This window comes from Benincasa hispida, chromosome 12 (assembly GCF_027475165.1).
Source record: "Benincasa hispida cultivar pf3 chromosome 12, pf3_genome.v1.1, whole genome shotgun sequence".
Taxonomy (NCBI): domain Eukaryota; kingdom Viridiplantae; phylum Streptophyta; class Magnoliopsida; order Cucurbitales; family Cucurbitaceae; genus Benincasa; species Benincasa hispida.
Genome location: NC_143489.1, coordinates 29,867,553 through 30,011,731, shown reverse-complemented (window position 1 = coordinate 30,011,731; position 144,179 = coordinate 29,867,553). Strand labels below are relative to the sequence as shown.

Sequence of the window (144,179 nt, the reverse complement as noted above, 5' to 3'; positions counted from 1 at the left end):
GATGGTGGATAATGTGATTAAAGAGTTTAATCAGTTATTCACGTACCATTGAAGCTTTAAGCTACAGGTCCATAAGGTCCCCTTGGTAGCTCAATGGATTTAAGTTGAGAATCAATTTTTGGGTTAATCTGAAATGTTCAAATTAATAAGAGGGAATTTGAATATATATGATATAATTAAATTAATTAAATTATATATGATATAATTGATATAATGTATTTTATACATTATTGTTTGATTGGAATAACTAATATTTGAATATGATTCAAATATATTTTCTATGAATAATATTCATAGTTATTAAATTTAATATAAATATGATTTATATTAAATGCCATAAATAAAGAAAAATAACTATGATTTATATATTGTATATGATGCAATATTAAAACTATAGGTTATAAATATAATATGATAAGTTAGTTATCATATTTATTTATATTTATTAGTTATTTGATAATTAAATTTCTTTTTCTCCATAATGGGTAGTTATACGGTTTTATGGCAAAAGTGGGATAAATGAAATGGTTTTAACTATTCCACTTGAAAAGTGAACGACTGGCATTTTTTAGCAATCGGGTAAGAGAGTCTTACTATACGATCAGTTGAGAGCCTACACGGTCAAGTATATTGTCTATGCGATAGACTTCATCTTTTACACGACCATGTTTTTTCTTTACTCGATCATCTTCCTCCTAAACTCTAAACCTTCCCTCAAATCGAAATAAGCCAGAGCCCACCACTCCTTGATTCTCACACCGAGAATACCAATGCAATCTAGTGGTAGTGTCCAGTTTGTTCAAGGATTGAGTTGCTACTTGTTCGAGGAAGATCGAGTTGTTCATTGCGTTCGCGAGCAAGTTTGATCGAGGGATATACTTGAAGAATGGTTCTTCAAAGGTATAGTCTCTTAATCCTTTGTTTTTATTTCAAAACATGCTGTAATTTATGATTTAATACATAATCTATTTTGTATGACTGTAAATTTATGCGTCATTCACAATGGGTTTGGACGATCCACTTCTGCTCAAAGGTTCTCTATAATTAGAGTTCCTTCACAAAGATCTGTTTAAAAAATGTACATAACATGGATATCCTAGTTGGTTGCAAACTCAACTCTTCTATGATAGATTGAATGGCAACACTAAGGCAATCTTGGATGCTACTTCTAGGGGGTCTATTTTTTCGAAGATTGCTATAGAGGCCTATGCTATTCTAGAGGACATGGCCACTATAAGCTGTAATTGGCCAAGTGAGAGAGCCTCAACCAATAAAATAGCAAGACTATGTGAAGTTAATGAGGTAAGTGCTATCAAGGCTCAATTTTGACCACAATTACTAATTCTTTGAATAAATTGAATGCATGTGGTCAAGTACATAATTCATTATCCATGGCCTCTCTAGCAGCTAAAGCAGCTGAAACTCAAGAACTTTGGGACTCACAAGATATTAAGACTACTAAATATGTGGATAGAGGACAATATAAAGGCCAATAACAAATTCCAATACATTATCACCCAAGTTTGAGAAATCATGAAATTTTTTCTTATGTAAATAACAAGAATGTTATGGCTTCTCCAGGTTTTTCCCAAGATGAAAAAAAACCATTCTTAAAGAAGTTAACGATGGTTACCAAGGTAAACAAGGAGAAAACATTTACTTTGGAGAGCTCAGTCCATACCGTATTGGGCACCATACAAAGCCATGACAAGTCCATTCAAAACTTGGAGATGCAAACGAGTTAAGTGGCCTCTACGGTGCATACTATACAAAAAGGTACATCTCCTAGTTGCCCTAAGAAAAATCCTAGAGAAGAATGCAAAGAAATCACACTTAGGAGCGACAAGGAGTTGAACAAGCCTCTAGTGATTAATGGGGATGAGCTAACACAAGAGCAAATAGAATATATCATGAATTATGAACTTGAAAAGGAGAAGCTTGCATCTCAAGAAAAGGTGGAAAATCCGAGATAAAAACAGGGAGTACTTCTAACTCTTTACCTTTTGTCCTTAAGACTTTGCCTTTTCCTCAAAGATTTCAGAAAAAGAAGGTAGATGCTCAAGTTTCTAAATTTTTAAAGATATTAAAAAAGTTGCATAGTAACATACCTTTTGCAGAGACATTAGAGCAAATGCCAACGTATGTTAAATTCATGAAAGATATCCAATCTAGGAAGATAAAGTTGTTAGTTAACAGAAACATGCACGGGAAGAAAACAGGATCATTAAGCATTTTAATGCCTCAATTTTGACATCAAATTAAGCATTTTTATGGGGTATCAAAAGGGTTTCATTACATACCTTTGAAGATCATCTTCTTCGACAAAATACAGCTGCAATCTTCTTCAATTCAGGTCGTGAACCACCACTAAAGCTTCCATACTATTCTATAGGAACCTTAGATTAAGGTGTGGAACTCAAAACAAGCTTGAACTTAGGAAAATTGGAGGAGAGGTTTTCTGATTTTTCAGCTTGTTGAAGAATAACTTCTTCAACTTTCAAAAACTCAGCAATTCAACAAATTGCATGTCTTTTTTAACTGAATCCCTTTTATATTTTAAACTATCAACCCATGCTTTGAAGTCTTTATCCCATGAAGACACTACCTAGTTGGTGGAACTAGTAGATTATGGTGATTAAGGTGATTTGAAATTGAGTGGAAAAATCCCACTTTGTGGGTTTTTCCAAATTTCCAATTTTTTCCATTTTGAATTTTTAATTTCAATTTCAAAATATAAATCAATTTTTAATTTTTAATTTTAATTCTTTAATTAAAATTAAAATTTTATTAATTTTACAAAAATTAATTCAATAATGAATTTTTCTAATAAAATTAATAATTAATAATTAATTAAACAGTTTAATTAATTCTATTAATTTAATATTAAATATTAAATTAATTTGTCACCAAATCCACCACCATGAACTCCTGTTCATGGAATTAATATTTAAATTATATCAATTCTCCAATTACGTTTAATTCCAAAATTAAAAGTGTAATTATATCACATATAATTACTAATTCCTTTAATTCGAATTTGAACGTATCAAATCAATGTATCACGCTATTCTAAGGCTAATCCGTTTATGAGCTAGTAGGGGGACCTAATAGACCTATAAATCATAGGCTCTAACGATCCGAGACTAATTGGCTAAATTCTTTACACCAAATTAACCCCCATTCGTTAACTACCGGGTCATTCCACTAAAGCCCAGTAGTTGCATTCCCCTCACTGTAGATATATTGTGTCCACTCGATACAACCATAATTAGTAAGTTATCCCTTCAGGGGTTGTTCGTAATAACGGCTGGGTCAAAAGGCTATTTTACCCCCAAGATTACCTCTTATTTCTTATGTCCCACTGATCCTCTAATGAACAATTGGTTTATGATCCGATCATCTAGCCGAGTCCCTCTCGAACCAATGAGAGGGTGGGGGTCCCTTGTTCAAGACCCGGAATGAGCAGTTAGGGGAACAACTCTCTACTATCCCTAAAAGTGGGTAGGAGTGAATTCCGTCTTGCACCCTATTTCCCTAGCTATCTACCCAGTCATACCCCTGAAATGGGAGGCTTATTAAGCCAGTGCTATTAAGCCAACCCTCACTCATTTAAATCTAAGGATAATCCCGAATAAACAGGAGTTCATAGTTAGCTTAGATTACGGTCAAGTTATCTAGGTCATTGTTTTGAAATAGTCAATTTTAAACAGTAAATAGCATTATAAAGTAAAAATGACTTATTTCTTGGTCCAATCTTATGCAAACTCATTGCATAGGACGCCCTCACTCCTCATGTCACCACATGAACGAATCAGGATCACTTTGTTTGTAGCACTTTACAACTTCCTGTAACAACTACAGAGTGGACCACATCCAATAGTGTTACTAGAATAAGGCACCCAATCTTATTCATATACTATAGATCATTTTGACTATTTACTCGAACTTGATCCACTCTTATGTCTCCATATAAAGTTCAAGTACTCATATAATACCCATAGATCTTTTAGTTTATTAGATATATTTCTAAAACGAAATAAGTAATCCATCTATTCAATAACAACTTCATCGATTTATAGAATAAGTTTATTATTTACAAACCACGAGTTGTAGGACATAAAACCAAACAAACTCTCACTTGGACTAAAACTCCAGTGGATTTTTACATATATATACAAATATATATACACAATGTTAAGTAATGAGAGAATAAATACAATAAACTAAGGCATCAGATACCCAGTACTTCTCCCACTTCTTAATTCTATCTATTTCGCAGTCCTAGTCCCACTAGGTAACCTCGAACACTTTAGCCGAGAGGCTCTTTGTAAATGGATTAGTCAAGTTGTCTTCAGAGGCAATTTGCGTAACAATCACATCTTCTCGGTGTACATACTCAGCTTCTATGGTGGAGTCCACAATACAACTTTGCTTAATACTCCTCCACACTATAGCTCCTCCGTTCAGAGTGAATACTGACCTTGAAGTAGACTTCCTAGAATCTAAATTGGTCTGAAAGTCAGAGCAGTGTATCTAGTAAGGATCAGGTTCTTAGTACCATACATGAGCATATAGTCCCTCGTCCTCCAAAGATACTTGAGGATGTTTTTAACGGCAGATTAATGATCATATCCAGGATTGGACTGATATTTGTTGGCGATTCCAACTGTATAACATATGTTAGGACGAGTACACAACATGACATACATTAAACTCTTTATTGCTGATGCATGTGGAATTCGTTTCATAACTTCAACATCTTGAGGTGTCTTAGGACATTGTTCCTTAGACAGATGAATTCCATGCCTGAAAGGCAACTTACCTTTCTTGGAATCTTGCATTTTATATCAAGACAACATCTTGTCTATATAAGAGGTCTGAGACAAGGCTATCATTCTGTTCTTACGGTTTCGAATGATTCAGATCCCAAGAAAATACTCTACTTCTCCCAAATCCTTCATTTGGAATTGTGTGGCTATCCATGTCTTAATGTCATCAAGAAATTCTACTTCATTCCTAATTAGTAGAATATCATCTAGAACCAGAATTTCTACTTTAGCCACCTCACTCATTGCTTGTTTAAAAGTCAATGAATTCTCTAAGCCATCATCAGGTATGACGGCCTGAGTTTTAGTTAAACCATGTGTCGGTCAGGCTATTGCACAACCCTCCCACTACATTGAGGCATTCTCAACTTTTGAGAAGGATGTGAAGTACCAGTTCCATCAACAACTCTTGTTGAAGGACCTCCTCGATCAATAACTCTTGTTGATCTATCTGTAGTTTCTCTGCAAGGTTGGTGATTTTTAATGTGGTATTCCTCTGGGAATATTGCATTTGTCGACACAACTACTTTATCTTCCTAAGGATCTTAAAAGAAACTACCTTTTGTCTCTGTGGGATAGCCTACAAATAGGCATACCTTTGAATGGCATTCCAACTTCTTTGGTTTTTGCACCAACACATAAGCTGGGCATCCCAAATCCTAAACTGATGTTAAACTACCTTTACGTCCCCTCCATAACTCGTAGAGTGTTTCTGAAACACCTTTTAGGGAACCATGTTCAATATATATACCGTAGTCCGTACTACGTGACCCCAGAGCAAAACTCATCATTGAACGAACCATGACCAACGGGGTTCCATTTCTCCTTTCCGCAACACTATTTTGTTGAGGTGTGTCAGGTGCTATGAGTTGTGACTGAATTTCGTGTTCTATCAAATAATTCTGGATTTTAAGTTCATGTATTCACCACCTCGATCTGATCGAAGTGTTTTTAATCTTTTTACTTAATTGGTTCTCAACCTCTACCTTAAATTCCTTGAAATTTTCAAGTGTATCGAACTTTTCAAGTGTATCGAACTTATGATGTATTAGGTAAATGTAGTCATACCTTGAATCATCATCGATGAAGCTGATGAAATATTCATACCCTCCTCTCGCTTTAACATTCATCGGATCACAAAGGTCTGAATGTACCAGCTCTAAGGGTTCTTTGGCTTTAAGACCTTTCTAGTAAAAGATCTTTTGGTCATCTTACTCTCAAGACAAGATTCACATGGCGGTAAAGAGTTAACTAGTTTAGAAGTCCACTCTTAGCCAATTTTCTAGTCCTATTGAGATTAATGTGACCTAGTCTTAGGTGCCAAAGATAGGCATTTAGAGAAATTTTCCTTTTCTTATGATGAGTTTCAACTGTTTTAAACATTTCTATATTTAAAACGGCTTTTACACAGTTGGTTTTAACACGTATAAGTTATTCTCTAGATTTTCAGAACATACTTTATTACCTTTTGAGATAATAAACATTTCATTATATTCAAAAGAAACTTGGTAATTTTGTTCTAGTAAACATGAGATATAAATTAAATTTCTTTTCATAGAAGGAATGTAATAAACATTTTCAACTAAAATGTGTCTATCTCCAATAAATAACTTTATATCACCCACTGCTTTAGCTAAAACAACCTCTCTGATCCCTACCTTAAAGGTTGCTTCGTCTTCTGTAAGTTGTCTCCAGGAACTAGTTTCCTAAGCAAAAGTACAGATGATTAGTGGCTCCTGAATCTATTATCCAGGTTAACTTATCATTTTTCACCAAGCACGTATCAATGAGAAGTAAGTCATATTTACTTTATTGTGCTTTCTGATGAGTAGCAGAATTGGGAGATAGAGGACATTCATATATTATAACATAGTCTAAATCATTAACTGCTAGTATATTCGATTTCCATGTTGATTTACCGTTAAAAAGTGTCGGACGCGCGTAAATTTGAAGAATTCAACATGCTAAAATTATAAACAAATTCTAATTAGTGAATTACTTAAACCCAATCAAATTTTAGTAAAGTAATAATGTATCCAAATTTCATTATTTTATTTGCAACGACACTATAGTGAGTTAGAATAAGTGTTACCAAGGGGCAGTCAAATACTCCTTCACTAAAGCAAGACATTCTTGATTAAATACTATCTCCAAAATAACTCCTATTTCGATAGTCATTTAGCTATCATTTTCGGTCAAGAACTTATTAACACTTAGTAATTCTGTAAGTGTAATCCTCCATTTTTAGATCTCAGAGATTAACGGCCCCCACGATGCTACCGAATTGGAGAGTCAAAGTTGGGAACGACCTAAGAAATCCTATCCATTTCTGGAGTTTAAGTTATTCCGAATCCTATGTTACAACGCTTTGAGGGGATAGCTGTGGTTAGTGACTAGCTAATGTCGCCTTAAAGACGACAATCAGGCATAACATAGGAATCTCACGATCCAAACCAACGAAAGAGACCGTAGGACACGTTGACACACATCCTTCACCCACTTACTATGAATTACTTCATTTATTCACCATTCTATTGTCCCATGCAAACACTTTCCAAAATGAAGGTCACTCTAGGGTGATACGAAGCATTGCATGGATCTCACGGTGTGAACTCTTAGGGATGCGAAAGCTCAGAACAACATATCTCATATGTTATTAATCTCCTAGTGAAGTGTTCTATTTTGTTTTTGGGTAAATCTTTACTTATGAATGTTTTGGCTAATTAAATAACTTAAGTCTATTTGGTTTATCCAAGTATAATGATTATAATTGGATTTAACCTACAATGTCTAGGTGATAAACCAGTTTTAAAAACTCACACTGCTCACGTATTGCTCATAAAACTGGTTAACAACACTCAATTATTCGGCCATAATCCCAGGTAGGAGGTGTTCCGTAGATCGTCAATTTAAGTATCCCCAACCTTAGACAAGATTATATACCGGTTGAGTTTGTAACCGTATTTTACAAGATGTCAACCTATTTTAACTGTTAATGTAGATGGTTAACCTACGTGAGCATGCAACTTGTCTTTGTTATGGATTTTAATGTCTCATCCAATTTTATAACAACTTATAAAACTTTAGACATAGTGTACACCCATAACATACATCAGATATCTCATGATTTAATATAACACTTATATTAAAACATCTGAAACCCTAAACATGCATACTATATATTATAACACCTTATAACATACTTTCAATGCATGTAACATGCTTCCTATGGTGAGATTTTAAATCTACAAATGGCATACTATATGCACATACAAGATTTATTTAATTATAACATACATCACATGCATAAATAATTAAACACAAACTAATATAGTTTAGTTTTGGCATTCTCAAGCAAACAAAGGTCTAATTATTACAATAATAACCATAATTGGCTCCAAAACACTTCTGGACTGCTTGAACTGCCTTAAACTGGACCCAAACCTCTCGAACTGGACCTTCAGTGTAAAAAAAAAAAGAATCGGGCAAAAAGCTAATGAGTACCATCGAGTATTCTATATTTTTTTAATGCCATCGAGCATCGAGTGATTGAGTAAATGCAGTCAAGTACCAAGTAGGCCATCGAGTATTGAATATGCCATCGAGCAAGAGCATTAAGTATGGCATCTAGCATCGAGTATGGCATCGAGCATCGAGTTTGCCATTGAGCATGAGCATAAAGTATGCCATCGAGTATCGAGTATGGCATCGAGCATCAAGTATGCCATAGAACATCAAGTATGAGGAACAGGGCAGTGGCTGAAAAACCAGTTTCTATTGCTCGACCTTCTTCACTTCTTTCTTGATTTACAACCTAATTTCAACTCTAATGGCTCCAATTGAATTACAGACACTTAATCACACATTAAGGCCCATCAATCAAAACTAATTACAAGAATTACAACATAATTGAAGAGAATTCAATGCCAAAACTCAGAAAAACCATATCACCATTTTCATACAACTTATGAAAAACACCCACCAAGCCAAAATTAACTCGAATTGAATACTTAAATGATGCTATGATACCAATTGTTAGTTTACAGAAATATGCAATGAAAGAAAACAAGATCATTAAGCTTTCTAATTCCTCAATTTTTACATCAAATTAAGTATGTTCATAGGTATCAAGAGGGTTTCATTATACACCTTTGAAGATTCTCTTCTTCAACGAAATACAACTGCAATCTTCTCTAATTCAGGCCGTGGACCACCACTAGAGCTTCCCTAATATTCTCTAAGAGCCTTAGATTGAGTTGTGAGACTCAAAACAAGCTTGAACTTAGGGAAATTGAATGAGAGGTTATTGAAGAACAACTTCTGAAAAACTCAGCAATTCAGCAAATTGCATGTTCTTTTCAATTGAGTCCCTTTTGTATTTTAAACCATCAACCCATGCTTTGAATTATTCATCCCATGAAGACACCGCCTACTTGGTGAAATTAGTGGATTATGGTGATTAAGGTGCTTTGAAGTTGAGTGGAAAAATACCACTTTGTGGGTTTTTCCAAATTTCCAATTTTTTTTCCATTTTGAATTTTGAATTTTAATTTCAAAATAAAAATCAATTTCCAATTTTAATTCTTTAATTAAAATTAAAATTTTATTAATTTTACAAAAATCAATTCGATAATTAATTTTCTAATAAAATTAATAATTAATAATTAATTAAACAATTTAATTAATTCTAGTAATTTAATATTAAATATTAAATTAATTTGTCACCAAATCCATCACCATGTATCTCTATTCATGAAATTAATATTTAAATCATATCAATTCTCCAATTACGTTTAATTCCAAAATTAAGCATGTAATTATATCTCATGTAATTACTAATTCCTTTAATTCGAATTTGAACGTTTCAAATCAACTTATCACACTATTCTAAGGCTAATCCGTTTATGAGCTAGTAGGGAGATCTAATGGAGCTATAGATCATAGGCTCCAACGATCCGAGATTAATTGGCTAAACTCTTTACACCAAATTAAACCCCATTCGTTAATTACGGGTCACTCTACTAAAGCCTAGTAGTTGCACTCCCCTCACTGTAGATATATTGTGTCCACTCAATGTAACGATAATTAGTAAGCTATCCCTTCACAAGTTGTTCGTAATAATGGTTGGGCCAAAAGACTGTTTTACCCTTGAGATTTCCTCTTGTTCCTTAAGTCCCATCGATCCTCTAATGAACAATTGGTTTGTGATCTGATCAACAAACTGAGTTCCTCTCAGGCCAATGAGAGGGTGGGGCACCTTGTTCAAGACCCAAAATCAGTAGTTAAGGGAATAACCTTTCTATTATCCCTAAAACTGGGTAGGAGTGAATTACGTCTTGCACCCTATGTCCCTAGCTATCTACCCGGTCTTATCTCTGAAATGGGAGGCTTATTAAGCCAATTCTATTGAGCCAACCTTCACCCATTTAAATCTATGGATAATCCCGAATAAACAGGAGTTCATAGTTAGCTCAGGATTACAGTCAAGTTACCTAGGTCATTGTTTTGAAATAGTCAGTCTTAAACAATAAATAACGTTATAAAGTAAAAGTGACTTATTTCTTGGACTGACCTTATGCAAACTCAATGTACTGGACATCCTCACTCCTCATGTCACCACATGAATGAATCAGGATCACTTCGTTTGTAGCACTTTACAACTTCTTGTAACAACTATAGAGTGAGCCACATCCAATAGTGTTACTAGAATAAGGCACCCAATATTATTCGTATACTATAGATCATTTTGACTATTTACTCGAACTTGATCCACTCTTATGTCTCCACATAAAGTTTAAGTACTCATGTAATAGTCATGGATCTTTTAGTTTATTGGATTTATTTCTAAAACAAAGTAAGCAATTCATATATTCAATAACAACTTTATCGATTTACAGAATAAGTTTATTGTTTACAACCCATGAGTTTTAGGACATAAAACCCAATAAAAGTTTGGTGACTATGAGACAGTGGCTTTGGCGGAAGAACATAGTGTAGGGGTACAAAATAAATTGTGTCCAAAATTAAAAGATCCAGGGAGTTTTTCTATTCTTGTCAATTAGGCAATATTGCAATTACTAGAGCACTATTTGATCTTGGAACTTCAATTAATCTAATGATTTTTTCTATTTTTAGGAAGATCAACATTGGAAAGATACAACTAACAACAATATCCTTGCAATTAGATGATTGATCTTTTGCTCATCCTTATGTATTGTAGAGGATGTATTGGTTAAGGTAGACAAGTTCATATTTTCGATGGACTTTGTGTTGCTTGACATGGAAGAAGATGCCAACATTCCAATAATTCTTAGGAGACCATTCATGGTCACTGGTAAGGCTCTCATTGATGTACAATATGCTAAGCTAACCTTCAGACTCAATGATGAAGAGGTAAAATTTGATTTATAAAAAGCCCTTAAGATGAGGTAAGTTATGAACACCATGAGGCAAGTAAGTTGGCTAGTACTTTCCCTTCCTCTAGTAAATGTTCCTTAAATGTGGATTCTTCTTATAAGGTGATTGAGAAAAGTGATAGAATGGATAATCAATGTAATGCTAAAATAGGAGGTGGAAGATTGGGAGAGCATCATGATAAGAAACCTGTTTCTGCTTGTGTTAATATTCCTAATGATTGTATGCCTATAAAACCTAGTTCTAAGATGGAGTATGAAAAGTTAATGGAAAAGCATGCCAAACAAGATATGGTTAGTCCTGTGAGATCTTCTAAAGATTATACATTAAATTTTCTTGAATATGTTCATAAAGAAGATTTTAAGATGCATGATATATTTACTGACAATGTTAAATTAAATGACGATTGTTATTGTGAATGCCAGTGTGGGTGAAAACTTTTGATTCCAGGAAATTCAAGGAATGAAATGATAAAAGCACCCTGGGATCCAACATGATTGATAAGTCCCGTATAGCTAAAGGCTTTAAACCAAGCACTTCTTGGGAGGTAACCCAAGTTTTTAATTGCTTTCTTTATATTTTTCGTCTTTAGTTTAGTTCTTTATTTTTCTTCAAAATAATGGAGTCACTCATAACTTTCATAGTTTTTTTTCAGGATCATTGTCTAACACAAAAAGTACTCTTTTCACTAGCTTATTCTGTGGGTTCATGCACACTCATAGGCTTGTATATCTATTCTTCTCATGCATTAAGGGCAATGCATATTTTCAAGTTTGGGGTGGGGTGTCCGAAGTGTTGGGGTTGATGCCCTAAATCTCATAGGGTTCTGTAGTTTGTAAACACCTGTATGAACAAATGCTTGTGATGTAATAATATGAGATATTTTCCTCAATATTGTCTATGAAATATGAGATATTTTAGTTGCATTTACCACAAACCAATCAACTAAGATCCCTGGTTGCCATTGTAACTTAAGCATGTATGTAGAGACATAAAAGTGGATCATGCCTCAAGTGATAACTTAGATGGTCTGTAGCATATGGATAAAGGAGGGAAACCTATCCTGGTGACACTAGGATACGACATGTTTTGTAGATGTTTCAAGTGTTGTAAAGTGCTACAGATGGTCTGATCCTAATCATTCATATGGAGACATGTGAGCGGAGGTGTCCTATACAAAGGAATTTGTATAAGATCAGACCATGAAGTGTTTAGTCTCACTATATAATGCCGTTTATGACAGAGACTTTCATTTCACTAGAATGACCATAGGTAACATGACCTTAATCCTGAGTGAGTTGGGAACTCCTACCTACGAGGGTGATCCTTTGATTTGCATGGGTGCGAGTGACCAGATTGCTGACTTTACCACTTTGGGGATTCGTCTGATTGAGGAGTTGGGAACTCAGCTACACAAGATGGAATTCACTCCTTCCCCGAAGCAGAGGTAAGTAGATAGATTGCTCCTTTAAAGGCTGATTCCGGGGCTTGAACAATGTGGCGCCACAATCTTTCTTATATCCGAGAGGTATTGACTCATAGTAGGACTATGATGTATTGTTCATTAGAGGAATCAGTGGTACTTAAGGAGTTAGATGTAACTATAGAGGCAAAACGGTAAATTGGCTTAGCTGTACTTACGAGCGATCTGTGAAAGGTTATCGTACTGTTGACTAGTTATATCCAATAGACACAGAAATATATTTGTAATGAGAAGAATGCAACTGTTTGTCTTTAAATGATTGCCCGGCAGTTAGTGGAGGGTGGATCTCGTGATTAAAGAGTTTAATCGGCTATTCACGTACCGTTGGAGCTTCAAGCTACAAGTCCATAAGGTCCCCTTGGTAGCTCAATGGATTCAAGTTGAGAATCAGTTTTTGAGTTAATTTGAAGTGTTCAAATTAACAAGAAAAAGTTTGATTATATATGATATAATAACTAGTTCAATTATATGTGATATAATTGATATGATATAAATATGATTTATATTAAGTAAAGGAGAAAAGGACTATGGTTTAAATGTTACATATGATGTAATATTAAAACTATAAGTTATAAATATAATATGATAAATTAGTTATTATATTTATTTATAATTAAAAAAAATTATATGATAATTGTGGGTGGTTTCTCCTTTAACCGTGCGTTAAAGTGGGAGGTTATGTTCAGTTTTCATAACTAAAGGATAAAATGAAAAATATTTTCATTTTGAAATAAATCGCTTCATTAAGTGCTTTTACTAATCGTTTAACTGACGAGAGACTACACGATAGCCTTTTAAGTGACAGCCTAAACGATCGTGTAAACGCCTTTCTCTAAACGACCATGTAAAGTGATTTACTAAATGATCGCGTGCTAAAAGAGATTTACTAATTGATCGTGTCTACGATCAAGTGTGTTTTTCTAAAAAATCGTGTACCTAGCAAGATTTACTAAAGGATCAAGTATCTCAGTCTATACGATAAACAGTACATTCTCCCACTTGCTTGATCGTATAATTCGATCGTTGCCTTCCTCCATCCCTCTACTAAATTCAACAAAGCCCACACCTCATGGATTCTCACTCTGAGAATACCAAGGTTACTAAATTGTGGTATCTAAGGGGTTGCTTGTTCGTGGAGAAGATTGTTCATGATCTAAGCGACAACGAAAGATTGGCTAAACAATTGAAGCGATAGCAAGAGGTTGTTGTTCCAATTCTTCATGAAAGCGAGAGATCTTTAAAAGAAACGTTCTTTAAAGGTAAGTCTCTCACTTCTTTGTATTTAATTACGAAAACATGTTATAATTTGTTAGAAGATGCATAACTATTCTATATGTTTGTAAATGCCTTTAATTCTGTCACAATGGCTTGGAAATATCTTGCTTCTGCTCATGGGTTCTTTTGAATAAGAGTTCCTTTTCTATATGTTTGTAAATGCCTTTAATTCTGTCACAATGGCTTGGAAATATCTTGCTTTTGCTTATGGGTTCTCTTGAATAAGAGTTTCTTTTCTATATGTTTGTAAATGCCTTTAATTCTGTCACAATGGCTTGGAAATATCTTGCTTCTGCTCATGGGTTCTCTTGAATAAGAGTTCCTTCACGAAGGAGCTCGTTTTATAGAGAACCTTTGAGTGGAAGTGGATCGTCCAAATCCCATTTCGATTGAAACAAACATTTACAGTAAACAAACAGATTATGCATCAAAACATAAATTACAACATGCTTTCTAAATAAGAAACAAGGTTTAACAGATTATACGTTTGAAGAACTCTTCTTCAAGTAAATCACTCGAACTAATTCGAACGCCACAAACAGTAACGAACTCTCCTCGAATAGCAACAAACAGCAATGCAACTCTCGAACCAAATGGTATTCTCGGTATGAGAACCTAAGAGTGGTGGACTTTAGCTATTTTGGTTAGAGGATGTTTAGGAGTTGGAGGAGGAAGACGATCAAGGAAGAACTTCTTTATCGCATAGAGTTTTCTCAATCGTGTAGGTGAAGTGTCTATCGCATAGACTCTCTAAAGTGATCGTATAGTCTCTCAATCGTGTAACACTGATCTCTAGAATGATGAATAATAAAAATCATATTTTTATTTATCCCATTTTTCCATAAAACTAAATAACTTTCCCTTAAGGTGGTTAGAGAGAAAAAAGGAATTAATTATGAAATAATTAATAATATAAATGAGTATGATAACCAACTTATCATATTATATTTATAACCTATAGTTTTAATATTGCATCATATACAATATATAAATCATAGTTCTTTTTCTCTATTTTATGGCATTTAATATAAATCATATTTATATTAAATTTAACAACTACGAATCTTATTCATAGAAAATATATTTGAATCATATTCAAATATTTGTTCCTCCAATTCAACTATAATGTCTCAAATACATCATGTCAATTATATCATATATAATTGAATCAAATATAATTAAATTCCCTCTTATTAATTTGAACATTTCAAATTAACCCAAGAACTGATTCTCAACTAAATTCTTTGAGCTACCAAGGCGACCTTATGGACCTATAGTTTGAAGCTCCAACGGTACGTGAATAAATAATTAAACTATTTAATTACTTTATCCACCATCCGTTAACTGTCGGGCACTCCACTAAAGACCGACAGCTACACTCTTCGCACTACAAATATATTTTTGTGTCCATTGGATATAACCAATCAACAATACAATGAGCCTTCAAAAATCGCTCGCAAGTACAGTTGGGCCAAATTACCGTTTGCCCCTATAGTTACATATAACTCCTTCAGTACCACTGATCCCTCTAATGAACAATAAATCATAGTCTCACTCTTACTAAACCTCACTCTGTCCAAGAGAGGGTGTGGTGCCACATTGTTCAAGACCAGAAGTAGCCCTTAAGGGAGCAATTTATCTACTTACCCCTGCTTCGGAGAATGAGTGAATTCCATCTTGTGTAGCTGAGTTCCCAGCTCTTCAATCAGACGAATCCCCAAAATTGTAGGCTTGTTGAGTTGGTGATTCAACCACTCTCACCCATACAAATAAAAAAAACCCCCTCATAGGTAAGAGTTCACAGCTCACTCAGGATTAAGGTAATATTACCTATGGTCATCCTAGTGAAACGAAAGTCTCTATGAACGATGTTATATAACGAGACTAAACATTTCATGGTCCGGTCTTATACGAACTCCTTTGTATAAAATATCCCCGCTCGCATGTAATACATAAATGATTAGGATCAGATCATTTGTAATACTTTACAACATTTGTAACATCTACAAAGTGGACCATACTCGTAGTGTCACCAGGATAAGGTACCCAGTCTTATCTATATATTACAGACCATTTAGGTTATAACTTAAACATGATCCACCTGTATGTCTCTACATACATGTTTAAGCTACAAAGATAACAATGGATGTTAGTTTATTGGTTTGTGGTTAATGCAACTAAAATATCATATATTTCATCGACAGAGTGAATAAAGTATCAAATATTATTAATCGCAGAAATGTTTGTTCATACAAGGTTTACAAACTATAAGACCCTACGAGATTTAGGGAATCAACCCCAACAATCTCCCACTTGTTCTAAAGCTAGTGGGGTGTACAAGATAATCAAATTACAAGTACACAAAACAATAAACTAAGGCACAACACGCCCAGTACAAGATCTCCCATTTTCCTTAGTCCAACCGTGGTCAGTTCCATAGACCCATACTCTGCAGGTGACCCTCGAACATTATAGCCGTGAGGGCCTTCGTAAACGGATGAGATGGTATTTTTTCTCTGAAGCTATCTTCGTGACAATCACGTCCCCTCGATGCACAATCTCTCAGATGAAATGGTATTTTCGCTCAATGTATTTGCCGCGCTTATGACTTCTAAGCTCACAGGAATTCACCACAACACCACTATTATAACAATAAAGTGTGAGAGGCTTTGACATGTCTGAACAAATTCTAGATCAGTCAGGAATTTCCTGAGCCAAAAGACCTCCTTAGCAGCTTCACAAGCCACTACATACTCTGCCTCCATAGCGGAGTCCACAATGCACCGCTGCTTGGTGCTTCGCCATACTACAGCACCTTTGTTAAGAGTGAATGATCCTGAAGTGGATTTCCAAGAATCCCTATCAGTCTGAAAATCAGAGTTCGTATATCTTTTAAGTAACAAATCCTTAGAACCATACACAAACATGTAGTTCCTCGTTCTTCGTAGATACTTGAGAATGTTCCTGACTGTTGTCTAGTGATCATATCCTGGATTAGATTGATATCTACTGACTATTCCCATTGCGTAGCATGTAGTCCCTCGTTCTCTGTAGCAGATGTCAGGTATAGTACATAACATCGCATACATCAAATTGCCCACGACAAATGCATAGGGGACACGTCTTATTTCCTTAACCTTTTGAGGTGTCTTAGGACACTGTTCCTTAAACAATGTAACTTCGTGCCTGAAAGACAATAGGCCCCTCTTAGAGTTCTGGATCGAATATTTGATCAATATCTTGTCAATATACGATGCCTGAGATAGTGCTAGCATTTTATTCTTTCGATCCCAAAAGATTTGAATTCCAAGAACAAACTGAGTCTCTCCCAAATCTTTCATTTGGAATTGGCTCACTAGCCAGTTCTTAACTGTAGTCAGTAAGCCTACATCATTCCCAATGAGTAGGATATCATCTACATATAACACTAGGAAAACTACATCATAGTCATAATATGAGGTAATGGATAGAAGGATTTAGATAGACTTTAGCATGGCAACAGACGAGAAAGTCTCCTCATAGTCGACTCCTTTTACCTGGGTATAACCCTTTTTCACCAGTCTAGCCTTGAAGATTTGTACCATCCCATCAGCACCTTATTTCCTCTCTAGATCCATTTGCAACCTATAGGTTTAACCCCATAAGGTTGGTCTATAAGATCCCAAACTGAACTGAAGTACATTGATTCCATTTCCAGATCCATGGCTTTGATCCATTCATCTCTGTCAACATCCTCTATTACCTTCTTATAAGACAATGAATCCTCAACCTCGCCATCAGCTACCATAGCCAGGATTTCAGTCAAACCCATATAGCGAATAGGTAGGTTCGCAACCCTCCCACTACGTCGAGGTTCCCTCAACACTTGAGGTGGATTTGACCTACTAGATAAACCTACTTCAACAACTCTTGTTGAGGTAAAAGGCTCTTCAACAACTCTTATTGAAGACTCAGTAGTTTCTTTGGAAAGTTCATTCAACACGATTTTGCTTCTAGGTCTGTGCTCCCTTATATGATCCTTCTCAAGGAAATTAACATTTGCCGATACAAACACTTTGTTTTCTTTATGATCATAAAAATAACCTCCCCTCGTTCCCTTGAGGTAGCCTACAAATAGGCATAACCTCGAATGTGGTTCCAATTTCTTAGGATTAACCTCAAATATATGTGCTGGGTAACCCCAGATACGGAAATGACGTAAACTAGCTTTACGATCATTTTTAACTCCAAAGGTGTTATGGAAAAACTCTTGGAGGGAATACAGTTTAGGATATAAACTGCAATCTCTACTACATAACCCCAAAAAGAGTCAGGCAAGGAAGCGTAACTCATCATAGACCAAACCATGTCCAATAGGGTTCGATTTCTCCTCTCTGATACACCATTCTGCTGAGGTGTACCAGGTGCTGAGAGTTGGGAAACTATTCCATGTTCTATCATATAGTTCTGGAAAGATGAATCCAAAACCTCTCCACCTCGATCAAATTGAAGTGTTTTAATCATTCCATTTAATGCGTTTTACACTTCAACCTTAAACTCTTTAAAATTTTCAAATGACTCAGACTTATGTTGCATTGAATAAATATACTCATACCTTAGATAATCATCATAAAAGTGATGAAGTATTCATAACTTCCCTTGGCTCGTATGTTCATCGGACCACAAAGGTCGGAATGCACTAGCTCTAGAGGCACTTTGACCCTATGACCTTTTCTAGTAAAAGGTCTTTTAGTCATTTTGCCTTCAAGGCATGACCCACACATAGGTAAAGAATTTTCTTCTAGCTCGCTTAGAAGTTCATTCTTCACCAACCTCTCAATTCTATTGAGATTAATGTGCCCTAATCTTAGGTGCAAAAGTTGGCCGTTTTCTTTAGGAGAAATTTTAAGCCTTTTATTTTGAGTTACGACAGTTTTAAACATTTCTATGTTATAGAGGGCATTTCTTGGTAACGACCTTAGCACATACAAATTACTTTCCAGTTGAGTTGAACAAATATCAACACCATTTTTCGAAATAAACACTTTATTAACTGAAAAATGTATTTGATAATTACATTCAATTAAAGACTTTACAGAAATTAATTCTTCTTTAAATTGGGAATGACATATACATCATTCAGGATGATAAATCTATTCTGTTAAGTCAACCGGAGACCTCCCATTGCCATAGCTAAGACGACGTGCTCGGTTCCAACTCGCATCGTCATCTCACCAGCACCAAGCTGCTGCCAGGAACTAATTCCCTGAAATGAAGAATAAACATGGTTAGTGGCCTTAGAGTCAATAATCCAGGCAAAATCATCATTCTTCATGAAACAAGTTTCCAAAACTAGTAAATCATATTTACCTTGTTTGGCCTTCTTCTTCTCAGCCAAATATCTTTGGCAGTTTTGCTTCTAGTGTCCATCCTGGTTGCAATGGAAACACTTTCCCTTGTCAACCCACACTGGTTTCCTACCCCTTGGAGCAGCAGGTTGTGGGTTAGCAGGCACCTTCCCCTTACCACCTTTCTTTTCTTCCACTTTCTAAGCCGAGGAAGAAGGTGCAACCTTAGTTCCAGAGGTCGAACCTTTCTAGAACTTTTTGGATGATGAAGCAACATTTGCTTCACCAACCTTCTTCTCCTTGCTTTTCAGCAAAGATTGGAAAGTATGCAACTCAGTGAGTAGAGTTGTAAGGTTGTAGTCAACCCTGTTCAGAACAACGTTGCTAACAAAGTGAATTAAGCTTTCTGGTAATGACTCCAAAATTATGCTAACTTGGTTGGCCTTATCGGTTCTCAGCCCGTTCATCTCATCATAGACTAAACCATGTCCAACAGGGTTCGATTTCTCCTCTCTGATACACCATTCTGCTGAGGTGTACCAAGTGTTGAGAGTTAGGAAACTATTCCATGTTCTATCATATAGTTCTGGAAAGATGAATCCAAAACCTCTCCACCTCGATCAGATCGAAGTGTTTTAATCGTTCTATTTAATGCATTTTCAACTTCAACCTTGAACTCTTTGAACTTTTCAAATGACTCAAACTTATGTTGCATTAAATAAACATACCCATATCTTGAATATTCATTAGTAAAAATGATGAAGTATTCATAACTTCCCCTGGCTCATATACTCATCGGACCACAAAGGTCGGAATGCACTAGCACTAGAGGCTCTTTGGTCCTATGACCTTTTCCAATAAAAGGCCTTTTAGTCATTTTGCCTTCAAGGCATGACTCACACACAGGTAAAGAATTTTCTTCTAACTCGCTTAGAAGTCCATTCTTCACCAACCTCTCAATTCTATTGAGATTAATGTGCTCTAATATTAGGTGCCAAAGTTGGCCGTTTTCTTTAGGAGAAATTTTAAGTCTTTTATTTTGAGTTACGACAGCTTTAAACATCTCTATGTTATAGAGGGCATTTCTTGTTAATGATCTTAGCACATACAAATTTCTTTCCAATTGAGCTGAACAAATATCAACACCATTTTTCAAAATAAACACTTTATTAACTGAAAAATATATTTGATAATTACATTCAAGCAAAGACTTTATAGAAATTAAGTTCCTCTTTAAACTGGGAACGACATATACATCATTCAGAATGATAAATCTATTCTGTTAAGTCAACCGGAGACCTCCCACTGCTACAGCTGCGACGACGTGCTCGATTCCAAATTGCATCGTCATCTCACCAGCACCAAGCTGCCGCCAGGAACTAATTCCCTGAAATGAAGAACAAACATGGTTAGTGGCCCTAGGATCAATAATCTAGCATAATCATCATTCTCTACTAAACAAGTTTCCAAAACTAGTAAATCATATTTACCTTATTTGGCCTTCTTCTTTTTAGCCAAATATCTTTGGCAGTTTCGCTTCTAGTGCCGGTTTTGGTTATAATGGAAACACTTTCCCTTGTCAACTCACACTGGTTGCCTATCCCTTTGAGCAACAGGTTGTGGGTTAGCAGACACCTTCCCCTTACCACCTTTCTTCTTCTTCCACTTTCTAGTGCCGAAGGAAGAAGGTGTAGACTTAGTTCCAGATCTTGAATCTTTGTGGAACTTTTTGGATGATGAAGCAACATTTGATTTACCAACCTTCTTCTCCTTGCTTTTCAGCAAAGATTGGAAAGTCTGCAACTTAATGAGTAGAGTTGTAAGATTGTAGTCGACCCTGTTCAGAGCAGTGTTGCTAATAAAGTGAAGGAAGCTTTCTGGTAACGACTCCAGAATTATGCTAACCTGGTTGGTCTCATCGATGCTTGGCCCGTTCATCTCCACCATGTTGACGTGGACCATCATATTGAGAACATGTTCCTGAACATATGTTTCTTCCTTCATCCGTGAGTTGAAGATGTACTTCAGAGTGTCATGCCTGAGCTGCGTGGACGGTTGTCCGAACATTCCTATCAAGCACTCTATGATCTCGCATGCAGTGATCATGATCTCATGCTTCTTGGCCAAAACGTCGTTAAAGCTGGCCTAGATATATACTCAAGCCTTTTCGTTTACCCGTGTCCAATGCTTGTACGCCTCTCGAACGTTTCAAGCAGCAGTAGAAGGTGGAATAGGAAGACACTCCTCCGTAAGGATAAACTTTAGGTCATTGATGATTAGTATCGTGTTAATAGTATTTTTCCAGCTAGCGTAATTTTCTCCAGTCAATTTATTGGTGGCAAGTAATGAAAGTGTCACCGTAGCCATATTTTAAATTGCTGAAAAAAGAACAAACTTAATAAGTCTACTTGCATTAAACCACTTTTAAAAACAATTAAGTTTTAGCAAAATAGTTCTAGTGTACCCTAAGTGACATCTATTTTGCAATGATGCTCTAGTGAGGCAGGACAAAACTCACCATAGGGTGTTCAAGTGCCCTTTCATTGGAATGAGACATTCTCAACCATTAGACAGAAACAACTCATTGTAACTGAATCTAATAGTCACTATTGTTCGGTCTAGAATTTGTTAACATTCTGAACAATTCTATGTAAGTGTAACCCTTCATTTTAAGCTCTAGTGTCCCGCCCTAATGAGCCAACCTTAGGGAAAAGCCAATTGGGACAAGAGACTAATGCAACCCTATCCATTTATGGAGATCAAATAAAAAGTTGTACAAAACTGCCATCCTTTAAGGGGACTCTCCAAAGGTGCCATGAGGCGATGCACGAAAACTTTATCCAACCTAATGAGAGAGACTGAGGGATATATTGTCACACGTCATGCTCCCATTTACTATAGACATTCTCTCCATTCAGCTTGGTATTGACCTACCCAAATGCCACCCATAGAGGGACACTCTAGAGGTGCCTTGAGGCGAGGGATAGATCTCATGGTGTGAACTTTTAGGGAGAAACGTGTAGAAGTAAAGTGAAGTATCATATATCCCATTTACCTCCCACTAAATGTTCTACCCAGAGTTCATTAACTTAGAAAATCCTACTACTGAATTTAACTAAGTGGTTTGTTTAATTTACTAAAAAACAACATTTTCTTTTGACGATTAAACAACTTTGATTCAAGTCTTATTAAACTCTTTAACAGACTTTCATCAAATTTATATGCATACAAAAAATCTATCTAATTCACCTTTCCAGGTAGGTTCCCAAGTAGAGGTGCGATGTTTCCATTGACTTAAGTACCCCAACCTAGCCAGAACCAGCCTTAGCTAAAAGGTCCCTTATAGATGCATTTGTTACATATTTAATCTTTTATTAGAATCAATTTAATCCTATTAAACAGAATTAAAAGATTAAACTTAGATTTCTAATCTTATTAAAAACGTGATCTTAGGTCTATCTCAATCAAATTTTAAAACATTTTTAAAAAATGATTAAAGCCTAGGGTTTTCATGCAGCTTTTTGTTATTGATTTTAATTCTAATTTCATTAACTATAACACTTATAAAAAATGAAACAATTAAAACCATTCCACATTGTTAGCTAGACATACTAAGGTATTTATAACACTTATAAATAAACCTGAGGTAGTGTCATGCTTCATGCAATGTTCATTCATTACTAATATATAACTTTTATATAAACAAGTAATGAACTAAAGCATACACTCCATACATACATTCAACCTTATATTATAACATTTATAATATAAGTGATGCATGGATATGCTATAATGCATGCATATATTATAACTCTTATATTATATGACGCATGAGCATGCTTTAATGTAATTTAGTCATGCATACTAATATATTATAACATTTATAATATAAGATGATGCATAAAAAAAATATGCATAATCTATGATGGGTTTTAAAACTATATGACATACATTATGGCATATAAAAATAAACATACACCATATGCATATTTAATAAATTTGATGGACCAGAATGGTATATCTCAAAAAACCGAAAAAATAGGCTAATCTATTACAAAAGTTTGAGTCAACCGGTTCGAAATAAGTGAACGGGGTCTTGAACCGCTCACCTGGAAGCCTCGTAGCTAGATCATGTGGCAAACCTTCTGATAGTCAAGCAACGAGCGTCGAGTATAAACGATCATGTAGCAACGATTGCGTAGCTTTGGACTATGTGATGAGCATGAAAGTCCACGCGATCGTGCAACACGCTTTGAGTAACGCATGCCATGCGAGCGTGTAGCTAAAGATTATGCAATGAGCATGATAGTATACACATCGAGTAGCAAGTGCCGAGTATTGTATACTATGCGATCGAGTAGCTACTGACATTGCGATGAGCATGATAGTCTACACGATCGTTCAACATGCATGTCTTGCGTCAAGTATTAAATACTGTGCGATCGTTTACGCCTCAAGCACTTACGCGATCATACAGCCAACGTAACATGATCGAGTAAACACTTTACATGATCATGTAGCATTAGCTATGGGATCGTTTAACAGATGCTACATGATCGTATAGAAAATTCTATACGAACGCATAGCCAAATCTAAATGATCATCTAGCTAGAGCTAAACGATGCGACCACCGTTTTGTCTTCTCCATCGAAGCGAACTGCTAATTTGTGTCTGCTGCTTCAAGAACACTCAAAACTCTAAATGAATACATACTCGATTGCAAGAAATTATGCCAAAAAAGCACAGGGGCCCTTACAATTAACTTTTGTAACTTAAAAGGAAAGCCAAAAAAAGACAACTATCCCAAAAGTATCCATCAACAACATCCACATACAATTAACATTTAAACGCAATGTAGAAGCTTAAAAACCACCAAACTGTAAACGAATTCAATACAAAAAATGGACCTTATGGACCTATAGCTTGGAGCTCTAACGGTACGTAAATAAATAATTAAACTCTTTAATTATTTTATCCACCATTCGTTAACTGTCGAACACTCCACTAAAGACCGACAACTGCACTCTTCATACTACAGATATATTTTAGTATCCATTGGATATAACCAATCAGCAGTACGATGACCCTTCACAAATCGCTTGTAAGTATAGTTGGGCCAAATTACCGCTTTGCCCTATAGTTACATCTAACTCCTTAAGAACTATTGATCCCTCTAATGAACAATAGATCATAGTCCCACTTGTTGGGATTGGTTTCCTAATTCTCCTAAAGTCTTGTAGTTTATAAACTGTACACATTGTTATGAATAAAATAAGAGTTATTTTATTTGGCATTTACTCATATCCAATAAACAAAACTCCATGGTTATTATATGTAAACTTAAGCATATATACGAGATATACAAGTAGATCATGCCTTAAAGGATAACCTAAAAAAGGTCTGTAGTAGAAGGACTAAGGAGGGATACCTGATCCTGGTGACACTATGAATACGGTCCACTTTGTAGAGGTTTACAAGTGTTGTGAACTACTACATGTGGTAGATTCTGACCATTCATGTGGAGACATGCGAGTGGGAGTGTCTTATACAAAGAGTTTGTATATGATCGGACCACGAGATGACTAATCTCTTTATATAACGCTGTTGATACTTGAGACTTACATCTCACCTAAACGACCATAGGTGACATGACCTCAATCCTGAGTATTTTGGGAACTCCTGCCTTTGAGGGCGGTCCTTTGATTAGTATGGGTGAGAGTGGCCAGATTGCCAACTCAACAACCCTACCTTTTTCGGGATTTGTCTGATTTGGGAGTTGGGAACTCAGTTACACAAGATGGAATTCACTCTTTCCCCGAAGCAGGGGTAAATAGATAGATTGCTCCCTTAAGCATTGATTCTGGGTCTTGAACATAGTGGCCACAACTTCTCTTTGAAAGAGAGAATTCGATCATAGTAGGACTATGACTTACGTTCATTAGAGGGATCAGTGGTACTTAAGAAGTTAGATGTAACTACAGGGGCATAACCGTTATTGGCTCAGTTGTACTTACGAGTGATCTGTGAAGGGTTATCACACTGTTGATTGGTTGATATGGACACAAAATATATATGTAGTAAGGAGAGTGCAACTGCAACTGTCGGTCTTTAGTGGAGTGTTCGACAGTTAACAGATGGTGGATCCCATGACTAAAGAGTTCAGTCAGTTATTCGCGTACCGTTGGAGCTTCAAGCTACTTGTCCATAAAGTTCCTTTGGTAGCTCAATGGATTCAAATAGAGAATCAATTCCTTTTGTTGATTTGAAATATTAAAATTGACAAGAGGAAATTTGATTATATATGATATAATCGGGTGTGATGTATGAGATACATCAAGTGGAGGATTAATGTAAATATGATTTACATGAAGTACCACAAAATAGAAAAAGAACTATGGTTTATATGTTTCACGAGATGAAATATTAAAATTATAGGTTATAAATATAATATAGTAAGTTGGTTATCATATATATTTATAATAATATTAATTATTGGATAATTATCTTTTTTTCTCTAATAACCAATTGAGTGGGATGTTATTGGTGGTTTCATGGTAAACGTGAGATAAAAGGAAAAATGTTTTCCTAATTTTAATAGAGTTTCTATTCTCGGAAAGAACTCACGCAATTGCTGTCAAGTGAATTGCTTTCACTAAACGATAGCTGAAAGAGAGACTAAACGATCGAAAAAGTGTTGCTATACGATAGTTCACTCAGTTGGTTGTAGCTAAACGATCGTAGGGCATTTCCTATGTGATAGGTTGCCTTTGTCTAAACGATTGAGCATTCGTCTATACAATAGACTCTTTTCATCTCTCACTTGCTCAATCGTCTACATGATTGTTATTCCTCCAGTCTCTTCCTCTAACCAAGTCCAAACAGAGCCCATACTTTTGGATTCTCACACTGAGAATACCAAGGTAGCCATTGTGGTGGTGTCCTCACTCAACTCGACTGAGTTTGAGGTTTTGGAGGCCGTTTGTTGTGTGTTCGCAGTGTTCGTGTGGTGGTTGTTGTTGATCGTATTGTGTTGCGGTTGTTGTGTTCAAGCGTTTGTGTGTTGCTATCTCGGAGACTAAACGAGCATTCGTGATCGAGGGATTTTGAAGCATGAGTCTTCAAAGGTATGTATTTGTTATCCCTTGATTATCTAAAGCATGCTGTAATTTCGTATTGTGCATGATCTGTTAGTTTTCGTTTCTTGTATTGTAATTGTCTATGTTTAATTTCGAATGGAATTTGGAACGATTATTCTGTTGCACATGGAAATTCTCTTGTCTGATTTCCTTTACCACTATGACTAAACCCCTCTCTGGCCAAGAGAGGGTGTGGCGCCACATTGTTCAAGACTTGGAATCAGCGCTTAAGGGAGCAATTTATCTACTTACCCTTGCTTCGAAGGAGTGAATTCCATCTTTTGTAGTTGAGTTCCCAACTCCTCAATCAGACGAATCCTCAAAATGGTAGGCTTGTTGAGTTAGTGAACTGGCCACTCTCACCCATACAAATCAAAGGACCACCCTCATAGGCATGAGTTCACAACTCACTCAGGATTAAGGTCATTTTACCTATGGTCATCCTAGTGAAATGAAAGTCTCTATTATGAACTGCGTTATGTAACAAGACTAAACATTTCATGGTCCGATCTTATACAAACTCCTTTGTATAGAATATCCTCGCTCGCATATCTAATATATGAATGATCAGGATCATATCATTTGTAGCATTTTACCCATTTAGGTTATCACTTAAACATGATCCACCTATATGTCTCCACATACATGTTTAAGTTACAAAGATAACCATGGATGTTAGTTTATTGGTTTGTAGTTAATGCAACTAAAATATCATATATTTCATAGACAGAGTGAATAAAATATCAAATATTATTAATCAGAAATGTATGTTATACAAGGTTTATAAACTATAGAACCCTACGAGATTTAGGGCATAATTCCCAACAGTGTCCTTCGTACTTTTGTGTGTTTTCTTATCCTGATATGCATGCTAAGTTGGTTTAAATCATGATATGCATGTTAAGTTATTGATTGAAAAAACAAAGTTTTGAAAACTTTTTATTGAGATTTGAACAGATGATGAGAATTCTTTATCGTGTGCTTTTGATGTTGATTGTCAAGGATGAAGCTTGAATATGCATGTTGGATGACTTATAGTGGAAATAGGATAGCAATATCATGAGTTGTGATCTATTTATGTCCCTCTTTAAGTCTCCCATATCATGAGTACAAAGTCACTTTAATTTAGAAACTTTTGAGTGTATTTGGTTGTCACCTTAAAAGATCCCACCGTTTGAAGAGTTGATATGCATGATAGTTTGTAATATTAAACTAAGAAGAAAGAAAATAATAATATTTTTTCCTTTGGAAAAAAATGTACATTCGTGAAAAAGTGCTTCAAAGGAAATATGATTTCCATGAATAATGTAAACTTGCAATGTGTATTAGAGGTGTGCATGATTTGGTTCGGTCCGGCTTTGGGAAAAACCAAGGACTGAACCGAAGTGATTGATTTTTAATATGTATGAATCGTTGAAAACTGATTTGTCTCGTTTTTGGTTTTTGAACTGAACCAACCTGATTCAGTTCAGGTTAGATTGGTTCAGTCAAAATCGTTTTTTAAAATATATATCTACACTATATATATATTGAAAACTTTTGTATTGTTGGACTTGTGAACTCGAAGCGGTGGGTAGTGGTTGGACCTATTGGCTTTGACGACTGTTAATGGAGCTTTAGGAAAATCTCGTATAGTGGAGTGGTGGGAGATATGGAGGAAAAAGAATGGAAAATCATAGATGGGAGCCAGGGATGTGGAGGAGAATGGAGAAAGGAGATGGTGACAATGCATATGGAGTGTGAACTAGTTGTGGGGAGTGGAGGTCTGTGCGACGACCGACATATGTGCTGCGAGAGAAGGACAAGAAGCTAAAAGATGAAGAGAAGGTTGAAGATGCAAGATCATGGGTGGGACGCTGATGGCTTGGGTGCTTTTTGTGTTTAGGGCTTTCTCATTTTTAAAATTTTCTAATTGTTTTTATTTTGAATATAGAGTTTCAAGTTGGGCTAAGTGGTTGGACTAGTGGGCCAGGCTTATTGTATTAGAAGAAACAGAGTGGTGGGCTGGGCTAAACACATAAAAAGAAATATATAATTAGATTTTCGGTTGAGTTCGGTTCGGCTTCTAATGGTTTTTTAATCTTGTGAACTGAGGACCGAACCGAGGTGACCAGTTCAATACATTATTGAATCGGGGTTCTAATTTTTAAAAAAGAAACTGAACCAAACCAGTCGGTTCAGTTCGTCGATTTTGTCCAATTTTTTCACACCCTTAATGTGTATGTATGGATGGGGTAAAAAGAGCTACCTTTGTTATGATCAGTTAGGATACCTAGGAATAAACTAGCTACAGTTTCCTACATTGAATGTGCGAAAACTATTTCTCCTAGGTAAAATGATGCAAGTTTAAGGCCCATTGTGATTAAAATTAAGGCATCTTAACTCTCTTGAAATGTGTGCATGCTTGATGATTGGTGTTTGAGCCGGAGTAGGGGAAAACCAGAGAAGCTTTCTTAAATTTAACTTTATTCTTGTGTTTAGAATTGAATGTGGCTTGCATACACACACATGGGATATGATTAGATTTGACATTGAATTATCATAATAATAGACCTGCTTGAATGTTTCTATTTAAGTTTTTAACTTGCTATTCTTCGAGAATTGAATCATTAGCATGCTTATTTAGAACTTCTTTATGATCTTATCTTATCTTTGTTAGGGACTAGCAAATTTCTAAATTTGGGGTGGTGAAATGCACTTTAAATATGCATTATTTACCTTATATTTAGGATGGTTTTTAATGTGATTTTATGAGATTTGATGTGTTTGCTAGTGATTTTCAGGGTTTATGTTCGAGAATCGAATTCATAGACAAAATGAGCCAAAAAGAACCTATGTGCCTAAAGAGGTAAAAAAACCAAGCAATGGATCAAAGAGAGTGAAAAAAAATAGAGGAAAAAGGCCAGAATATCAAAGGGCAAGATACTGCAGCTAATGTAGCGACGCTATAAACCGAGAGCAATATATTTTGACATTCAGTAGAGCATTGCAGCACTATGCCAATGTCGTTGCACTGTGCCGTAGCGTAGCGTTGCACTATGGCAGAAATCTACTGGGGAGGGCCAAAAGCAGGAGAGCACCACTGTGTTGTCTTTCCCAAAAAAAAAATGTTAAATTTTTTGCAAGTTCTTAGGGTCTAAGTTTTCTTCTACTAGATATTTTATGCTCTTCAGCACTCAAAGCATGAAATACAAGAGAATTTAGATCTAAAAAGGGGTTTATGCTACAAAATTAAAGAACTTGAGGATTTATTTTGGAGGTCGTTCGAGTTCTCGAGGTGACGATCGAGGGAACTTAAAGGATTCAAGAGATCAAGGAAGTCTTCAAAAGAGTTTTTCTTTAGTTCCCTTTCATTCTATAATATTTTATCCTTGGCTTTACATTTGAAAATATGTCTATACAAGCTATGAGTGGCTAAATTTGCTAGCTTTAGGGAATTGTTGAAGTTATTGTGAATTTAGTTTAAGTTTAATCTTTTCATGAATGTTTGTTGAATGCTATGCTTTTCAATGATATTGTGCTTCATTCTTGTTGATTGTCCTTTAATGAATGTTAGGTTGAATGTTTAATTGGAAGATTGAATGTTAGGTTGGCAACTCTTAATGCCTTACATCTTAATTTGATTTTAAGAAATTATTTATCATTTAAGTTGCATAAGAATACGTTATTTTCCAGAGAAAGTAATCTTGAATTAAGTTTCTAGACTTAGGCATAATGTTTATATATGATTACATGAATTGACTAGAGTAGACCTAATGAAGTTAATGGATTCAATACCTTAGAACACTTTTGCTCTTGAATTTTTAAAATGCTTTTATTGCTTTCCTTTATTGTTTTAGTCACAAACTCAAACTCGATTTCGATACCTTAGCTAATATTAACACAATTCTGAGATAGCTAAACAATAACTGTTAGATTGATCCCCAAGGACAATACTGGGCCTTTTAAGTCATGTTAATTACTATAACTTGACCATGTACACTTACGTGCACACGATTCACACATCATTGGGGTACAGGGTATGCCCTAGGATACATGTCTCACCGGCTTATTGATAGCACCAAAAATGAATTATCCTACTCCGCTTAATTCAGGATTTCTCTTATATTTTACATGTTTAATTGGCTATTCTGTAGGTTTCGAGTATATTAAAGGTAGAATGGAGCATTAGTGATAAAATGGAGCTAAAAGGGCAAAAACAGAGTTTAATTGCATCAACTAAGAAAAGAATGCCAAAATTACGAAAATGCCCCTGAATTCAGTGTGCAACCCTTTCTTTATGCTGCCTTTTACACTGGAAGGTAGTAGCACATACATTAGGGTGCGTTGCAATGCCGCATTGGAGCATCACAACGCTCCGAACACTTACAGACGAGAGGCGTACGCGGATTGCTTGAGCATAATGTTTAGTGTCGCAATGTTGAGGCGTTATGATACGACAACAGCGTTGCGACACTTTGCCACTTTTATAAATAGGATTTTTGCCGAATTAGATCAATTTTTCTGTGAACCAGTCGAATCTCACACAATTCCTCTCATCTTTTCTTCTCTTTTTGGTCAATAGATGTATCCAAACTCTGCCCCATTAATCGACATGTCAATAATGGGCTAAGGTACTTAATCTAGCTTGGGTTTTAGGATTTTTCTACCTATTCATGTGCTTTGTGAGCATTTGAACTTGAATTTATTTATAGTTCTTGGACTCAATTATGCTTTAATAGAATTTTATCATATCATCGGACGCTTGGGGATTGTATGATTTTTGCTTTTTGATTAATGTATGATACATGACATTTAATTATACGTTAACTTGCAAGAAACAATAGGTTAATTTAGCTTGTGAGTCGATAATGACTAGTATTATTCTAATCAACCTACGATTGAGTCGAACAAATGTTTAATTAAGGTTTTTCCTATTAGATATTTGACTTAAGTTTGCCTTTGAACTCAATGCTATTAGACCAATTGTATTTATAAGCTTTTCATCTAATTCAACTTGGGCTAATAAGATAATTGGGATGATTAATTGGCTTTTCCAAAATTAATTCGGTTAAGTACAAAAAATACTAAAATTCATGTATGAGAAATTCGATGAGCAAGTATATTGATTAGGGAAATTCCGTAAGAACCCAAACCAGACATTTTTCTCATTGTTATCACAACTACACTACTTTTATTTTATGCATTTAAATTTCTTTTGCTACAAAACAATTTAAAAAAAAATTCCCTTTCGGTTGCCTTCGGGCTTTAAATCGTTTAATTGAGAAATTTTAGAGCTCCCTGTGTTCGACTTGGTCTTGCCACTAAGATTAGTTGTTTGTTGTGATGCATATGGTGAAATTATTTGGTTCGAATTTGAGCGGTGAAATCCATTTTGATCAAATTGGCGTCATTGCTAGGGATGCCAAGATATTTCTCTTTTAAAGGGTTTACGGTTCTTGTTAGTTCTTGATTATTTCTCTTTCTTTGTATGACTTGATCCTCCTAGGATCGAATTTTTTTTGTTATATTTTTCAAAGCTTGGCAGGGAGGAAATGAGACGAAGGAGAGAAGTTAGATGATGAAAAGCTATTGAAAGTTAAATCCGTGCAGAAGGCATGAAGAAGAAGAGCATTCACAAGAGGAAGTTGATCAACAAGAGATATTGGCACGGCCTGTTGAGCACACACTTAAGGACCTCTCGACCTCAGACCTGACTTAACAGCCCTTATGCATCACGTATCCTGAGACTATAGGTAACTTTGACCTTAAGTCTGAATTAGTTCACTTACAACCTATTTTTTATGGTTTGGCAAAAGATGACCCACACAAGCACTTAATGAACATGGTGAAGAGCCTAGCAGAATCCATCATGCAAAACCAAAAAAGCCAGGAGCAGTTCCAGCAGACACTTTCAGTCACATCTAGAGTATGACTACTCAAATATCCCAACTGGTAGTTGTAATCAATCGATTGGACACTCAGTCTGGGAATCTTCCTTCCTAACCTATGTCCAATGTGTGTAATGTTAATGTCATTTATGCTATAAGCTGCATGGAGAGCTCTAAGGTGCCTGTTGACGAGCCAGTTGAGGTTATAAGTGAAGAGAACGTTGAGAATATTGAGAGGCAGATTGCTAGCCCGCCCAGAAGACGTGGGATATGTTGTGATCCACCTCTTAATTTTAATTCTTACATACCTGTCGCTCCTTTCCCTAGTAGGTTTTATGTTGCTAAGGTGTACACAAGGAAAAGGTGCATTCTATTGAGTTTTCAGGTAACAAGAGCCCTACCAAAAAGGGCAAGAAGACCTGGGTTGAGGTTCCTTCAAAAGAAAAGAAACAAAAGGAAGAGCTCAAGCAGGAGGTAGTCCTTCTAGGTAATCTACCTATTAAGCAGGAAGAACCAAGTATGTTTATTGTGCTTTATCGATAGGTACTAGGAAGTTTGAATAGGCCATATTAGATCTAAAATCTATAATTAATATTATGCCTACTCTATGTATGTTGATTTTTAGTCCCACATCCCGTAGCCTGCTGATATTTTGATGTAGTTAGCTGACCATTTCCTTGTTAGGCCAGTGACATGGTAAAAGATATGCTTGTTAGAGTCAATGTTCTTACCTTCCCTTATGATTCTTATGTCATAAACATGAGTGTCGATTTTGTTTCTTTTGAGTTATCTGTGTTGTTAGGTCGACCATTCTTAAAGATTGCTAAGGCTAATATTGATCTTGATACAGGGTCCTTAACCTTTAGGCATGAAGATAAAATTGAAAATTTTTTGGTGATCGATTCTTCTTCTACTACTTATCCTACATTTTTCAATTAAATTATTTTTTAGGATAATGGCCAACCCCCTAAGTGGGGAGTGGGAGATGGTGACTCGATAGTTTTTTTTATGGATTTGGATGAGGAAGTCGAGTGGAGTCGAGCATAACGACCTTCACAATTGTGCTACCTGGAGGCAACTAGGATTTACACTTTTATTGCATTCTTAGTCTATGTTTCTTTTTTGATTATTTTAATTTTTGTTGAACTTAATTCTTTCAATTTTTCTTGACCTTTAGGTTTTAGTTTTTCTTAAAGAGATGAGAGAATTATATTTTTGATGAGCCAAATATCACCTTCATCTCGTGTGCCAAATTTCAAGGAAGTTCTCTGTTTCCCTTTTTCTATTCTTTATGACATCGGGGATTATGTTAGATTTTAATTTAGGGGTGGAGTATGTCTTTATTCTGCCTGGAGCCCTTGAGCATATAATCTCGGGCTATTTTATTTGTGTGCTTATATGCATGTTTGCTCATGTTAAGTGGTTCGTTATGATGACTAGTATATGACACACTCTCTTGTGATTTGAATTTGTATGACGTGATGTTTGATATGAACAATCATGATTTTTAACTTTTTTTTAAAAAGAAAAAAATCTTGCTTCTCAATGCACGCTTAAGTTCCTTGTCTACCTACCTACATAAGGTCTTGCATGCTTAGAATCGTATTACTTAGCTTGTATTTTCTTTTGTCACTCCGATAAGTCCCACTAATTAGAGAGTATCTTTCATGATGGGTTGTAATGTAATACTGAGGGAAAACCAAAATTATTTATATGCTTGCTTTATTAAAAAAAATCAACTGATATATGTTTGCATTGAAAAGAAATATATATATATATATATATATAATATATATATATATATATATATATATATATATAAATACCTGTAATGTTATGCATGACTAGAAGTAGGAAGAGCTACCTTGCTATGATTAGTTAGTATAATCGCGAGAAAAGAGTGAGTATTGTTCCCTGCAACTTTGTGTGAAAGCTAATGCCCCTAGGTAAAATAAATGCAAGTTTAGGATCCCTAGAGTTAAATTTCAAGCACCTTAGTTGAAACATTACCGTCTTGATTGTTTTGGTGCTTGATAGTTGGTGCATAAGTCAGAGTAGGGAAAAATAAATTAAGGGTCATTTAAAACAACTCCGAGCTGTTAGGAATTAATTAAAAGGGCTTTGAACTCACTCTTTTATGAATAAGTCTAGAATCAGTTTTAAATTGTGCTTTATTGGCTGGTTATGAATTGATTTCATTGTTGATTTCAAATTAAATCCTAGGAGACTGTTGAAGCTTCAGTAACGAACTTGCAATTTAAATGAGCATATCTATTGTGTGGCCGTGTGCTTATTTCTACCTTACTTAAGGACAATAAAAAAATTAAGCTAGGGTGTTTGATAGCATCGAAAATGTGTTATCTTGCTTTGCTTATTTCAGGATTGCTCTTGTATTTTATGTATTTAATGGGCTAATTTGTAGGTTTTAGCACATTAAGGGTAGAACGGGGTATTAGTGATAAAATGAAGTTAAAATGAGCCAAAACAGATTTTAATTGCATCAACTGAGAAAAGAAGGCCAAAATTATGAAAATTCTCATCAACTCAGTGTTGGAACCCTTCCCTTACGCTGATCTTTATGCTGGAATACAGTAGTGCATACATCAGGGAACGTTGCAACACTACATTGGAGTATTTTAACGCTTTGGACATTGACGAATGAGAGGTGCACGTGGATTGTTTAAGCATAATGCTCAGCGTCGCAACATTGAGGCGTTACGCTATGACAAAAGCTTCGCAACATTGTGTCCAACATTGCAACACTATTCCACTTTTATAAATAGGATTTTTGCCGAATTAGATCAGTTTTTCGATGAACCAACCGACTCGCACACGATTTCTCTTATCTTTCTTCACTTTTTGGTCAACAGATGTATCTAAACTCTACCCCATTGATCGACATGTCAATAATAGCTAAGGTACCTAATCTAGCTCGGGTTTTAGGATTTTTCTACCTACTCATGTGCTTTGTGAGCATTTGAACTTGAATTTATTTGTATTTCTTAGACTCAATTCTCCTTTAATAGAATTTTATCATATTATCGAATTCTTGGGGATTTTATGATTTTCTATTTTTATAATATATAATACGTGACATTTAATTATACGTTAATCTACAAGAAGTAATAGGTTAGTTTAGCTTGTGATTCTATGATGATTAGCATTGTTCTAATAAACCTACGATTAAGTCGAACAAATGTTTAATTAAGCCTTTTCCTGTTAGATATTCAACTTAACTTTGCATTTAAACTTAACATTATTAGACGAATTGGATTTGTATGCTTTTCATCTAATTCGGGCTAAAAGATAATTGGGACGATTAATTGACGTTTCTAATTAATTCGGTTAAGTACAACAAATACTACTATGAGAATTTGATGAGCAAGTATATTGAATAGGAAAATTTTGTAATAGCCCAAGCTAGGTAGTTTTCTTATTGTTATCACAACTACTTTACTTTTATTTTATACATTTAAATTTCTTTTGCTACAAAACAATTAAAAAAAAAAAAACTCCCCTTTGGGTTACCTTCAGGCTTTAAATTGTTTAATTGAGAAACTCTAGAGCTCCCCAGATCCGGTCTTGCCACTAAGACTAGTTGTTATTTAGTCTCGATTTGGGTGACCGAAATCCCTTCCGACCACTTATGTCTCACCAACTTTGGTACAAGTGAGAGATTGTTGGGATGTATGCCTTAAAGCCTCGTAGTTAATAATTTATTTGAAATAATGGTTGATTATTTTATATATGCAATTATTCATTAAGGAAAAATGCAAAGTTATTTCATGAGACTTGAACAGTATGTAGTGGACATACATGTGGATTATGTTCAAATGATAACCTAAAGGGTCTATAGTATATGGATAAGATTGGGTGCCTTATCCTGGTAACACTATGAATACAACTCACTTTGTAAATGTTATAATTGTTGTAAAGTGTTACAAACGATGTGATTCAAATCGTACATGTGGAGACATGCGAGTGGGGGTATCCTATACAAAATGTTTGTATAACTGGACACAAAATATTTAATCGCTTTTTGTAACATCGTTGGAAGAGATTAATATTTCATAGGATAACCATTTAACTTGATCTTAATCTTAAGTCAGTTATGGACTCCTGGCTATGAGAGTAGTCTTTTGATTTGTATGGATGAGAGTGGCTCGAGTCGCCAACTCAATAAGCCTGCCATTTTGGGGACATGTCTAAGTAGCGAGTTAGGAATATAACTACACAAGATGGAATTCGTGCTTTCACGCCTTTAAGATAAGTAGATAAGTAGTTCCTTAAGTGCCGATTTCGAGTCTTGAACAAAGGGTACCTACCCTCTCACTAGCCCGAGAAGGACTTAGTTTATGGCAGGATCATAAACAGATTGTTCATTAGAGAGATCAATGATACTGAGGAGTAAGATGTAATTATAGGGGTAAAATGATAATTTGATCCAACTGTAATTACGAACTGGTCGTGAAGAATCGACTTATTGTAATGGTTAAATCCATGGATGCAAAAGTTTTCTGCAGTGCGAAGAATGTAGTTGTGGGTCTTTAATGGAGTGATCCACAATTAATGAATGTTTATTAACATAATTAAAGAGTTTAATTAGTTAATGTCGAATCATTGGAGTTTCTAATCTGTAGGTTCATTAGCACCCCCTCCCCCCCCTGTTAGCTTACAATGGGTAAACAAGAACCAAGAGTTTTGAAAGAGTTTGAATTGTTCAAATTAAATAAGGGATCATGTTAATTGTATATGATACAATTAATATAATGTATATAGATGCATTATAATATAAAGTTGATTTTGAATGAGATTAGAAATTAAAGTTTATAATAAAAGGATATTTATTATTTGAATATGATTTAGATAATTAGTGTGAATAGGATTCATATTAAAACTATAGCTTAAAAATTAATTTTAATATGAATGAGATTCATACTAAAACTATAGGTTAATAAATATGAATGAGATTTATATTAAAGTCATAGGTTATGAGAGGGATGTGTAATTTAAATTTACATTTAATTAAATATGAGATATTTAGTTAATTTAAAATCAACCAATTAATTTGATTAATTAATTATATATTTTAATTAAATGAATTTCATTTCATTTTATTAAATAAATGGGAAGTGGGTGGTTTTTTGGGAGGGAAAGTTTTTTTTTCTTATAGAGTTGGTTTTTGTAGAGAAAACTACCTCCTCCTATATCAATTTATCACCTCCTCCCATCTCTATGAATCTCCTCGTCATCTTTGTCGATTTTTTTTGTCCGAAAAGGAGTTCTCTATTGAAAAACTCTCCTCTACAATAAGATTCCCTACCTCTTTCAAAAGCCGGTTCCCATAAATCGGTCCTTGTCAACATAATAGCAGGGAAGACTTTTTGGTGGTGTCTTCATACTATTCGCGAGAGATCGATTGCTGAAGACCTGAAGAAGATTTGAAGAATTGTTCTTCAAAGGTATGAATTTCTTTTCCTCTGTAATTTAATTTTAAAGCTTGCTTAGCTTATTAATTATGCATTATCAATGTTTCTTTGTTCTATATTTTATAGTTTTAAAACAAAAACCAAAAGTAAGGTGTTTACACACTTCCTTCAATACTATGATAAAAAGAGATGGAAATATAAAGAAAAATGTACTTGAAAATATAAAGAAAATGTATTTTGATAATCAGAAATCTGTGACCAGGATGTTCTTTAACATAATCTTCAATATTAGCAAAGTAGACTCCAATAGTGACATAATAAAAATGGCTAACTTGTATTTTCTGGAGAGTTTCTTTATCCCAAAACAAGATAATATGAATTTGGAATTGGAGTATACACTATGGTGGATGATGATGAGTTGTTTGACAATTATCCATGGGGGAGGATTGCTTTTGATTTGCTGGTTGAATTTAAAAAATAGAGTAGTAAAAAGCAAAGGCCAAACAGGAATATCAATAGGAGGGTTTATATTCCCAATATTGGCATGGGCATAAAGTAATACCAACATTGAGCTCTCCCCAAAATTTCTTTATAAGAAGGATCTCAGACAAGGTACAACGAATAGTAAATTGGGTTGTGGATAGCCAACCGAAGTGGATGGACCTAGAGAAAAAGGTGACCTTTGGTATTTTTAGAGCTTCGGGGTGAAAAACTTTTTCTCTCGAAGATTGCACCGATGGGATGTCATTAATTCTCTATCTGATGCGCCGAATATTTGTCACCGAAAAGTTGAGTCTACTTGCTACAGTATGTTGTTAACGGTTTGTCAACTTAATTCGGAATCAACCGTTGTCAGCTTTCTGTCCTATCATGATTGTTGAAATGCCTTGAATCTGTTTGATGGCGCTTCAAAAAACCTAGTACGGGGGTCTCGTTGGCCTTGGTGGGGGTTTGGGGGCAACGCCCCCGAAACCTATTCAGATTTTGTATTCAGCATATTTATTTATTTGCAGTTATTTACGATTTTGACCCTAGGGTTTAGAGTCGTGCGCTATATAAACTCTCTAACCCTAGAGGCACCACTTTGATGTAATTTTGAAAACATTCTCTCAAATAATATTATTCTCCCTCTGTCTGTGGATATAGCTAACACACTGTTAGTGAACCACATATACCTGTGTGTCGATCTTCTCTACTCTACGTTCCTTTTTTGTGTTCTTTAATTGTCGATTTTGCAACAAACTGGTATCAGAGCCTTGTAAGGGTTTTTTTTTTCGAAATTCCACATTTGTTCGACAATTGAAGATGTCTGGCGTGAACGTAAAGATCAACAAATTTACCGGGAGGAACATTTTTGGTTTATGGCAGATCAAGATGCGATCACTGCTAAAGCAGCAGGGGCTGTGGGCACCGCTAACGGGTAAGTCAAAGAAGGCTGTCGTGGATGATGAACAGTGGCATACTCTTGAGGAGAAGGCTCATTCGACGATCATGCTATGTTTGGCTGATGACATCATCATCGAGGTCGCAGATGAAGAAATGGCTGCTAGTCTTTGGTTGAAGTTGGAGAGTCTTTACATGATGAAATCTTTAACCAAAAAGTTGTTTATGAAGAAACGTTTGTATCATCTATGTATGTAGGAAGGTATATCTCTAGAGACCATCTTGATCAATTAAATAAAATTTTATTAGATCTACGTAATGTAGAAGTTAAGGTTGATGATGAGGATGCTGCCCTAATTCTGTTGACATCTTTGCCGCCATCTTATGAGACTTTCGTTGACTCGTATATTGGAGGGAAAGAAACTCTGACCTTAGAAGATACAAAGTTCATGTTGCTTATGAGAGAAGACCATCAGAATGCAGGAAGTTCAGTTACAGAAAGTCAGACATCTAGGTTAGTTGCTACAGGAAGCAAGAGACATAGGAATTCTGGTAAGCAAAAGTCGAACCAGAATAAAAGGTCTTCGAAGTCAAAGGGTTCTAGATCAGATGATATTTGTAACTACTGTAAAGAAAGGGACATTGAAAAACTGAATGTCCTAAGATAAAAAGGAATCAGGAAAAAAAGGAAAAGAGTAACAAAAAGGAAGCATTCGCCTCTGTTGCACAAGTTGAGCTGATTCTGAAGAAGTCGAGATCGATTCTGAAGGAGATCTAGCTTTAGTTGTGAATGAACAGTCACATTCTGATGATGTGTAGATTCTTGATTCTGGGGCATCTTATCATATGTGCCCAAATAGATAGTGGTTCTTAACCTATCAGCAAATAGATGAAGGGAATGTTAGCATGGCTAATGGTGTTGTGTGCAAGATAGTTGGAATTGGCTCAATCAAGATACGAACACATAATGGTACCTTCTACACTTTAAAAGAGGTTAGGCATGTTCCACTAATGAAGAAGAGTTTGATATCCTTTAGTGTACTCGATAGCAAGGGTTACAATTTTGAAGGTAAAGGTGGAGCAATGTATGTCTATAAGGGTTCTGAGGTAGTTCTGAAAGGCATAAAGCGTGGGACACTGTACTTTCTATTAGGTTCCACGATAACAGGTTATGCTATTGTTGCATCGTCGGTCGTTCACAAGGATGATATGACTAAGTTATGGCATATGAGACTTGGTCATATGAGTGAAAAAAGAGATGCAAATTCTGTCAAAAAAAGATCTTCTTTGTGGGCATAAGGTGCAGGATTTTGAATTTTGTGAACATTGTGTATTTGGGAAGCTTCATCGCAGTAAGTTTTCAAGAGGTGTTCATCGTACAAAAGGGACACTTGATTATATTCATTCAGACTGTTGGGGACCTTCCAAAGTCGAATCTATTGGAGGCAGTAGTTAATTTTTGTCTATATAAAAAATATAAAGTTGAATCTATTGAAGCATGGTATTAGAGCCATGCTCCTGAATTAACCATGCTCGGTAGAATCCTTAGTGTCGAACAAAAGATGTATAGTGGAGCCTTGGAAGTAGTCATGGTGTAATCCGTGGTTGAACTCTATTAGATAGATGGTATGCTCGGAGAAAAAGAGTTAGCCTAGATATGAGTTAAACGGATGGATGACTGTTTGAGGGGAGACTCGGTGGTCCTTTGTTCGAGGGGAGGATTGTTGGGAATGCGACCAAAATGGAGCCTTGGTGGAAGTAGTCATGGTGTGATCCGTGGTTGAACTCTACTGGATAAGTGGTATGCTCGGGTGAAAAGAAGTTAGCCTAGATATGAGTTAGACAGATGGAGGACTGTTTGAGGGGAGGCTCGGTGGTCCTTTATTCGAGGGGAGTATTTTTGGAAATGCGACCAAAGTCTCACATTGGTTAGATAAGAGGAGGATCATGGGTATATAAGTGAGGATGACTATCTCCATTGGTATGAGGTCTTTTAGGGTGAAACCAAAAGCAAAGCCATGAGAGTTTATGTCCAAAGTGGACAATATCATACCATTGTGGAGATAGTTTGAGGGTTGTTGTATGAGTGAAAAAGGGATGCAATTCTATAAAAAAAAAGATCTTCTTTGTGGGCATAAGGTGCAGGATTTTGAATTTTGTGAACATTTGTGTATTTGGGAAGCTTCATCGCAGCAAGTTTCCAAGAGGTGTTCATCGTACAAAATGGACATTTGATTATATTCATTCAGACTGTTGGGGACCTTCCAAAGTTGAATCTATTGGAGGCAATAGGCATTTTTTTTGTCTATAATTGATGATTACTCAATAATGACTTGGGTTTTTATGATGAAACATAAAAGTGAAGCCTTCAAGAATTTGTAGCAGTGGAAGATATTGATTGAAAATCAAACTGGGAAGAAGATCAAAAGGCTGAAAAATGATAATGATCTGGAATTCTGTAGATCTAAATTTAATGAGTTATGTAAAGCTGAGGGGATTGTTCGCCATCATACTGTTAGGAATACTCTACAACAAAATGGGATTACAGAACGTATGAATTAAACGTTGTTGGAGAGAGCAAGATGCATGCTTTCTAATGCAGAGTTGGCTAGAAAGTTTTGGGCAGAAGCAATGAATACGTCATGTTATCTGATCAATCGTGGACCTCACACAGCTATTGATTGTAAAACACCTTATGAGGTGTGGTCTGGTAAGCCTGCAGATTATTCTTCATTAAAAGTTTTTTGTTGTACTGTCTACTATCATGTTAATGAGGGTAAATTAGAACCGAGAGCTAAAAAGGGTATATTTGTGGGTTTTGGGGATGGAGACAAGGGATATAGAGTCTGGTCACCTTCTGAGAATAAAGTCATACTTAGTAGGACTGTGATATTTGATGAAAATTCCATGCTTAACTCAACTATAAAGCCTTTTGTGACGTCTACTGATGTGAGAGAAAGTAATAGTATTGATAAACAGGTGGAGATGCAATTTACTTCAGCTATGAATGAATTACAACATCAAGATAGAGAAGATCAATACGTTACTAAATAAACTGATATGCAACCAGAAATTAACGTGCCTAGAACGTCAGAAGTTGATTTTTCTGAGAATTCTAGATCACGAGTAGATCAACCGAGCGTAGCTCGTGATAGAGCTAGAAGAGTTGGTGTTGAACCTCTTGTGAGGTATGGTTTTAAAGATATGGTTACTTTTGCATTGCAGGTTGTTGAAGAGGTGGATCCTCGTGAGGCATCCACCTATAGAGAAGCTGTGTCATGTGGTGAGTCTGCTAAATGGTTTGCTGCTATGGAGGATGAGATGGAATCTCTTAACAAAAATCAGACTTTGGAATTAGTTAAACGACCTAAGGAGAGAAAAATTGTCACTTGTAAATGGGTCTTCAAGAAAATGGAGGGAATATCACCTTCAGATGGCATTAAATATAAAGCTCGAGTTGTTGCTAGAGGGTTCACATAAAGGGAAGGGGTTGATTATAATGAGAACTTCTCACCAGTAGTCAGATATACTTCTATCAGGGTGTTACTTGCTATAGTAGCACATCAGAATTTGGAACTTGAACAACTAGATGTGAAGAAAACTTTCTTACATGGAGAGTTAGAGGAAGAGATTTATATGATCCAACCAGATGGGTTCCAGTGTCCAGGTAAAGAAGATTATGTTTGCAAGTTGAAGAAATCTTTGTATGGGTTAAAGCAGTCTCCAAGACAATAGTAAAAACGTTTTGACCACTATATGATTGGACTTGGCTATAACAGGAGTCCATATGATTGTTGTGTATATCACAACAAAGCTGATGAAGGTTCGATGATTTATCTACTTTTATATATAGATGATATGCTCATAGCTGCAAAGTCCAAGTCTGATATTCTGAAATTGAAAAATCTTCTCAGTGCTGAGTTTGATATGAAGGATTTGGGTGCTACTCAGAAAATTCTGGGTATGGAGATTTATAGGGATAGAGGTAAGAATAAGCTAATTGTCACAGAAAGAATATATTCAGAAAATATTGTCCAGGTTTGGTATGTCATCAGCTAAGCCTATAGGTACTCCTAGTGCTGTAAATGCTCGTTTGTCATCTGAGTTTTCACCACAGTCTGAACCTGAGAATGAGTACATGTCTCGAGTTTCTTATGCTAGTGCAGTGGGAAGTTTGATGTATGTTATGATCTGTACTAGGCCTGATCTTGCCCATGCTGTTAGTGTTGTCAGTAGGTTCATGAGTTAACCTAGGAAGAAGCATTGGCAAGCCATTAAAAAGAATTTTTCGTTACCTTAGAGGTACAACTGATGTTAGTCTTGTTTATGGGAATTGCATAGAGTGTTTGGTGGCTGGTTATTATGATTCTGACTATGTTAGAGATGTTGACAGTAGGAGGTCTATGACTGTCTATGTGTTCACTCTAGTGGTTTTGTTGTTAGTTGGAAGGCAACCTTACAGCTTATAGTTACTTTGTTTACTACTGAAGTAGAGTACATGCATTGACAGAAGCTGCTAAAGAAGGAATATGGCTGAGGGGGTTAGTTGGTGATCTTGGTTTGCATCATGACCAAGCTATTATATATTGTGATAGTTTGAGTGCAATATGCCTAGCCAAGGATCAAGTTCATCTTGAGAGAACTAAGTACATAGATGTAAGATATCACTTTTTAAGAGGTGAGCAGAGAGTTAAAGTGATGAAAATTGGTAATGCTGATAATTCTGCTGATATGTTCACCAAACCGGTTCCAAGAGGCAAGTTCCAATATTGTTTGGACTTGCTGAATGTTTTGAATTGTTAGTGGTCCCCTTGTGGGACACTTTGAGGCATGAGGGAGAAGTCTGAGTACGTCTGGTGATATTGATTTATGTTGCATTTGGTACATCTGTTATCTGGGAGAGAATTCAATTTAAGGAGGAGATTTGTTGAAATGCCTTGAATTTGTTTACTGGCGCTTTGAACAACCTAGTATGAGGGTTCGGGGGCAACGTCCCCGAAACCTATTCAGATTTTGTATTCAAAATATTTATTTATTTGCAGTTATTTAGGATTTTGACCTTAGGGTTTAGAGTAGTGCGCTATATATACTCTCTAACCCTAGAGGCACCGCTTTTGATGTAATTTTGAAGATATTCTCTCAAATAATATTGTTCTCCCTCTGCCCATGGACGTAGCTAACACACTCTTAGTGAACCACGTATATTTGTGTGTCGATCTTCCCTACTCTACGTTCCTTTTTTGTATTCTTTAATTGTTGATTTCGCAACAGTGATTTATTAAGCTTTCACCCAGATGCGCCCATCTTGATGCGTCGGCTCTATGCGGCCACCTTCTTGAGCAGATTTTCACGAACGCAAACGATCGCATAGCCTTGTGGTTGCAATCTTGTATACGCTCGGATGGTAATTTCCTTGGATCACAATTTCGCCTTACGTCAACGCATTCTACTGTATAAAATACATAAGTTAGTTGTTTTAATGTGATGGATGCATGCGATCACAATATTGTAAACTTAATGCTTTTGGATGCAATATTATATATTTTTACCACCGCAATCCTACATTGTTTTATATCTTTGCTGTAATAACGTGCATTTCTGCCCGTTATCACATGTCATTGACAGTCAATTTTGAAAAATTCCAAAATATAGAGAAATAATATAGATATAAACTATAGGATAAATAAATTTTTATCTAAAGCATGCTTTTTGGAAATGAAGAAGGAGAAAAGAAACTGACATTTGTAGATTCTTCTTTTTCATGAACTCCTCTCCATGACTGTCACAAACACTTCTCTAAATATTCCTCCAAGAACATGAACACAAGAAAATAATGGCTTCTCTGGACACTATGTTTATCGTTAAGTTAGATTGGATTTGTTCATCCCGAAGTAAAAGATGAATTTTGAAAAATAAGAGAAAATGGTTAAGTAAGGGAGCATAACTCTCATTACATATCATACGGGCTTTACAAGGGAAATTTTTGGCTAAGTGTTGAAAGAATTGAAGGATGCTTGAACATTGAGTAAGCGCCAGGCGAGCATCGAGTAGACGTTGTCGAGCGTCGAGTATAAGTAATCGGGAAGGGTCGAGCATCGAGTTGATGCTGTTGAGTGTCGAGTATATGTGAGCGAGAAAGGAGGTGAGTGTCGAGGATGAGTGAGGAAGGCTCGTGTGTTAAGTTCGAGCATCGAGTAAGGGCGTGTGTCGAGCGAGCTCCCAATGTCGAGTTCTCCATCGAGTAGCGAGTCCTCCCATCGAGTATTTGATAGAGAGCCCTGGAATTGTCTGTCGAGTAAAGACATCTTCCCATCGAGTTTCCCCAGCGAGTAACGAGTTGCTCGAAATACTTAGATTTAAACGCTCAGTTTTAGACCTCTCTTTAATTTAGTTGGACAAATGGCTTAATCTCGACCCTTGATCTCCATTAATGGGTAAGGTGGCTTAAGGAGATTTCAGGTGAAGGGCTGGACAATAGTATAAAAAGGAGGAGAACTTCTAGCGCTTGCTTTGGGATGATTTGCTCGAGAAAATCGGACGAATTGGGTACCATTGAAAAGCTCGTCAAGTCTAATTGTTGAGATCGAGCCTTTAGAAGGGAGATATCACCAGAAAAAAGGCCAGAGAAGGAACAAAGAGTCAGAGGTTCTTTTTCGAGCTTTTTCGGGCACTCGACTAAGAAACATAGATCTAGACTGAACCACTTAGATTTTCGAGCTAAAACTTTAAATTATTCTCCTGGACACCCTTCCAAGTAAGTTTGTAGAAGGAATCTTGACAAGAAAAGGTCTAGGTTTTGAGTTATATATATATATATTGGGAAGTAACCCTAGAATCTTTACTCAAGCAGGAAGTTGGAGTTAGGTTCATCGGGAAAGATTCGAGGTTTAGGTTAAATCACAAGGAGTTTCATACTGAAACTTTGAAATAATGTTGGTAACAAAATTACGAACATGTTTAGAGAAGGAACTTTCATGAAATGGATTCTAGTTTTCAAGTTATTTACGTTAGAAGTTGAATCTGGAAAATGTGGACGATTGGGCAATCCATTGCGAAGTATGAGCTTAGTTAAAGAGTAGTCTCAAAAGGGAGGTCATGCAACAACTAAACTCTTATTTTTTTTATGTGTAGGAAATACGTCCATTGGAGAGGCCTATAAAGCTTAGGAAGAACCAAACCCAAGGATTGGTGAGTGACTCTAATGCTTACAAACGTTATGAATGATTTAACAAGTCATGCTTTATGAAAAGTCACTTATTGGTAGCCGGCCTCAAACGTTTACCTAGCTATACCTTGCTGTTGTTTACGAATGCTTGATAGATTAATAACTTATAGAGTGTGGATAGTTATGGTTCGGGCACGATGTTCTAAGTAATTAGTGTCTAATGTTTATGAGGTATGTGCCCTAAGCAGAATCTGAATGGTTAGCGTAGGCTACTAAGGGAAAGTTTGGTCTATAAGACAAGCTAAGTGAGGGGTCTAGGTGAAGGACTCATAGTAAAGTATGTTTAGCTCAATACCTCGAAGTGGTAATCGAGCTTAGAGACTATTGATGATAGAATCCTAACCACGTACACATAGGGTCAGTATGACTAGGAAGGTGATGGATGGAGGATCTACATCCCAAGAGATGAAGTCAAGTTTCAGTAAAACTTATTAATGAAGAATGTTATGGTTGAGCTGGCGCCGTGTTAACAAGGACTATGAGGAGGGTGGAACTATGTCATTCATGGATAATTGTTGATAAGTTCATAGGTCCCAAGCAAATAAGGCACATGACTGTTGCTGTCACACCTCCTTGCAGGTTTAAAGGGTAATCTGGGAGGGGGTGTGACAGGAACTCTTACTATTCTCAGGTAAGGAATGAGATGATGGGATCTCTTTTTGGTTTTTGGGGGAGGAAAGGCTTTCTTGCAGAGAGATTTTGAGCGAGAGTAATTGTTGAGAGAGTAATTCCTTTTCTCTGTATGTTTTTACGTATGTACCAACTCCTCTATGTGTTTTGAATAACAAAGATAAAGATGAGGGAGGGGAGTTACCATAACTCTCTACCCACGTGAAATCAATAACTCCCCTATAATGGGGAGTTAATAATAATAATAATTATTATTATATTAAATATAATATAAATGATTAATTAACCATATATTATGCATTCTAATCATATTCAAATGCAAATCTCTTTTATAGCCTATAGCTTTAATATGAATTTCATTCACATTAAATTTTAACCTATAGTATTTATATGTATTTCATTCATATAAATAATATTCGAATCTCATTGCAATATATTACACTCATATATTCTTAATTATAAATCATATTTATAATTAACTATATATTATCATGTATCAATATACATTATACGTTATATTAATCATATTAATATAGTCAATACCTTTATTTTCCTTAAATAATTTGAATAATAAAAATTATTCAAAAACCATTTATTCCTGTTTAATCCTTATTGAGCTAGCAAGAGGACCTTATGGATCTATAGATTAGAAGCTCTAATAATCCAAGACTAATCAATTAAATTAATCAACATTTATTAACTGTAGATGTATTTTTGTGTCTATAGATATAACCAATCAAGAGTAAGTCGACCCTTTAAGAATTGCTTGTAACTACAGCTGAGTCAAAATTACTGTTTTAACCATGTAGTTACATCTAACTTCTTAAGTACCACCAATCCATCTAATGAACAAACAGTTTATAGTTTAACTATAAACTATCCCTCTCGCGCCCAGTGAGAGGGTGAGGCCTCATTGTTCAAAATTCTGAATCAACTATTAAGGGAGCAATTCATCTACTTACCCTCTAGATGGGAATGAGTGAATTTCATCTTGTGTAGTTGTGTTCCTAGCTCTTTACTCAGACAAATCTCCAAAATGGTAGGCTTATTGAGTTGGTATATTTGGCTACTCTCACTCATACAAATCAAAGGATCACCCTCATAGATAGAAGTTCACAACTCACCCAGGATTAAGGTTGAGTCACCTATGGTCATCCTATTGGAATGTTAATCTCTTCAAGTAATGACTTATAAAGAGAGAATAATCATTTTGTGATCTGGTCTTATACTAACTCTTTACGGGTGTTTGGTTCATCAATATAAGTTGAGTTGAGTTGAGTTGGTATAATATACTAACTCAATGTTTGACCTACCAACTTTAAATATTGGTGGAGTTGAGTTAGTATATTTTAAAACTCACTCTAACTCATCCCAACTCTCCCTTCTTCCAATATTTTCGATGACTTCATTCATTGACCACTGTCGCCGAGTATCATTGTCAAACTTTGAGAACCAACTCCAAGCTTCGACAACCACCTCCGATGACAACTCCAGCGACCAACTTCGAACTTTGACCACCTTCGATGATTGACTTTAATGACCACCTTCGCATGCCTACTCCAACAACCAATTTTGGCTCCAACAACCACCTCAATGACGAACTCCGGTGACCCAACTATGATGACCAATTTTAGGCTCCAGCAACCACCTTCGCCAACAACTTTGATGATCAACTCCGACAACCACCTTCGTAGGCTTTGACAACCACCTTCGACTACAAACTCCAACGAAAATTACCTTTGATGATCAATTTTGATGACCACTTTCGAGCAAGCAGCTCCGACAACCAACTCCAGGCTTCAACAACCACCTCTGATGACAAACTCTGGCAATTAACTCCAATAGCACTTTCATGCAACCAACTGCAAGCTCTAACAACTACATTCATCTATAAACTACGACAAAAATCATCTTTGATTCTCCACTTTGACGCACCTTCACGCAACCAAATGTGGGCTCCGAAAACCATATCTGACGACCAACTCCAATACCACATTCATGTGATCAACTTCAAGTTCCGAAAACCACCTACGACTACAAACTCCAATGAAAATCATCTTCTATAATAAACTTCAACAACCACTTCCGACTATTAGAAGACTAGTGACTGTTGAAGTATATTGTAGGATTATTGATTATATATTAATAGTATTTTGTCTACATATGTAGAAATTTATAAAATGTATTTTTATTTAATTGAATTCATATATTAAATGAGTGCTAAAAATATTTGGAAAAGTATGTGTGTAGTTGAAAAGTATGTAACATATAACAAAAAGAACCATAAAATTGAGATTTTTTGCTTTGAACATTTTCTAGCAAGAATTAGTGAAAAATGAAAGTTTGTTCTTTATGATCCTCTAAATTTGGAGGAACTTAAAGTGAAATGATTAAAGAAATATGGTGACATTCCATTGACTACTAAGATGATAAGGAGAATCAATTAAAAAAAATCCTGATAGAGTAAAAATACAGAGCAACAAAGGAAGAAGAAGAAAAAGAAGAAGATGATGATAAAATTCATGGAGAAAATTAGGAACCGAAAGTTTTGATTTCTCTTTGGTTTTTCATTTTATTTAACCATATTCTACAAGAAATGTTGTAGGTTAATGTCGTTCATTACAAAAGAAAAAGAACGAAAAGCTTTAAAAATTAAAAGAAAAAAATTGCAATCCAAATTTTATTCATATAAAGATGAGTAGAATTATCAAATAAAAATGTTTCAAAACAAAAATGATAATTGTAAAAGCGGATTATTTAGAGTTAAAAAAATTGCATCAAATACCCAAGACATATGAACTCAACTTTGCACCTCAAATATAGACATATGAACTCAGACCAAATAACTCTACACCCTAAACACAAATATATGAACTCCATAAACATGAACTCCAGACATCCTATCTCAACTCAACGACCCAAACAGCTCTTTGTATAGGATACCCTTACTCATATGTCTTCACATGAACAATTAAGATCAAATAGTTTATAACACTTTACAACTATTGTAACAATTACAAAGTGGTTCGTATCCGTAGTGTTACAAGGAAAAAATATCCAACCTTATCCATATACTACTGATCATTTAGATCATTACTTAAACATGATCCACTAGTATGTCCAATCATATTCATGTTTAAGTTACATAAAATAACCATGTATATTAGTTTATTGGATTGAGTTAATGCAAACTAAATGTCGAATAAAATAACATCTTATTTTATTACATAAATAATTCGTGTATAAATAATTACAAATAACGAGACCTACAAGATGAAGGGCACCAATGCCAACACCTAGTACAATGACAGATTATTAAATGGTTTAACCAATGAACAAATGACAAAACTATATCTAAGCATTTAAAATACACTATATTTCTAATTTAACATATAACTCATTCTTCCAATAACATATCTACATATAAGGTATATTAACAACAAACACATCGTACTTCTAATGTGTAGCAACTGAATATTAAATATACAATGAGTTTGAATTTTAGCAAGTCTTCCATTTTTCTAACTAATTAATTATACATACAGTTTAATAACCACAAGCAAACTATAATTATCAAATGATAGTCACAATTGAACTAGCAAACCACGATACTCATCTTAAAATTTAAATTTTAGGGACACTATTGTTAATTGAAGATATATACATTGAGTCAAATTACAAGCAATGGTATGCTAGATGACAAAATGCAGGATTTTAATAATGTATCCTTTGATTAAAAACAAACAATAAGAAAATTGAAGAAATCTTTCATTGAAAAAATAAACTATAATAGTTTAAATGAAAACAAAATATGAAAATATAGGACGACGACAATATTAACCGTTCCAAAAAACAACTAATATGGGGACTCAATGTCGTATGGGTTCCTTACAAGACCTACAATTATGACTCATCCCACCACACCTACTACAATGAACTATAACTTTATTTTCTAAACAAGACGTAATCCTTTTTTCTTATGCCTACTAGCAGGACGTTTGACATTAGGAGGAAGAGCGGGATCATCACCAACTCCATGCACATTTATAAACTATATACATTACCAATAAGACGTGTTTCCTTCCTATATAACATGACTAAATTTGAACTACAGTAGAAAACATGTGTGTATGCCTTGTAGACAACGCAATGCATGCATGAGAGCACGAGATCATGTCTAGGTCCCACCGTCGACATGCGCAAGTACGATTCAAAATGTTGACCGAAAATTGGTTGGTGCCATCATGAAATTAAAATTCATGTTGGTTAATAGGGTATACTTGCAAAAAGATAACAATGTTTATACCTTTAAAATTTGTCTATTACTAATGAGACATATATTAATTAAACAAAAAATAACTTGCATTTATTGACAGACTCTCCCTTAAGGTTAATCGGATCATGTTCTCTGCATATGTGGAAAGTTCTGAACGCTTGAAACTCCAAGGACTGCAACATTCATAAAACAATTTTTGAACCGAACTACGAATCGATTCAAGGATACTAATAACGGGTAATTCTCGTGCTTCTTTCAACAATGAATTCATACTTTCATATATGTTTTTTTGTCATCAATGGATATCTTTTCCTTCCATATAATGTCTTAGCCCATTTCGATTTGCCAACATCTTCTAACTCATATCTAATGGATGGAGCAAGATCATCCAACTGTCTCATGAAATACTCAAACTCTAAAGTTGTACATGCTCTTGCACACATATGGAAAGCATTATCAACTGGACTTGATTTATGGTTCTTTTTAAGGTTCTTATACAAATGAAATGCACATAACCTATGTTCAGTTGAACCCTAGACAAAACCAATACCTTCCTTATACTCTTATGAATACCAGACACAATCGCAAGATTATTAGGCTCTCCAAAAGCAGCTTTAAGATTACGGAAAAACCAAAATCATGATCCATCGTTCTTTGAATCAACAATTGCAAATGCAAGAAGTACAATTTGAGGATTTCCATTAAGAGTGCAAGCAGATAATAATGTTCCCATAAATTTGTTCTTCATAGTGACACCATCAACTGACATAATAGAAAATAATAATTCCATGCATCTATAAAAGCAACAAGCACCATGAAATAATACTTCAATCTACCTTCATTGTCAGATTCTTGTGCTATATTTGTTCCTGCAAGGAATAAACATTCAAGGTGAATATTCTGGAAAATATACTGTATTCTAATCAATTAAACTAAAACATTGGAGAAAACAAGCACCATAATTTTTTTCAATCAGTGCAGTTGAGATGATGACAACAGAGCATATGAGGATTTGGAAATACTCGTAATAGAATTGAGAGCGATCTCAGGGCTACTCCAAGTCTTGTCATAACTTACATTTATACCATGATGCCTTTTCGTAAGCTACAACATCACAAGGACGACATGGCACCTTGTCATTCATCCTAAAAAGGACTTCGTACATTCAATAATAATCAAGGATGTTGCTTATCTATGATCATCTTTAACAATATCAACAACATAATGATGGATATTTGTGAACTTCCAAACCATCCAGACCCCACTTTTCCTACAACGGATGCATATAGATACCAACTACAAGACGAATCCTTACAAAGAATATCAAATGACATATGGTTTGATCTAGTTGTAGTAAGTTAAAAAATGTTACTAAGAGCAAGCAAATAAATTTCTTTTTTTAATACAGACTTGCTCCTAAAAAGTGAACCTAAAAAGTGAACCTATTTAATGGAAATACTAGAATTTGAAGAAAGTGATCTTTCTTTAAAATCTTGAAAATCAATTATTTCAATATTGTAAAAAAGACTGTTGAGGAGAATGATTTGTTGTCGATAACTCATTATCCAAATAGATTGTATTTCCACAAGCACTAAAAGATACGTGGTGAATCACTAAGCATAAAACACACGGGGGGGATCCGATAAAACTAACATTTGCCATAAAACATTCTTATACTCAACAACACGAGTAAGATTTGAATTATTGAAATTATCTTCATATACTGTCAATCGAGAAATAGACAGATTACCAGAAAGAAAAAGCTCACTTAGAATGTATTCAAAAAATTGTTAGAAGGACGAGTTTGATGAAACAAAAACTTCAAGAACTCGAAAATCTTGATAGTGTGAATCTTCATTCTATCTACCACTGAAAAGAAGTCTAACTCGTTGTAGAGTCATTACTAATAGCAAAATTGAACAACAAGATAGCAAAATGACTAATTACTCGTGTGTCAATTTCATAGACTTCTATTGAGATACTCATAAAACAAAATGTATATAAAACATTCTATAGAATCCAAAATAATAATAATATATTGTCTTATTGATATACTAATATAATAATAATGTCACGTTATAAAATGCGATTGCAATTTTAAATAAATAAAGTTAATAAAATCAGTTAAAATCTAAAAATCTATGATAAATTAAAATTTAAATTGAGAGAGAAAATCAACTATTTGATTAATTTTGAATTAGTTTGAAAAGTGGCTAAACAAATCTAATATGATAAAAAGAACTGTCAATTCAAAATACAAATGGAGTGTAAAAATCACCACTTTTTTTCTAACGAATTTGTTTAACTGCAAATTTGATAATCGATACTTGTCCATTTACAATATTTTTGGTGATCTAGATATATTCCCGATACAAGAATTACATTGTAATTAATATTCTTTGAAAAAGGATATCACGTGTGTGGCAGACCTTTCACCAAATACAAATGAAACATCAAATCTTGTTGTTTTATCCATTCTCTATTTATTTTCACAAACATCGTAGCACATTGACCTTCCAACCCAATTAAATACAAAAATATACTAAATATGAACACTTTTTTTTCAACATGCGTATATTTTGGCAAGAAAAAAAAATCATATTTCAATTTTAAAAAAAATGAAAAATAAATAAATAAATAAATAATAACAATAATCAAGCATTTTCTCCTTAATCTCACCAAGCTCTCCCATCGCCGATCGGAAAAGCTTGCCGCCTCCTTCCAATCCGCCCTCAAGCTCATCGCCTACTCGTTCATCCTCTTAATTTCGAATAATTTACGTAAAAATATCTATATCTTAATAGAAATGAGATTGCTCATTTTATATGATGATCTTATTAAATACGTTTAAAATAAATTTCATATATATTTGGAGTGAAATAGTATATATTTGAAATAAACCCTTTAAAAATAAAAAAAGATGGATATGAAAATTTGTAAATATATCTTCCATTCAATCCACCAAAATTGGGAGTTCAAAATATGAAGACAAAATCTAAAATCTGTAAAAAAGAATGAAAATTTGTAAGATAAATTGAGAAATAAAATAAAATCTTCTAAAATGTTATCATGAAAAAATTTGGTTTAAATGAATGCAAACAAAAGTTCATAAATATTGTTCTATAAAGTCAAAAATCAAAATTATGTGAATAAGAAAACAAATCAAAATTACAAAATTTCTAAAATTAAAATGAAAAGATTAATTTGGTCCAAAATTATAGCTAATAATAACTCCGGATGAAATAATTCAAATTTTAGGTTATTTATGAAATTTATGATGTAAAAAGGATTTTTCGTCTAAAAATCTCAAACTTAAAAGGTTGTTTTAAAAGATAATATAGTATATCAATGGATTCAAAATTCAAGCCTATATCCTTAAAGATCCGAATTTTTTTATGGATAAAAAACTCTCAATTATCTAAAATAATATTAAGAAACAAAGCTACAAAATCTTTAAACAAAACCATAATCAAGCATTATTTGATGGAAACTAAAAAAAGTTTTGATTTCCAGCAAAATTGAACATTAGTAATCAAGAATTTATTATAAATGAGATCTCCCTAAGATCAGTGGCATAAATATATTGTTCTAGAAAAGGAATGAGCAAAAAAAAAAAAAAATGCACACAAATACTTTATATTAACGAAGTTATGATTTTTCTAAAAACAATGCCTTAGTGTAATAGGATTTCATGATATGATTACAATTTTTCAGTGGAACCCACATATTCTTATTGCAAAATGTGACAAACACGATACATAATGATGCCACGTTTTCTTATTTCTATTGATGTGGCCCAAGTACCAAATAACTTTGTTCCCCTTTCACTTACTCGATTGGATATAATTTAGTTATATTTAACATGAAAAGCATTTTGCATAAGTACTAATTCCTAGGAATAAGCTTGAATTTAGATAGGGGGAAAATGAGCAAGAAAGGGAGAAAAATATGAAACAAAGTTTTCTCAAGCAAACAAGGTATTGTAGAGTGCAAGGTCTCAAATTTTTGTCAATTTAGGATTCTCAATATGTTTCTTATTGGGTTCACCATTATTGGAAGGAAAAAACTTAATGGAGTCGGACTACACCCATCTTTCATGCAACTCAGCTAGCACTCAATAGAAATGTGTCATGTGACACTTTTTTTAATGATTTTTTTAAAAAAAAATTCTTTATGTGTAAAGGAGAAAGAGCATGAAGTTGCACCTAATTATTGCTTTTATTGGAAACTCTAATACTCGATTTCGTTTTCTATGGTAGTTAGTATGAAATCTTCTCCATTATCATCTTCTTCCTTTAAAACTAAGTTAACTCTTTTTTCTTCTTTGTAGTTTAGTTTAGTAATGAATTATTCACTCATTTCTTCTTTGTTTTAAGCTTCACACTGACTTCCACTTTCCTTTCTTCTCCCTTCAACTTTTATCCAGAAAGGAGGTTAGATTTTTAAAATTATGTAAGCTAAGGACTTGGTTTTTCAAATTAAAAGCTTGAGGACCACTTTTCATGATTATACGCAAGTTAAGGATTTAAATTTTTACCTTTAAAAGTTTACTGATTTGTTAAAAATTTGAGAGTTCAATATTTACAACTAAAAGTCTGAGATTATAATTACAAACAACGACTATGATTCAAGAGTGGTTTTTAACATTTACTCTAAATAGTAAAGATTAAACTACTACACATTGCATAAACTTAGGTTAGTTTAATACAAACTTCCTAAACTCAACTCTCAAACAAAACCAAACACAGGGCATGCCATAATGCCATTTTTACACCATCTTTTGCATATATAGAAAAAAAGTCCATGTAGTAGCCCAAGTTCCAGAATTGAATCTATCATATCATAGTCATGGTTAATCTGAGATAATGATTCTGCAGATGATCTGAGCATCTTGGTCAAGTTTATGAAGAAGTTTGTACACAGCTTGAAACAATCAATTCATTCACCATCAGACTGTTGTTGCAAAATAATGTAAGAGGCAAAACTTAAAAACTTTGATATGTTAACAATTTTCCTTTCATTCAGCAAGATGTACATTTTCTCTATTCAAACAAAGCATATCTTGTTGCATCCCTGCCTTGCAACGTTGGTTTGCAAGATACAAAAGTGCAAACAAGGGCTTCTAGTTTCAATCCAAGTTCAGATGTCAACTCAACCATATTGAGTTTCAAGACAAATTTCACAAACAAATCCAGTAGTAGAGCTACTTACATTTTGACAGTGTCGTGTGCAATATGGCCTATTACAATGGTTGCATTTGGGAAGTTGAAGCCAGCAACTTGAACACAAGATACCTGCACATACAGCCTCTTCTATTTCATCATCATCGACGCATCCACCGCATTCTTCACACCTTGGAATGCAAGAAATGCAACCCCGGCAATCTGCCAGCAATTGCTTCTCTTGCTTTATCTTGCATCTCTCCCTCGAGCAATCGTAAACACTCCTTATCTCAGAGCATTTTGGGCAGATTTGTACATCAATCACTGGCTGGAATTCGTTGCTCAATAACTTCGACCTGTCAATGTGCTCACGATACAGGTGATGTTGTTGTCGCTCCTCCTGCTGCTGCAGCGATCGATTTTCAAGAAGATGGCATTTGAGGACTTCAAGGTGTTCATTCTCTATGTTGTAAATGCCACCAATCATTAGGCTCTTCAAATTGTGGGAATGTTGAGATAGAGTCTTCACTGCTCTAACCACTCCCCCTGGAGTCAAACTCGTGCATCCAGGTACATAAAGCTGAATCAAGAAGGAAAAACTGACATGTTCGGTTTTGAAAGTAAAAGGATTGTTTTTTTTAAAGCAGACAATCATCTAGTTAGAATGACTTGAAACTGTTATATGATACTCTAAACGACTAAATACAAGGGTCTCGTTTACCAGTCAGCAAGTTAAAATTCAGGGACAATGCATCCTAATTGGCAGGGTTCGAGGGCAACACTCCATCTAAGTTATATTCATATTTAGGTTATTTACGATTTTCGACCTTAGAATTTAGATAAAATCCTATAATCTGATATTTACTTTTTAATAATAAACTGTTTTATTCCTCTGTTCGTGGACATAATAAGATATTGTTAGTGAACTACGTAAATTCTATGTTGATTCTCTCTTGTTTACGTTTTCTCTATTTATCTATGATTTTCGATTTCTTAACACATTTGATGGGATAATTTTAAAACTAAGATGGTTGGATAACTGATTTTCTATTTATCTATAATTTTCAATTTTTGTGTGTTTGGCTACTGAGACATCTCAACTTACCCTACAACCCATGACTCCTATCCACTACTAGACCAACATGATCCAACTCATTTGCTCAAAGTCCTTTATTAAATTCCAACCATTACCGATCGTTTTTCTAAAATGAAGTATACATTTCAAAAAATAAAAAACAAGCCAAGATGACGACATTCTCAACAGATAATTTAGACAGTTCAAATGAATATTATGACTAAAAATGAAGAAATTGTTGATAAGATTAAACCAATCACCAACACAAGCATTTATACGAAGATGTGAATACCTTGGTGAGAAGAGGATTCTTCTCAACAACTTCGTGAAATCCAGAATCTGAAATCTTAAAACAATTGATCAAAGCCAAAGTTCTAAGGCGACCACCGGCCTTCCGGGCGATTCTCCCCAGACGGTAATCGGATAGCCGGGAGCTCAAGCGCCGATCAACGACGATGTGAAGCCACGGCAACACATCATGTTCCACTGCGTCTCTCAGCGATACACAGACTGAGCTCATGGAAAGAAGCTCAAATAGAGGAAGATAACTCAGTACAAGAAATAACGCCTCGTGCGGTGGCCCTGCTTCGATTCGCACGCCGGGAAACGAACTGCCGGCCGCAGCCGCCGGATTTTGTGGTTCCTGATTCTCAGACATGGCAGTAATGTCTTCGTCTTCCTTCTCTGCCGCCGATGTGAGGGAAATACCCAATTCCTTAGCTTCGGATGATTCTGGTCCGGTCATCTGAGAACGTCGATGAGTTGCGGTAATGAAAATGAGAGTTGAGAGAGAATCAATTATCAACGGTGGATTTCTTTCTAAGAGTATTATCAACTGTGGATTTTTGTTTGAATTATGGAAAATTTCACAAAATAACCGAAATCTCAAAAACTTTTGTATGAATAACCTCTACCTAAAAACTTATGGGCTTTTAGAAAAATTTTACAAAATAACTCAAATCTCAAAAACTTTTCTATGAACACATCTTAAAAACTTATGTGTGATTGTACTTTTCTATGAATGACAACTTAAAAACTTATCTGTGATTGTCCTTTTGTCCATGTGAAATACCAATTTTATCCCAATTTAAAAAACTCTTCAAATCACACCACATTTCTTCTTCCTTTAACGATTTCTTCAGCTCAGCTTTTCATTCAATATGTATTCGATGCAACACTAACATTCTATCAATGCATTTATTTCCAACTAATATTCTACCAATAACATTGATATCAAGAATGGAATGTCACTCTCAATTATTCATTTTCAGTGGAACTCACCACGAAGTTCTCTCATTGTTCACTTAGAGTTTCAGTGCAACATCCTCATTGTCAATCGCTTTCATCTTTGTTCATTTCATTGTGTCTTTGGGTATAGAGCAAGATTCGTTCGTCAGATCCAAAAATGGAAAGAACGTAAGTGATATTCTACAGTATTTCTTGTCCCCTAGATCATTTAGTATTGAATGAACAGTCGAATAACAATATATAGGCGATTGTTCATTACAATATAAACGCTCTTTTAGTATTATATAAACGATCGTTTAGTATTATATGAACGATTGTTTATATAATATTTAAATGATTGTTTAGTATTATATAAACGACCTTTTATATACTACTTCACGATCGTGTAGTAGTATATACGATTGTGTATATAATATTGAACATCGTGTAGTAGTATATACGATTGTGTATATAATATTGAACAATCGTTTAGTAGTATATACGCGATCACGTATACAATTCTAATCGAAAACTTATAAATAGTTAGATGATCACTTATCAATTACTAGGTGATTTCTTAAAATTTAATGGGGTATTGCTTAAAATTTGCTAATCTGATTGCAGAACCGATCTTCCCTGTTGGACATAAACAAGAATGGAGTCGAAGATCCGATTTTAAAGACTTCGAACTTATACCATCACAAAAGGTACCAAGTGTGAGTCGACGTCAAACCATTAGGATACCTTCTATTGGAGAGGAACCACGACAAATCCATAGGAGTATACGATATGGTCAGAGAGGGCATCACAAGAAAACATGCAGACAAACATTAATAACATCTAACACTGGCCCATCTAGGCTCGATGATATGTAATTTATAGGCGATCGTTTACTTGTGTATATGTGATTGTGTTCTTATTTCTGTGTGATCGTTTACTTTTCTATGAATGATCGTTTAGTTACATGTTGATGATCGTTTATTTATATATAAGCAATCATTTAGTTATTTATAACTGATCGTTTAGTATTATCTGAACGATTGTTTAGTTATTTTTGTGCGATCATTTATTTTTTTTTCTTCATTGTACTTTTTTAATATTATTCAGTTCAACATATATATACAATCCAAATTTAATTCAAGAAATTTAAGTATAGATTACCAGATACTGATTAGCCCATAGGGCAAAGTATTTTTTCTTAAACAATTCCATATTGTTCTGATCCAAGCTACCCCTATCCGAACACATTATAATGTATTCTACAAACTTAGCACAAAAAATGCCACAGTCAAGAGACTTTCCCTGTTGGAGAGAGTTGTCTTCGATCTCTTTACTTCCCATGGCCCGTACTTGAATTTTCTATGTCACTTGTCACATCTGACGGAAATCAACATCGAAGGTATTAATCTGGCCACCAACTGGAGATAACCATCAAGTATATCATGGAATAAAGGAAGCCACATGGAAAGCTAAGGAGCAGATGAAAAACAAATATTCACACATGCTCGCATGATCAAGCTTAAGGCAAATTTCTCTAAGATGGAACACGAGAACAAGTCCATCTAAGAATTCTAGGAAGTACAGCCTTGCTGACTTTGGTGGCTATGAACTTACTTGACGTGGATAAATTTTCGTAAGCCCAAACCTATAATATAGGAGCTTTGTTACACATACATAACACACAGATTAAAGTGAAATAGAAACGAAAGTACATACCTGAAATGCAAGTGCAAATCCCTTTATACAGTAATGTGAAGCATGGTGCACATTTTTTGCTTTCTTTGTCTCATGTGCCTCCTTCTTCCCACGCTAATAGTATTTTTTTCTATTCAATGTACGTTTGAAAAAGGCGGATGACCAGTCATAATGTCTAAAGACTTCAGGGTCATCAACAATCCCAAATGTCCTCACATCAAACTAGGTTTTCTTGTCTTTTCCAATCATCACCGTTTCGATAAATAATGTCAATGCAACCTTGATGACATCTTCACCTTTTGTAAAAGTGAACTTCTCGAACACATTCTCCACGCCCTTGCAAGAATTACTCCTTATCATTTGGGTTCTTCGGTCTAAGAATGAGTTGTCACAGTCTCTCAGTGCTTGTTTCTCTTTCTACTATTTTCTTGGTTGGCCACAACTCAATTATCAAATTAAAATCGTCTTGGGAGAATGTTACCTTATTTTCCAGTATGTTGAATGATATAACATCTGGGTTCCCATATGTTACCTCCCTCAACAGAAAATAGTGAAAAAGTTGTCTGGCACTGACCCATCTAGGCTCAATGATATGTAATTTATGGGCGATCGTATGCGATGGCGTACTTATTTCTGTGCGATCATATACTCTTTTATGAACAATCATTTAGTTACATGTCGACAATCATTTAATTATATATATGTGATCATTTAGTTATTTATAACCAATCTTTTAGTATTATATGAACAATCGTTTAGTTATTTCTATGCAATCGTGTATTTTTTTTTCTTCATTGTATTTTTTTAATATTATTCAGTTAAACATATATATGTAGTGCAAATTCAATACAAGAAATCCAAGTATAGATACCATATATGTTGATTAGCCCACAACTGGGCAACGTATTGTTTCCTAAACAATTCTATATTGTTCTGATCTAAGCTACCCCTATCTGTACCCATTACAATGTATTCTACAAACTTAACACAAACAAATGTCACAGTTAAGAGACTTGCCCTGTTGGAGAGTTATCTTCGATCTCTTCACTTTCCATGGCACGTTCTTGAATTTTCTATGTCATTTTTCATATCCGATGAAAATCAACATCAAAGGTATTGATCTGGCCACCAGTTGAAGATAACCATCAAGTATAGCACGGAATACCATGAAATAAAGGAAGCCACATAAGAAGCTGAGGAGCAAATGAAAATAAATATTCACACATGCTCGCATGATCAAGTTTAAGGCAAATTTCTAGGACGAAATTTCTCTAAAAATTCCTGAATTCTTAGAGAAATTTCTCTAAGATGGAGCACGAGAACAAGTCCATCTAAGAATTCTAGGAATTGCAGCCTTACTGACTTTGATGGCTATGAACTTACTTAACATGGATAAAATTTCGTAAGCTCGAACCTATAATATGGGAGCTTTGTTACACATACATAGCACACAGATTAAAGTGAAATGGAAATGGAAGTACATACCTAGAATGCAAGTGCAAATCTCTTTATATAGTAATATGAGGCATGATAAGCATTTTCTACTTTCTTTGTCCCATGTGCCTCTTTCTTCCCACGCATGATAATCTTTATTGTTGGGGTTGATGCTCTAAATCTCATAGGGTTCTATAGTTTATAAACATTGTATGAACAAACTTTTATGTGATTAATAATATATGATATTTTTATTCACTTTGTCTATAAAATATGTGATATTTTAGTTGCATTAACCACAAACCAATTGTAACATCCCGATTTTTTAAGGAAAATTTAAGTTAATTATCTCAAATTGTTGAGTTTTAGTTTCCTAATCTTTAGAATTTGGAAACAAATTGTTATAGTTGAAGAAGTTTTATTGGTTAATGTGGATTCTTTGAGTATGAGTTTTAAATTAATTGGAAGGGATAATTGAATTATTTGTATAAGAAATTTTGAGTTTTTGTGAAATTTGATAGGGAAAGGAGAAAATTGTGGTTTTAAGATTTTACCCTCTTTAATTTTGGAACTTGGATCCAAAATTTAAATAAAGAATTAGGAAAAAATAATTGGTTTATTTGGAAGTAATTAAATCAAGTACTTAAAAAGATTTGTAAATTTGGATTTAAGTTAATTTGGAAAGCTAGAATTTAATTTTGGAATTTAGAATTTTTGAAAAGAAGTGATTTAATTTTGGGATTTAGAATTTTTGGAAAGAAGTGATTTAAAGTTGATGAATTTATTTTTAGGTTTATTTAATTAATTGGAGAAGGGGGGAAAGATTTGAGTTTGATATGATATATTTATTAAGAAAAGGAAAGTATATATATATATATATATAAATAAGATTTTTGAAATTCAAGAAAAGAAAAGGAAAGAATATATATGGGTTTTGAAATTTAAGAAAAGGAAAGGAAATAATATATATATATTATTTTGTGTGGTGGAGAATTAAAAAGAAAAGAAATATGGAATTTTCAAACCCCCACTTTCTCACTTTCTCTCTAGTTTAGACGAACTTCGGTTGCTGCATCGCCGATGTCCACATCCTTGCTCCGTCAAGTTGCAACCGCGCCGCTCCAGCCTTCACGTCATCGGATCTGCTCGTCGTTGGTCCTCCTCTGTTCCAGTCGTTGTCCTCTGTCGAACGTCATCGTGAGATACGTAGTTTTGGGATAAGATCTAAATGATTTTCATGGTTTTGTTGAGGATCTTAAATACCCAATAAATAACGTGTTTAATTATCATTTCAATCGTGATTTTGGAGGTTGAATTTGAAAGTTTGAAGGAGTTTAAAAGGTCGTTAGCGTGTTGTCAAGCAGAGTTAAGGTGATTTCGGCAAGAATTTTGGTAAGATTTAAAGCTTTGTGACTTGTTCAGTTCGAATGTAATTTATATGAATTAAGTTATAAGTTTTGTTGCTGATTTTGGCGTGGTTAAACATTTAGGTGTGAACTTAAAGGTTAAATTTTATTTTGGTTTATGTACTAGGATTTAATTCAAAGATTGTGGAGATTAGAAGGGGTTAGTTGCTCAAATATTTGGCTCGATTAAGGATTCAAGAATTTCACAAAGATTCAATTGCTTTTTTGTTCAACATAATATCAAAGTAAGTAATCTTACTACTGAAACTGCCCACAGGCCAGACACTAGATATATGCCAGCATGATAGATGAATATTATGACAGAACGATAATATGATAGATAGATAGTATAGTATGATCGATATATGTTCTTGTATGAGAATTTGAAAGATTTATTTGTGCACGTAGAGACTTGCATGCTAGTAAGAGGTGGTACTTGATTCACTGAGGGTGTATTTGATATGAGGATATAGAGGAATATATGCATGTTGTATAGCCATGATATTGAGGTGTATATGTATGTTATAAAACCATATTATAATAATTGTGATATTGAGACTGTGATAGTGTTTTTATTGATTAGTTAGATGCCCACTAGGCATTGTGTTTCCTTCGGGATTCACCAGATATTGTGTTTCCTTCGGGATTCACCAGATATTGTATTTTCTTCGGGATTCACCAGAGGTAGTGGGCATACTTAACTACAGTAGGAAAGAAACCAGTTTTGCATGTATGTATGTGTCCCATGAGGACTAGATCAATTTTTATGTTCTACCAGAGATAGGAATCTAGAGGACATAGATGTCTAGCTGGACTCCAGAAGTGGGGTTACTTACTGAGTATTTTATACTCACCATTTCTCATGTTTATGTTTCAGGTAAAGGCAAGGACGCACTGGCGAATGACAAGAGAAATCCTTAAACGAGCCACTCAGGACCAGTTTTATGCTTTTGCACATGATATTTAGATTTCTTTCCATGCTTTTCAACTTTCAATTTGATGTTTAAAACTTACTATTAAGATATGTTTTTAGACCTATTTATTATCATTTATGATTTTGGGTACCTTATCGTCTGTTTTTAATATCTGAATTTAATGAAGGTCTTTTGAGTTCAACTTATTTATTTAGCATTTATTTTACCATAAAAAGATTTTTTTTTAAGTTTCATATATGCATATGTAACGGCCTAGCTTGAGTCCTAGGGGGTCGGGATGTTACACCAATAAACTAACATCCAAGGTTATCGCTGTAACTTAAACATGTAGTGGAGACATACATGTGTATCATATTTAAATGATAACCTAAATGGTTTGTAGTTTATAGATAAGGTTGGGTACCTTATCCTTGTGACACTACGAGTATGGCCCGCTTTGTAGGTATTAGAATTGTTGTAAAGTGCTACAAATGATCTGATCCTAATCATTCATGTATTAGACATGCGAGCGCGGATATTCTATACAAAGGAGTTTGTATAAGACCGGACTACGAAATGTTTAGTCTCATTATATAACACCATTCATAGTAGAGACTTTCATTTCACTAGAATGACCATAGGTAACATGATCTTAATCCTGAATGAGTTATAAACTCCTATCGATAAGAGTGGTCCTTTAATTTGTATGAATGAGAGTGGCCAGATTGCTGACTTAACAAGCCTACCATTTTGGAGATTCGTCTAATTGGGGAATTGAGAACTTAGCTACACAAATGGAATTCACTCCTTCCCCGATGCAGGGATAAGTAGATGAATTGCTCCCTTAAGAGCTGATTCCGGGTCTTGAACAATGTGGCACCACACCCTCTCTTGGCCCGATAGGGGTTTAGTCATAATAGGATTATGATCCATTGTTCATTAGAGGGATCAATGGTACTTAAGGACTTAGATGTAACTACAGAGGCAAAACGGTAATTTGGCCTAGTTGTACTTACGAGCAATTTTTGCAGGGTCATTGTGCTATTGATTGATTATATCCAATGGACACAGAAATATATCTGTAGTGCGAAGAGTGCCGTTGTCGGTCTTTAGTGAAGTGTCTGACAGTTAACGGATGGTGGATAATGTAATTAAAGAGTTTAATTAATTATTCATGTACCGTTGGAGCTTCAAGCTACAAGTCCATAAGGTCTCTTTGGTAGCTCAAAAGGATTTAGTCGAGAATAAGTTTTTGGGTATATTTAATTGTTCAAATTAATAAGAGGGATATAATTAAATTCATTCAACTATATATGATATAATTAAATTAATTCAACTATATATGATATAATTGTTATAATGTATTTGATACGTTATAGTTTAATTGGAGAAAATAAATATTTAACTGAGATTCAAATATATTTTCTTTGAATGTGATTCATGGTTATTAAATTTAATATAAATATGATTTATATTAAATGTCATAAAATAGAGAAAAAAAACTATAGTTTATATTGTATATGATACAATATTAACTATAGGTTATGTGTTATATTTGATATAACATATAGTTTAATATAAATATGGTATGATAAGTTAGTAATCATATTTATTTATTTGATTTATTATTCTGAATAATAAATTCCTATTTTCTCTCTAACTACCATAATGGGTGGTTATTGATTTTGTGGCAAGTTGAATAAAAGAAAATTAGTTTTTTTTTTCTTCACAACCACTTGAACTATTGAAGGCATTGGTTGTAAGATTGAGATTTTGCAAAAGTGTTCTGTGTGTGCTTCAATCTTCTTCCTCCTCCAAACTCAAACAAACCCTCCTAACTAAAGTAGTCAGAGCTCACAACTCCTAGGTTATCACCCTGAGAATACCAAAGGCTCCCTATGGTAATGTCTCCTTTTTGGTTCGAGAAGTTCTTGAAGAAGGTCTTCAAGTTTTTACTGAGTTCGAGGTTCATGACTATTCGAGGGATATACAAGAAGAAAAGTTCTTCAAAGGTAGTATCTCTTGAACCCTTTTTTTCTTTATAAAAAGCATGCTATAATTTATTGTTAATGCATATCTTGTATGTCTACTGTAACTTTAATTTTTCAATTAAAATAAAATTTGGACGATCTACTTCCGCTCAAGGATTTTTGTAAAACGAGTTTCTTCATTTATGTTATTCGATGTACGTTTGAAAAAGACGGATGACCAATCATAATGTCTAAAGACTTCAAGGACATCGACAATCCCAAATGTTCTCACATCAAATTGGGATTTCTTGTCTTTTCCAATCATCACCGTTTCGATGAATAATGCCAATGCAACCTTGACAGCATCTTCATCATTTGTAAAAGTGAACTTCTCGAGCGCATTCTCCACATCTTTGTAAGAACTATCTTTATCATTTAGGTTCTTCGGTCCAAGAATGAGTTGTTGCAGTCTTTCACCGCTTGTTTCTCTTTCTACTATTCTCTTGGCCGGCCACAACTCGGTTATCAAATTAAAATCATCTTGGGAAAATGTTACCTTCTTTCTCATTTGGCATTTTCACATGAGTAAAAGATCAGTCATAGATAGATTTTTAGGAATAAGTCATTCATAAAAAAGTTTTTGAGATATGGATTATTTTGTGAAATTTTTCCCTAAATTTAAGTTGCACATATTTCTTTTTAATATTTTGAACTTAAAATTTTGATTTAAATCCTACCATTGTCTCTACTTTGGTTACTCTTTTATCAAAAATGATCATTTTAATTTCTAATTCATGAAATGTGATTCTTTTTCCAAAAACTCAAGTGATATAATATTTATAATTTAATTTTCAAGTGCCAAGTTTGAGTAAGACATACATTCTTATCAAATATTAATTCAATGAAAAGAAATAGATAATAGGAAGTCAATTGAATCTAACTTGGCTAGTTAAAATACATGATACCAATAAGTTAAAATTTTGAATTTACTAACTTAAAACAAGTTGCAAGTAGAAAATTAATAAATATTTTATTGTATATCATAAGTTTAAAATGCGTCATTATAAGAAACACATGTTTTTATAATCTTACTTTAAATCGGCCAAAAGGACGTTCAAAGAATCAGGGGCCAAAAATCTTTAGAGAAGTTGGTAACTCTTTAATTACATTATCCACAACAACTGAGAAAGTCTAAATGGATAACAAAAAAGTAGGGGTGTGCATGATCTATAGGTTCGATTCGGTCTGATTTTGGATAAAATTAAGGATTGAACCAAATGGGTCAGTTTACAAGAAATATAAATAATTGAAAACTGGTTACGCTCGGTTTCGGTTTTCAAATCAGACCAGTATATTTTGGTTCTTGTAGGTTCGATTCGGTTAAAACCGAATTTTATGATAATTTTTTTTTTTAAAAAAAAAATAAAATACTTGTCGATTTTCAAAAATGATAAAACAGTCAAACTACCTTCACGAGGTGGATGGTTGGTGAAAAACTCAAAGTATGGTGGCCGGTGGCGATTTGGTCTGGTGTGGTGCAGTGGAGTCGGAGAAGGTGAAGTGTGAAATGGCAGTCGTTGATCTGGTATGCTCTCGTGTAAAACTCGTTGAGTCAGAGGAGGTGAAATCTCTGTAATCTTCACGAATGAGGGTTGAAGGTGAAGCCAACAGACGGCGTGCGTGCTGAGGGTTGAAACCGTGATTCATGAAGAAGATTAAGGTTCAATGCATTATTCGTGAAGAAGATGAATGTTGAAGGCATGATTCGTGCGGCTAAGGGTTTGGATCTCTATGCGTCTATTAGGCAACTCAGATTCAAATACGTGTTTGGTTGGCAGTCTAGATTTCATTTCTGAAAACTTTTTTTGGATTATGTGATCCAAATGTACAAATTCCGAAAACAATTTTTTTAATGTTTTCAATGTATCGAGATTTTGAATTCAAAATTTTAAAATGCAGAATTATATTAAAAATGATAAATAATGACAATTATACTATTTCATGTTATAAACTCAATTAGTTTTGTTAAATATAAAATATGTAATATATTATATATATTATGTGATTTTACAAAATAATAATTATACAAAATTTTTAACATAAATCAAGTTTAGAAATTAATTAGTAATGGTTTATATTCAACCTAGTATTTAATGAATTATTGAATATATTTTCAATCACATTTTGAAAAATTATTTAAATTAGAATTTAATTTTTGAATCTCTACCAAACACATATTTGAAAATATGAAATATAACTTTGTTTTCATTGAATCTCTTGTTTCAAATTTTTGTTTTCAGATTGCCTATCAAATAGACCCTAACTTAACTTTAGATTTAGAATTCCACAATTTTTTATTATTGTTAAATTGAAAGAAAATTAAAGGGTGCGCTAGGCTTATTAAATTAGAAAGGTTATATGTATGTATGTATCTATATATATATATATATATATAAGGTCGGTTCGGGTCGGTTTTAGGGGTTTTTTAGACTTGTAAACTAATGACCGAACTGGACTAGTCGGTTCTCTTCACTATTGAACTGTGGGTATAGAATTTTTAAGAAAACTGGACTGAGTCAGCCAGTTCGGTCCAGGTCGCTAATTTTGTCCAATTTCTGCACAACGCTACAAAAAAAATGGCAACATTTTAAATTTCCAAAAATATCTACCGTAAGAGACATTCCCTTGATGAGCACATTTGACAAGTTTTGACATCACAAACTACCAAGAGGTGCAATTTGAACAAAGTACCTATCACAATTATGTGCCATATTTCAAACTACTCGACCTCTTTCATATCATATTTACTCAATTATCTTGGAAAATTAAACAAAATAACCCAAAAAGCAAAAACTTTTTTATGATTGACCTATTTCTAAAAACTTGTTTGTTATTGACCCTTTTAGCATGTGAAATAGCACTTTTATCCTCAATATTAAATGTCTTCTTCACTTGTGTTATCTACGTCTCTTTTGCTTTCTCTTCCAACGACAATAAAATGAAAATTCAAAGTCACTTTAAACTAAAGATGCTTTCACATTTTTCTTACTTTATAAGTATGGTTGGAAAAAACATGAAAAATCATATGAAAACGAGTGGTCATTTAATTAAAATGGAGTTGTATCGACAAAAACAAAATTATCGTTTACGCAGAAAAAATATGTGATTGCTGACATTAGCATACACGATCGTTGACATCAATATATGTGATCGCTGACATCAGCATATACGATCAGTTACATCAGCATAAGTGATAGCTGGCATCAACGTATGCGATTCCTTACATCAGTATACGTGATCGCTCAGTTTTTGTTTTGCAATTTTGATTGGTCATATCTTCGTTGATACAACTTTATTTTTGCTAAATGGCCACTCGTTTTCATATGTTTTCGTGTTCTTTCCAACCATGCATGTAAAGTAAGGGTGATCATCGGCCGGTCGGGGTCGGTTTTTCGACCAGACCGACTCCGAACTGACCAGGATCGGTTTGGAATATATCCAAACCAGTCCCGCCCGACAAATGAACGAAAACACGACTAGCTGACCGGTCGGTCGATTGGTTTTGTTGGGTTAGAGGTATGCTTTTTTGTTTTTTTATTTTTTTGTTTTTTGTTTTTACCTTTTTTCTTCCTTTAAAAGAAATTATATTTATTTATTAAAATTCTAAGAAAAATTGCAATTATAAATTATAAATCATTATAAATTTGTTTGGCTATTAGGTAGAAGTTGTTATAAATAGAAATTTTTAATAATTAAAAAAACCAACTATTTATTAACTTCCTTATCAATCATGTTTAGTTTTCTCTTTTAATTTGTGATTGTGAGTCAAAATTCAAGATACTATTTCACATTTTATTATTTTAATACTTATGGAATAGAACTAGCCTAGAGGTATTAAAAATAAGATATTGTTGATATGATTTGATTAACATGTACATTGTTTGGGATTGTGTTACTGCTCGCTTCGCTTAATTGCTTAAAGAACCTTTAATACATATTACATATATAATTGAAAACAAAACTAATATGAGAGTCGAGAGTGTACGTCACAAATAGAAATGTCACATGACACATAATCACACTCACATACAATACAATCAAACTAGAAATTACAACATAAAGTCAATTGTCAAATACAACCCAATTACAATAAAACATAAAGTTAATTGTCAAATACAACCCAATTACAATAAAACATAAAGTCAATTGTTAAATACAACTCAATTACAATAAAATCAAATGATAAATGCTTAATCGTTAACGGACAACCTTGCAAAATCTGGAAGGTCTTGAATGTCTTTTTCATTGTCCATAACCGCTCTGAATCCTATAGAATTAAGATTAAGAAGAGAAAGACAACCTCATTAAGATTTTAATCTAATAAGTTACAACTACAAAATACAAATGATGAATAAATACCTTCTTCAAATAATGAAGCTTCTTCCATGTCATGCTGAACTTCAAGATCTATGGGACCAGAATTTAGCCAATTTTGAGTACAAATGAGAGCCTCCACTGTTTTTGGAGCCAATGAACAACCTGATGAATCAACAACACGTCTTCCTGTACTAAAAGCCGACTCAGACGCTACAATAGATACTAGAATTGTCAAAATATCTCTAGCCATGCGATTAAGAACATCAAACTGATGACTGTTCCTCTTCCACCATTGAAGTATGTCAAAATCACCTTCATTCTTAACATTTACTTCTAACAAATAAATATCAATCTCTGACCCCTGTTCGAAATGTGCAGTCTCATCGCCTTCAAAATCAAGATCAATTGTATCATAGACAAAGTCTTCACCCACCTTTTCAGTTTGATCACAATCAATCATGGTCTCCGAGGCTGGGACAAATGGTGTATTAGTAGCAGTATTACCACTCTCACTCCCACTCCCACTCCGAGTATGTAAAGTGAATGAAAACTTAAAATCTTTGACTTTATTACTCCAAAAGTAAATTTTATCTCTAAGTTTAAATGTTAAAAGCGTCATTATATTCATTATTATTTAGCATTTTGCTCAATTTCCAAACATAATAAAAAAGAACACGAAAAAACATATGAAAACAATTGATCATTTAGCTAAAGCGGAATTGTATCGACGAAGATATAACACAAACAAAATTGCAAAGCGATCGTGATCCATGAAGTAAGCGATCGCCCACCATGAAATCAGTGATCGCGCACCATGATGTATGCGATCGCCAACCATGACATTAGTGATCGCCCACCTTTTCTGCATGCACGATAATTTTGTTTTTGTTATATATTTGTCGATACAACTCCGTTTTAGCTAAACAACCACTTGTTTTCATATGTTTTTTCCTGTTCTTTCTGATTATACTTGTAAATTGAGTAAAATACTAAATAATAATGAATATAAATGATACTATAACATCCAAACTTAGATAAAATTTACTTTTGGAGTAATAAAGTCAAAGATTTTTTAAGTTTTTATGCAGTTTGCATGCATGGTTCGAAAGAACATGAAAAAAACATATGAAAACGAGTGATCATTTAGCAAAAACGGAGTTGTATCGACAAAAATATGACAAACAAAATTGGAAAACAAAAATTGAGAGATCATGTAGGTTGATGTAAGCGATCGCGTACGCTGATGTCAGAGATCGCTTGCATAATGTAAGTGATCGTGTATGCTAATGTCAGTGATCACACACTTTTTTCTACGAAAACAATAATTTATTTTTTGTCATATCTTTGTCAATACAACTCTATTTTAAATATGACCACTCATTTTCATACGATTTTTAACCATGCTTATAAAGTAAGCAAAATGTTAAAGCATCTTTAGTTTTAAATGACTTTGAATTTTCATTTTGTTGTCGTTGGAAGAGAAAGTAAAAGAGACATAAGTAATACAAATGAAGAGGACATTTAATATTGAGGGTAAAAGTGGGATTTTATATGCCAAAAGGGTCCATAACAAATAAGTATTTAAAAAGAGGTCAATCATAGAAAAGTCTTTGGTTTGAGTCATTTTGTACAATTTTCCAATTATCTTCATGACTTATTGTTGTAACATTATTAATATATTTAGACTAAATCTTTTTGCCTCTTCTTGTACAAACATAGCTATAATATGTAGTGTGAAAGCCTTTTGAATTACGAAAAACTAAAATAGGGATCAATAAACCGTTTTCTTAAGACTAAAATACTTAGGACCCGTTTGATAATGCTCTCATTTTCTGTTTTTATTTCTCATTTTTTAAGAAATTTACCTGTTTGATAGCCATCCATATTTCTTATTCTTAAAATTTAAGAAACGATCCTAAACATTGGTCTAAAATATTTAAGAAATTGACATGTTTCCTTTTTCTCTATATTTTTTATATTTCTTTTATTTATATTTATTTTCTTATTTCTTTCTTTTATTTTCTTTTTCTCGATATTTTTTATATTCCTTTATAATTATTTCTTTCTTTTATTTATATTTATAATTATTTTCTTTATTATTTTTTTATATCTATATGTTAATTTAATTTTGAATTTTGATATTTTCAAATATTTAGATTTATACATTATTTAGATTTTTAAATTTCAAATTTTCAATAGGGTTATTTACAAATATAGTAAAATGTACTAAAATATATACAAATTTAACAAATTTAATTTTCAATTTTCAATTTTCAAATATTTAGATTTATATATTATTTTGATTTTTTAATAAGATTGTTTTCGGATATAGGAAAATGAACCAAAATATTTACAAAGATAACAAGTTTAATTTTGAATTTTCAAATATTTAGATTTACATATTATTTTGAGTTTCAAATTTCAAATTTTCAATAAGGTTGTTTTCAAATATAGGAAAATGAACCAAAATATTTACAAATATAACAAATTCAATTTTGAATTTTGAATTTTGAATTTTCAAATATTTAGATTTATATATTATTTTGATTTTCAAATTGCAAATTTTCAATAGGGTTGTTTTCAAATATAGGAAAATGAACCAAAATATTTACAAATATAGCAAAATTTCATTGTCGATAGACTGTGATATTTTGCTATTATTTGTAAAAATTTTGTTGTTTAAAATAATTCTCCTTTTCAATATGTATATATAAATATTTTTTGAATTTTAAATTTTAAATTTTGCAATATGCATTTTTATATATTTTTTATTTTTCTTACATACGAAACCAATTATAATTTTACAATAATATAATTTTTGTTTACTGAGATATTAATTTAGATTCATTTTAATATTTTTACAACCACGACATTTACATAATAATATAATTGAGTTAGATTTTAGTCTACATCATTTAAAATTTAAAATAAATGACTTAGGTGAGAAATAATATTGTAAATCAAATTTTAGCAACATATCAATGATAGAAACAATTGTATTGTCAATATTAATTTTACATCGGGACCTATGTGTATTCGATGGTTTAAATATTTGATAATTATTTTTTATATTTTAATGCATGTTATATATTTTTTTATGTTATATAATTAGATTGTATTTAAACTATAAAATATGGAAAAAAAAATACGATAAACGAAAAACAAGAAATAGTTATCAAACAAGTTTTTGTTCTTGTTTCTTTTTTTCAAGAAAAAGAAATAGTGATCAAACATATTCCTGATTTTTGTTCTCAAAAAGTTTCTTGTTCCCAAAAAGGAGAAAACAAGAAACAAGAAACACAAAACACAAAACAAAAAAAAAAAAGAAACGGAAACATTATCAAACGGGTTCTTAGATGTCAAGTTTGAAAACTCGTAAAGCAAAATTCAACCAAACCCAAACTTTAAAGACTAAAGTGTAATATTTTCAATTTTTTGATGGCTACACAACACGTGGATGTGGATTGGGTGACAAGCGTAGTCTTAATACATGTTTTAAGAGTGATTTTTAAATATACACTTTTAAAATCAATTTTCCTCTTATTAAAATTGATTTTGCATGATTAAAAGTAGTTTCAGAGTGTTTTAAAAAAAAAAAAAAAAAAAAAAAAAAAAAAAAAAAGTAATTTTAACCATTTTGGAATCATTCTCAAACATCCCCTTAGACTTTGATTCAAAGTAGTCTAGGTAAATTCTTTGAGTTATTTATTTTTAGTCAAACTCTTTGATGGATTACTTCAGAATTTATCAAAATGAGCATAACTCAACTAGCATAATATTTGTACTATCAATAAGTCAGATGTTTGATTCTAAAAAAAACAAAAATCGACACATTACGGTTCAACTTTTTATTTACTCCCGAAAACCAAAATAAAGCATGAATAGAAAATCTTATAACATCACAACAAATCCTTGCTGTTGGACTGCACACAACAAAAATTTCATAATCAACCAGTAAAATTAATACACAACTCACATCACTTTAACAAGGTAAGTCAATGATACAACCAAAAAGAATAGTATGGCTGAACCTGGTTTGTTCTTGCTCATGACTTAAATCTGATGCTGTTCGATCCTCGTTTAGAATAGTACTCAATCTTTCAACGATGTTCCACGAGATAGAGGCTCCACTGCCGTTTTGAAGAGAAGGATGTAAACTTTATCTATTGAAAAATACAAGAACCCACCCAGAGAATGTGTTACATAGGACCCAAAGCTAGTTCCCACGATGCAATGCCAAGCCGGACCATAGGAGGAATCAAATTCCTGAAAAAACCATTACAAACTCATTACCATCAAACTTAACTACATTCGATTAGAGAACATTCTCAAGTGATTACATATACACATCTCCGCCAATACTATGATAGGAATGATATTAAGAGTATATTAGCTACATATTAGCTACATATTAGTAATTAGATAAGTAGTTGTTAGGGTATTTTGGTTATAAATTAAAAGGGTGAGGAGGGGAGAAGTTAGAAATTGATTCAGTTGGTTTAGTCTTGAATGATCTCAAGAATGGGAGAGCCAAGTTGCTCAAATTACTTGGTTTATCTTTTAAGAACTTTAACTTTTATATTACAACACTGTGACTTTGTATTGGCTCCTATCATACTAGGAGCAACCACTTGATTTTTGGAGTTATTCATGGAGTTTCTTTTTTGTACTATGCTAGGTTGGTTTGTTACTTTCTATTTAAGACAACAATGAATCTTTCAGATATGCTCTAATTTAGAGGAAAATGCTTAGCTCAAGTAAAAAAGGTCTCAACTTCGACAATGAGTAGATTTTGTCCCAAGCATAAGAATATGCAATTATTTTGTTGTCATGAATATAGGCTCTAGCCAAACCACTATAATGATTATGCTTTCATTTGGTATGTTTTCGATAAAAATGGTGTGAGAGCTTTGGATATTTCACAAAAAAAAAGATTTCAAATATAATCTTTGCCTATCATTACAAGTGAAAAAAAGAGGTTCATACCAAAAAAAATTATAACAGATTTTCGAATGGCTCTTCTTTCCTAGCTAGGAAGAGATGATAGAGAAAGGAGGACCACTATTATAGGTAAAAGCTGATACTTTGAAGGACTAAATAAAAATACATGGCACAGAGACATAAATACATATGAAGTAGAAACTGGCAAATTCTGTGGAAAATTCAGCTCAATAATAGAAGAATAAAGTAGCCTCCTCCTAAATCTAGTGTTTAACTATAAATTTGACAATGACTCCAATCTCCTTTTTCCGACAAGTTTTCTGGAGAACCATAGAAAAATGAGAAGGCAACTGGCAAGTGTCAGTAGTGGATGGCTATCGGCTATGATGGAATTAATGGTGGGCAGCAAATTCCCAATGGAATTGCCATGTCCACAACTTTTTCCATGGCATCCCCTCTCTACCGAAGTACAAGTCTAGGGAGGACCCTAGAGCAATAAAGAACATTTAATTTGCTAACGACGATTATAACTGAAAAGCCTAAAGTTTGGAAGTGCTCAAATCAGAAAAAACATGAACAGATTACAGAGCTAGTTAGTTAATTCAGAGACCCCTTCAACTGCAGAATACTTTCTTGATTCAGAAATGGAAGGTTGTGAAGACCCAAAAGAGAAACAAGGGCAGCGAAATACACAACCCATAAATTTTCTACCTAAATTCCCAAAAACAAATTCGGTTCAAACCAAAGAGGAATTTCATCAAACACATTCCAGACAATATTCAAAGCAGGCCAATAACCATACCAAAAAACTTTCACTGACTCAAAATCCAAAACAAAAACTGGGTAACGAAGCAGCGGTTCACAGAAAATCGCAACCACGAGAATGTATTTCATAACCAAAAAGTTAGTTCATGTTTAGATTTGTTTTTTTCTTCTTCTAACCTTTTTAAGTGCAAGAGCAAGACGTTTGCTATCGAGTTTCCCAGGCATCGAATCAAGCAGTTCACGAGCACAACTAAAAGCGCGATTCTGCAGAGGAAACGGCATATCGGAGGCTCTGACGCGAACATTGAGACGATCGCGCTGCTCTTGCTGCTCCCCCGCTTTCTTCTTCAAAATAAGTCCACTCAGAAACTTGCTCCGTCGCTCAAGCTCCATTTCCGCTCCATCCATGACCCACCCACCAACACTAGAATCTCATCAAATTGGGGGAAAAGATCTGCAGAAGAACAAGCCCACCTTCTTTTTCTTCTTCTTCTTCTGCTTCTTGACTTCTTCTTCTTCAGAGGGTCAGAATCGGAAGAAATAAAACACGATGCCCGTAAAGATTTTGACAAAATGTCTGGCAAAAGAAAGAAGAAGACAAGGGGAAGGGGAAGCAAAAGATAAACAATGGCGCGAGGAGAGGAAGGCAACAGCAGGGGAGGGTTGGAATTGCGAGACAAAAGTGATAAATTTTGAATTTTATTCGGTTGGTGTTTGTGGGATTCTGTCTTTGAACCACGGCATCGGTCAAAGACGAAATCCAATGAAATTCCCACTTCTTGATTGCCAATTTGTGCTTAGATACCTAGGGACTAGCCTGTTCTATAAAACCACTCACCCGACTTTGTGTTTGAATTATTCCGATTGAATTTAAATAAATAAAAATTTTATAAATTAAGTTGGTTTATAGATTATTTAAAAAAAAAAAAATCTAAACCAAGATGAACTTATTGTGATTTTTTTTTTATTTATCATAAAATTAGATATACATATATTTATTTTTAATTTTATTTATTTTTATTAGTTTTTTTAGATAATCTATTCTCCAACAATTCCTAAAAATAGTTTTTTTAACATTTTAGAAAAAAAAAAATTACTTTATAAAATTGAAATTGAGTTGTCAATCTTAATTTAATATATGAAAATAATAAAAATCAATTTTTTACGCATTAACATTTTACTTACTTTTAAAACAAAATTTAAATAAATAATCCAAGTAACTCGAACCAATCCAACCCAAACGTTTCATGGTTGGGTTGAGTTTGGTTCATTTTTAATGAGAATTATTTGGATCGAAGAAATTTATAACCCAAACAATTAGGTTGAGTCTAAAAAGTCCTTCAACACAACCCACGAACACCCCTATTAGATACCGACCCAAACCCAACTTTTTTCTTTTTTCATTTATTTATTGATTTTTAAATTTTTTAAATTAAAAAATACTTTTAGTCCTTGAAGTTTCATAAAAATAATAATTTAGTCTCTAAACTTTATTTTGTAACAATTTAGTCAATGTACTTACAATTTTGTAACAATTTCATCCCTAGTTAAGATTTAATGAGATTTCTTACACTAAATAAACTGATAAATTATTTGGAGACTTAATATTTTTAAACAATACAAAGTTTACTTCATAAAATTTTTAAAAAAAAAAAAAATTGACATCTAATTCTGATAATTTTTTTATATTAGAGACTAAATTGTTACAAATTTAAAAGTACATCGACTAAATTAGTACATACTTAGTCAAATGACTTAATTATTATAAAATTTAAAATATATGAACTAAATCGTTACAACTCAAAATTTATAGACTAAATTATTACTTTTATAAAAGTTTAGAGACAAAAATGTTTTTTAACCTATTTTGTGAACTTCAATTTTCTCTGAAGTGTAGATTTGAAACTAACTCTAATCTTTTCATAGTTTAAGATTGGCTTTTAAGAAACTTACTCTACTTCAGTCTTTGATTTTGTTAGAAAACCCATTAATTGAAATTTCAATTAAAAAGTATAACATAAATTAGATTATTAGGGGTAGAATTTTAAATGGAAAATTGAAATCTAATTACATTAACATTTTGTATAAACATTTGGGATCTATTACCCATAAACTTGAAAGTTTAAAGGTTTATTAAATACAAATTAAGAATTTAAAATTTTACTGTACACACGAAGTTCATAAAGTTATAATTAGATGCTTTTAAGATTGTAGAAACTAAATAGAAAAAAAAACGTGAAGTTCAAGTACTAAATTTTTAAGTTGATCTTTAATTAATTTATGAATATATTTTTTAAATAAATAATTTATGGATATGTTTATGCTATAAAATTTGTATAATCATTATTTTTTAATATCATATTAAACATATTTTAGTTTATAAAAAATGAATAACTGAGTTTGTAATATGAAATGGTATATATATTTTTTTTAGTAATTCTTAATATGATTCATTTTAAATTCGCAAATTTAAAATCAAGTGAAATTGAAAACATAAAAATGTTGGATTCAAAATTTTCGCTGCATATTAGTTCTAAATCCAAAAAATATATAATATAATTTAGATGGCTTACCAAGTACCAAACATGATCCTAATCGTTTATTTAATGAACTATTATCATAAGAAAAATATGACTCAAAACTGAAAAACATGTATCGATTGTTTTTGGGAGGAGTTAGGTAAAGCAAAGTATCATTTGTTCAAAGAGTTCTTAAACTCATTGTGAGTTCTACGACTTATTAACATTCATTTCATGATTTATTAATCATTTACCCTCTAAACAATAGCTTGATGATTTATTGGTTTGATGGCATAATAGTTGGTTAAACTAAATAAGACGTCATCTCGATCTCTATACAAAATTGTAACTATCTTAATATGTTGGAATTGTTTAGAGTATTGAGTTGAGTTTTGAAGTCTATAATTAATACGTGTAGAGTTAGAAAATCTGTATTTAAAGTTCAAAGTTATTTAGTTGGGAGTTAGGAAACATTAGAGGGAGGTAGGGAGGGAGAGAGAAAGAGGGAAATATGAAGTTACTCGATAAATATACAAATTTCAATCGTGAATACGGTTAAAGTTGGTGAAGTTTAGATATCTAAAGCAAACTTATGAAGTCGATGTGCCAAACATCCCCTTAATGATAATTTCGATATCTTAACCTTTCAATTGCGTAAATATATGCGATGAGTTAAATTTGATCAAAACAATAATATCTTATAGAATTGATCTCTTTGGAGAATAATCTACTCTAATTATTGAAATACACGAAAATTAAATTAATACTTATATATTTAAAGCGATTAAGAAGAAAATAAGATATGATATGATTGAATTTCTACTGTTTAATTTACCTCGTAGTACATTTTCACTTTCAGAGAAGTGTTTTTTGTTTTCTTTTTCCTTGGTTGTTTTGGATTCAAAGCAAAGTGAGGCTGTTGGTCAAAGTGGAGACAATGGCTCCAAGCCTTTTGGTCAACCAACCGACAATTACGGCAAATAGTATGGGACCATCGAATTTCACAAACTCACTTTAGGGCATTTCAGGTGCGGAACTATTAAACTTAAAAGTTATTTAGGTTGGGAGAATATACATTAGTGTGCGAAATTAAATAATATGTGCTTAGACTATAGAGTTGTTTAACATTCAATTTTTAGTATAAATGCTTACGCTCTATTTGGACTGATTTAGAGAAAAAAAATGTTTTTTAAAATTCTCGTTTTTATTTAAATATTTTTTATAAAAATTATTGAAAATATATTTTAAATTAAATATTCTAATTTGTTTCAAAATGACTTACTTTTAAATTAAACACTTGGAATATTCCAAACCTATCATAATTTTTTTAATCTCAATAATCAGGACCTAAATTTTTTTTTTTTCAAATTTTCATATCTTATTTGTTGCTGTAATGTTTAACTGTAATTTTATTCAAATTTGATTTGGGATTGAATTATGAATATACCAAATTTGGTTGATTTGGGATTAACTAGATGGCTTAAATTTGAATTTTATAATTTTATCCCTATAATATTTGGGATTAAGTTTGAAATATAAATTTAATTCAAGATAATAAAAGTTAAATTCTATCTGAATTTTGGTTTTGATTTGGAATAGAATTCTAATGTTATTGTATTTGATTTGGGATATAAAAAAATGATTATTCCCAAATTCAAAATTTATCCATATGCGGATTATAATTTAAATAAAAAATTCTTAACGAAAATGTGATATGTTCAAATTGAATCAAATTTTTTATACCACATAATCATAATTTAATTAACAAATAATGTTTTGTCACATTTCGGTTCATAAACTAGCGGTCAACTAATCTCGAGGACTATTTAAAATTTTTTTGGATTAAAAGTGTCCATTTTAAAATTTCAAGATTAAATAAATACGTATCTCAAATTTTAGGGACCACAAAGTATATTTTACCCTTTTTTTTATATATAAAACAAATCTTATAATTATTTTTATTATGTTATCAATCTACTTATTACTTTTGGTGGGTGGAATGAAGAGAAACATGGAGTGGAGCCAAAAATGAAATTAGGATGAGAGGGAAAGTAAAGAAGAGAATCATAATTAGTATATTTTAATTAATATTTACTTTAGTTGTTAATTTAGGTTAGCTAAGTACTTTAGAATTAATTAGTTAATTGTTTGATTTTCTGGTAAGACTATAAATAACTAATTTATTGTTATAATAAAAAGTTGGGATGAAAGATGAGAATTATGATATAATTAATATACTTTAGTTAATATTTAGTTGAGTTGTTAATTTAGATTAATTATTCTTTAATTAGTATTTTAGAATTAATTGTTTGATTTCCTTGTAAGACTGTAAATAGGCACTTTAGTAGTTATAGGAAGCTTTTGACTATCATTTTGAATAGATGTTGTTCTTGAAGAGAGTTATCTTAAAGCTAAGGGGCAATGGATGAGCTTCCTTTCTTTAGTCATGGATTTGGTTTAATATCTTTTTCTGTTGTACAAGAAAGAGAGGGAGGTGTGAGTTCATTAATAAATGTGCACATTTCAATTGTGATAGTTGAAGTCAGCAGAATAGATTAATTTACCATTATGTTGTGAAGTATGCTGATCGGGTAGGAAGTAAAAGTATTTCCATCAATTGACCCAAAACTTAAGCTAATAGATGAAATTAAATTTAATATAACTAATAAACTCACTCTACCTAACTCTAAGTTGATGGATCAAACACCCACTTATAGTTTTCTCAGCTCACTTGGAGTCCCGATCTCATGGGCCACATGCTTGGTTATTTGAATTCTTTACGGAGAGTGTAAGTTATTTAAGTTGAATGGACCTATATATAGATTTAAAGAGGAAAGTAAAAGGTTGATATTTATCTCAATTTGTACATGTTATCCTTGCACATGAGCGATGCTAATCTTAGTAAAAAGTTGATGTTAAAATTAGCTTTTTAAAAACAATCTGAATGATTGTGTAAAGATTTAATATCTAACTTTTTCATATTGTTATATTAGATTTTTGTTACTAGTTATTAGAGATAAGAGCATATTATAAATTACAATAATTTTTTTTTAAATATTACATCACATATTGACAAAATTTTAAATTTAAAACATCAAATAAAGTAGAGATACCTTAATTGTTGAATATTATTCATGCTTGACAATCGTAATAAAAATGTCGAGAGATTAACAAAACTAAGAAAGAAATGAAGTAAAATAAAATTATAAATTTACCAATTTAGTTCTTTACTTCTTGAACTTAGTTTCAATCTAATTATTTGATTTCTTTTAGATGATAATTAGTTTATTTTTGTTTAATTTAGTTTAGTTCTTTAGCTTCAAGAATTTTTTTTTGGTTAATCTCACAATTTATGTTAACAAAATATAATTATATTCGAAATTTGATACGTTTTTATTTAATTTCTGGCATTTTATGTCCTCTATGCCACAAAGAATCAGAGACAATCGTAAATTGTGCATTTATTTTGAAAGTATAAGGTGTCTAGAATAGAGTGGCGGATTGTCACTTGATGAGTTATGAACGAGACTAATGTCTATTTCTGAACGAGGAACTTTTCCCAGTGGCTTGTTTATCTTCTTGATTGAGACAAGTGTGAAATAATGTCTTTATTAAGATTTGAAAACAATTTGCAATGCTTAATTAAGAGTCATTTTTATTTTAACTTTTATTTATATGTAAATACGGTTTAAAATGCACATTGGGAACGTTTCAAAAACATTTTTGAGTTTTTGTCAAATACTTCAATTTTTTTTATCAAAATAATTTATGTTCAAAATTAAACACTTGAAAGATTAAATCAGGACCAATAATAACTTTTAAACAAAATTGTTGAAATGCTTGAATCTATTATCCAATATCTAAGAGGAATAGGATGATATTCTTGAAGTTAGCTATCATAAACACAAGTCAGACAAAATTTAGGAATAAAAATTTAAACATCTATTTTAAAATATAGATATTATACTATAACAAGTCGAACTACAATACTTTAATGAAGCTTATATAGAAACCAAATTAAACCTTTTAAAAGATCGTGAAAAAAGAGATTAATACTAAATTAGAAGAGAACACAAATCATAATAAGAAAATATAACGAGTTTATAAATATAAATATAACCGAATAAAATATTATAATAATCAGAGCGTTTTCTTTAATCGCATAATCGAAAAGGCATATAATAACGGCAGGGTGACCTTCGCGCACCACTACAATTCTTCCGTACAACTAACTTTTCTTTTTTTCTTTTTTCTTTTTCTTTTTCTTTTTCCCTGTTTTTTTCCCTCCTCCATAAATTCAACGATGGGCCGAAAAGTACGCAAGCAGGCCCACTAAAGGCGCATTAATATACGTAGTGGGCTCGGACTCTTGAAAGAACGGCCTCGAATCCGGAAACGCATCCGTCACATTGGGCCCACCCACTACGGCTCCGACCAACACATTCGGGTTCGGGTTCGGACTCAGGAAGTATCGCGAACCGGCTTTGCAACCAATCCGAGCCGGGTGGGCTTGAACCGACGGCAATGAACTGGCTCGGTGATGGATCCTCAACGGGTAGCGTGCACCGTATCCAACCATGTATGACATCCGCAGCGGATTGTCGCCCAGAATATAATCCACCTGGTGGGACCCAGGGGAAAAAGAATCAGAAATCGGAAAAGGTAACTTTTATGTTCCCGATTGGTCAAAAGTACTGGGAGGAAAAAAGGTAACTGTGGGGTAACGGGAGATTTAACTTTGTGTGGGGCCTACGAAATCATAGCCGTTAATTTTGTATGCATCTAACGTATAAAAATACTGTTTTGGCAATTGCTATTCGCAGACAAAACAAACACAGCTAAACCTCAGACGAGACAAACTCTAGCCGTTGATTTCTTTTTTTAATTCATCGGACCTAGATTTTGGTCCCTACAAGTTGATTATTGGTCAGAAAAATTCTGCCATTTTTTTAATAATTAAGTGTAAAGTGTAATTACTTATTAAAGAACTTGAGAGATTAGAAAATTAATTATCCGACCCCATAACGAGCTGTCTGTCTGAGTGATAATGGGTGTGGTCTATAGTTCCTATTTCAAGAAAGGAAGGATCATTATGATTATTTGGGCCATGACTAAAGTTTCTTCTTTTTTAACATCTACTTTTTTCTAAAAACAAATGGAATAATTTAGTAATCAATAAAAAAAACATGAATTATGTTTAAGAAAGATGCTTATGGTCTTGGTAGTGAATCATACTTCTCATGATCAAAGATTTGGTAGATAGAGTTAAAAAGGAATATAAATTTGATTAAAACAGAAAGGGGGAAAAAAAACCTAGAACCGTTTTGTCTTTATTATTTTAAGGAAACAAAACTATTTGCAAAAATTATGACTAAATATAAGTAAATGATAGGAAATGAATCAAATATTACCAAAAAAAAATAGTTAGGTGTAAAGTCTACCTAAATGTTCAATCACAAGTTGACACGTAATAAATATTTTTAATATATATATATATATATATAGTGATTGAATAGTATGCATGAATATTACTTATATGATATTGGAAATTTGATATACCTGACGTTTGGCGAGTTGTCGGAGCATGGATGGGGATGCTGAAAAACCTCCACATGGCACATTCCTATTGGCGTGACTAAGGTAATTGGAATAAGTCAGTAGTAGGAAAGACAGTGAGGTAACATGTTGCATGTTACTTCCTCCAGCTTTGAATATCAACCCACCTTTTCAATCCAATACAAAACCAACATTAAATATATATGTATATATAAATATATGGTAACTAAATTTTAAAAAAAGAAATCAACAACAGAAAGAAAAATTTAAATACCAGGAGAATATTGAACTTGAGGATGAGAAATTCCAGGCAAAATTGAGCAAATAAACTCATCAGCATTTTGCCTAAAAGATGAGAAATATTCTGCTCTACCCATCAACACTTCCTGCAATAATTTCCCAAATAAATTTTAATAAAAACAAGAATTTTTTTTTTAATTTTTCCAAAGAAAAAGTCACAATTAGAGCCTTCGTGAGTTGAATTGGATTGGGTTGAAGCACCTTTTAGATCCAACTCAATTGTTCGAATTGAGTTGGTTCGGATTACTTGAGTCAATTAATTAAATTTGTACTAAAAAATAAGTGAAATGTCAATATATAAGAACTTTATTTAATAGTATTCATATATTGAATTAAGATCAACAATTCAATTTCAGTTTATATTATGAAAATTTTCTTTTAAAAATGTTGAAAAATTATTTTCAATGGAAGAATAAATTATCCAAATAATAATAAAATTAGTTATATACTCAGAATAAAGTTTTTATATATTTAAAACCAATCCATTCTGAATGAATTGATAATACAATCCAAACCGTGGACTGATCGGGTTTAACAGCACTGGTCACAATCAAAAGAAAAGTGAGTTTTAGCTGAGAGAAAAAGTGAAAAAAATAAATAATGGAAGCTAAGGAAACCACATGTGAAGGAAACTATAACTTCACAGACTTTAGCCACATGAATCCACCAGTCATCCACTGATCTAAGGACCCCACCACTTGAAAGTGAAAAGACAATCTTACCCTATCCCTTATAAGACTAAATTTCAGACAGTCAAGATTGAAGCAATGGCATTGATGACTTTTCAGACCCAACTTTCTGACTTTTTTTTAATGGGTTATCCCTAATAGGGATGGGGCAGAGGATAAAATGGTTCCCCTCCACATTTCAAAGCCCTTAAATTCCATGCCCTTATCATTATCATCATCAGATGCAATTATTAATAAAAGAGAAAAAGAACTATACAATAAAAAACTTTATCCAATAATAAAAGCCTACAATTATTTATTTTCCTTTTGTTGTTATTGTGTGTACTTGGAATAATTCCTTCTTTGATTGCATTATACTTCTTGCTATTCACCCAACTAACATTCCTTTTTCTTCCAAACAGACAACCCCTTCCCTTCATGCTCCCACATGCACATCCCACCCCTCATCCCCATATTCTAACCATAATTATCCATCCCTCTATTATATGTAGATATAAATAATTAGCAAATGTTGATATGGACCAACTCATCCATTCTAATCTTCAAAAATAACTCAACTATAAATTAAATTATAAAATTTTCAAACTTTATGGACATTATTATGTCCAAACATCACCATAATTCAAATTCAATAAAATTCTATTTGATAACCATTTAATTTTAAATTTTAAAAAATTAAGTCTATTTTCTCTAAATTTCTTAAAACCATTTGGATATTAAGCAAGAAAATTGAATACTTAGAAAAATTCAAAGAATAAAAATAGGTTTTTAAGAACGGCATTTCTTTAGTTTTCAAAACCGCTAGATTTTTTTAAACATCGGTAAAAAGTAGATAACAAAACAAAAAACCAAAAGTTTACCAAGATAATAATCTAAATTATCACTTGCAAGGCACTTGTGATTTCTATATGGATCCACAAAGTAGAGAAACTTTAAACCATGTATTTTACCTCCTAATATTCGTTTAATAATTTGAAATCATTTAAAATTTGCATGGGAAAAAAACGTTGACACAACCTACTTTGATGAGAGAGGAGAAAAACAAACGGTATATTTAGAAAAGTTACGTAACAACAGTGTTTCTTATTAGTTATTAGATGATAATATTTGGATGTAGTTTAGAATTGCGCCTATTCTCACTCACATTGTCTATGATTATGATTAGAGAATTGAATGGTTACACATAAGTAAATATGGCCCAAGAAGCAGTTAAGTGTTTTGTAATTTTAATTATTGGTGTTGTGGCTAAATATATCATTGGTGGTTTTGGAGTATTGGGATGTGGAATTATTTTTCCTCCCTCAAAAAAGTTGAGGCAGTAGGATGGAAAATGATCAAACCCCTGAAAGCCACGTGGCGGTTGAGATCAGCCACGTCAGCACAAAGAATCATACCAAACAGAATAGGGTGAAACGACGGAGCGAACAAGGAATACGACACAGGGAAAGGAGAAAACGACAACATAGAATATGGAATTACGTAACGCTCAAGAATATTAGAGTTGAAAATAAACCAGGAAATTAAAAGCAGAATTACACTTTCCTCAAAAAAAGAAAAAGAAAAAGAATAATAATAAACGGCGGGAATTACGTGAAAATGATGACAGGGGTAAAAATGTAAAAACAAACCTTGGAAATGAGGACGTTAATTCCCGCGTGCTTGTTATCCCAACCAAACTCGTTGATAGTATCCCCAGCTCGAAGAACCACCTCGTTCCTAAAAATGTATTCTCTGTACTCGCGCCTTCTCGACGCTTTGTGCAACCACGCCGCTCCCCAAAGCAACTCATCCTGATCCAACGTCCCACATTCAATCACCCAATTTCCCTTTAATCACACGGTCCTCATTGGACAGTAAGTAAACTTACCTGATAACCGTTGACATCGCAGTAAAATGGACACACCGCTCTTCTCAAACTCCCACTGTATGCTCCTCTGTGTCTGTCAGCAAACTCAAACACCTAAAGCAAAAAACACACTTAATTAATTCACTTTTTTACTGCCCACGGTTACTTTTATTTTTATTTTAATCTAAATGGGTTAGAAAGAACGGGTTGGGATTGGGTGTGAAAGCGACGTACCGAAACGGCTCGATTGAGGAGCAATCTGGAATAAGAAGGGTCACGTGATCTGAAGACAATGGAAGCAGCGGCTAAAGCAGCGGCGGTTTCGCCAGCCACGTCAGACCCTGGGTGGGACCCATCGATTTTATAAACAGTACGAAGTGTGTCCATATCCTCGGGTCTTTCCCAGCAGTTGTGATCGGAGTATGGATCGCCGACTTGGACGAACACCACGCCGGGAACCGCCGTGGCTTTCAATAGATAGTCCGTCCCCCATTTCACCGCTTTCAGTGCATTCCCAAGCTCCGGTCCCATATTCCGGCCGAAATCGATAATGCTCCACGAAAGCAACGTCGTCGTGAACGCCATCGGAAACCCGAACTTTATGTTGTCTCCGGCGTCGTAGTACCCGCCGCTCAAATCTCTCTGCAATAAAATCAGAAACAAATCAGAATGCCAGAATGTGGGAGACTAGAGAGAGAAGGGAGAGAAAGAAAAAAAACGTACTCCGACGGTGGCGCCATCGTGAATGGCGGAGTCGCGGCGCCATCTGAGGCGTTGGTCGGGGGGAAGTCTGCCGGAGCGCTGGCCTTCGAAGAAGAGGATGCATTTGTGAAGGGCGTCGTGGTAGTCGTGTTGAGCGGTGGCCGGAGGGGAGAGGAGGAGGAGGAAGAGGAGGAGGATGGCGGCCGGAAAGAATGGAGAAATGGAGGAGGCCATTTTTTGTGTGTATTTGGGAGTAGAGTAACCTCAGCACATGCAGAGCACATTGGTTGATGCTTCTTTTTATATGGAAAAACAAAGGCGTCATTGGATTCCAGAGGCATTGCCCAAAGGGAGAATGCCACGTGGGTTGGTATGATAGGATCATGTTCGGGTCCCAATGCAAGACATTCTTGACCGGGTTTGACCTGCATTCGGGTCGGGTTACCCGCCTTTTCCCTACATATAATTTTTCTGTTCGGTTGTATAATCATATTTATTTTCAATGTATTGAAAATGCAAAAAAAAGAAAAACCATCCTTGAAATTCTAACCAATCAGACTCCCCTCCTCTTCACAATGCACCAATTTTCTTTCACAAGTATAAAGATACACAAAATATAATAATATTAGTTTATTATATATTTTTGGGCAAATTGAAAAATCTCCCCACGGGCGGTAATTACAATTATAATTACAATTATACCATCCAAATTTTAAGGGTAAAAATTGAGCTATGAAATCTATATAAATGTTAAAATTAGATTTATGATTTGAGGGTTCAATTTTTATCATTTAGAAATCTAATTTCCATAATTATTATAAGTTTGAGATTCCAATTTTAAGTTTAAGAGTTCAATTTTTATAATTAAAAGTTTAGGGATGTAATTGTGATTATTACCATACTTCAGTGGTGGTTTTTGCAATTTTTCCTATATTTTTTGTTTAAAGTTTCTAGCACATATTTTTTTAATAACATGATATTGTTTATCTCCATAATGTCTTCACTTATATATACATAACCTTATTAAATAACATATTGACACAGAATTTTAAGTTGATTAACTTAACATTATCAAGTTTTCACTTTCCAAAACTAGCACATTTTTTGAAAACTTGTTAAACTAGTTTTTCTCGGTCTATCTCGGACAAGATCGAGCACTGAGATTTAGTTAAGAAAAGTTAAACTTTTTCTAACATATAGATTGTTTTGGGTCTTCTGGGTGAACTCTAGGACAGTATTAACACCGAGATTACTCATTTTCCAAATATTATATAATCTTTTCAAATTTTATACCAATTTTTTTTTCCAAATTTTCTCCAAATTCGATTATTTTTACTGAATTTTATATCAAATTTGTACATCATTTTTCAAATCTCTACCTTAATTTTTGATTCCACATTATATGAATTCCCAAATTTATAAATAAATTTACCAATTATGATTTTTTAGATGGATCTCAAGTGCACTGTGATTTTTAGATTAGATTTTGCAAATAAAAAATTAAGATTTGGAAAAATATAAAGAATCTCAAGATTAATTTGTCTGAGATTTCACGGAGAAAGCCCATATATATAGAACTTATGTGTTAATTTTGCCCAAGATAGACCGTGATTCTTTATATCTCCCAGACCTTACTTGTTTTTTGTAGGTAATATTTGATATAAAATTTAGAAAGATTGCGTAATATTTAGAAAACTCAATAGAATCTCTCCATTAAAGGATTTCACCTTAGAAAGCCTAAAACAATTGTTAAGTTAGAAAAGTTAAATTTTTATATAAATCTTGGTGGTGGATCTCAGGCAAGATGTACCGAAAAAACTATTACTAACAGAGTTTTTTTTTAAAAAGTACTAGTTTTAAAATATGAAAACTTAAGGAGGTTATTTATGACAATTTTTCGAGAAAATAACATCTCAAGAGTATAGAAGATCTTCTATTTAAATATCAATTTAAATCATCGATTGACCTAAAAATTTAAGTTAATAGTTGAAGGTAAATTAAAAACTATTTCAACACTTAAACCAAAAATCTTTCAATTTCTCGGCCAAAATGAAAGATATTTCAAAATTCTTAATAAAATTAATTTAAATGAAAAGCATATAATTGTAGCTTTAACTTACAAGTTTATATGTGTGTATATATTTGTGAAGGTCGAAGCCAGCAAGATAGATGGCCAAATGTTATAAAATGTAGGGTTTAATTGTATTCCACTGTTACATTTGGGAGTAAATAATATGTGAAAATAAAAAGTGGGAGAAGGAAATTATTATAAGAAAAACATTGTTGTTGGGTTATTGCAATTATAAATTAGTTTTATAATAGTTTATAGTTTCAAAAAAAAAAAGAGGATAAGCGTGAGGAGGCGGTGAGATGGGAGAATGTGAATGGACATAGGGCGTTGTTGTGTTGTAGGCACGGGTGAAGGGAAAAGGTAAATTGACAGGGAGGTGAAGCACCGACGAATTGATGGAGGACACGTTGTAGTTATTGGCATGGCATAAAGTGCTACTCACATAAAAGACACATTTAGAGAATCAAACTCCGACTCAACCTCCTTGAAAGATCCTCACATTGATGTGGTGTTGAGTCGATCATTCTCAAATAAGTACATAGAGTGTATAGTTCAACTAAGAACACAAAAAGTAATGTTACAACTCTTCGAGATTACCTACTCTCTTCCTACAAAATCGTAGGATGAGACTATTTATAATCTCCTTCCTCTGATAGTCGCACGTTGTTACGTGTAACTCTAACTATGTCGGGGTAGTATATGGTGCTCGAGGTTGTAAGACGTCAGCCCGAGCGCAACTCGATTATTTCTTAATTAGTATATATTTATTGACTCGACTAGTTAGTCTAGAACCTGAGACTCTGATTTTTCTACTTTGAGACATGTGTTCTTCATGTTGCCTCTGATTTTCTTGGGGCTTAGAGCTTTGTCTAAGGCAACCTTGAACAAATTATAATCTAATACTTTATTGTTTTTAATTAACTAAGTTTAGTATCCATAATTATAAATTTAATTTAAGTTTAATTAATTAACTTAAAAATATATATTTTAATAAACAATATATTATATAAAAAAGGAAAAATGAAAGAAAAATTATGATATGTTAATAAAAAATATATTAATAAGAAATACTAAAAAAATTTATAATTACGACATGTTAATGAGTCATTTTTATATATAGTAGAATGATCAACTTATTTATAAACATAGCAAATAGTATAAAGTTTTCTTAACCCATTGGAAAAGCTTTCTATTGTAATTGCTATATTTGAAAATATTTCCTACCGTTTTGTGTAATAAAAATTAATCACAATTAATAATTAACGTATTATAAATAATCAAAAGTAATTATTCGTGATAATTAAAAACAATCATTGTACTAGCTTGATTTAAAAAATATTAACTAACTAATTAAATATATTTAAGATATTGATTATTAATTAACAGCAAATTAGTAAGATAAATAATCACATTCATTGCTATAAAAATGTAAATATTTTTAAATATTTTTTATATTTAAAAAGATCCCAAATTCTAGTTATATGACTAATTATAATATTGATTCTGGTAAATTAATGTCAACTAGTTTTAATCTCGTAACTATTTTCAAAATAAAAGGTAAATGAAGGAGGAAAAAAAAACCCACCATTTTTTTAAGGCATGGAATACTTCTTAAAGTTTTTGTATGAATGATCCATTTTTTAAGTGTTAATGTTGAACGACCTAATTCTAAAATGTCAATGGAAACAAACTTTTTGTTGATGTCACCGACCACTATCGCAGTTGTAAAACATTTGTACAAAAATGTTAAAGGTAATGTTACATTTAAAAAAAAAAGGAGTACTTAAAAAAAATAAAAAAACAATGATAAAGTTCAAGCATATTTGTTAGGTTAAATTAGGGTAAATAGCTTTGATTTTTTCATTTTGTCTCAAGAATACCCATATACTTTCAAATTTTAATATTTCTGTTGGAAACGGTAGGACCCTCAGAACGACAACAATAAACGGTCAAGACATGACGGTCAAACAAAGAGTAAAACCTGTAAAACATAAATTCGTTATAGGCTGAGTCACAGAGCTCGCTCTCTTTTAAGATGTTTTGCGGCTCTGCCCAAGTGTGCATGCAGGTCTGAAAATTGTCACGTCGTCCCCAGGATAAAACAACCGAAAGAAACCGGATCAGAAATGTACCGTTACCGATCGGAACACATACCCTTTCTAAACCTACTGCTCGGAAAACTAAAATGGAAGAGTTAGGAGAGGAAAAAAGGAATGAAGTGAAAATGAGTTGCGTTTTTTGAACTGCTGAAGGCCAGACTTGGCCTTGCGTGCGGACGAAGCGCGAACGGGGAGGACCTTTTCCTTTTTTTTCTTCCGTTAAAAGAAAAAAATAAAATAAATAAATAAAAAGAACAATATTTTTATTAAAAATTAATAATCACACACACGTGCCTCGCCACACCCGACCGATCGGTCAGATGGCCACCGAACTCACATTGGTCAAACTCAAGATTAGAATACATAAGGGAAACTTCCAATACCAAATTTTTCAATGTGAGATTCTCCAACCAAAAGGTTGGTTCCTTCTTGTTTTGAAAGTTAAATTTTCACCTAACAAATATTTCACATAAACTTTCAGAGTTTCAAAGCTACAATTGGAACATAAATTTTTTAGAATTTCGAACAAAATTCAAGACATATAACTGTATGGATAACCTAAAACGATGTGATTCAAATTTTCGTTCTAGATTACTTACTACATCTCAATTTTTTTTATCAAAATGATAAATAATATCTAATCCAAAAGCATCTTTGAAATATTTATAACAATTTAGGAGCAATATTACTTTGAAACAAATGACAAAGTCGAAGTTTTTTTTTTAATTATATATAGACTTATTTTTTATAACTTAGTTTTTTTTTTTCTAATTCATCTTTTTGCTTTTTCCTTTTCTTGAAGAAGTGGAAAAAATTGGTGTTTGTTTCAGAACAAAGAGCGTTTCCCATCACATAGATTTTTGTCGTTCTTGTACTAATCATGCTCCTTCTACCCTACTGTACATATCTAAAATCATATAATAAGTATCAATTTTTTTTTTTAAAGCATCTGTTTTTTTCTTCTTTGGAGTTAATGTCATGCTAATGTTATGGTTTTTAATATAACTCTTCCTACGTTTTGGTTAGAAATAAAATGATTAAGGTCACGTTTATTTCAAGAGAATGAAAATCAATAAATGAAAACAAAACAAATTTATATTTTTCTTGTTGTTTACTAAAAAATAAATGCATAAAGTTAGTAGGTAGAATTGGAATCCACTATTAATTTAAGAATCTATACCTCAACGGTTCAATAATCTATACCACAGACCTGTGTTGTATCTCCTCTGTCACTTTAACTCATTAATTGTAACTTTAAAATTTTGGTCATTTCTCTGTCATTTGTTAATGATGCCTTAATCGACATGTTGATTATTTTACCACTTTTACAACTCATTTACATTACTTGTTATTTTATAAGACTTTTTTTTTTTTTTTTTTTTTTTGTAATTATTTTGTTCTTTTTGTTATATGTAATTTTCTTTTATAAACATCCAACTTGCTATTAAAGTTTGGTTAGTAATTATTCATTATTTAATATGTTGAAAGAAAATGTTTTTATTGCATAGTGTATACACATAAAATTGATTTATATTTTACTAACACGAATATAGTTTAATTTTTGTTTTAGTTTATGCAGTTTTATTTTAATTTGTAATTATTTACTGGTATCAAACATATTATCCAATTAGAATTCATTATTATTAAAGGTAATTATATTAATATCAATATTTGTTAGTTGATGTTTTTTTTTTTTTGACTAGTTATTACATATTATTATGAAATAAATAATTAGAATAAAAAAATGTTACTAGAAAAAATAAAAAGAAAAGAAAAGGTACATCCGAACTTAAAATTGTGGTAGTTATTATTTTTTTTTGTCCAATGTATTTTTTTAAGTAATTAGAGTGATTAGAAAAGGTATAAAACCAGAGTTGAGAACAAGGTAAATGGTTGATTATAGTATAAATGGTAGAAGATAATTTTTTTTCTCTCTAGAGGAGTATATTAGATTTAGAGATGTTAATTTCTTTCACGGAAAAGGAAATCTCCATTGAGACAGAGGAATAAGAGAGGAGTGGAGAAAAAATTTCCTGCAAGCGAAATGGGAGATGGAGACGTTCCTTATTCCTCGCTCCATTTATTTTTATTGTTATCTTTTTAAGGCAAGCACACATGTAACATTTTATTTTATTTAATTTGAGATGTTTAAGATTTTTGTTTTCCTGCGGAATAAACCATGTAAATAGAGATTCACAATGGAGAATCATTATTTCATTGAAAATTTTCTGAAAACACAATCTAATTCATTTTCTTCTAAAGAGATTAGATAGAGAATAATTCTTCGTCTAGAATCCAATTCTCACAAATTTTCTAAGAAATTTTCATTCTAATCCCCTCAAAATTAAAAGACAAAATTTCGTTGAAATGAAAGGTAGGTAAAGACATAATATTCCTATCCCTTGGAAATGGTTGATGTGAATCTTGTATATGCCCAATATCAACGGAACAAAAAAACTTTTCATTCTTCTCCATCATTTTAATTTAGGGTTTCTTGCAAACGTGTCACTTTGGCCCAATTTAATTGCACGTATAGCAAAGACAAAAAAAAAGTAAATATAGCAAAAGATAACTTTGATCCGTGGTAAAAGATTAAAATACCCACCCGTCCCTTTTAGCCCATGGAAAATACCCACCCGTTCCTTTTAGCCCACATCAATTTTTCATCCGTCGAAATTCTTCTAGATTTTTTGGAAACCCTTGATATCTTCCACGTTTTCGTGGTCAATTTAATAAGAAAATCCAATGTTTTCACGATCAATTTGAACTTATTTCAGTTTTTTCTTCAAATTCATTTCGTGGTCTTTTCATTCCCATCCGTTTCTTCCAGTTTTGGAAACTCTAACGGTTCTGAATCCATTAGTCACTGATCTTCATCCATCAGCTACGACGTTTCTGTTTTCGTTAACATCATCGACCACACATTTGATACTATTTTCTTTTTGGTTAACGTTATTGGTGTTTGAATTGATCAATTCGAACTTCTTCCAAGTTGAAATTGCCTGCGGAATCGCATTAAAAAGTAAGAAAAGTATAGCTTTATTGTTTTGTTTTGTTTTTTATTGTTGTTTAGTTGATCGATTCTAAGTGTGCTTTAAACTTTAAATATGTTTTTTTATTGGAGCTTATCGAAGGTAGATTTCTATCATCAATAGACTTGACGAATATTGAATTTTTTTTCAAGAAAAGTAAAAAAAAAGTATAGTTTCATGGCTGTTTTTTTAGTTGATCGATTATTGTTTGTGTGCTCTTCAAGTGTTTTTTTTTATTGGAGTCTATCAATTTGTATGGAAACTAAGTAAAGGTATAATTTTATTGGTTTTTTTTTTTTTTTTTTTTTTTGTGGTTTCGATTAGGGTCTATCGATGATAGATTTCTATCAGTGATAGACTTGAAGTATGTTAAATTTATTTTTATGAAAACTAAGTAAAGATATAGTTTCATTATTGTTGTTGTTGTTTTTCTTTTTCTTTCTTTTTCTGTTTTTTTTTTTTTTTTTGTTGATTAAAGTATACTAGTGCTAGGGTTTTATCACTGAAAGACTTGAAGAATGTTGAATAATTTATTTTCATGAAAAGTAAGTAAATTCATTGTTGTCTTTTTGGTGTTTAGTTGATAATTATTATTATTGCACTTTAAACTTCAAATGTATTGTTGATTAGAGTCTATCAGTGATAGGCTTCCATCACTGATAGACTTGAAGCATCTTGAATTTGTTTTAATGAAAAGTAAGGAAAAAATGTAGTTTCATTATTGTTTAATTGACAGACTATATTGTCAATGTGCTTTAATACTTTAAATATGTTATTGATTGAAGGCTACTAGTGATAGATTTCTATCACTAATAGACTTGAAGTTAGGGTTGGCAACGGAACTAGGGTGGGGCAGAGGACTCCCCATCCCCAGAACACCAGGGATCAACAACAACATAATTACATCATATTAACACATACAGGGTTCAACGATCCCAATATACTTTACTAGTCCTTAATATAAGCAACACATATGTACAGACATTTATAGAGTAAATACCTAAAACTTCTCTCTAGACTTTGGACTTTTAACTGGAGTCCTTGAGTGGCAGAGCAGGATGATAGCTAACCTCTGGGGAGATGATCACTACCTGGAAAAAGAAAAACATTTGAAAGAATGAGCTACTCGCCTAGTGAGTGACTTAATAAAAACATAAACCTCATGCTTTAACTGAAAGCTAGAAAAAATAATACTGGAACTAAAACATGCCAAGCAACGTGTACATGAAACTATTAAAACCATTGTATCTAAAAATATAGCTAAACTGATTCCCGGTTGAGAGAGAACCCTCGTGGTTCAATCTTAATGTCAGATATCATGTTTAAGAGAGAACCCTTTTGTTCGATCTCTCAAACATAAGCCTGGGTAGGGGTGAGAACCCTTTTGTTCAACACCTGAGAGAGAACCCTCACGGTTCAATCTCTACGTCGGATATCATGTTCAACAGAGAACCCTTTTGTTCGATCTCTCAAACATTGGCCTGGCCTAGGGTGAGAACCATTTTGTTCAACACCTTCTAGCCAATGCTAGGAAAGAACCCTCGTGGTTCAATCTTATCGTCGGGTATCATGTTTAAGAGAGAACCCTTTTATTCAATCTCTTAAACATAAGCCTGGATTGGGGTGAAAACCCTTTTGTTCAGCACCTTACAGCCAATGCTAGGAAAGAACCCTCGTGGTTCAATCCCACTGAACTGATAACTGTCATAAGTACATGTAGAGCAAACTGGATCTTGACGTCAAGGATCAGAACTGAAGCAGGGTACCACTACTTATCACTAAACTGAGTGAATTATTCTGATATCTTCTCTAAGTACTTCAGTACCAGAATCATAACATAACTGAAACCGAGTAGTACAACTTAGATACCTTCTCCTTGTACTTCGTATTGAGCTGAAAATACCTGATAGAAAAACATTTTCATAAAACAAGCTTACTGAAAGCTTGATCTCATAAAAATAGTTTTCATAAGAATATCATTGCTAACGCTTGCTCAACAACATTAAGAGCACATATGCTTTAAAACATAATACAAATACTTGTAATTTAAACATGTCATAGAGTCTTCTTTTGAAAACTAACATCGTTCAACCATTGTACCAAAGCATATTTCATAAAGTTTGTATTTAGCATGCGTTTATAAACTTTAGAGAAATGCGTTGCTTGGAACTTTTTGTAAAATAACCAACATAAAAGTAACTGTCACTAAAACATGGATTATTAAAATATTTATAAATCATTTATAAATCATTTATAGTCACTCATAGGTCCTTCAAGTTTGCTTCCTTAAGGCTTGATAGGCTTTTCCAATGGGCGTTGAACCTACACGTATTGGCATACTACTTAGTGTTTACATTAGCCTTCCTTTTAGGCCTACTCAATAAATCAAGCTCACATGCCAAACCATCACATTGTGCCTTCTACCATTTACTTTGAGGGTTGGACAATTAGCCAATTTGGAGGGATTGGGTGTCAAAAGAATGCACCCTTTGATCGTCCACACTCCCCACACCTAGAAAAATTTTGGAGTATCAAACTGCAGATTCAATTCAACCAATTTATAACTAAATTTCCAAAACTGATCTCAAGGAAATTCCTTCTATAAACTTGCTTAGAATCAAGTTAGAAACATTACCTTAAAATTTCAGCTCGAAATTCCTCGTCGTTTTATCTGAATATTCAAAATTTCATCATTGGCCTCAATTCAAGCAGCTGCCTGCTTGTTTAACAACTTCCAGTTCAAACTTCAAAAATATATAACTCGATTTTCAGGCCTCATCTTAAAACATTTCATTCTACAAAGTTGTTTATAACTGAATTAGCAATATTACCTCAAATTTTTAGCTCAAAAATCTTCGTGATTCGTCTTGGAGCTTCAATTCTTCACTATTGGCCTAGATTCACATGAGAAACGAACCCTTTGTATTTATTTTGCTCATCCGGCCTTATTTTGGCAAGTTTTCCCTCCAGCAGTACAGCCACAGAAAGTAAACTCTCAGAGCTTTTGAATGTCACTGGAATTACATAAATGACCTAAGTAGTTTGTTCAAACCAATTAAATGAAGTCAGCCTTTCTGCTTACCACCACCCAAAATCCTACATGAAATCTCATTGGGCTACTTAGCCCACTAATGAAGATTAATGGTTGAGATTTGATTAAGTCATTTTCTTTCCACTCCATCACAACACAATTCAGTATTAAATCTCATAGGATAGTATGGTCTCCTCTTGGTTTCCCATAGTTAGCCAAAATTTGACCATTCTTTCCTACATAGCCATCCGAGAGTTCTCTTGCTCCTTAGTTTGATTTCTTCTTCCATCACTCCTAACCAAAACATAATCTCATTACAACTCATTGGAAGACATCACATAACTTACACTTGCTTACTTAAGGTAATTAGGGTTCGGGTTTTACAAATTCCTCCCCCCTAAAAGAAATTTCGTCCTCGAAATTTGCTCGGACTTACTTATAACTAGAGTTTCACAACATCCTTTGGTCGTAAACTTTACAACCTTCTTCTATTCTTTCTTCTTTCTTTCTTTTTTTTTTACTACGTTTTCGCTACGCTACTCTGATATTAACTTTGTTCATATTAAATAATACTAGTACTTATGAACAACTTGGTCATAATAGTTCACTGTATTTGTTACATTCTCTGATGACTCTTCCATTCTCCACTGAGTCATAGTATTCATTTATTACTAGGGTGGTCCTTTTCTATTTCCTAGCAATACCACTGGAACATTCTTTTCCAGTTGTCATACCTTTGAATTACTTACTAGGTGTGAAATCAATATTTGTGTTAACTAGACTTCTCGACCTAACCATGGGCACTTTTCTTAGGATGTTCTATCTATCCATACTTGGGAGAAGATATCCTTTCTACTATAACATTTCCCAACTATGGCTTACCATACTGTATACATAAGGTTTTCTTAACTATACTAGTCCCTAGCGCAGTCACATTTCAAACTTCGAGCTATTACCTGGAACATCAGCAGATCTGGACCTTTTCCTTTTTGTCTTCTGCTGACCATTTTGTTCCTTATTTTTATACTCAACGTACCCCTGGTACATTTCGAGCTCACTGTTGCTCATCTTTTCCCTCCTTTTAGGATTAATCTGACTATGACTTTCTCTAGATTACACCCTTTCCTCTGAATTCACTATAATAGACTTCACGTTTGCCACCAACCTCTAAGCAAACCTGCTACACATTCTATTTCTAGTGAAAATTCTATGTTTACCTGTGTGACTCCCGACTTCCACTCAGGTACCGGTAGTGGATTGAATAATCCTGCCGACCTCTGCCCTTCAGGTTTCACTTGTTGACAAATCGAACATCGGTCTACCTACTCAGCTATGCCTTTCTTCATTGTAGGCCACCACTACAATTTCTTCAAGGTTTTATACATCTTGATGTTTCTTGGATGCATGGAGCAAACAGAACTGTGCGCCTATTCTAGAATAGCTTGCTTAAGCTACAACACGTTAGGCGCACACATTCCTCCTTCCTTTACTAACATTCCATCTACTCGTAATTAAAAATCAGTTCTTACTCCTTTGCTCACTTCTTCTGCAAGCTTCTGGAGATCAGGATCCTTCAACTATTCATGCTTAAAATCTTCCATCAAAATAGGTCTTACCTGAAATCTAGTAATCAATCCTTCTGACTGACCTACTGATAGAGTGACCTTAGAACTCCTGAACTCTTGGAGTAATATTCCTGATACCGATCTAATGACTACTTTGGATCCCAAGGATTCACTACTTAATGCATCAGCTACAACATTTGCTTTACCAAGGTGGTACTCAATTGAGCAGTCATAGTCTTTGATGAATTCAATCCATCTTCTTTGCTGCAGATTCAGTTCCTTCCGATCAAATATGTACTTCATATGTATTGGTGGGTCTCTCCTAATTCACTATAGCTTTAGTTTTCTGTGGATATATACTCACTTCTGCTGCTGAAACCACATGACCAAGAAATATAACCTAGTCTAACCAGAAATCACATTTACTGAACGTGGCATACAAGTGCTTCTCTCGTAGCGTCTACAAAACTATCCTCAAATGGTTCACGTGATCTTCCCTACTGCTTGAATGCACCAATATGTCATCAATGAAGATTATCACGAACTGATCCAAGTAGGGATGAAATATCCTGTTCATCAAGTCCATAAATACTGCAGGGATATTCGTCAGTCCAAACGACATTACTAGGAACTCATAATTTCGATACCTCGCTCTGAGTACAATTTTTGGAACATCTGCCTCCTTTATCTTCAACTGGTGGTAACCTAATCTCAAATCTATCTTAGAGAAAATCGTGGTTCCCTTTAGCTGATCAAAGAGATCATCTATACGAGGCGATGGGTACTTGTTCCTGATCGTCAACTTGTTCAACTGCCTATAATCTATATATAACTGAGAGTACCTTCTCTCTTTTTGACAAAAAAAACCAGTGCTTCCTAAGGTGGCATACTAGATCTGATATAACCCTTATCTACTAATTCCTGCAACTGAACTTTCAACTTCTTAAGTTCTTCTGGCACCATCCTATATGGTACCTGGGAAATAGGAGTTGTATCTGGAATTAAATCGATAGTAAACTCAACTTCCCTGTCAGGTTGTAAATATGATAACTTTTTAGGGAAAACATCCAGGAATTCTTATACAACTGGTAGATCCTCAAGTTTCAGCTTCTCGTCCTACGAAACCGTCACATGGGCTAAATAGGTTTCACATCTTTTACTTAGCAGCTTCCTAGCCTTCACTGCTGATATTAAGCTTTCTGAAAGTATTCTTTTGCTTTCTACAAATACTATCTCTTGCCTATCTAATCTCTCGAACATTATTTATTCTTAAAACAATCCATACGTCGTAATATTTATTCGGGAAATCCATGCTTTAGGGTGACATCAACTCCAGGAAATCTAAAGAAATCACTTCATAAACTATAATTATCAATAACTACCCCAGAGCCTGTAAAACTCTTATACTATTACAACCTCTCCCACAGCATAATAATAACTACTTAGGAACATGCTCTCTACAATCTTCCCTACAAGTAGTGCAACATGCTAGATAAAAATAAAGGTATAGCACTATAAGCAACCATTTCATAAATATACTGGTACATAAAGTTACTTTACCATTCATAACATTAGGAGACTCCTCTGCCTCCTGGTGGGTCACTTCATAAAACCTGCCATTCACTTTAAGGGTTGGACAATTAGCCAATTTGGAGGGATTGGGTGTCAAAAGAATGCACCCTTTGATCGCCCACACTCCCCACACTTAGAAAAATTTTGGAGTATCAAACCGTAGATTCAATTCCAACAATTCATAACTAAATTTTCAGAATTAATCTCAAGGAAATTCCTTCTACAAACTTACTTAGAATCAAGTTAGAAACATTATCTTAAAATTTCAGCACGAAATTCCTTGTCGTTTTATCTGGAGATTCAAAATTCCATCATTGGCCCCAATTCAAGCAGCTGCCTGCTTGTTCAACAACTTCCAGTTCAAATTTCAAAAATATATAACTCGATTTCCAGACCTCATCTTAAAAAGTTTTATTCTACAATGTTGTTTATAACTTAATTAACAATATTATCTCAAATTTTTAGCTAAAAAATCTTCGTGATTCGTCTTGGGGCTTCAATTCTTCACTGATGGCCTAGATTCACCCGAGAAACGAACCCTTCATCTTTATTTTGCTCCTCCAGCCTTATTCTGACGAGTTTTCCCTACAGCATTACAGCCACAGAAAATAGACTCTCAGAGATTTTGAATGCCACTGGAATTACACAAATAGCTTAAGTAGTTTGTTCAAACCAATTAAATGAAATCGACCTTCATACTTACCACCGCCCAAAATCCTGCATGAAATCTCCTTGGGCCATTTAGCCCGCTAATGAAGATTAATGGCTGAGATTTGATTAAATCATTTTCTTCCCACTCCATCACAGCACAATTCAGAATTAAATCCCATAGGATAGTATGGTCTCCTCTTGATTTCCCATACTTAGCCAAAATTTGACCATTTTCCCTACATAGCCATCCGAGAGTTCTTTTGCTCCTTAGTTTGCTTTCTTCCTCCATCACTCCTAACTAAAACATAATCTTATTACAACTCATTGGAAGACATCACATAACTTACACTTGCTTACTTAAGGTAATTAGGGTTCGGGTTTTACATAATGGATGTCTAATACTTTTTTTTTACATCTCTGTCTTCATGAATTTTAACTACAGTTTGAATGTCATTGGTACCATAATCCAATAAGATCAACAATTGTATTGAAAAAAGAGATGCATCCAATCAAACTTCCTTTAATATCAAACTCACAAAATTCTCAAGACACTTGGGAAGCTTTTTCAAAGTTCCAAGTTATTGCCAACAAAATAAAAAAAAAACAAACAAAAAAAAAAAACAAAAAAAAAAAAACAAAAAAACAAAAACAAAACAAAAGAACAAAAATTACGATTATCAATCTACTGTTACACTCATAACATTGATGGACTTATTATTCTATAATTATGTATAAATATGAATAGAAGATAAAGTCTATCAATGATACACTAATATCACTGATAGATACAAGTTTATTAGTAATAGACTTATATAAGTGATAAACTCGTATTGCAAAGTATATCACTGCTTGCAAAAAAAAAAAAAAAAAAAAAAAATTGAAGCCTAAACCTAAAAACATAAATGAACTCATGAATAATCAAAGGGAAAATCAAAATTCTCTTCATCTCACATGTGCCCCGGCGTTAACTACTCATCCCCCACCATACCAATCTCGTTAGTGGTTAAGGTTCATGGATAAAATAACTATGAATCTTCCAATAACGAAAGTGACTATGCACAAAAACTGAACGAGGATATAATGAGAAAATTAAAATTGTTCCTATCAGAAATTGATTGCGCAAGGAGAGGACGAATATCGAATTTGTTCCCATTTTTTTAGAGAATCACCGGAAAGGATGGATCGTGCGAGGAAAGGATAAGATAATCGCCGAAGAGGATGGATCACGCGAGGAAAAAATGTAAGAATTTCGACAAATCGAGTGATGAGTGTTCTGTTGAGAGGATGGAGAAGAAAATCACACCAGATTCCCTTTGAAATCAAGGTTATTCTAGGAGTAAATAAAAAATGAATCAGAAAACTTGCTATATTTGTAATTTATTTTAAAAAATGTTATATTCTTAGTTATTACCCTAAAAATGATACCTATTTCAATTATCTATTTATTATCTCAATGTACTACGAGAATTTTCACATTTTTCCATGCAAAAAAACGTCGGACAAAGTACTAAAAATGTCGGGATAGATTACGCCAACACATTTTTTTGCGTCAGCATAATTGTCATCGTATCCATGTGGGGGGAGAAGTGTCTCCCCAAGAAAATTATTTTCATCGGTATAAATACCATTTTTACCAACGCATCTTTTTGCATTGGCATGTGTTTTTCCAACAAAATACAATGCATCGGCAAAAACATATTTCTAAAGAATAAAAATTTTCAGTTTAATAGACAAATTTCTGTCAATGTTTATTTGCGTCGGCATAAGTTGTTTATAATTTTATATATATTTTGTAACAATGAAATAACCAAATTTTTATTTCCTTAATACCTAATTGTGTACAAATAAAAATTAATCTTCAAACAAATCAATTGGGGACAAATATAACAATATTTTTAAACATAAGGCTAATATTCAATACACAAGCTATAAAATTCTACGAACAAAAACTGTGTATACAATTAAATTTGAGTTTTTCTAGCTTCTTACAAATCTCCTAAACAGAAAAGTTTAATCTTCCCTAAACCAAAATACTCTAAACCCATAAGGGAGATACTAAACCAAAGTAAATAATTATCTCAAAATCTTCTTGCAATCTCCAAAAAGTGATCTTTAAGAATTTACATGAACAATCTGAAATAGGAAAAACAAATATTATGAAAGATTTCTTAAAATCAACAAAGAAAAATGTATAAAAAGATCTTAACAATCACACAAAGACTTAAACAAAATGTTTTAAATGGTTATGAGGAATGATCTCGCTCTCAAGCTACAAATATATCGTCAATATTCATAATTAAAACATGGACACCACAAACAACCATTTTACTATCTAAAAAGTGATTAAAATGGTTATAATTAAGATGTGAACTCTTCCCTCACGCTACGAGCATGTTGTAAATCCACTTAAACAAATACATAAATGCTCTTTAAACCTCCACAACTATTGGATCCCTACAAATAAACCAAGAACAAAGTTCCTTTAAAGTGCACAATTAGGCTTCAAGATAATCTAAAACACAATTACAACATATACATCCCTCAAACTACGAACGTGTCCTAGTTCCACCTAAACGCCATTTAAACCTACAAAGTAGCAACAAATGCATAGAAAACGTCGAAGTAAATCCCTCCCCCCTAAATCCACCTAAATTTCTTTCAAGACTAAAACCGTCATTTGATAGTCCTAAAAGCATATAACTCAACTCTCGGATCCCTACAAATAAGCCAAGAACAAAGTTCCTTTAAAGTGCACAATTAGGCTTCTAGATAATATAAAAAACAATTACAACATGTATATCCTCCCCCCCCCCCCCCCGGGAAAGCTACGAAAGTGTCCTAGTTCCACCTTGAAGGAAATCGAATACGAGGATTTCCCTGAGCAGCGAAAAGATCATTCCAAATTACAATTGTATATGAACTTTACAATTACAATCACAAATGGAAACATACGGTTATACAAAAATTTAAATTATAGCATGCTATACAAAAGATCAAGGACAAGAGTAACACACTTTTGCATACTTATCTTCAAGGTCCTTGATCACGAACGCTCGATCACAACAACACACGAACGCTCGTCCAACACGACCACTATACTGCACGATCACCACGCACTGGAACTAAGCGATTGCTAAGGTCACGAACACTACGAACGACCTCCACAGAACCTCGACAGTGTCGAGTTGAGTATGACACCACCAATAAGGTTACCTTGGTATTCTCAATGTGAGAATCCTGAGGGGTGGGCTCTGTGTGAACTTGGTTTGAAGCAGAACAATGGAGAAACCACAATCGTGTAAGCGATTGAGCAAGTGGGAGATGGAAAAACCTATTGTATAGGTCGATGCCCAATCGTTTAGGAAAAGTTATGCAATCGTCTAGTAAAAGCTATGCGATCGTTTAGCTCATTGCTTAGCTGAGTGACTATCGCCTAAGAAAACTCCACGATCATTTAGCTAACTCCAAGTTGTCATTTAGTAAATCTTATTTACTTGACAACTTCTCGTGAGAATTTTCCGAGATGGGAAATCTCAAAACAGCATTGTTTGCAAAAACTTACTAAAAATAGGAAAATATTTTTCCTTTTAACTCACGATTACCATGAAACCACCAATAACTTCCCCCTCAATTGGTTATTAGAGAAAAAGAGATAATTATCTAATAATTAGTATTATTATAAATATAAATGATAATCAACTTCTCATACTATATTTATAACCTATAGTTTTAATATTTCATCTCATGAAACATATAAATTATAGCTCTTTTTCTATTCCATGGCACTTAATGTAAATGTCATTTACATTAATCTTCCACTAGATGTATCTTATACACCATACCAATTATATCTTATATAATCGAATTACCTATTATTAATTTGAACATTTCAAATCAATACCAAGAACTGATCCTTAACTTGAATCCATTGAGCTACCAAGGGAACCTTATGGACCTGTAGCTCGAAGCTCCAACGGTACGTGAATAACTGACTAAACTCTTTAATCACGGGATCCACCATCTGTTAACTGCCAGACACTCTAATAAAGACCGACAGCTGAACTCTCCTTACTACAGATATATTATGTGTCCATCTTAACCAATCAGCAGTGTGATAACCCTTCATAGATCGCTCGTAAGTACAGCTCGACCTATAACCGTTATGCCCCTGTAGTTACATCTAACTCCTTAAGTACCACTGATCCATAGTCCTACTATGACTGAGTCATGACTGAGTCCTCTCTTCCAAAGAGAAGTTGTGGTCACTATGTTCAAGCCTTGGAATCAGCCCTTAAGGGAGCAATCTCTCTACTTACCCCAGCTTCGAGGAAGAAGTGAATTTCATCTTGTGTATTGAGTTCCCAGCTCCCAAATCAGACAAGTCCCCAAAAAGGTAGGCATGTTGAGTTGGCAATCTGGCCACTCTCACCCATGCTAATAAAAGGATCGCCCTTAAAGGCAGGAGTTTCCAAAACACTCAAGATTGAGGTCGTGTCACCTATGGTCGTTTAGATGAGATGTAAGTCTCCAATATCAACAACGTTATGTACAGAGTCTAGTTATCTCATGGTCCGATCTTACGTCTCCATGTCTCCACGTGAATGGTCAGGATCTACCATCTGTAGTAGTTTACAACACTCACAAACCTCTACAAAGCAGGTCGTATCCGTAGTGTCACCAAGATCAGGTATCCCACCTTAATCCTTATACTACAGACCTATTTAGGTTATCACTCAAGGCATGATCCACTTGTATATCACATATACATGCTTAAATTTACATAAGATAACCATGGAGCTTTGTTTATTGGATATGAGTAAATGTCAGAATGAAATAACAGTTATGTTATTCATAAAACAATGTGTATAATTACAAACAACGAGACTCCGGGAGAATTAAAACATCAATCCCAACAATCTCCCACTTGTCCCAATGCCTCAGGAGACTAATGTACAATACGATATAAAACATGTACAATATACCAATTGAAGGAAATCGAATACAAGGATTTCCATGAGCAGCGGAAGGATCATTTCAAATTACAATCGTATATGAACTTTACAATTACAATCTCGAACGGAAACATATGGTTATGTGAAAATAGAAATTACAGCATGCTATATAAAAGATCAAGGACAAAGATCAAGGACAAGAGCAACACACGTTTGCAGACTCATCTTTAAGCTCCTTGATCACGAACGTTCCTTCACTTTGACTCGCAAAAAACCTAAAAAGTTTATAAAAGTCATTTTGACTCTCAAAACCAACTAAAAAAACTTTTAAAGAGTGTTTAAGCAACACTTTCACTCTCAAAACAATCTAAAAATGCCTGTGTCATTTTGACTCTCAAACCCAAACTAAAAAGTTCTCAAGTGTCACTTTCACTCTCCAACTTAAACTAAAAAACTCCTAAAAGTGTCTAAATGACAACTTTCACTCTCAAAATACCTAAGAAGTGTCTAAGTGATATTTTGACTCTTAAAACAACCTAAAATGTTCCAAAGTGTAACTTTCACTCTCAAACTCAAAGTAAAAAGCATGAGTCTAAGTGACACTTTGACTCTCAAAACAACCTAAAAAATTCCTAAGTGTCACTTTCACTCTCCAACCCAAACTAAAAAGCTCCTAAAACGTGTCTAAGTGATACTTTGACTCTAAAAAAACCTAAAAAGTTTTTAAAAGTCAGTTTAAATCTCAAAGCCAACTAAAAAACTTCTAAGGAGTGTATAAGAGGCACTTTCACTCTCAAAATAATCTAAAAATGGCTAAGTGTCACTTTGATTGTCAAACCCAAACTAAAAAATTCCCAAGTGTCACTTTTACTCTCCAACTCAAACGAAAAAGGTCCTGAAATTTTTTTAAGTGACACTTTGACTCTAAAAAAACTTTAAAAATACTTGTAAGTCACTTTGATTCTTAAAACTAACTTAAAAGCTTCTAAATAGTGTCTAAGAGGCACTTTTACTCTCAAAGTCAAACTAAAAAACTCTTAAAAAAGTGTTCAAATGACACTTTGACTCTTAAAGCAGCCTAAAAAAAGTCGAGGCATTTCGAATTGTTTGTTGACATGGACAAAGTCAAGGAAAACCTCTGAAATTCTTTCAGTTGTGAGATGTTTGGTCAAGTCCTATAACGAGCGAAACCCTCGTTTTGTGTCCATCAGAGGGATGCCTATATTGCCCTTTTCTCTAATAAGAAGGTATCTTTATGCCAAAGATCTTAAAAATTATGAATAACAAACATATTATCCAAAGAAACTAGATAACAATTGAAACTCATCTTGTAACTCCATGTCCACAAGAATAGTTCTTGACATGCTTTCTATACACAACAATTTTTACAAGCTTTTTGAACTCTAGCAAATGCTTGTGAAGTCCCTATAGCCACAATCTATAAACAAATTAAGTTCCAACATACCCTTTTACATTTAGTTAACTAAGTAATTGAGTTTCTCTCTAACTTTCTAGATTTTACTTTCTATTTTTTTCATCAACATAAATCACATACTAACGGAATGTCAAAATTCTAATCATCATCCATATAGTTCAAATCTTTTTACCCCTTTTTTTTCAACTACTTATGAAAAAAAAAACAACAATGACAAGATAAGTGTTTAAAATTGATGCTACAAATACAAATAAGATAGAGAAAAAAGAGTATATTCAACTACAAGCTACTACCTTCAGTTAAACACACTAATGCAATTGTAAAAAGTGTGTTCTTTTTTCATTTCTTTCCTAATGCATTCATTTTAATAATTTGAAAATAACATTTGAAAAAGAGGAGAAAAAAAGTTGCTGGAAATGAGCTAATGCACCATCTAGAGTTTAAATTAGGTATTTATTTTAGTCAATGACACTCTAATACCCCCACCATTTAACTTGTTTTTTCAAGAAAAATCAATGTTAATAATAAAAAAAGCATTATGTTAACACAATCGGTAAACTTACAGCGTGCGATTGTCTGAGTTGGAGGAGCATGCGGCTGCCGACGTCGGAGGAGCATGCGACCATCAGGGAAAAGGGAAAATATATTTTTTTAAAAAACTTTGGTGCTTCGTTTTGGCCGATGAATTAAAATTACGTCGGGAGAAACTAGTCTATACAGACGAAAACTGATGCGTCGAGAAAAAAATGACAGAACAGGTAAAAATTTTTGTAGTGATGCTTTAGATTCTGGAAAAAAATTTAGGGGGAAAAAACTTATGGAGAGGAATTACATTGTAATTAATTTTTTTACCAACCAATGATACTTTGTAATTGAGAGTTTCTTTAAATTTGGAGTTCGAATGGGGTTTATATTTTTGGTACTGTTAGGTGAGTCCTTTAATTTAAAATGTTTACATCACACTTTAGTTTGTTAGGAGGTTAGATAATATCTTACTTTTTTTTTTTTTTTTTTTTTAATAAAATCTATTTTAAATACCAATAAACTAGGTTGTTTTGATTTTAAAAAATAAGTATTTTTGAAAAAAAATAATTATCGATACTACTTGGGGTATTGTTGTAATCTAATTATTAGTAATTAATTAAATTCAAATTAGTTTTGCTATTTTTCGTAACTTAAAAATATCTTGCTATTTTATAAAATGAAACTTTAAAAAAATACTATTTCTCTAGTTAGCCCACATTTTAATGGAAAAATTCAACTAATATGTAATATTTATTTTATTTAATTAATTATATTTATAAAAGCCAAATTGGGACTGGAAATATGTGTTAACCAATAATTCAGAATTATAATAATGATTTGAAGTGTCTCATCATGAAAGGATCAAAGACATGCATGATTCCCTTGTATACTGGGAAAATTATATTCCACTATTTTATTTTACTATCTCATACTATATTTTCATGATTTCAACTCTAGTCGTTTCTAAATTTGTGAAATGTTAAAGGTAATATTACATTATTTTTTTTAAAAAATAGGGTAAAAACAAGGGCAAAGTTCAAGCATGTTTGTTAGGTTAATAATGGCAAATTCCTTTGAATTTTCTACTTTGTCTAAAAAATACACAAACTTTTAAAAATTGTAGTATTGCACATAAACTTAAAAAAAAAAAAAGTTTCAAAACTACAATTAGAGTATAATTTTTTTTAGAATTTCAAACAAAAATCAAGACATATAATTGTGTGGATGACCTAAAACGACGTGATTCAAATTTTTGTTCTAGATCACTTACTTCATTATTTTATATCACAATTTTTTGTCCAAATTCTAACTAATCTTTACTCCAAAAGTATTTTTGAAACATTTATAAAAATTTAGGAGTAATATTATGTTGAAGTATTTTTTCTTTTATATATATATATATATCTTAGTTTTTTTTTTTTCTAATTCATCTTTTTTTTTCTTGGAGACATGGAATAAATTGGTGTTTGTTTTAGAACAAAGAGGGCCTTCCATCACATAGATTTTTGTCTTTCTTGTACTAATCATGCTCCATCTACCCTATTGTACATATACAAAATCATATAATAAGTATCTAGTTTGTTTTTTTTTTTTTTTTTAAACATCTTTTCTATTCTTCTTTGAAGTTAGACTTTGGATTTGGTGATGATTTTGCCATGCTAATGTTATGGTTTTTAATACCAACTTTCTTAATATGGGTTAGAAATATAATGATTAAGGTCACGTTTATATCAAGAGAATGAAAATTAATGAATGACAACGAAATCATTTCATGTCTTTCATGCTGTTTACTAAAAAATAAAAGCATAAAATCAAGCGTAGAATTGGGATTCATCATTAATTTAAGAATCTATACTTTGACAGTTCAATAATCCATATGGCAGACATGAGCTGTATCTCTTCTGACAACTTCACTCATTAATTGTAACTTTGCAATTCTCATCTGTTAATAATGCTTCAGTCGACTTGTTGATTATTTTACCATTTTTACTATTTATTTACGTTACTTATTATTTTATAAGACTTTTCTTTTAATTAATTTGTTCTTTTTATTACATGTAATATTCTTATATAAACTTCAGATTTTCTATTAAAATTTGGTTAGTAATTATTCATTATGTAATATGTTCAAAGAAAATATTTTTATTGCATAGTGCATACACATAAGATTGATTTATATTTTACTAACACAAATTTAGCTTAATTTTTGTTTTAGTTTATGCAGTTTTATTTTATTTTGTAATTATTTATTGGTATCAAATATATTATCCAATTAGAATTCATTATTATTAAAAGTAATTATATTAATATCAATATTTGTTAGTTGATGTAATTTTTTAAACTAGTTATTACGTATTAATATGAAATAAATAATTAGAATAAAAAAAAGGTTACTGGAAAAAAAGAAGAAAAGATACATCCGAACTTAAAATTGTGGTAGTTATTTATTTGTTTATTTTTGGTCCCAATGCATTTTTTTTTAGTAATTATAATGATTGGAAAAGATATGGTTGAAGGAGAAATTTTGGATCAATCACAAATTGACATGTCATTTACCAAATTAATGATGAAATTACACATCATTGAATTTGAGATTAATTAAAAGTTGACACGTATTTTGATGACGCCAAGTGTTTTGATCATGACGGTTGGATTGAATAAAATTTATTCACACCAATTTGATACTATTATTTAGGCTAAAAGTCAAATTAGGCCCAAGAGTATGCTTAATTATCCCAAACCCATAAAGCCTACCTGAGAACTCTCTAAATAAAGGGGTTCTCTTCATTTGTGAGGGTCAACAATTCTACATTTCAGAAAGCCTAGAGAAAATTTTTCCAACAGTTAGAAGACTCCTAAACTCCTGAAGTTGAATGCTCCTTTAAGACATAAGACTCCTGAAGATACAAAGACTTTTCCAAGACTCCGACTTCAAGAACATCATGTGCTCTACTTCCCCAAGTCAAGCGTGTGCATTCAACTGAGAGAGAATCAGAGAATTAAGTACTAGAGATCGAATCACAACGCATCAAATCGACATCAACATAAGTTCAACTCCACGAAACAAATTTCTTCAGAAACCTCGTGCGAACATGTATAAAACCAAAGTTCAACACATCAACGTAAATGGTTGATTCTAGTATAAATTATAAAAGATAATATTTTTTTTAGATCGGGTATCTTGAATTTAAATATGTTCATTTCTTTTATGGAGGAAGAAATCTCCATTTAGACAGAGGAATGGGAGAGGAGTGGAGAAAAAAATTTCTTGCAAGCAAAACCAAAGATGGAGACATTCCTCACTCCTCGCTCCATTTACTTTTATTATTGTCTTTTGAAGGCAAGCACAACATGGACATACTAACTTCCTATGACATTTTGTTTTGTATTTTTCATGCAACGGTTTATTTTGTTTCATTTGAGAGGTTTAAGATTTTTGTTTTCGTGAGGAATTAACCATGTAAGTAGAGATTTATAATAGAGAAACAACTATTTAATTGAAAATTTTCCTAAAACACAGTTTAATTCATTTTTTTTAATAAAGAGATTAAATAGGGAATAGTTCTTTGTTGGGAATCCAATCCTCACAAATTTTCTATGGATTCTCATCCTATTCCCCTCAAAATTAAAAGACAAAAATTCGTTGAGATGAGAAATGAAATATAGGTAGAGACTGAGTCATGACATCCATGTCTCTTGGAAATGGTTGATGTGAATCTTGTATATGCCCAATATCAATGGAACAAAAAAATTGGACTGACAAGATAAATAGTAAATTTCAAATTTTCTTTTGTAAAAAAATAAAAAAAATAAAAATCGTGAAAATTAAAAAAATATGTTTTAAAAAAGAATATTAATTAGCAAATATTCAAATTACCCATACCCACTAAAATTATAAAAACTAACTTCACAAACTTAAACAAATCAAAAAGAGCTAATTTGTCACAAATACATTGTATTTTAGATGTTACTACTAAATCGAAAATTGCCGAACACCTTTAACATTCCAAATTCCAAATCAATCCTTAACACAAGGCAACCTATATCACAGAAAAACCAAAACTTTAACAAAACCCCCTACAAAACAGCTTGATACTCAACTAAATACTGATGGTTGATTTCTTTGGCAACCATATGGTGGCTAGTAAACAACGAAAAAAAAAAGACAAAAAGAGATCTAATGATAAAGAAAATAAGGAGATAATGAATGAGAAAGAGGAAGATCCATGCATAGACTGCTACCGGTTGTCGGGCGGTGGCAGTCTCAGGACGGATGGCAGCACGAGGAGGTCGATGGTGGTAGTCTCAGCACAGAGTGTTGCCGGTTGTCTTTACGTGAAAGAGGAGAAGAAGGCTGGATATTGAAGCTTTGTGAGGCGTTGTAGCTTAAAACTTAGGGTTTTTAATATTTTTTATATTTGTTTATGAAGTTTTGTGCAACACTCTAAAATTAAACTGAGTAGGCATTTGGTGTGCAGGTTTGGAATGTTAAGCCTAGGAATGTTAAGCCGGGAGGATTAGGCTGTGAAGTTTAAGTAGCGAGTTTAAGAAAACTGTATTTGGAATGCAGGTTTTAAAATTAAGTATAGATTTATAAATCTTTAGTTTGTGAAATATTTTCTTGTATTTAACCACTGGTTAGATTTTATATTAGTTTAAATTTGTTGTCTTAATTATTTTAATATAGTTAAGTTTAAAATAAACTAAAAAAATTAGAATAATATTAAAAAAATTTAAAATAGAAATTTTGACTAAAATTATAATTTTTTTTAATCTATTATTTTAATAATTTGATATTTTAATTTTACTAGATTTTGAAATAAAATTTCATAGATTATTGCCACTTTGACTAATTTGAAAATGATCAATTATTCTTTTTACCATATAATATCCTAACTTAAAATTGAAATAAACTAGTATTTTAGTATTAAATTCAATTATTGAAAAACTATATATTTTCTTTTATCAAATTACATTTGAGGAATAAAAAATTCATAAATTTTGAGTTTTAGTTTTTCTTTGGTTGCTAAGTTGTTTTAAACAATGTAAAACTTTACGTTTAGAAAATGATTCTAAGTCTTCGAGCTAATTAAATTGACCAACGAAAAAAATGAAAATGATATTTAATTAAATTAGAACTATCTACCATATAATCTAAATAAATATACCTACACAATTGTAGTCCAATGACATGTTTGAAATGACTTAGATAAAAATATCTTTCAAAAATTTATTTTTATTTAAATTCTTTTGATAAAAACTCCTTAAAATAAAAAAAAAAACACATGTATTGGAATTCTTTCTTAAAAGTGTTTTGTATACAAATTTTTTTATTTGTTATATCCTAAGAGTGTTTTTATTAATGTTTTTCAAGGTTAGCTGGTGGTGGTCGTCGGAGGTGGCAGTCGGAGGCTAGTTGTGGTGGTAGAATTTTTGCCAGTGTGGGAGGAAGGGGGGTTGCCAAAGGTTGATCGATGGTGGTCGGAGTTGGCTGGTGGCAGGCAGAGGTTGGTCGGCGGTGTCCACCAGAGGTGGTGGCCAGAGTTGGCTAACAACATTTGTCAGAGGGTGGTCGCCAGAGTTTGGCTAACGGTGGTCATCAGAGAGTGGCGGTCGGAGTTTGGTCGGCGGCAGTTGTCGGAGGGGTAGGGATCGGAGTTGGTCGGTGACGATCGGTGAAGGTGAAGTCCAAAGGTTGGCCAACGTACTTCCTAGATTAAATTAGGGGAAAAAAAGGAGGGGGGTTGTTGGGTTTTATGTCCTAAAACTCATTGATAGTAAATACAAATAATTGGTCGTCATTAATAAAGAGTTATTGATGTTATCTCAATAAGTGTTGTTGATTGTGTTGTATTTATTTTGTCTTATTAACCCTATATCCAATGAGCTAACATCCTGGGTTGTCTTATAAGTTTTGAATAGTATGTAGAGACATACGGGGATCAATGTTCAAGATGCAGCCTAAAGGGTCTATAGTATAGTGATAAGATTGGGTACATTATCCCAGTGACACTATGAATGCGGCCTACTTGGTATTTGATACAAACGTAATGATCTAACGTGTTTGTATAGGAGACATGTGAGTGAAGGTATCCTATGCAATGAGTTTGCATAAGACCGGACCACGGAATAATAACTATTAGATATAACTCCGTTGACTAGTTAGGTTTCTATTTCAATAGGATGATCTAAGTAACTTAGTTTTAATCCTAAGTATATTATGAACTCTTGTTCACGAGGGATTTTCCTTTGATTTATATGGGTGAGAGTGACTGGTTTGCTAACTCAATATGCCTACCATTTTTTGGGACAAGACCGAGTGGGGAGCTGGGAACATAATTATACAAGATGGATTTCATTCATTCCCGACTTCAGGGTAAATAGGTGAGTGTTTTTTTAACTGGTGTCTCTGAGACTTGAAAAAGGGGTCCTATCCTCTCACTAACCCGAGAGGGGTTTTTGTTTAATGGTTGGATCATAAACAAGTTGTTCATTAGAGAAGCACTTGTATTTAAGGATATAGAAGTAACTTAGGGGTAAAACGATAATTTGACCAAGCTGAAGCTAGTGTTACAAATACTTTTGAATGACTAACTTGCTTTTATTGGTCTATATCATTGACACAGAAATATATCTGTATTGAGAAAATTTCAACTGTGGGTCTTTAATGTAGTGTACCAATAGTTAACGAACACTGATTGATCTGGTTAATGAGTTTAGCCTTTATGATCTGTAGGTCCATTAAGTCTCATTCTTAGCTCATAAAGGGTAAAATGTCTTGTATAGAATTTGAAATGTTCAAATTCACTTAGGGAAATAGTATAATGTATGTTGATAAATTATAATATAAAGTTTACTTTTTAAATAAATTTTATTATATAAATTTTGATATGATTCAAAATTAATTTATGAGAGAATTAAATATTTGAAGGAGTTCAAATATTAATTTAATGTGAATTGGATTCATATTAAAACTATAGGTTAAAAATTAATGCGTATTAGATACACATTAAATCTATAGGTTATGAGAAAAATACAATTGAATATGATTCAAGTGTAGTTTAAATTAAACATGTAATATTTAATTAGGTAATTAATTAATTGGAGAATTAATTAATTATTCAATTTAATTTAGTTTGATTTGATTTTATAATTAATTAAATTAAAACCATAGATTATGTGAGAGATGTTCATTTAAATATGATTTAAATGAATTTTTAATTAAATTTGATTTGATTAATTTAATTTTATTAATAATTATTAATTTTTATTATATTAAATAAAACCTAATAACTCCCTTATGTGGGAAGGGAGTTATCTAAATGTGGATTTCTAACCACATTCTTCTCTCACACCTATTAGACCGCAAAAAGAAAAAGAAAAAGGAATGGAAGTTTTTTTACATAAGGGTTCTATGGAAAAGAAAATATTCTCTCTAGTTCTCTCTACAATATCACAAAATTCCTCTGATTGTTTTCCTTTTTTCAAGGTTGGTTCCCACTGGTTCCCACTAGAGATGTCAAATTTTTCCACGGAGCCCAGCCCTGAATAGGCGGGGAATGAGAGAGGGAGTGGGGGAAAAATATTCTAATATTTTATCAAAATTTTACATTAAAGTTATTTGTAAAGGTAGATTAATATCTCATAGCTTCATATATTATTATTAACTTAAATTAAATTAAAATATATTTTCCATATTTTTTATAAAATAATTTGATAATTAAAATATTTTAATTTAATATGTAGTAAATCTAATTTATTAGATTTCAAAATTCAAAAGATATGAAATATAATATAAAGTTGAGAAAAACGGAGGATAAATTCAAATTTAAATAGAGAGAAAAATTAGGAATTAAGGAGGAAAATCAAGAATTAGGGAGAAATATAAAAAATCATGGACTGATTTAAATATGATATTAACAATTACAAAGACAATATATGAAAGAAATTCCCGTGCTAGATACAAATATTGCCAACACAATTACAATTACATTGTATATGTAAATTGTGCATAAAAGCTTTCAAACAAGGGTTAGATGCTGATTTGAATATAATAAATACAATACTTCTAATACAAAATGTAATTGCACGGTATACGTAGAGTTTTTAAAAATATAAAAGATAGATTCGAATAGATAATGGTAAAAAAAATCAAGAAGAATCTTCAATTTAAATTATTGACAATCTTTTGTTTATAACAAAAACAATATTTTGTTTTAATTAGAAACCACAAAAAATGATGGATAAAATCTCATAACTCCATATTATAATTATACTTTTATTGAGATAGAGCACAATGTATTTCAAATAGTTTAAATTGATATAATAATATAATAATATGTTATGGGTTAAAACGTAATAACAAATCAAAATATGTTAATCTAGATTTAAAATAATAAAAACCGAATAAAATAATGTAAAATCTAAAGATATATTATAAATTAACATCAAAATGGTGATAAACAAATTAAAGATTGATTAATTATGAATATTTTTTAAAAGTGGTTAAATCAAATCAAAATAGATATGAAACCATCAATTCAAATTTCAAAATGTGAGAAAAACCCAGCACATCTTTTGAATATGTTAAGTTGAAATCTCATAACTGACGATTTTATTTACACTGTATTTCTATTGAGAAATGATACACGGTCTCATAACAAACGATTCCATTTACATTTTATTTCTAATGAGAATTTATACATAGTATAACAATTATATTGTATCCATAAAAGTTGTTATCCGACCATATCAGGGGTAATTTGGAGACTGAAAAAATATATGTCATGTGTGTGGTATGCTTTTGGTAAAAATCTTATTATTTCCACTTTTTGACAAAAATTGTAAGGCACCCCCGATTTTGCTATTTTTTCCAATTTCTTAAAAAAAAAAAAAAAAAATCACTCTTCTCCATCATTTTAATTTAATAGCCCAAGTATAAGTAGTAATGGTCCGGCCAATTTTGGGACGGAAGGGCTTAAGATTTATGGGCCAGGCCCAATAAATATATAAAAAATGAGACTTAATTTAGCATGTAGCGATTTTAATGGGAAATATGGATCAACAAAAGGAATTTTTACCATCTCCAATTTCAATTAAATGAAAGACAATTCAGATTTCTTTTAGCAAAAATGAGAAAAAAATTCAATTAATTTGCAATATTTATTTTATTTAATTAATTATATTTATAAGAGCCAAATTAGGACTGGAAATATGTGTTAACCAATAATTCAGAATTATAATAATGATTCGAAGTGTCCCATCATGAAAGGATCAAAGACATGCATGATTCCCTTGTATGCCGGGAAAATTATATTCCATATTTTATTTTACTCTCTCATTCTATATTTTCATGATTTCAATTCTATTGTCGTCTTTAAATTTTAGTACTTATTTTATTTTAGTTCTAAAACCTTTAGTAGTTTGTTTTGGTTGAAGTATTTGAATATCTAACTATCATTCATTTAAGAGGTTAGAAACGATTCGACTAATTGAACTATGGTCATATTTACTCTAACCGAAACGTATTTCATCAATAGTAAAGTAAAAAATGGGTCACGGTTAAGTACATTTGTTGTTGCTTACTTGTCGTTTCGTAATCATAATGAATTGTGAGGTTCACCTCCAAATTTGTAATCACAATACCTAATCTAATTAAGAAATGAAAGGTGCTCAATCTAATTGTGTCTAAAAATTACGTGAGACCTATTAATGTAATCATTATTGTTACAGATATTGTTACTGTAACACTATGAGAATTATGAATATGTCACATCTATTGTTACCTTCTGTTGTCATTACCATTTTCGTCAAATAATAACGATAAACGTAACAGTAACAATAATGGTAACAGTAAATGTGATAGATTTGTAATTCTAAGTCAATGTGATAAAAAGAAATCTAATTATGTTTGTGATTAAAACTCATTATTATTGATCCATTAATGGAATTTCATTACGATTACACCATGGTTTAGTAAATGTGACCTATGTTCATCTCAACTAGTGTAGTTAAATACTACAATATAATTCAAATTATTTCTTTTTATAAATACATTATTTATGATATGTTTGGAAGTGATTTTGAAATGGATAAAATCACTTTTGTCATATTCAAAATCACTCTCAAATATGTCTTTAATAATTTAAAATCAATTTTGATGGTATGAAAATTATGTTTAAAAATATAAAACTAAACATTGAAATGAAAATCACTTTTGATAAATTACTTGTAAACAAAGCTTTTTAACTTCTTTCTCCACTAGAATCACTATTTCTAAAACCATCTTGGACATGTCATTAATATATATTTGAGAATGATATTAAAATAATTAAAATATTTTGTCATATTTGAAATCCCATTGAAATACATTTAGAACATATTTAGTAGAGAATTTAGATTCTATTTTATGTTTTCAGATTCATTGAGTTCATCAATTATATATTTGGCAAAGAACCCTGATTCTTTTTTTGAAAACTGTTCTCGGATTCTGTGATCCAAGTAGTGAAAATTCTAAAAACAACATTTTTATGTTTTCGTTGTATCCAGATTTTGAATTTTAAATTTTAAAATGCAGAATTATATAAAATAAAAATAAAAACATATCAATACAATACATCATGTAGTATCCAATATGTAATATGTAAGGTCTATGAACCATTTCATAAAAAGAGGGGAAGAGAATGACTTTCTTGGAATTTGACCGGTTGAATTTATTTTTTAAAAAAATATAATATGTATTATGTAATGTATTATACATTATATAATTTTACTAAATAATAATTATATAATTTTTTTAAACATAAATCATATTCATAAATAGTTTAATAGTAGTTTATTGTCAACTAAATATTAGTGGGTAATGATAATTAATTTTATGATTTATAAATGTATAGTATCAAACATATTTTAAACAATTGTTTAAATTAGAATCCAATTTCTAAATTTGTTACCAAACACATAACTGAAAACATGAAATATAAACTCTATTTTTATTGAATATCTTATTTTCAAATTCTCTACCAAATAGACCATTAATCACTCAAAATTAATTCAATGTTTTATTTTACACTTTTAATTATATTTTTCATAACTATTAAAAATGATTTTAAATGATTAAAAACATTATTTCTTTGATGATAAATCGTAAAAAATGGTTAAAAAATATTTTTCATTTTAGTTTATGTACTTTGACAAGTGTTATTGTTGTTCGTTTATTATCATTTTTTTATTAAAAAAAAACACTCTATTGCATTCTCTTTATAATTTGAAAAATATATCTATAACATTTATTTCTAATAATAATAATTATTATTATTTGAAAAATATATTTACTATATTTATTTCTTAGAGGATAATAATAATAATTATTATTATTTAACCAATTTCGATAGATAATTTTGAAATACTAAATTCAAGATTGATAGGTAGAGTAACTAAATTTGATTGATTGAAAGTACATGTATTAAAATGGAATGGACCCTAAAGTATATACTATCTATTAGTGTAAATTAGTTAGAAAAAAAATTGGGTATTATCTGAGTTGTACCTACCTATTTTTGTATATATTTTTGAGACGTCACAAGTTGTTTATCTATTCCGCAAGGGTTGCACCAGATAGTGGCCCATTAAAAATTTATGATGTGGCAATTCTCTTTTAAAAATTGAATTGTGTTTATTTATTTATTTTTAACTATATAAGAAAAAGGGATACATGAGATTATATTGTACCTAATAACTTTTATCCTCTCTCTTTCTTGTTAGTCATGTATATTCTATTGTGTATTTTAGAATAAAGATGTTCGAGGTTCAAATTACATTATCTTCCAACTCACATATTGTTTAACTTAGAAAAAGGAAACGAATCATATTATCCGCCGAACTAAGAGGAGGACCATAAAAAAAGAGGGTAAATTCAACATCTTTAATGAAGATATAACAACCCAAATCCTCTCTTTTTTGACCTAACTTTGAGAGTATTGATTGCAAGAACATGGACAGCATTCACAATAAGAGTTAGAATCTAATCCCATATGTTTTGTTGTTTGAAATTATTTTTCCAAAAAGCAAAAGAAAAAAAAGAAAAAGAAAAAGAAAAAGTCAAAATATGGATTATTGCAAATTCTTCTCCCTCATTCACGGAGTTCGGTTAGGGCGTTTACGTCTTTTTTCCCGACAATCATGTGTTCATATTACCATTTTTCCAACAATAACAACCTTTTATCATTTTAATGCATTATTATTTAAACCTTATTACTTATTAATATAATCTTCTTTTCCAATCTTAATCCTCTTGTTTTATGTGTTTCCACAACAATTATAATTCCATGTCTTACTTTTGTTTTTGGCATTTTTAAGCCAACAAAATTATTTTATATTGTATCCTTCTATCTCAAGAAAAGGGAAAATCCCTTTGATCAAGTAGTGAAAATTATATCTTCAAGATGATAATAATAATAATATAAGATTTGTGGTTATTGATATAAACACCTTTCTAATTGGATGAGACTATTTTTGTGAGTATAATTTTCACTTTTTATTGCTAAATTTGGGTTGACTTTGTGGCTTGATTCCATTATTTTAAATGGAAAAATTATTCATTGGGATTGGAATTCCTACTATGTAATTACATCTAATAATCATTAAATATATAGTTAAATTTTGAAAATTTTTCTAGTATTATAGGAATATCATACTCCCCTTATTTACCCTATAAATTTACCTTCATATATATTTGTGAATTTCACAATAATGTCATTAGGTCTCATTTTATTTTTAAAAGCACGTTGATATGACAATAATAAATATAGGTAACATGAAATTTTTTCTATGTTATCGTAGTATAGGAAATTTTTACGTCAAAATCTATTTGCCCTGATAATTATTTGAAATAGTCTCTAATTGTCAAATCCATTAGTTTGTTTTTTCAAAAGCATATACTAATTTAGTTGAAATGCCTAGTTTCTACAATCCTTTGATTTTTTATTATAAAAATTATATATATATATATATTTTTTACATATTGGTTTCTTTGTTTTCTCATCTATTTTTAGAAGTTTAAAGTTAAAAAAAAAAAAAAACTTATTTTCATTTATAAAATTTGGGAATTCAAATGTTTTATTTAATTAAGATGAATATCACTACAACAAAATTTAGAGAAAAGAAATATAATTTTTAAAAATCAAATGATTATGAAAGGGAGATTTAAAATTTTAAATATTTCCGGAGTCAAACTATAGAAGTTAGATATTTTATTCTCCAAATCCAATGTTACCATTCATGGACTCAAAATAAATATAAGGTTGTGTGTATACACTTAAACCTAAATATGGGGTTGTTTTGTTTGAATAAAGTTAACTTTAGACATTAATTATAAACTTGATTAGAGCTAGAGAGACAATAGTTTTCCATGAAACAAATAATAAAACCCTTTTTACAAAGTAACAATATAATGTAACATTACTTAATCGTGTCTTTGGCTTTTGACCCAATCTTTAATGTTAATTTGAGTCAATTACGCCGCCATGTTTGTCCATTAACAATAGATATATGCATCTCCATTGCTTTATCTACTTCCTTTTATTTTATTTTATTTTTTTACTTTTATTACATACATAAAAAGAAAAGTTTTTAAATTATTAAAAAACATGTTTCTTCCATTAGGTTTTGATATTATTAGTTTCACCCCCCAAATCCAATCACATGTTTCTATCCTACAAAAAAGTTTAGTTTGTCTCAATCCCATTTCACACGAAAGTAGCATCAAAAGTGTAATTTTCTAATTTTCAAAGTCTTTGTTTGTTATGTTATTAATTTGAGTTTGTTCTCTCACCATGAAATTGTCGACAATAAATCTCTACAAGTGTATAAAGTTTCAATATGCTTTATAATCTCTATTATTGAAATGCAAGTGTGACATATTAATGTACTAAGTTGATAGTATTAGATCAAATCCATGGTCTAACAAGATAAATTTATCGCTAAAGGTGAGAAAGAGCCAAACAACCTAAAAGTAAGCTTCCAATGACATTCACAAGAAAGCTTAATTTAACAACTTAAAAGTAGTTATCTACATTGTTACAAAGAAATAAGATAAATTAACACATTAATTAATCTAAATTAATAACTAGAAAAATATTCAACTCGAATATATATAGTGTGTAAGGGTGATCATTTGATCTTTTGACATCTTGGGTAAAATGTCGTATATATTTAAACTAGTTGAACTATGTTCATGTTGACATTTATTGTCAATATAACCTTACGAAAGGGATTAAAATTATAAACAAAATATAAAGTCCATAGGTGTAGTTTTTTTAGATAATTTTAGAAACAAAATAAGCAAGATGCATCACGATTGTGACCTCCCAAAAGCACCTCCAAAGTATCAAATTTACCTACAATATAATAAGTTGAAATGTTAGATTATATTATCAACCAACTTTATTGAATCTTTCAAACAATTCTAAGACACTAAACAAGCTCAAATTATCAATATTTCACACCTACCTCTCCACAAACACACAAAAACAACAAACATACACTTATTAATAATTCAACCCACTTCAATGAACGGTTTTAAAGTGGGTGTAATTTAAACTTGATGAATAAATGCAATTCAATCCCCTCTTCCCCAACATTCAAACTCCATGAGCACAACATTCAAACTTAAGGCACATACTTTTACAATTCATAAACATAAGAAAACTTTAGGTAATTACCTAAAACAAAGCTAGCTATATGATTTCAAAACTCTTCCCACTACAAGAATTTTAGATTTTAATCTTGGTTTAAAATTGACATTAAAAGACTTTAATGTCAGTTGAAAACCAACATTGAAGATCGTGTTATAAAAGATCTTTAATGTCGGTTGTCTTTAATGTTGGTTTAAATCAAAATTATAGCTGACCAAAATTTCAGTATCAATTGAATGCGATTGAAAACCGACATTCTACACCATCTTTAATATCGGTTTAAAACCAATATTTTACGCCATCTTTAATGTCGTGTTTTTACCAATTTTTTTTTCAATAATTGTCCTTTTTTTATGCCTCATTTTTAAAATTTTCTAATCCATTTTTAATGTCGGTCAAAGAGTTAAAAATGACATTATATATCTCATGTTGGGTTAGGAAATGTTCGTCATCGTATTTTATTAAAAAATATAAAAAATTGTTTATTGTAATGCGTGCATGTTATATTCTACATGGCAAGCCGACAATATTTTTCTTCCACCTATAAATGCACATAACACAAACTTAAAATATAACAATAGACAACAATACACTCTACCACAAAACTAAATACAAAGTGACCTACAATGAAAAACACTTCTATATTAATTTATCCACAAATAACAATTAGTACTTCCAGTCCATTCTATAAGTACTTATCAAATATGAATAAATACACTAACCAACATTTGTATATCGATATCACACTTCCATAGAACAATAATTAAAATTATCACATCACACTCATATGGAACCACCCGCCTCTCCAAAACTACAATTAGAAATATCAAATACTTTTATAATATTATAATCATTTCTCCCCTTCACACATATCAATCAGTACTTCCATGAGTACTTACACCAAATACCCATAAACAAAAAAATTATACATAAATCTTTCAATAAAAAGATTATGGTTAGATAACAATTCGTCTATCCACAAACCAACAATTAGTACTTTAGATTCATTTAAATTTGCATATTTTACTCAAAACTCGTCAAGATTAATTCTAAGCTAGCATTTACATTCTATTGAGACAAAAAAAAAAAAAAAAAACAATAAGTACATCCTTACACAAATTGGCCAACAAAACTTGCCCATTGTGTTCGAATTACGTCAATCTCTCCTTGGGTATATGCATTTTTTGTATTGAACTAAAAAAAAAAAAAAAAAAAACTCAACATAAATTTACATCATTTATTAAATTAAAGGTAGTATATAAAAAATAAATAATTTACGTATGAGGCTAGTAACAGGAGTAGTAAGATTATGCACTATTTCATGTATATACTTTTGCACATAGTACCCGTATCCTATAGAATCTAATTGACAGGGGCACTGCATGTGAAGAAGTTGAAAACAATTATTCTTATGTTTGAATTAACATAATTTGTTAAAATATGAATGTAAATTACCTTTATAGGTTTCCATTTTGGAGAAGACCGATGTTGTTGGAGATCATGCTTGGCTTGCCATGTTTTCAACCCACTAAATAGTTTGAAAACATTAGATTGTAAACATTAGCTAAACATAAATACTTGAATTAAGAGTTAAGAAAGTTCAGTTACACTTACATATTTATAACTCCATGAAATTCCTCTTGAACCTTACTTCAAATAGAGTCCAAAACATAAGCACAATTTTTTTGAAGATTGATTATAATAAATATCCAATGATAACTATAATAAACAATAATTTTGAAATATTAGTACGTGTATAATGCAAATTAAAAGCTAAAGAACTTGTATTTACTTACCCTGTGTTATATAGAATAGAATTAATTAGTCCAAATTAACCAATTTTAGTTGGTTGGCTAAATTTCTAGATCGAAGATCTAGAAACTTTACACGATATTTTTGCTTGGTCAATTATAAAAAATTTCTTGGTAATGTCATGGTCACATTCATCCCAAAGATACATAAACAAAGCAAAAGTTATTATTTAAACATGAAAAAGAATATACATGAAGAGTGTGAATCAAGATGAGTAATAATTATGCAATGTATGTCAATATACACATATAACCAATTTCAACCATACTGCAATAGTGAATCAGATCATCATGACCTAAATAAACAAATTTGTCCCTTCCAAATATGTGTTCATTCAAATTGATACGAATCATGTCTACATCATTCATGTTGTGTATGACATGTTCATTCAAGAGCTTGATGATGCATTCGTGTTCATATATTTGGAAGAGTGTCCAACGCTCTTAATTGTTGAATGCTCCTACCATAACCAAACAAGCAACAATTGTTGCTACATGTATGAATCTTCTCGTACTTCATTTCAAGAGCACCCAAAATCTTTTTTGCTTCATAAGTAGAAGTTGGAATTTCATTAGGACTCGATAATATATCATGAATTAATTCCAACAACTCAGTGAAACTCTCATCGCTCCATTCAAATTTAGCTTTAAAATAATATAACTTTACCAATGTAGATATTTTGGTAAAAGTTTTACAATTTGCGTACAATGGTTTCTTCGCATCATCTAGTAATTTTTCAAAATTATCGGATTTTTTTATTAAAATAGTTGTGTACAACCTCAAACATTCCAATTGTGTCATCAACATCAACATCAACCTCATCAATTTTGTCTCTTTCATTAGTTGACACATTTTCATTGCTTCTCTTAATCGGTAATGATTCACCGTAAAAAATCCATGTTTGATAACTTTGATCTATACCATTAAAAAATAAGTGATCCCTTATTGTATTCATATTTAGAGTCTTTGCATTCACACACTTCAAACATGGACAACTCATGACATTCGACATACTTGAATGTTGTAGACCATTTTTAGTAAGCATCTCAACCCCTAAACTATACTAAGTTGACATTCTATTAATTTTCATTCATACTTATCCATGGTTGTAAAATATGCAACTAAATCTACAAAAAAGACAAACAATAGCAAGGAAAAATTACGTAACCTTAAGCTTGTAAATTTAACCATAATCAATAATAAGATCTAAAATTTGTTTATATCAACATGATAAACACAAAAGAACATGAATAAAATATTTTCAAGACTAAAATATATCCCAAGAAAATGTTCTATAAACACATTAACCACAAAACAAAAAGATGATAGCAAGACCATCAAACAAGTTCATATTCATGAACTAATTTTTATCTCAACACTTTAAAATCTTATGAACCATAATCAACAACAATACCTAGATTAGTTTACATTAAATTTTGAGATAAACTCAAAAGAATAACATAAACAAAATATTAAAGGCTAAAATATAATTGGAAAAAAGTTCTAATATGTACTTGAACCACACCAAGCAAGACTATCAACCAATTACATATTCTGGAACTAATTTCATTCCAACATTTCAAATTTTCAAGAAATTTAATCATTGGAATAAAAATAAAATGAATGAAATAACACTTGAACCACACCAAGCAAGCTCAATCAACTAAGTAAGACCAAATTAGTTTATATATAATTGAAAAAAAAAAAGTTTTAATATACACTTGAACCACACCAAGCAAGACTAGCAACCAAGTATATATTCTTGAACTAATTTAATTCTAATATTTCAAAATTTCAAGAATCTTAATCATTAGAATAAAAATAAAATGAATTAAATAACTTTAAATTACTAAATTGAGAATATATATGAAAAGAAAATTTTACCTTTCCAAGCAAACAACAGATCTAAGATTGGAACAAATCTAAGCTGAAAAGATCCAAACTGGAGCTCGAAGATTGAAACGGATCTAAGCTGAGACTGACAGATCTGGCGAATGCACAACATCGACGAGCATTAGACCTTGTGAATAGAGCTGACTCACCACGCCGACGACCGGATTGGAAGAACCACGAGTAGATCAGGCAAATAGACGACCAGATCAGAAAAGCCCACAACTAAATCTACAGATCTGGCGCTGGGGACTCACCTCCACGGTGAGTTGAACTCCATTGAACCCCACGATGGAGCTAGCTGACTAGATCTGACGACCGGACGGCCTACCCAACACGAATGAGCTTGTACGACAGAGTTGGTCGATCTTTGAACAAAGCGAGTTGAACAACCCGTGAATGACACACGATTTGCATGGTCGAAAAAACTTGAGCGACATGACGATGACAGCAACCGGAACAACGTCGATGACGACAACGATCGGAACAACACCAACATGGTGATGATTGTTACGGTCAAGGGGAAGAGAGGGTTTGTAAGAGAGAAGTGAGAAAGGAGAGAGAAGAAAAGTAGTAAAATGAAAGAGAGATATTTTTTACTAAAGTTAAAAAAATAAATGGGGATCTTTAATGTCGATTTTAAACTGGATTGTAACCTATCTTTAATGTCGATTTAAAACCGACATTAAAGATCCATTTTTTTTAAACCGACATTATACATCCAGTTTCACATTTTCCAACCGACATTAAAACCCAAAATTCTTGGAGTGTCCCCTCCCTCCCCCCAATAAAAATACAACAACTACAAGCTTAGGAACCAAACTTGGCCAATCTAACCTTCATGAATAAATGCATACCATTTTAATGAGTCCCACAAAAGAATTCTAATAATGAAACTACACCAAAAATAACCTTGATGAATAAATGCAATTCAATCCCCTCCCCTCCCCCCCTTCCCCTCCCCCAACATTCAAACTTTATGAACACAACATTCAGACTTAACAAGACACATACTTTACAATTCATAAACATAAACAATACTTAGGTAATTACCTAAAAGAAAGCTAGCTATATCGTTTGCATCAATTTTTTGAAAGCTTCCATAAGCTACACTCATAGGTTTTCACTTTCTAAATAAAAGTAGACCTATCAAGTGCTTTTCTCCCCATAAGATTTAGGTCATTATTGATAGATACAAAATATATCTAAGTAAAAGGATTAGGAAACACCCAATAATAATTAAGACCATACAAATTTCTACACCTTATACAAAAAGTCAAAAATTCAGAACAAAATAAAGATATCAAACTCTAAGAATCAGGACAAAAGAACCAAAAATAAGAAAACGCCTTATCTAAATCATACAAAAAATTAAAATGAGGCAAAACTTACCTAGACGGTCGGATTTAACTAAAACGGTGGGTGGATGGATAGAGATCGGAGAGGCATGGTCGACAACGAAACTCAATCGAAACTCGACGTAGAAGAAGCGTGGTCAACAGAGGTGAATGGAGATTGGAGATCGACAAAGATCCACGAAGAGAGGTATAATCGTTTGAGCCCTAAATCCACATTTTTTCTCAGATTTGCAATATGATTACAGATTTGAGAGTTAAGGTTTTTAAATCCATCTCCTGTCAGGCCATCGAGCCGTCAGGAGATTATTGGCCAACTTTCGACAACTTAATGAAGGCTAACTCTCGACGAACATTATACGATGCTGGAAGTGAGTTCATACTCCCGATGCCTACTTTACGGCATCGGGAGAGAGCCTCTCTCCTGGTTAGTCATCTTTCAATGGATGTTTGTGACATCGAGAGAATCTATTTTTCTTGTAGAGTCAATAAGGATAACTAAATTTCTAATGTCTTACCATTCATTTTAAGGCCCGGATGCCATTACTCCTATGCTGTCATATGCTCTAATGGTTTGAGCTAAGACTTTATAAGGATGCAAAATATATCTTTTCTCATCATCATCTCCATATTATATGAGACAAATGTATGCCTTTGATTAGGGGTGGAGAAGTGAACAAGAATTATCTTCATTTTATTATCAATCAAACCACTGTTCAAGATCCACTCTAATTAAGATAGAAATTGGAAGTGAAGATCCACTCTAATTAAGAGAGAAATTGGAATTGAGATGAAAATGTAAGAAGTATTTTTTTTTTTTTTTTTTACTGTAATTAAATGAGAGACGACTCCTTTCCATATTGATCATATTATCTAGAAAACTAGGATAAAACTAGTATTAAGTTAAGATTTTAATTAGTTTCAACATATAAATAAACTTTTGTGTGTTACATTCTGATTCATTAAACTATCAACATTATGTTTGAGACTCCAAATTTTGCCTAGAAAAAAAGTTCTAGTTGTCGTTTTCTATAATTATTTAATTGATATAATCCTACCATAAAGATGTCATAGGTTTTAGAACAGAAAAAAATTGAAACTTTAAAGAATAAAGTAAAAATCAAGACTAAAATTCTTAAACTAAAATAGTATTTAAATATTATATCCAATAATAAAACTTCGACTCTTTGGAGCTGTCCAAGCAAGCCTTCTACCTTGCATACAATGAACAATATAGCTTTGTTTCTAAGGGTTAAGATGTTCCATTTTGGAGACAGTCTATATTCATAGAAAGTGAATTCATTTTTTTAAAAAATAAAGTAAATAAAAAAAATATATTTGAATTTGGATGGTGTTTATATCATTAAAAATTTCTCATAAAAAGATTTATAATATTAAGCATACTTTATGTTATTATAACTAAAGAATCAAGATAACCTTAATAGAGAGGCTACTTTGGCTATAATTTTGGTTTAGTTCATTGTTCTTATTCTACATTAAAAACGAGAAAGATTAACATACTATTTTTTTTTTTAATTAAAAGAAACTGAGGTACATTGGATTAACATTTCTTAATTATTGTCCTTGTACGAAAAGTATATTTAATTATTAAAATATTCATTATTTTCCACGTATGTCATTTTTTAAAGCTAACTTTGATCTATAATTATATTTTTGGATGCTTTAACTATAAACAAATAAATGAATTCTTTGGACGTCTAAATTCCTTAACTAATAATTCTATAGGATAATGAACTTAGTTGGCTTAATTTGACTACTGAGAAATTTGAATCAATGATGATCTTCTTGATTGTTTATTAATATAAAAGATAATTTTCATCCAATTGAATTTAATAGATTTGAAGGAGTATTGATCATGGGAATATATAACAAATATTGGTTTGTTGGATATTCTCATAATCATTTACATTTTTAAGTGTTTGCTTAAGAAGTCTAATTAGAGAAATATGAGTACAATGTAATCATCCTAACAAAATAGCGATACATTATAAATTATACCTTTATTATTTCTTATCTGTAAAGTTTATATCTTTGAATTTAGTTAGGTAGTTTGCAAATTCTTGTGTTCTTTTGAATTATTCAAAATTTTCAAATATAGTAAACAAAATAGAAACCAATACTTTGAGAATTTTATTATTTTATTATATTTATAAATAAGTTGGTCATTTTATTATATATGAAAACAACCCAAAAATCTAACCCCTCAATATTGATAGAATGGTGATTTGTTTAAGTCACTCTTAATAAATGAAAAAAATTAGAAAATACATTGATAGGTGAAATCAAACATGAGAATTGGGGTAAAATTAATGGATTACTAACTAACGTGATCTTAGTTCAACAGTGATGAGATTTTACTCTCTCTTTTTATATTACTTTCACTTTTTTTTCTTAATATTGAAACCGAAAGTTGAATTCTCTCTACCTAACATTTATTTTACTAATAAATAAATAAAGTAATACTTTATTTTAGTATAAAACGATTATATAAATGAATCTTTAATTTAGGGTTTAAATTTAGTACCAATAACTTACAACTTTCGATCATTTCTCGTAATTCTCAATTAGTTTCAAGTGAATCCTTTATGTTTTTTGCTTTTTAATTTCACAAATCAACCCTCAATAGAATCAAATTCTTAATTATTTCTTCCATTTTTGTGCTCAACTATAAAAACATTTTTTTAATATAAGCCTTAATACATATAATTCACTGAAACATTAAATTGTCACATATTTAATATAATAAGCATCAATAATAACATCAATAATTAGGAGATTTGATTAGACCTAAGATCAAACTTAAAACTATAGTTTAAAAATATAAACAAAAACTAAACCCACGAGACTAAATTAATCTTTTCTTAAAAAATTAAATTATATATATATTTAAAAAAGAAAGAAAATAGAAAATGTGAATGCATTTAATTGGTGGGACCCAACACGTGCGAAAAGGTAGAATGCAAAAGTAGCACGCTTCACAGCAGTGGACAATTTCCGTCTCCACCGTCCGATTTGCTTACTTTCATCAAAGACCCAACTTAAGTGGAGCGTAGTCATGTAGATTTAATCTCAGCCGTCGATCGTCTTCCTGTCACTTGCCACGCTGGAGCCGCAATTTAAAAAAGCGATGAGAATCTGCGTAATGGGATGCCTCCCTCCCTTATTAGTCCCCAACCTAACATTTATTTAATTCTACAAGTTTCTGTTTCCCTTTTCCTTTTTATCTTTTTTAAAAATAATTATAAATCTTTGCCCCCCTAATTCTTATACCACGAAACACTACCACACAAGCATTAATAATCATTAAACTTATTAAAAAAAACTTTAAAAATACTCCTATTATTAGCCTATAAACACTCATCCACTAATCCTAATACTTGTTTTTGAACTTTAAAACTTACATTATAACTCTTAGCTTTACAACGAAAAAAATAATAGTTAATTTTTTTGGAAGTTTTCTTGAGCTTCAAAAGAACCAATTTTAAAACAAATTATATCTATTTTTTTATATTCGTTTGTCCAATTTTTATCCAAATTTTCTCACAACAAAATATAAAACAAACTTCAAGTTAAAGTATCAAACCCCACAAAATCTCACATAATTTCAAAATCAAAATATCTTCTTAAAACTTACCAAAACAATAAATAGTCAAACACAAAAATGACGTATTTGGATATTAAAATACACTCAATCACTAACATATGATCATGTTAAAAAAAAAAAAAAAAAAAAAAAAAAAAAAAAAAAAACTTAAGCTCTAAGGTCCCCTTGGTGCTTCCACTATTATTATTATTATTTTTTGTTGTAATCTATATACTATAATTGAAGGGTGCAATTTGTTTGTTTTCTTTTTTAAATTTAAATGAGATAAGTAAAGATCAAACGTAATAGATAATAAAAAGGAGAGTTAAGAGAGGAGAAAAATAAAGAAAATAGAAAAATGCTAGGTTATAGATAGAAGTAGGGGAAAGAAGAGGTTATGTGGTGTAGATAAACGGTAAAGATATTTTAACTTTTTTCTTTTAAGGTAGGGTACTAACACAACGTTTAAAAGTTAGAGACATCTTTGCAACGAGGTATTAATTGTATTTGTTCATATTAACAATAAGGTATTTTTGGACTATTACATATTTTAAAAGGATATGGCTGTTTAATAAACAAGTATTTTTTATAATATAATATATTTTTTTAAAAAAATTCTCTCGTCTTCCCTTCTTTCTGTTGGAATGATTTTGTTGTTGTTATGCAAATGAGAGCAGACATGGCAACTAAGAATAGGACTTCTTGTTCTGTCCTACCTTAATTTCTATATATATTTTTACATATATATATTTACACGTCAGCCTCATTATTATATATTCTCATTAAAAAAAAAGAAAGAAAGAAAGAAGAAACTCAGCACTTTGTTTCTTTAAAGTTCAGTTGTATTCTTTTCATCCATATATATTTATATATTTTTTGAAATTTTAATTTGTCCATCTATAATTTAGTGATCAAGACCTCTCAACATTTTATTTTATTTTTTAAAGTCGTAAAACGTCTTCATTCATTTATGTGACGTGCTTATGTTTGAAACAAAATCATTTTATTTCATTAACGGATCTTAATCATTCTTATTTTAATTTGACATAGTATTAAGTTTGCTAACATGAATATATTGAAATAGAAATTCAAATGTGATAGTTAAACCTCTCCTTCCATACGTGTATCGTTGTTTAGTTGGATGAGTGGATTTGGATAAATAAATGATTGAGATTTTTAATGAAAATTTTAAATAATAATATAAATATGAAAGCAGAGTTGAAGAATAAATATGTAAAATGATTGGTTGAAAACTCTCAAAAAAAAGTTTATATATATATATATATATATATATATATATATATATATATATATATATATATATTTGTTGAAAAGGGTCTAATTTTGGCGATTTTTCTTTTGTAACATTGGAAAAACGGTCTCTTTACTTGTGAAAAGATGATTTTCATTTTTTTATATTTGTCATTTTCTATTATTTTGTTTGTTATTGATAGCTATATATATTTTACTAATATATTTATCAATTAAGATTTTCAAAATATTCACATGATGTTTTTATTATCAATTTTAAAGTTAAAAATTCGAGTTTTAGAAAAAAAATCATTATTTTTTATTTATTAAAATATGAACACATTTCATGCATAATCTATTTATTCTTTTCTATCTTTTTGCAAACCTATTTGACAATCAAACCTCATCTTTTATTTTATTTTGTTCTTATTTATATAAATAAAGAACAAAACTATGGAAATATGTTTCCTTGTTTTCTTGTCTATTATTTAAAAAATATCATTATTAACGAATCATTTAAAATCACAACACTTATTTTCAATTATGTTGATTAGGAAACGATGTAAAGAAATAAATACAATCTCACTATGAAATGATAGTATAACTTTAATCATAATTAATTATTTTTTTCCTCTTACCTTAGGACACAAATTAAAATTAAACTAAACCTATTTCTTAATTAAGAAATTTTTTATTTTTATTTTGATACAAGAAAACATAGTGAAGATGAATTAATTACTTCATAGCAAAATGTTGTTATAATTTTATTTGTACTAGTTTGTCCGGTTCTTTTTATTTCTCGACACTGATTAAAATTATATATATATATATATATTGAAGGGTATGAAGTTTCTTATACAATAATTAACAATGTTGCTATTATAAAAAAGAAAAAAATAAACCAAAAGACATGAATGAAGGTTTTTGGGAACAAAGACCAAGCTAAAAAAAAGGACAATTTATTCTTAATTTATTATTATATATCTTTAAAAAGAACAATATATTTTTTTCTTCCATTCATACCCTCCGTACCATAAAAAGAATGGTGCTAATCAAGCAACAACCCACTCAATATATATTCCTGGTTCCATTCATAAAAATTATATATGTGTAAACTTATTTTACTTGTTGAATTTCACGTTTATTTGATTTTGGTTTCCTTCAAGTATTCATTTTCTTATTTAATTTTTCATAACAAACCGTTTTAGCGTTTGTTGATAATTTTTTTTATAGAAGATTTCTAACATAAGCCTAAGCAGCCAATTATTTAAAATTAAAATTGGATAAGAACTAAATAGGTTATTATACTCTCACGTTTTTAATCCAAAATAAAATATTTAGACCATATTTGATAACTATTTAGGATTTGTTTGATAATCAAATTTTGTGTTTTGTTTTTAGTTTCTAGTTTTTGAAAATATATTTTTGGTTTTTCAGTTTTTAAAAAACAAAAACCATATAATATATAACTATTTTTCATATATTATAACTATAAAATTATATCTTATTTTATTATTTTTTTAAAAAGTCCATATTGATAAACGCAACATCAATATTTTAAATGCACTGGTTAATTGCAAATAAAATGAAGAAAAATAAAAAACTATGAACATATCAGCAAAATAAAGGATTTTTTTTGTTTGTTTGTGTTAGAGTGGATTATAGGAGAAAGCAATGATGAACATAATTAATTTGAACCCAAAAATTTCACTTTTTTTCTCTTTAAGACGATTTTGTTTCCTCTAGATAATTTTGTATATAAAGGAGATAAAAATTATGCAGATGGGAATTATGAGAACAATTAAAAAAGGTATATTTTCTTAATTGAATTAAAGATGAGTCATCAAACTTTAATTTTAAACAAACTAGTTGAATTTTAAATTTTGTATTTAAATTAAATATAATATAACATAAATCATACTTACATATATTTTTATTGGGAAAATAATAATAATCATTGTTTAGTGAATAATAATTACAATAATATGTAATTTTAAACTTAATATAACACATTATACTTAAAAATAAAAACATTTAAATGAAAAGTTGTTAGATTAGAATGAAAATGAAAATATTTTTAAGGGTTATTTTCAAATATAAAAAAATGAACTAACATATTTATAGCAAAATGTTGCTGTCTACCGGTGATAGATAATGATAAACATCTATCAATGTCTGCTATCATTGTCTATTATCACAAAAAATAAAATTAAAAATCAAATAGTTAACAAAACTATAATATTATATATATTATATATATTACAAAAAAAAGGTTTAATTTAGATGCCCATTCTTAGTTTCAAAAGATCAAGTGACATTTACCCATTACTCCATGTGTTTGTCTATGTGTCTCAAGATTACACACTATTAGTATCCATGTTGTTGAAGTTGATGTCCTAAATCTCGTGAGTCCTATAATTTGTAATTGTAATGTATAAACGATTTATTTATTTAATAAAATTTGAGGTATTTTATCTAACATTTAGTAGTATTAACCCACAAAACCAATCAACCAATATCCAAAGTTATTATCTGTAGCTTAAACATGTATGTAGAGACATATAGGTGGTGGATCATGTCTAAGTGATAACCTAAATGGTTTGTAGTAGATGGATAAGGTTGGATACCACAAATACATATATGTAGAGACTTATCCTGGTGACACTACGAATACAACCCACTTTGTAGTTGTTACAGTTGTTGTAAAGTGCTACAATAATCTAATTCTGATCATTCATGTAGAGACATGTGAGCGGGGATGTTCTACACAAAAGGGTTTGTATAAGACTAGACCACGAAATGAATAGTCTCATTATATAACGTCGTTAATAATAGAGACCTATATTTCACCAGGATGACCATAGGTGGTATGATCTGAATCCTGAATGAGTTGTGAACTTCTGCCTATGAAGACGGTCCTTTGATTTGTATGCGTGAGAGTGGCCTGATCATCGGCTCAATAAGCCTACTATTTTTGGGATTCGTCTGATTCGAGAGCTGTGAACACAGCTACACAAGACGAAATTCACTCATTCCCTAATGTCTGAGTAAGTAGATAAATTGCTTTCTTAAGGGCTGATTCCGAGGCTTTAACAATGTGGTGCCACACCCCTTCTTGGCCCGAGAGGGGTTTGGTCATAGTTGGATTATGACTTATTGTTTACTAAAGGGATCAGTGATACTTAAGGAGTTAAATGTAACTACAGGGAAAAACGATATTTTTGGCCCAGCTGTACTTACGAGTAAATTGTGAAGGGTCATCGTACTATTGACTGATTATATCCAATGGATACAGAAATAAATCTATAGTGCGAAGAGTGCAACTGTCAGTCTTTAGTGGAGTGACTAACAGTTAATGGATGTTGAATAATTTAATTATTCAAGTATTTAATCTAAAGATCCATAAGATCCCCTCTGTAGCTCAACTAGGATTATTGAGAATTAATTTTCAATTAATTTGAATTGTTCAAATTAAATGAGGGATTAATTATATATGATATAATTAATTTAAACTAATTATATGTGATATAATTAATATAATGTATTTGATACATTATTATGAGAGGAAATAAATATTTGAATACGATTCAAATACTAATTATATGGATTAGATTCATATAATTAAATTTAATGTAAATTTGATTTATATTAAATACCATGAATGACTGAGAGAATTTAAAATATAAATTATATTGTATTTGATACAATATAAAGCTATAGATTATGTGTTATATTTGATATAACATATAGTTTAATACATATTATATGATAAATTGGTTATCATATATATATATATTAACTTTCATTTATTAAATTATTTGAATTTAATTGAGGAGGGAGTTGACTCCCTCCTCCTATTTTCTCTCTTATCATTCGTGGGAGTGGAAGTTTTTACGATAATTTCTTCATCTTCTTCACAGAAGATTATCATAAAGTGTCTGTGAGTTTTTTGGTCTCAAAAGAATTCTCCTAGAAAAATTCTCATCTCTCAAATTTCATCTTTCTCCCAAAATCATAGCAGAGCCCACACACTTCTGCTAATTCTCAACCACTACGAGGAATACATGAGGCTCTCTTGTGGTGGTGTCTAAAGTTGGGTTTGTTGATTTTTGTTCGTGTTTCTGTACGGAGAGTTTGTGACATTTTAAAGAAGAGATCGTGAAGGCTTTAGTTCTTCAAATCTCGAATCACGAATAGCGTATCTCGATCAACTGGAACAATATCATTTCTTGAAGTGAATGCTATGAATTTTAATAATCATGGTCGAGGTCATGGTTAAGGAAAAGGAAGAGGAAGAAATACTTATTATTTTCGTGGTGGTTGTTCTAATCATCCAAATTTCAAAAGAATCGCTCGAAATAATGATCATAAAGGAAATGCTCCACAAGATAAGAATTCAAAAGACGATAAACAAAAATGCCCGAAATGATGATCATAATAGGAAAGCCTTCAGATGTGGTATGACTGGTCATTAGTCATATATTTTTTGTACATCGAAACACTTAGTTGATCTATATCAAGCTTCCCTAAAAGAAAAAGGGGGAAATGTGGAAGTTAATTTAATTAACCTACCAAGATAATGATATATTTGACTCATCCAATATGACAAATTTGGATGTGACAGACTTCTTTGAATCTCAAAAGAAATTCGACACAATTGATGGAACATCAAGTGTTTCTTTTGACTTTGAGAATATCTAGACTTAATGTTGTTTTTTTTTTATCTATCTTCATCCTTTTTCTTAGTTAATGTTAAACCTTTGTATATTCCAAGTGTTGTTTTTCTTATTGTAATTATTTTCTTTTAATAAAGAAACCTGGATCATTTTCATATATCGGGTGATTAAAAAATAAACAAAGAAGTTTTATGTTTGACAGACAGTGCAGCCACACACACACAATACTTACAAGTAAAAAATATTTCTATAAACTAACAGTATTAGAAGAAAAAGTCAATACAATATTAGGTTCTGCAAACCTAATTGAAGGATGCGGAAAAGCAAATATTAATTTTCCTAAAGGAACAAAATTTACAATTGATAATGCATTGTTCCCTGGTCAATCAAAGAGAAATATACATAGTTTTAATGATATATGTTGCACTGATTATCACATTGAGACTAATAGAAAGAATAACATAGAGTATCTTTATATCATATCTACTTTCTCAAATGAAAAACGTATATTGGAAAAGTTGCTTGTTTTATCTTCTAGATTGTATTATACTCATATACGAGTAATTGAAGCATATTCAATAATGAACCTGAAGTTCATGAATCTAGATATATATACTATTTGACATGACAGATTAGGTCATCCAGAGTCTATAATGATGAAAAGAATTATTGAGAATTCAAATGAACAGCCATTAAAAAGCCAGAAGATTATTCAATCTTATGAATTATCATGTGATGCTTGCTCTTAACGCAAATTAATAGTTAGACCATCACTAACTAAAGGGAGAACTAAATCACCTACATTTTTTGAACGAATTATAGTGATATGTGGACCTATTAACTCACAAAGTGGACCATTTAGATATTTTATGGTATTAATAGAGGCATACAGTAAATGGTCACACGTATGCTTATTATCAAGTCAAACTTTGCATTTGCAAGATTACTTGCTCAAATAATTAAGTTAAGAGCACAATTTCCTGATTATAAAATTAAGACTATTCATCTTGATAATGATGGTGGATTTACATCTCAAGCTTTTGATAATTATTATATGTCAATTGGGGTAAGTATTGAACACACTGTAGCTCATGTTCGTATACAAAATGGTTTAGCAAAATCATTTATAAAACATTTGCAATTAATTTCTAGACGATTACTTATGAGAGTTAAGATTCCTACATCTGTATGAGGACATGCTATTTTGCATGCAGCGTCACTTGTACGTATTAGGTCAGTAGCTTATCATAAGTACCCACCATTACAATTAGCTTATGACCATAAGCCAAATATTTTTCATTTGAGAACTTTTTGATGTGCAGTATATGTTCCAATTGCTCCCCTATAACATATTAAGATGGGTCCTTAAGGGAGGTTAGGAATATATATTGGATAATATGATTCCCTATCAATTATTAAATATCTTGAACCCTTAACAGGTGATTTATTTACTACACAATTTGCTGATTGTCATTTTAATGAGACAAATTTTCCAACATTAGAAGGAAGAATTATAAAGTTGGAAAAAGAAATTATATGGATGCATCATTATTGTCCCATTTAGATCCCCGCACAGATCAATTTGAACTTGAAGTTCAGAAGATAATTAATATGCAAAATATAGCAAATCAGTTACTAGATGTATTTATAAATGCAAAGAAAGTAATTAAGTCACATATACCAACTGCAAATGTTCTATCGAAAATTGATATCCCAACCTAGCAAGTTGTCATTAAAGAGTCTAGAATACGCTAGAAGTGTGGTAGACCAGTAGGTTCCAAAGATAAAAATCTTCGAAAAAGAAACAATAAAAAAGACTTCGTTAAAAATGTAAATACCCATGAACAAATCCTTGACATGATTAGTGAAGAAGGTGAAATAACTAAAGATAATGATGAGATTTCGATAAACTATGTCATGATAGGGAAAAGATGGAACTAAACTAATGTAGCTATTGACAACAGTTTTGCGTATAATATTGCTCTTGATATTGTATCTGAAAATGAGAATCTTGAACCAAAATCTGTTGAAGAATGTCACATAGAAAAATTGGCTTCAGTGGAAAGAAGCAATCGAGGCAGAATTAAATTTACTTTCAAAATGTCAGGTTTTTGGACTAGTAGTAAAAACACCAAAAGGTGTAAAAACCTGTGGGGTACAAATGAGTATTTATGGAAAAAGAAATGAAAATAATGAGGTCATAAGATATAAACAAGACTAGTTGCACAAAGTTTTTCACAAAGATCTGATATTGATCATGAGGAGACATATTTTCTAGTGGTTGATGCAATTACAGTAAGATATTTAATTGACTGTGTATGAAAGCCTGGATATACATCTTATGGATGTAGTCACAATATATTTATATGGATCTCTTGATAATGATATTTATATGAGAATCCCAAAAGGATTTAAGATACCTGAAACATATAAATCAAATTCTCGGGAATTTTATGCAATAAAGTTACAGAGATCACTATATGGATTGAAACAATCAAGACGAATGTGGTACAATTGCCTGAGTGGATATTTGTTGAAAGAAGGATTTTAAAATAATTCAATATGTCCACATGTTTTTATAAAGAAATCACAGTCATGATTTGCTATTATAATTGTATATGTTGATGATTTAAATATAATTAGAACTCCTTAAGAGCTTTCAAAAGCAATAGAATTGAGCAAAATAATCCAATATGTTCATGTGTTTTTTTGCCTTGACTTATAAATTGAGCATTTAGTAGTTGAGATATTTGTTCATCAGTCAACTTAAATAGGACAAATTTTGAAAAAGTTTTATATCGACAAAGCACATCCATTAAACATTCCAATGGAAGTCCGTTCACTAGAGTGTGAGAAAAGGTATATTTCGACCTTGAGATGATAATGAAAAACTACTTGGTCCTGAAGTACCATATTTTAGTGTAATTGATGCATTTATGTATTTTGTTAATAATAAAAGACCAGATATTACATTTTCAATAAATTTATTAGTTAGATATAGTTCTCCAACAAAAAAACATTGGAATGAAATTAAGCATATACTCCGTTATCTCTAAGAAACAACAATATAGGTTTTTTTTTTTAATCAAATAATTCAAATTTGATATAGTTGGTTATACAGATTCTGGATATTTATCTGATTCACACAAATCTAGATTTCAAACAGGTTATCTATTCACATATGGAGAAACTACTATATCATGGCGATCAATGAAACAAACCATAACAGCCAATTCCTCAAATCATGTTGAAATTCTTAGCAATTCATGAGGCTAGTCGAGAACGTGTATGGTTAAGATCAATGAGTCAACAAATTCGTGAAACATGTGGCTTGTCTTCTAGTAAAAGTATTCCAACGAACATAAACCAATTCCAAGAAGACTAAGGAGTGTCAGTATATGTGTCTTGGGATTGAATCAGGTGCATCTTAGAAAAAAGCGGTTATGCTCAACCATGAGCCTCGCAACATCTACACCACTACAGAATCAGTTGTAGTTCGTTTATAATCATTGCTTATCATAAACGAATCAAATTTCTTGTACCACTGCCTTGGTGCATGTCAAAGCCCATAAAGACTTCAACTTGCAAACAAGTTTGTCTTTCCATTTTTCTTCAAATCCTTTAGGTTGCTTTATGTAGATCTCTTCATGCAAGTCACCATGTAAAAAAGAGGTTTTTACATCAAGTTGCTCTATCTCAAGATCAAGACTTGTTGCTAATCCCAACACTATTATGATAGATGTCATTTTGACCACTGGATAGAAGATCTCATCAAAGTCAATGCCCTTTTTTCTAGTTGCATCTCTTAACCACTAATCTGGCTTTGTACCTCACTATCTTCTCACCATCCTTCTTGTACTTAAAAATCCATATGTTTTTCAATACTTTCTTACCCTTTGGAGGCTTCACTAGCTCATAGATTCCATTCTTTTCTAGAAAATTTATATCCTTTTTCATTGCATTGAGCCACTAGTCTTTTTCATCATGAGATAAAACCTCTTAATAGTTCTCTGATTCTCCATCTTTATTAACTAGAATGAACTCTGAGCTTGGATACCTTGTTGAAGGTTTACGCACTTTGGTGGACTTTCGAGCTTGAGTATCCTCCACTTGAAGAATAGATTGCTCCTTCTGCTCATGAACTTCTCCATGAATCACTTCCTCATACGCATCTTCCTCATGAAATTCTTTATTAGATGAAGACTCATCAAGATCATCATCAACAACATGTTCTGGTACATTACCATCAGATTGTATCTCACCAACATCATCATGTACATCATCAACATTTTCATTTGTCGGCTTAATACCAGGAGTAGAAGTAGAATCATTAGTAGTATCAAAACACAACTTTGAAGTGGAAGTGTACCTTGTACAAAGAAGACCTGCATCTTTCTCGTGCTCAAGAATACTACATTTCTGCTTCTCAATATCCTTTTCTTTTCATGATCATAGAGCCTATAACCATACTCTTCATCTCCATACCCAATAAAAACACATGGATTGGTCTTGTGTCTTCAAGTCAAGCTTTGATCTATGTTCCTTGCATAGAGCCAAAGCCTCTGAGATGCAAATGACACATTAGACTGCTTCACCCCAAAATGTCTTAGGAAGATCAGGCACAATAATACTTTCTAAAAATCTTGAACACCTTGATACCAATTGACTCCAATTTTCCTTGCCTTCTAGTGAACTTCATCTACTTTGATACCAATTGTTAATCCTCTGTCCACTCTAGGCATAAACCCTCATGACTTTGCTTTTGGTTTCACTCCAAAAGGCCTTATACCAATGAAGATAATTGTCCTCACTTATATAACCATGATCACTTCCTTGCCTAACCAATGTGGGATTTTGTTCGCATTCCTAAAAATCCTCCCCTTGCACAAAGTACCATATTAAGCCTTCTCTCGAACAAATTCGTTTCACTCCCAACCATGAAAGCTTGCTCTAAATCCCAAAGCACCTCCTATTCATATTGGTTCATTTGCTCTTCATCTCGAGACACGACAGTTCATCCCGAGGCACATCTTGTTCATCTCAGGTAACTCCAAATAGAACACACGAGCACGAGCACAGATCAAACTTGCTCTCATCAACCCCGATAGAGCACGAACAAGGTTCACTAAATTTCTTTGTTCATTATCCGAGGATTTCACCAACACAACTAAGTTTAGATCAAGGTTCAGTTACTAATTGATAGAGACAACGACCATTTTCCAGCTGTCTCCACAATGGTATGATATTGTCTACATTTAACATAAACTTTCATGACTTTGCTTTTGGTTTAACTCTAAAAGGCCTCATTCTTTAGCAATGATCACTTATAAGTCACATCAAATCTTTTCCTTTTTCTTCCTCGTTTCTCCTTTTCTTTTTCTTTAGCCTTTAATTGGGTTTTCTTTAATTAGTTAGGAGTACTTTTAATTTTTAAAAGAACCGAATTTTGGAAGAGATTTGTGTTCTTAAAATTTAAATATAGGAATACTTGTATTCTGTTATATGAAACTCATTTTGTAATTCTTTTTTAAAATTCTCTTTGTGTTCACATTATTGGGCTAATTTCATTTGAGTATTGGCTTAAGTTTTAGGTTTAAATTCTGTTTTATTTTTTGTAATTTCTATTTTCAATTACATTCGTCTTTGTATTTCAAAATGTACAATTTGATATCTATATTTTTAAAATATTGAATTTGGTCTTTAATGACTATTTTCGTTCCTATTTACAAAATTTTAATAAAATTTGAATTACAATAAGAACCATTTAGTACAATTGTGATGGCTACATTAAAAAAATAAATAAATAAAATAATGGGTTTAAAAAATAAATGAAGGAAGTGCCATGTTAAAAATATAATCAAAAGAAGTGAGATAAAAACAAAAAAATTGAATAGACCAAAATTATCTCTTTAGGAAGTACAAAATGACTAATAAACAAATGTTTCGAAAGTACAAATATAAAAATAAACAAAAGTGGAAAATATACAAACCAAAATTGATATATTAATAATATAAAAAATAGAAGCCAAAATAAGTATAATTTAACCGTCATAGTGATAATTCTATCAATCTCGAAGTCAAGGTTTCGATTTTTCCACTCCACATATAATAAA

At 32.2% G+C, this 144,179-nt stretch overlaps 4 protein-coding genes, 1 long non-coding RNA gene and 2 pseudogenes across 5 annotated transcripts; 1 reads left to right on the top strand and 6 right to left on the bottom strand.

Annotated features, from left to right (window-relative positions):
• Positions 1-50,867: 50,867 nt before the first annotated feature.
• LOC150031927 (uncharacterized) lies at positions 50,868-54,016 on the bottom strand (annotated as a pseudogene).
• Positions 54,017-56,259: 2,243 nt separating this feature from the next.
• Positions 56,260-58,517, bottom strand: MEE11 (RNI-like superfamily protein). Its single transcript, XM_039050535.2, has 2 exons — positions 57,804-58,517; positions 56,260-57,016 (listed from the first exon to the last, which is right to left on the bottom strand). The coding sequence occupies exons 1-2, from the start codon at positions 58,254-58,256 to the stop codon at positions 56,426-56,428; spliced, it is 1,044 nt and encodes a 347-aa protein (XP_038906463.1). The 5' UTR covers positions 58,257-58,517; the 3' UTR covers positions 56,260-56,425.
• A 4,414-nt stretch (positions 58,518-62,931) lies between these two features.
• Positions 62,932-64,391, top strand: LOC120092535 (uncharacterized). Its single transcript, XR_005486071.2, has 3 exons — positions 62,932-63,259; positions 63,401-63,518; positions 64,151-64,391. It is a non-coding gene; the product is annotated as an uncharacterized LOC120092535 (long non-coding RNA).
• Positions 64,392-70,242: 5,851 nt separating this feature from the next.
• Positions 70,243-71,475, bottom strand: LOC150031926 (uncharacterized). Its single transcript, XM_090308728.1, has 2 exons — positions 70,577-71,475; positions 70,243-70,484 (listed from the first exon to the last, which is right to left on the bottom strand). The coding sequence occupies exons 1-2, from the start codon at positions 71,160-71,162 to the stop codon at positions 70,408-70,410; spliced, it is 663 nt and encodes a 220-aa protein (XP_090164854.1). The 5' UTR covers positions 71,163-71,475; the 3' UTR covers positions 70,243-70,407.
• Positions 71,476-74,361: 2,886 nt separating this feature from the next.
• LOC120092680 (Dynein light chain type 1 family protein) lies at positions 74,362-77,086 on the bottom strand. Its single transcript, XM_039050831.2, has 2 exons — positions 76,418-77,086; positions 74,362-74,800 (listed from the first exon to the last, which is right to left on the bottom strand). The coding sequence occupies exons 1-2, from the start codon at positions 76,646-76,648 to the stop codon at positions 74,627-74,629; spliced, it is 405 nt and encodes a 134-aa protein (XP_038906759.1). The 5' UTR covers positions 76,649-77,086; the 3' UTR covers positions 74,362-74,626.
• Positions 77,087-82,839: 5,753 nt separating this feature from the next.
• On the bottom strand, positions 82,840-88,139 carry GH9B6 (glycosyl hydrolase 9B6). Its single transcript, XM_039050600.2, has 7 exons — positions 87,874-88,139; positions 87,385-87,792; positions 87,172-87,264; positions 86,933-87,094; positions 84,590-84,701; positions 84,319-84,482; positions 82,840-83,380 (listed from the first exon to the last, which is right to left on the bottom strand). Exons 1-7 carry the CDS (start codon positions 88,084-88,086, stop codon positions 83,057-83,059), a joined length of 1,476 nt encoding a protein of 491 aa, XP_038906528.1. The 5' UTR covers positions 88,087-88,139; the 3' UTR covers positions 82,840-83,056.
• Positions 88,140-124,588: 36,449 nt separating this feature from the next.
• On the bottom strand, positions 124,589-125,658 carry LOC150031925 (uncharacterized; annotated as a pseudogene).
• Positions 125,659-144,179: the final 18,521 nt, after the last annotated feature.

Bases quoted from the DNA above. Each gene is read 5' to 3' on its own strand.
- MEE11 (XM_039050535.2), bottom strand. From the start codon at position 58,256: ATGACCGGACCAGAATCATCCGAAGCTAAGGAATTGGGTATTTCCCTC. The intron at 57,017-57,803 runs GTATTCACATCT...TTCTTGATTCAG, and splicing joins AGAATCCTCTTCTCACCAAG to CTTTATGTACCTGGATGCAC.
- LOC120092680 (XM_039050831.2), bottom strand. From the start codon at position 76,648: ATGGATGGAGCGGAAATGGAGCTTGAGCGACGGAGCAAGTTTCTGAGT. The intron at 74,801-76,417 runs GTTAGAAGAAGA...TGGTTTTTTCAG, and splicing joins TTGCTCTTGCACTTAAAAAG to GAATTTGATTCCTCCTATGG.
- GH9B6 (XM_039050600.2), bottom strand. From the start codon at position 88,086: ATGGCCTCCTCCATTTCTCCATTCTTTCCGGCCGCCATCCTCCTCCTC. The intron at 87,793-87,873 runs GTACGTTTTTTT...ATTTTATTGCAG, and splicing joins ACGATGGCGCCACCGTCGGA to AGAGATTTGAGCGGCGGGTA. The intron at 87,265-87,384 runs GTACGTCGCTTT...TTTTTGCTTTAG, and splicing joins TCCTCAATCGAGCCGTTTCG to GTGTTTGAGTTTGCTGACAG.
- LOC150031926 (XM_090308728.1), bottom strand. From the start codon at position 71,162: ATGAATATAATGACGCTTTTAACATTTAAACTTAGAGATAAAATTTAC. The intron at 70,485-70,576 runs GTATTTATTCAT...TTAATTCTATAG, and splicing joins AGCTTCATTATTTGAAGAAG to GATTCAGAGCGGTTATGGAC.